This window comes from Atractosteus spatula, chromosome 3 (genome assembly GCF_055471065.1).
Source record: "Atractosteus spatula isolate fAtrSpa1 chromosome 3, fAtrSpa1.hap1, whole genome shotgun sequence".
NCBI classification, from domain to species: domain Eukaryota; kingdom Metazoa; phylum Chordata; class Actinopteri; order Semionotiformes; family Lepisosteidae; genus Atractosteus; species Atractosteus spatula.
The window spans coordinates 60,917,001-61,038,908 of NC_142708.1; the positions used below are offsets into that span (position 1 = coordinate 60,917,001).

General features: G+C 37.3%; 3 protein-coding genes across 3 annotated transcripts; 1 reads left to right on the forward strand and 2 right to left on the reverse strand.

Annotated features, from left to right (window-relative positions):
- The first annotated feature begins 3,323 nt into the window (after nucleotides 1–3,323).
- rxfp3 (relaxin family peptide receptor 3) lies at nucleotides 3,324–5,692 on the forward strand. The gene has a single exon (XM_088910663.1). It carries the CDS (start codon nucleotides 3,855–3,857, stop codon nucleotides 5,133–5,135), a length of 1,281 nt encoding a protein of 426 aa, XP_088766789.1. The 5' UTR covers nucleotides 3,324–3,854; the 3' UTR covers nucleotides 5,136–5,692.
- Nucleotides 5,693–10,524: 4,832 nt separating this feature from the next.
- On the reverse strand, nucleotides 10,525–39,520 carry slc45a2 (solute carrier family 45 member 2). Its single transcript, XM_088911942.1, has 7 exons — nucleotides 39,064–39,520; nucleotides 32,222–32,398; nucleotides 26,071–26,414; nucleotides 18,366–18,509; nucleotides 15,746–15,869; nucleotides 13,584–13,789; nucleotides 10,525–10,756 (listed from the first exon to the last, which is right to left on the reverse strand). Exons 1-7 carry the CDS (start codon nucleotides 39,518–39,520, stop codon nucleotides 10,529–10,531), a joined length of 1,680 nt encoding a protein of 559 aa, XP_088768068.1. The 3' UTR covers nucleotides 10,525–10,528.
- A 2,615-nt stretch (nucleotides 39,521–42,135) lies between these two features.
- On the reverse strand, nucleotides 42,136–67,401 carry amacr (alpha-methylacyl-CoA racemase). The gene is made up of 6 exons (XM_088912299.1): nucleotides 67,321–67,401; nucleotides 62,345–62,593; nucleotides 55,747–55,890; nucleotides 50,287–50,447; nucleotides 45,173–45,359; nucleotides 42,136–43,617 (listed from the first exon to the last, which is right to left on the reverse strand). Exons 2-6 carry the CDS (start codon nucleotides 62,589–62,591, stop codon nucleotides 43,211–43,213), a joined length of 1,146 nt encoding a protein of 381 aa, XP_088768425.1. The 5' UTR covers nucleotides 62,592–62,593; nucleotides 67,321–67,401; the 3' UTR covers nucleotides 42,136–43,210.
- Nucleotides 67,402–121,908: the final 54,507 nt, after the last annotated feature.

The following is a 121,908-nucleotide window of genomic DNA, read 5'->3' on the forward strand; positions in this document are numbered from 1 at the left end:
TTTTCTAAATTTAATACACAGCATGAAGTTCTTCTATTACATGGTTGATTACAAAAATCCAGAAGCTTCTAAATCCTAAAATGGCACACTAAAAACAAAGCAAAATACACTTGAGACTGGAAAGGAAAAGTAGGAGAATCACAGATGATAAGAAAATGTCCTTAGATGTGAATTTAAAAAGTAACCTCTTGCACATGTAACTTGTACCTGTAATAAATTACTTTTGAAAAGTGGCATGCCACTGCAGTGACACTCATTGATCCAGTGAATGTCCTCTGGGGAAAATTATTAACAGTTTAAAAAAGGAGTACTCCCTTAGCTCAGCTGGCAAGTTTCCTGTTGCATGATGCCGGAGACCTGGGTTCGCGCCCAGGCAGCGAGCGACGAACAGGCAGGGCAGGAGCGGCAAGGGCCGAAATGCTAGGAACCGCTACAATGGTGGCCCTTTAGTGAGAATGACAAATTAAGCAGGGGGAGAATGTAACGAATATACCCCTGCTTATAACAGGGATCTCAGCCACCCAGGCTGCAGGAATTCTCCATTAGCTCAGCTGGCAAGTTCCCTGTTACGTGACACCAGAGACCCAGGTTCGTGCCTAGGCAGTGAGGGAACTGGCAGAGCAGGATCGGCAAGGGCCGAAACTCCAAGAACCAAGAGCTGGGATCCAATTACTGTCTTTCAGGCATATTCCCAGCTCAGAGCACCTCATCCAAACAGTGGTAAATGTCCAACTTCCAGCTACAGTACATGACAATTAAATGTTATTGGGTGTTCTAGAAGTCTGGCATCCATATTGGGCTCACAAGTGAACCTGGATGCAAGAATCATTTTGAAATCTTTAACCCACAGTCAGGGATGGCAAGCAAAGAGCATGATGTGATGCTCAACTGTGTTGTCTTGGTAATTCACAGCCATGGAACCACCCTAACACATCTTAGTACAGTTGCCTACATTTTCTGCTGTGAGCCTTGATTCATGTGAGAACATTTCTCTTGGCCACTGATCAAAATCCATCTTTTATGTCTATACTACTACAACTGGGATTGCAGATACCAGGCTGTCCTGGGTGGCACTGATTATAGTCAGTGGGTGCCCAACTTTGCACTCTGTGGGTGACTTCTCATCGTTTCTGTTGAGATGTGGACCCCTGCATAGTACTGATCTGGGCTGCTCTTTCGGTGATGATGGTTTAAATTACTTATGAGAAAGGCAATTGTTTTCAATTTACTCATATCTTCTGTTATAAGAAAGGTCACACTTAGGGATTTTAGTTGCTTGCGTCTGCAACGTGAGGACATTTTAAAAAGGTGCCAATGCTTCAATACCATTGCACAACCACTTTGAGGTTTTGAAATTATATTTAATAACCCACATAGTTAAGTGTTTTAAAAACTACTTATTCTATTACCTGTAGTGAAAATCGGGTTCAGGTTAATCCAAATCACCCTTACAGTCTTTATATTGCTGGCTTTATACTAAAACCAATATTTTGTGTTTATTCTTCCATAAATAAGAACATGAGACATGAAAAGCTAAAGGAGGGTTGGGGAATCATGATGTTTGAGTGCACTGTAAGTGCTAATAGTGGCTCAGTCACTAGCTGAAAACTTGCTAAAGCTGAAAAAATTATTTAAGGCTGTATTAAATGTGTCGGTTTTACTATACTACTATTCACGTTTCACAACAGTTCTTCTCCATTCAGTTTTATTCCATTAAGCTTTCAGTTCTGATAATTTCCAAACGTCTTTGCAACACAAAATTCCCCTTTCTATAAACACGTGGCTGATGTTAATGAAATTTCACAAGCATTGCCTATACCGAGTGCCATTCTGAGACATTTTTACACGATTGCAGGCATTACACATATTTATAACTCAATAATACAATGTGTCATATACCAGACAATAACACCGGTACGTTACGAAATTATGAAAATGATGCAGTCATCCAAGAGCGTGAAGTAGAGCGCTCCGTTTTCCTTCATTGGAAAAGCATATGCTCCTCAGCTTTTATGAAAAGTACTTTTCTTCTCTTTTCAGCGTTACAGCAGCTTGACTAGATCCTCATCTCTACCGTCCCTCTCGTTATCGCGGACATACAAAAACTCATCTGGAGCAAAACTGTACCTTTAAACTCGAGGCAAAAATCCGATTATCAAATAACATTTTAAGTAAGTATTCATCTGTTCAAAGGAAGACCTTCAGAGGAATGAAACACTGAAGCGCTTTCGACCCAATCTCCCTCACGTAAATCTAGCCTGTGGGTATCGCTACCTGCCTACAATATCGACATAGTTGTCCAATCGAATAACCTAGTCTGAACTTCATCTTGCAAATAAGTAATATAAAATTCCATTAAACTCAAAAAAGAGGAGAAGGGAATCGAACAGGTGACTTCGGCAATGGACTTTGCATAATAACTAGTCCATTGCTTTGTTTACACTGCTACGCTTTCAACAGCTGTTTATGTGATTTAAAGCGCTGTTAAAAGAATGCCACGACTCCATTTTTATTTTTTAATGATCATACTCTGATTCGGTGGCTGTTAGAAAAGGAATCGATCTGAGGATAGTGTCAGATTTGACCAAAATCAATACTCTTGACCAAGAAGTGAATCTGAACGGCTAAAGAAAATTTCCACTTTATTACCAGGTTAATTTGTTTATTATTTTGCCGCCCATGTCCAACCTTTCGTTAGTTTTTGGGGCGATTTGTATAAAGATATTGAAAGAACACACAAATTCCCAGGAAAAAGCTTGCTTTATGAAGATGGGGTGGTGCTGGGAAAAACAAAAATTGTGAACACTATTAATGTTTAAAAAAACATCAAAACGTTTGATGTAACGCTATAACAACCATTGGTGAAAATAATTAACAGAAATGCGCACCTCGTTGCAAGGCTTTCACCACTTATGCTACTATTAATAACAATAATAATTTATGTGCAAAATGTAATACTGTTATAATACTTTATAAAGCCACACATTTGGTAAAGCTTCCTTATTATCTTCTATTAACGTCTTTTAACCAGTTTCAACACCCAGCATTTAATGAAAAGGTGAGAAACGTGATTTTATTTACATTGTCTGAACAATGCATATGACTGTTGAATTTCAAGACAACTCACCCTGCACCGGGAGCGCTTACCTGTGAGTTCGTGTTACAGGAAAGTGTCAACAAATCAAACTCTAGAAACCCACTTAATGCACTTCAGCACCACGGAGAGCTCACGGAAACTGGCATCCCACGCGTAATGGCACGCTTTGCCCAATCCCTGCATAGTAACTGACATAAAAGGCGTAGCGCTCAACACTTTCAAACAGATGATTTCACATGAACCCCTTACGGCCGACGTGTAGCTGAATGCGGAACTGCGCTAAACATCTTATAAAGAAACAAACTGTACAACTGAATCTCATTTCAATCAGCATCCTTTGCTAAGTGCAATGTAATGAATTGTTTCTTTTGAAAGAAGACGTCGATCAGCTAACAAAAAAAAAACAGCACTTCAAAACGAATGCTTTTTTACTCTTTTGCTTTACAAAGGTGACATACTGACGAGATGGATTTCTAATTGAGGAATTTTTCATTTAAAAAGGTGCGCACCAGTATAGAACGTAAAATTTACAGAATTGCATCTAAACTTTTCCAGTGCAGAACAGCTTCGCATGTTTTATACAACAACACTTTGAATTAATTTTGTTAACAATGGAACGATCTCTGACTGGACAGGAAGCGAGAATTGGACATAACAGTAGCAGGATCACAAGGCTATTGAAGGCTTGCAAAAACGTATGAAAGTAAAAACGATTCCTGCGTAACGGAACCCCAGGGAGACTCCACTGAAACATGGGATGGATGTCCTTTTTAACGACAGTGGTGCGGCTTTAGGATCAGACATGCAAGCGGCGCTTCAAGGAGAGATATTTGGAATGCTCCCGGTTGCTGTGTACAACACGAGTTTCATGTTTAACAGGACAAATCGATCTTGGGCGGATCTGTTTAATATCTTGGATCTGGATAAGGCTGACTTTGTGGGTGACGGATCCGCTGTTCTGAGAATCATTATTTCTATAGTTTACTCTGTCGTATGCGCCCTTGGACTCATTGGAAATATTCTGGTCTTGTACCTCATGAAATCTAAACAGGGATGGAAAAAATCCTCCATCAACCTGTTTGTGACCAGCCTGGCGGTGACAGACTTCCAGTTCGTTTTGACTTTACCGTTCTGGGCTGTGGAAAACGCTTTGGATTTCACCTGGCTGTTTGGTAAAGCCATGTGCAAGATTGTATCTTACGTGACTGCGATGAACATGTACGCCAGCGTTTTCTTTTTGACTGCTATGAGTGTAGCCAGGTACTGGTCCGTCGCCTCTGCTCTGAAAAGCAAAAGACGCCCCCCCTGCTGCTCCGCCAAGTGGATGAGTGTATTGATCTGGATCGCAGCCATCCTTGCCGGTTTGCCCCATGCGGTTTTTTCTACAACATCCACTGTGTCCAATGAAGAGCTGTGTTTGGTGAAGTTTCCGGACAAGAGGGGTGATGCTCAGTTTTGGTTAGGGCTTTATCACGCACAGAAAGTACTATTAGGCTTTGTGATCCCGTTGGCTATCATCACGGTCTGCTATTTGCTCCTGTTGCGCTTCATTACCAACAAGAACGTCAACACATCCAGCACCAAAAGACGGTCCAAAGTAACAAAGTCTGTAACTATCGTCGTCCTATCTTTTTTTCTTTGCTGGCTGCCAAACCAGGCATTAACGGCTTGGGGGATTCTAATAAAACTCAACGTAGTTCATTTCAGTTACGAGTACTACACAACTCAGGCTTACATCTTCCCGGTTTCGGTCTGCTTAGCTCACTCCAACAGCTGTCTGAATCCCATTCTGTATTGTTTAATGAGAAGAGAGTTTAGAAAAGCTTTAAAAAACCTGTTCTGGAAGATCACTTCTCCTTCAGTCACCAACATGCGACCATTCACGGCCACCACCAAACCCGAGCAGGACGAGCAGGGTAATGCTTTGGTTCCCCTAACCCCTGCGGAACCCGCACTGATATTTTATCCTCCCGGAGCTGTAATGTATAACGGAAGGTACGACCTCCTTCCTAATAACACCACGGAGCAGAGGTACTAGATCTCTGATTCGCCATGGAGCAGTGTATCTGAGATCAACATATCCTCGATCCCAGACTTTGTTGTTTGGTTACAATGGTTATTTTCTATTTCCTTTCCGAAATGTTAAATACTGTGCATATTTAAATAATGGTCTGGTTGCCCAGTTCATTTTTTTGTACTTTCTTTTACATAGTCAGACATGTGCAGATTAAACAAATATTCTTAAAGGAACGCCGGAAATATCCATGTAACGGATACTTTGTTTGGTCTTTGGCGGATTTTCTATTCAGATCTTAATTTCGCCACAAATCATATATATATAAGCTTTAATAAGTGTAGTATTGTAGCAATAATTTGTGCACTTCTGATTACAGCATTGCTTATACAGTATATGTAAGAAAGTTCTGTACCACTTCTGTGACGTTTACAGGAACAATCGTGTGCTTTTATTATTTAGTCGTATTTCAAGTACAGTATAACGTGCTGTAAGCATTTTGTGTAATTCCAGTTGTAAACAGTGCTACTGAAATTATTGTTTAAAACTATTGAAATAAAGCGCTCTATTGTATGGTTTCATTTTTGATGCCGATCAGTGGCTTATTTCTTCACATTCATTGCAATTACTTTTTAAAGATAACTTAACAGAAAAAAATATACATATCGAATTATAGATTCGTGACAGTAAGGTTCAATTTTCAAGCCAAGATTATGTATCACAGGAAAAAAAGTATTTAACTCTACTTACTGTTATGCCAAGAAAACTTTTTTGTAGTATATCATTTTCAAAATTAAGGAGTAAAACAGTTGTCAAAAAGCAAAAACTAAACATTTATCCAGAATTATCAAAATACAAAGAGAAGTAAGACAGTATCTTTGATTTCAGTTTTTGACTGAGTTCAAAAAAGTTTTGCGGACAGTTATGAACAGTGAGACTATCAACACGGAAAACGTAGAATTGATTAAATTCAGAAACGATCTGTTCGTTATTTGACATACGTAAAGGAGTTTCCTTTGCATCTTTGTTTTGCCCGTCAATCAATAAATCGTGTTATGAAATCGTATTAGGATTGGGGTAAATCTGATTAATATTACGTACTACGTGATTGTATACGCCCGATATATAAAAAGACAAGTAGAATGACAAGACACAAAGTCTAGAAATGTGTGCATAATCTACACGTTCTGAAGTTCTGAAGTTCAATGAACTGCATCGCAATTTTGTGTTAAAAAAACAAGAATTACACGCGAGGCTGGAGTGGACTGATAAATTTTGTTGCATAGTTTCCTTTCGTATTTATACTGTACATCTAACCTCACTTGTTTATATTGTAGGTAATATTCAAAGCAATTAAATTTTGCATTATTTAAGCATACTACGAATTTGCAAAACTCTAAAATTCTTTCTTGTCTCATATGTAAGTCTCAGAAATTGGCCTTATCAGTGCCCATTAAGAGAAACATTTTATACACTTCTGCCATACACTGCACTACAGCTGTGAAGTCGAATTCCGCTGTTGGTTTTACGCGCACATGCTGTATTGACAAAGACATAAAAAGATGCCCATTCCTTAATTTCCAGGAAAGAGATTGGCAGAGATGCTTACAAACCGTAGCCCCATTGCGCTCTGTGAAGCACTTAGTAACTGGATACACATGGCGGAGGTGACAGGCCCTGAATTCCCAGCAAAATGAGCTGGATTACTCTTGCATAAATTTCGTTCTCCTTGGACAGAACACCAATGAAACTGACGGAAGCAGGCAGAAGCAAAGATAGTTTTTCATACCTTGTTACCAATTCCTTTTCATACTATCCACCTGTTTTAATCACACCCCGAGCCACAGAGCAATAGGCAATGTTAATGTTAAGAGGCAATGCTAAGCATTTTAATTTTCCACTTTGAATTAATTTATTTTTAATTTACGTATTGTCTTACTTTCTTCGTCATGTCTAACGTTTACACGAAGCGCATAAAGGTGCAATTAATTTATTTAAAAACAACTTATCCGGTCCTGTAAAGAGCTGTTCAGTTACGTCAAAAGCAGATCATCAGTAAACTTTTTGACACAATGTCCACACCGGTAACAAAGCGAAATCCTCTTAAAATGTAAATAGTTATCCTTAACTGGAACACATAATTAGATTTACATTGAACTCTTTTGCCTACTACCGTACAGTACCTGCAACACTGTTAATAGGTATTATGGTTCAGAAAGATTATCTGCTTATTATTTTAACTTCACAAAAGGCAATTACCTTATTGATTAGAAAGCAAATTTAGTCTGTGGGATTACACAGGCCGTCCTTTGATCAGAATCTGAAGATGGAACACGGGGATCACTGTGATACGTTCACAATATACGGTATTAAAGCTTTCTCAGTGTTTCAGCACAAGATCTGGGAGCCAGGAAAATAACTAAAGTAAAATCCTTTTTCTGTGATCGCAGGACCGTGTGAACCTCTCCACAGTTCTCGACGTCTTATTACAGAACAGCCAGGAGAGAAACTAAACACAGCACGGAGGCTAGCGACATTAAAACGCTTGCGACTAACAGCGCGTGTAATACTGCTTGGCCACCAGAGGTCCTTTAATTTTAAAATAAACTGGAGGCATTTTACTAGTTTCTTAGCAAACCTCTTTACAGAGTTCGAGAATAATAGAAGTATTCATGGAGTCTCCATGTGTTTTAAACGTCAAGAGAGAACAGCTGTTATTTGCCACCACTGATGAAGACACCCATCGAGCATCTGCAGTTGTGTGCCAGAAAGAGAAAACACATTTTCATAGCAATTCTATGGCTCCATGATGTTGGCAGCCGTACAAACAGCACAAACAATGAAACCCAACACCACTCATTTGTGCTCTGATTATGCTGGTTTGTGCTGTTAAAAGTAGCATCTGAAATGCTGTTGTTCCAGGGATATACAGTATTGCATTCTTTTCTTGGGGTGTCACGTGACTCTTTTCACCTTTGTGAGGGGAGGCTGAGTGATGTCAAATCCTGGGTGAGACAATGCTGTTGTACACTTGAGCAAAGTACTCTATTCAGAATGCTCTATTAAAATTCCCAGCTCTATAAATGGGTACAAATATAAGTTGCTTCACATTAAAAGTATGACCCAAAAGATGAACCGTAATATGAACAAGAAACCATACTGCTTCTAAGATGAATTGTTCCGCACTCCTCTACAGAATGTGACAACCTCCCTGCTGCAATCCTTTTTAGGAACTTTGATCACGCTTGATACATTATTACAACTACCTTAATGACTGATACATTATTATTTACAAAACTGAGAATTATGCTACTAAGTAAACACTTAGCTAAAAACACCTGCTTCATGATATTATATGTGAAGGTGAATATCTGTATTACAAGATGTGTCACTCTCTACAAATGACACTAAGACGACATCCTGACTATAGCAAGTCAATCATTTTACTTGCTAACTCTGGTTCTTGTGCAGTATTATAAAAGGTGATGCGTGTGACAGATATTTTCACTATAGCTGTAGTTTAATGGAAATCATTGATATTAAGGGCTGAGCTGTTTTCCCCAAGGTCTTGCAGAGAAGGAGAAGCTTGCATTTAAAAAGCAACATAATCCGAGTCAAAGCAGAATCAATCTAACTTATACTGTATACTGTAGTTCATTATCTGTTCTAGTGGAAAATAAGGACAGCCCTGTACTTAAATGACTAGAAGACACACTAGGGAAGCTGAGATTCTGACCGTTCTCACTTCAGACGAGAGATCTCTATAACAAAAGGAGAGGAGGCTGTATGGAATATGGAGTATGCAGTTTAGCAGTGTGTTGTCTATTACTACCAGTGGAATCTGAGTTCCCGAGCTGATAATACAGGGTAAGCAGCAAAAGTTAAACCTTACCGTATGTAAAGCAAAGATATTCTCTAACATGGAGTTCGGGGAAGACATCTGCAATTTGTTCAACTTAAATTGGGGGGAAAAAAATCAATAGGATTATTTAAAATGTTGTGGGAAAAATGTATGAGATTTTAAAAAGAGATTAAAGCATGGTTTCTTAGTGGCTTCTCCTATGTGGATATTCTCTCTGAAGTGCAGAATCTTCTTCTTCTTCACATTTTCCCATTTATGTGGGGTCTGCTTGTTTGCACCGATTTTTCCACTTTGTACAGCCTGCGGCGTCTCGGCAGGTGACTTTTGCAAGGCGCATGTCGTCTTTCAGTCAATCCAGCCAGCTTTTCTCCTAGGTACTGTAGAAATGCTGCCTTTAGTGAGGTAAGTCCATGACATTCCCATTTGGGGTATAGAAGTGAGAAAAGAATTTGATTTAAAAATTTAAAAAGTCAAAATGCCTGAGTGAAGAGGTTGGATGTTTCCCAAGTGTCTCAGGCTTCTGCTCGGAATCCATTTTGACCTTAAAATGAACAGTTCACAAATTCAGATGAGATGTATGCTATTGAGACACCGTGTCCAAGCTTTCCCTAAGTAGAAAAGCACAATTGGCCACAAGCTGCTAATTTTGAGCTGGTTTGAAAATGGCCAAAGGTTTTTTTTACTTTAAGGACAACAAAGCCTTCATTAGCTCACCGTACTGTCACAAGCAGTTCTTTCCGGGCCCTATGCGGACGACACGATCCGGAATGTGAGGATACAGTTGGGAAAACAGTCATGCAGGAGAAGGGTCAGGAGACAGGGGGCATGTCCGAGGAGTGCAGGTGTCCGGGGGGAGTGAATCCAGGGCGAACAATCCAAGGGTAAAACCAGAGGGGGAATCCAAGACGGGAGGTTTAGTCCAAGACCAGGGGATCCATCCGAAGTTAAAACCAGAACCGGGTCGGGACCGGCGGGGCAGGGAATCAGGAACAGGAAACTAAAACCATAACGGAGCCAGACGCGGCAGGACCCCGGGCTCTCACGATGCGGAAATCAATGAGAAGCCTCGGGCAAACGCCTACGTCTGGCTTTAAAGGTGGAACTAAAGAGGGGCTGGAATAAGGAATAGGTGTGGGGAAATGGGACAGAACGAGGAAGGGCTGGAGCACCCTTAAGAGGAGGAGTAACGATCGTGACACATACAGTACACATCCAGAATGCACTACTGTTTCTGAGTAAAGTATAGTCTTTCTCAGTAATGCCTGAGCTCCGGTGTTGTGAGATAACACAATGAAAATAGATTCTTGTCTTTTCTTTTTGATATCCTTATTACTTTTCTATCCAAGAGAAACATGCCTACCAACGGGTGGGTGGATAATAAAAAACATGCCTGCATTACAATTTTATTCATCATCTATTTGATCTATTTTTGTTGTTTTCAAACTAATGACTGTAAAAATATACCAGACTCACAGTTCTTTGCACTCATAAATAAAAAAGCAATTGAGAAGGTGATTCCTAAAGACTAGCTTTTATTATTGATTTCTTTTAGTCACTATTCCACATATCTCACAAAGATAGCAACAAAGAAACAGCCAATTAGGGAAACAGCGGAGGCCGATAAAACAACAACGACAACACTGCCAGCTAGATTGACCAGAGCCCCCAGCCCAGCCCCCACGATGATCTGTGCCAGCTGGACCATGCACGTGAGTGCAGCACAGTCCACTCCTGTGCCCCGATCGCTGTCTGCCTCAGCAGCTCCGTCCGCTTTCCTCTGGACCTGAGGGCAGAGACACATGCAAATAGTCATGATCAGGTCACTGAGTCTTGCTTTCAGGAAGTGGATGGACACACCTTGGGAAAACAAAACTCCATTACACTCAACCCAAATGACTTCATTCCCTGGTAATGTAGTGTATATTCCAGCCTAAGTCAACTGTGGGGGTTGCGTTGTTACTGTGTGTGGGAAATGTAATGCTACACAAGGGGTTACATTAAAAACTCTACTGGTACTTTCTCCTGTTAAGTCATTAAGTCGTTTGGATAACAGGATTACAACAATGTTTTCTAGCTTTTCCCAACAGGCAACATCTCTGTGAATTTCCCTAATCAAGAGACAAGGGTTCAGAGCCTTTAAAAAAGAAATCTTTTTAGTCTAGTCTATGACTTTTCATTCAAAGGATCATTATATTGGTGTTGGAGTAACATTACAGTATCCAGATTTGCCTAGTAATCAATGGTGCCACATGGGAAAAAGATGCTTCTAACAGAAAGCAAGTTGTACACCAAAGTGAAGTCAAAACAATTGTTCCCAGCTAGCTGGAAAACAAAACAGAAGGCTCAAAGATAGTCAAACAAAAAATAACATTTATGTCAATATAATGTTTAATGAAACATCACCAGAAAATTCAGACCTCAGATTCCCAAGTGAACCTATAGCTCAGATTAACAGATTCATTTTAGGCCACAACCTTCAACAAAGACAACTAAATTTTAGCTATTTCTCTTCTTCCTTGCTATACTGTATATCTTCCATTTCCGTGACAGCAGAAAAAAGTTTCAGACTTTCAACACTTTCTGAATCAAATTGAAAAGCCTAAAAAATCACCCTAATAAAAGTTCAGATGTTTGTAAAGTACATTTGAAACAAATGGAGGCTAAAATATTGTTCAGAAACAACTATCATAGTTCACTCACCCAGAAAATTACATGTAAGCTTTTTTATCTGGATGGAAAATAGAACCCAGTATAGTTTAATTAAGCAAGGCTCAGCTTTAAGCACATAATGGGGAGAATGGAGAGTTCTCCACAATATTCCTGTGGGATGCCCTAAATTTAAGGATTAAAAAAGCTGAAGAACCAACAGCTGAGACACATGAAGATCTGGATCATCTAGAAACCCCATGGCCACATGGCACGGAGAGACCCAGAGCAGGGGAAAGAGCTTGTGAAACAAAAAACAAAGGAGATTCACTGCATGGCAGCCAGATCTTCTCCTTCTGCTTCTTCAATTTTTCTTGCTGTTTGAAATCTTGACAGAGTACAGTAGTAAGAGAGCTGAAAACTTTTCAGAACAGCCCTTTTTACTGTTGGCTGATTTTCTTTCTGTTGGCAGACTCTGTGGGGATGTGCACTCCTCCACTTCCCCCAGAGGTCTTGCGCAGTTAATGTTTCATAGATGCATGTCGACTAGAGTAGAACGTCACGCAATGTTCAATGTCTTAGGCTTTGGTTATCTTGTCAGAAAATTAAATTTAAGTCACTGAGATATTAGACAAAATGGCAAAACAGGGACACTGTGATCCTTGAAGACTGTGATTTGCTTCCAGCATTTTAGAAGACAACTATTAACCTCTAGACAAAGCAACTTGGCATTCTTTAATTCAGTTTGGACTTATTATGAGAACTAGCCAGTCTTTTAGTTTCAAACAATGTAGTCAATCCACTCCACTGATAATCCGATACAAATTACAAATGATTATTTCCAGTAAAGTCCAAGTAATAGCATTAATATTATCTTTAAGAAGTGAGCTTTTATATGTAAAATGAGATATATCTAGCTGCTCACACCACAGGCCTTTATAAAACATTAATAATTCTATCAGAATTAAGCCAGCATCAGGCTTTGAGAATTTCTGTCTTATCATATTTTAAAAAGGCATATGTGTGCAGTTAGGCAAACATTTAATTTTTTACACTACTACTTCACGGGTTTGATTCGCATGCAGGTCTGTCACTTGTAAAAATGAAAACAAATTCTAACTGCATTACAACAGGAGTCCTGCTATTTCTCCTGTTAATCCAAATGAGAAAATATTAACAGCATGGGCCATATATTTTGCTTATGGGATTAGATAAACTTTCATTTTCTCAGTGTTGTTTATGGATGCCAAAAAAAGAGCACAGAGCTCATCGGCAAAGTGCTTTTCTTTTTGACGTGTTTAAACTTCCTGCCCCGTGTGGTGAAACGTGAGACCTGCAGTGAGTGCACTCATTCAGGGTACCTACTCCCTGCTGCTAAGTGCAGGTAGACAGAGTAGGAGGAGGACACAGCAGAGAGAAATAGGCGCATTACACCTGCTGCTGGACTCATTTGTGCCTGAGGAGCCCCTGCACAATTCTATCACATTCGGCTCAGCAATTTTAGCTCTTAAAACTCCCTGGAGAGGCATTCAAAGCCAGTAAACATAAAGATTTAGGAAGAGAGGATGTTTTGTTAAGTGTATGAGAAGTGTATGAGAGTGGAATACCTTCTTTATAGCAGCAATGTTCTGAAATGGAATTTCATAATTGCCCAGAAAGTTAAAATTGGAGTTCATGGTAAGTAATGATTATGGACAGGACTAAACAAAGATTCATTATGGTACAATTCACTTGGAGACCCTTTAACCTTTAATTGGTATCTTAAACCTGCCAATTACCCATTAAGTAGGTAGGGAACTGGTTGTTGAATAAAATCACCAATGGACTGGATTGAAATGGCTGCAGTCCAAGTCTAAGACAGCTGTTAATGCAACTCTTTAGGTACTAACTGAACATTAGCCTGTGTAATGTAATCGCTAAGAGACTGCTTTTCAGTTATTCACAAATAAACCTTTTCCATTTACCTCTTCCTCCCGATGATATTTTGAAATAAGATTAAAGGGTATAGTGTAGAGTGTGCTGGACATCACCCCAAAGACTGAGCACAAGATGAGAGTGGACTGCACATTAGGGAACAGTCCAATCAAGCTGGTACCAAGCCCAAAGATGAAATATCCAGTAAAGTACAGTCCTTTCAGTCCTATGTAGGGCAAGAGGAACTGCTGAACATCTGAAAATATAAAAAACAAAACAAAACTGAAGAACTGAAATGTGGATATCAAGCAGCCGTTAAAGCTACCTGGTGGAACAGATTCCATGTCCACAGTGAACAGGAGCAATAGGTAAACCCCAGAGCCAGCTTGAGAGTCAAGGACACAGAGAAGAATGGAACTGCAAGCCGTCTTAACAGTTCAGTCTTGAGCAGGATCAGAATATGATCAAGGTCTGGTATAGGTGAGTCATTCGATTGCTGAGGAGTGGAAGTAGGAAAATGCAGAAGGGAACTGAAAGTCTCGCGGGAGAAGATGGGAGAGGAATAAGGGGAGACATAAGGCACTGAAGACAGACAGGAGTAAGGAGGTTGAGGCAACAGCATTTGAAACATGAATTTGAAAAGAGCAAACACTAATAAAACCTATTGCAACCTGTCGCTTAATTAGAGGCCTTGGAGGGCACACAAAACAATTTTAATTAAATTGCAAATTTATTACTAGTTTAGTTGAACAGGTGTCCCAATAAAGAGCATTTTAATACAGCTAAGACAATAAAAGTGATTAAAAAAACCCTGCTCTTCCACATACCACCTACAAAAGATCCTGCAGTGAGCAACATCACAAATGAGTCTGAAAACATAAGTAGATGTATTTCAAAGTACATTCTGTTATAGTTTTGCTCAGATATTGGAAAAAACATAACTACTGTACTGTATGCAAGCACATGCACACATAAAAAAGTGACCATCAATGCAGGTGTGCAATCGTACAATTGTGTATCTTTCCTCCCAGAGACTGGCCCTGATAACTGCATTAAAGTGAGGGTATTAGTTCAGCAGACATGCCCTGGTGCAGTGCACACTATTGGATCTCGCTGGGCAAGGACGAAGACGAGGTCAGCAGTGTTCAATTACACTCACGGGTACAGAGGGACGGAGCTGAGGAGAGCTGCTATATGGAAAATGAATGCTGTCGTATACTTTTTAGAATTAATTATTTTTGTTGTCAGTATAAAAAAACTCACAAAATTAAATATTTATTATTTTGGTCAACCAAATGATACAAAATTACTTTACATACAAGTTTCTTGTACAAAAACAAAGTCTTGTTATCTAATGGTAAAATATTTATTCTTGTCTGATCATCTTGCATTTATTTAAACATTTATGCTGAGTCTTTTAATTAACCATTAAAAGAAGTTAACTGCTAGAAGGATTCTTGATTGAAATAAAGTAGAAAAGCTTGTAGTTGCTCTAGATTTCCAATCCTGCATTAAGCAGTACTTGTTTTTACAAAGTTCCAGAACCGATTATATCGCTTGTCAATAACATTTGCTTTTAGGGGTAGTATGGCATGTATTACTTCAAACATTGTTCTTATATTAGACAAACAGTGGAGCATTGATGTGGCCTCTGTACAGCCTATAATGTAATAAGAACATAAGAACTTAAGAGAGGTTACCAACAAGAGAAAGCCATTTTGCCCATCTACTTGGTTGGCAGTACCTAATTCATCCAACTATCTCATCCAGCCCCTGATTGGAAGCAACATTCAAATTATTTTTCCTATATGCAGTACTGTGGATATACTGTATACTGTACTTATTTTGTTTACACGCTATGCTATTAAAGCTCACTTTGTTAAAGGGAGACTGATAAATACCACAAATGTTTTTACTATCAATATTCCCTGGCCAGGAATTTGACTCATGCTCAAACACATTTATCCTGTCCCTAAGAGAGTCTATTTATTTGACTGGAGCATTATTGAATGTACTGTACGTATACCAAAACAAAAACCTCACAAAACACTGATAGTACGGCAGCCATGAAAAAATAAAATGAACTCATGTCACTTCATTTATACTCACGAGCAAAACAAGCTAAGAATTATAAGTGACAAAAGAATAATAGAGATTACATTAAGCAGGAGACAGTAGCATACAGTGGCATTCAAATTCATTTTTCACTTACATGAAAACAAGGCAGAAGAGACGGCATTGATACATAGGCCCCAGCAACCGATCTCTACCCCTCTCTCGTAGGTCGCATAAGCTGTAGAGTTGTGCTCAGCATAGGGGTCCCCCTTGTACACGATCTACATTTGCAAGCCAAGGCAACAGAACAGACAACAGAGTGACTTGCAATATGTAGTGCAGGAAATACCTTGGAAACACTTGCAATGGTAAGTTATTATTTATTAAGTTACTGTACAATTATTACAGTAATAATTAGTTTTACCTAGAACTGACATAACAAACTGTAATATGCCACTGGTTTCTGTTTTTCTATTTGACCTTTTGTATTTTACAGCAATAGTGTAGCTAGTTAGTCAATAAGTGATGAAAACGTAACTAAATTGTAACTAAACACTACTCTTGTGTATGATCTGAGTGTATGTCTTTACATTATTTTGAAGATCCCTTGTATTACTTTGATGTAACATTATAATCTTAACAACACAAGTTAGACATTGATAAATTCATCATTTATAGGTACATGGGCACGGTCAGATATAAATTACAAACTACAGTAGAGTTTAGAATAATTGATGCACATTACAGAGAATGCTTTAAGAAAAACCTCAACATTTAATCACCAAAGCATGAAATTGCAAACTACAAGCCTGAACAGCAACATACAGCAGGAAACAGCTCAAACATTTGTCAGACCACTGAAGCAAAAGAAACAAGCTGCAGCACTGAAAAATATAAATAAAAAAAACTGTCCACATCCAACCTGTAAGATGGGATGACAGTGTTACAATTAAATAACAGTCAAGTATTACTTGTGTAACAGTGAATTGTGGTATAGAGGTTGCACAGCATACAGTATAACCAAATAAGCAAGCAAATACTGTAATAATAACTTTATAACAATTACCCTAAACCTGCCTACAGTATATACAATTTCAGATATGAGTGATCACATAAATAACAAACAAACAGGAAGCATAAAGGAAAATGATACCTGAATCAAAACTGCCCAAACACCTTCCCCTGCTTTATGTAAGCGAAGACAGCAATCCTATGCAATTACTGTATGTTCAAAGAGTTGGTTGAATTCAGGTACAGTAAGTGCTCAGCTTTCATTGTGCCTGCAGTCTATGTATGTTAACATCAAAGGTTCCTTCAGTCACATTATTACATTCCTTTAATCCCACATTGTTGCTGCACCATTTAATACTGTAAATACTTTACTAAGTACCAACACAACAGAAATAAAATCACGGCAATTCTCAAGGCCAAGCATCTCACCCCTTACATTTCCCCGGGTTAAATTGTTTTGGTTGTTTGTATCCATTTACACATAGAGTTAGAACCTTATTAGAGGTTCATCCTCCATTTGTCTTTTATTCCTCACTCCTGATCACATCCACTAGTATATGTTTTTCTAATACAAAATTGAAACTTTCCAGTCCCTATGCTGTTTCTCTCTTCAATGGATCCATCCCAGACGACGCTGTTATGTTTACCATTGGAGGCAAATGAAAAAGACACATTTAAATCCAGCCACAGACAGCTACAAGTATCTATTTGCAAACAGAAGAGTTATATTTAGGCAACTGCATCAGTCAAAAATAAGTAAAGTTTAAAATACATTCTGTGTGTGACAAATCCTGGTCTCACTGTCCCTGGCGGAATTCGATCTCGGTCACTTGCTCCCGCAGTTTTACACTGCCTAGATTTCAGACACTTCTTTAACTCGCTCAGAGCACTGTTACATGTATGTCATAAAGATAAAAGAAGGTACAGTATATTATGAGAACCCATCTTCCCTCCATATCAAACCAAGGTTTGGACAGGCATGTAAAACTTGGGGGTGGCATTACAAAATGGGTGGAAAGAAGAGGAACAGCTGTATGTCTTTCTTTCTGTGATCTTGAGAAAGAAATGGAAGGATCAAATAAGAGAAAGCATTAACATGCATGGTCATATGCCACACTGTCTGTATAAATGCATGAATTATACAAAGGACACCTGCCTGCACGTTTTAGTGCAGTGTTTTGTACATTCCTTGAAAAACCTTCCCACCAGGGTTTTGATGATAATACAATCTGACAAATTCTAATTTTGCCAGCAACACTGAAGCTGTACTTAGTTTGCATGGATTGTCCTGTCCTTAGGATGTGCCAATAAACTTTTTATTCCAGTTACTTTTTTTACATATGACCAGCTACTTTACATCTGTAAAAACTGCAGCTGTTAAGCTGTCTGCATTTCCTACTAAAATGCTAAGCATTAAAACTTTCTTTGTGAATTTTTTATTTTCTGTATGTGTCCAGAAGCTCTTCAGATTTTATGAGACAAACTTTAGATAATTTAATTTTTTAGAAACTCACTAGCAAGACTGGGATTGAATGATCTTCCTGTTAATCAAAGGGTTGTCATATCACTATAACAACCACCCCCCAACAACGAGACAAACATTTGTTCCAAGACCAAGGGACCCAGGATAAATCGAAAACTTTGTTTCTCATGACATATGTTCTTCTGTCAGCTTTAACGAGTAGTAGTTTTACTGAGCCCTCTTGGCAGTTCAGGCTTACAGCAAAATGAAACTGAACTGGTGGCACAACCCCTTCCTCTCTTACCTGCCCCATGAAGTCGGTGAAGAAGAGCATGTTGCACAGGAAGGCAGTCCAGCCGATGAGATGACTGATGCACAGGCAGCGGTAGTGATTAGGCATACTCATCATAGCCCTCACCAAAGACTTAAGAGTCATCCGCTTCTGAACCTGACAGGCAAAACAAGCAGGATACAAATGTCATTTCACTAGAACACTTACATCATAGGCAAATAAAGTGCTCCCTACACCTAGAGTATGTACTGCTGACAGTCTTAAAATTACCCAGTACATACATTATGGAACTCATAAAGTTATGTAATGTGCACATGGATTAAATATGAAATATTAACTTTTATGACTTTACTATCATACAGATGTTAAGCAAATAGTAGAACTACTTTATATACATTCAACATTATACAGGAACTTATAAAAATCATTGAGGAGTTTTATAAGCAAAGACCTGCTGCTCTAACTAATGCTTCATTGGCCTTCTCTCGTGATCAAGAATAATTGTCTTCTACAAACATGCTCTCTGGCAGGTTGATTAGGTGTTGTCTAGGAAGATATCTCTTTGTGTACTGAAGATTCTGGCCACGTATACAGTCCCATTATTCTGGCAATGTTTGAGTCTCAGAGTGCTGGGCCCCTCCCAGACATTCTTCTTCAATCTGGCTAGGTTAAAAACTACAGTCTCCTTAGAGTTGATATCGATATTTCTGTACTTAATGCTAGCTTTTACAACATTGGGAAATACACTTTCGAAATGCTTCAGTCATTCTCTACTATGATTTCCTTGGCCAAGATGGGAGAAGGGAGTCTCCATTAGACACCAAATGTCCGACATCAGGATGACATGATCAACCCAATGGAGCTGATGGAGGATCATCATATCAACCTTCTGTGAAAGGCAACTCACAGAGCATGGAGGTCAAAGCAATGTTAACTGGCCTTCACTCTAACCTAAGTGCAGATTAGGTTATAGTGAAGATTTTGGGAGAAGGGGGAGTGGCTGGCTGGACAAATCCATGCCCATGCATGATGCATGATGCCCTAGCGGCAGGGAATCAGGAGCAAGGGCCACACGGGGTGTCAGTCTAGATTTCTGTGGCCGGGTTCTTGGGGAAGAAAGAGACGCACAGGATGGCGGACAACCTGCTGAAGTTGCCTGGGATGCTGGCAGGAAGGCTGATGGTTTGGAATGCAGGAAGGGGAGCGCAGGGAAGGCTAGTGCAGGATGGAGAAGAGCCACCAAAGCCCAGAGCTGTGCTTTGTCCAGAAGGCATTCAAGGACAAAGGGATCTGACCTCCAAGGCCAGGCAGGAAACTCCAAATTGGGGCGGTTTGTACAGAGGGTCCCAAGAGTTGATTCAAAACTCATGCCCGCAGGTGGTCTTCTCCATAGCCCAGGCCAGGTATGTGCTGTCAGCATGGACTCCTGGAATGCAGTCCTCCAGGGAAGCATATGGAACCAAATTTCCAGGCACAATCTGGACCAGGCCGACAGAGACATCTGCAGAGGCTGGGTCCAAAGCAGAGACCCGTCCTCCGATCCCCTTTCAGCAACCGGAGTCCTCTGGACCTCATATCTGTGGGCAGAGCTCCCAGGCAGAGTCTGAGAGAACTGGATACCAGGAATAGCAAGGGCTGTGCTGTGAGAAGGCTCAGGAGTGCAATGTTGACAAGTCAATGCCGGATCGCCAAGAGTGGATTGAGTTGGGTTTAAATGCCCTCAGAGCATCTGCTGCTGAGAGAATACAGAGAGGTGCTGTGCATATCCTCTCTCCTTGGCGATCAGGGCAGAGTCGGGGTGTGGCCTACAGTCAGATTTCATCATTAATGTGTTCAAACCAGTTTAAAATCAATCAGTATAGCAGCTCCTAAGACAGTGGTAGTGCAATGTTTGAGAAAAAAGCGGTCATATATTGCTGTATTGCAATTGCATTGTCACTTGGGCCATCTTTCTCAAGACATTTTCTGGCCTCTTGTGGCATAAAAAAATGATCACAGCAACTTTTAAGTTGAAAATGTGAAAAGGTTGTGATTGTTGACATCTGTCTAGTTGCAATTCAATTAATGCACAAGAAAATGATTTTGAAAGAATTTTGACATACATGGGCCAGACCTCCAAATTGGCTGATGCAGAACCCCAATGTTTGCCACATATTTAATGGCTTATCTTTCCCACTACACCTGCCTAATACAAAGTTGTTCAGCTGCCTGGTCTTTGAGCATGAGAAGTTTCAAAAGCAGGAAGAAATAAAAATCCTTACAATCCTTGAGGCATCAGCTACTTGGGAGCCTGATACATAAACATTGCAATTCCAAAATATTAATACATTTGAAAACTAATTTAACATGCTTTTTATACATTTCTCTTAGAAGATGTTCACCAGCATGGAAATTGTTGTAATGGCACATTTTTCCCCACTCTTCAGCATGCACATAAGCAACATGTAAAGGCCAGCCTGAATAAGGAACTGAGCAATGTCTAAGAATATATATTCAATATACTGTAGCAACATGGACTGAAGTAAACGTAACAGTTATAGGTAATGGGGATTCTTTTAATATTCGGCTTTGAGTGTTTCAAACAACACTCATAAACACTTTGATGCTGTTTAAAACTGAGCACTAGGGAAAAGCAAAGTAAACATAGGCCCTTAATCCTATAAGGCTAAAAATAAGAGGAAGAAAAATCACCTTAAACATGTCTGTATATTGTAGTGTGAAAGAGCATCTCTCTCTCTTTCTTTAGGGATAAATTAGTGAAAATGAAGCCTTGAAGTAAACTGCTTAGTGCCTTTTTTTCTCCTATTATCCCCAGCACTAACCTCTGCATAATTTGGATTTAGACTTCAGAGGTTTGCTGCCTGTATGCTGTGCGTCAGCATGAGAGCCTGTAATACAGAGTTGACAAACCCTTGGGAGGAAAGCAGAGGAGATCCTGTTTAGTGTGGGGGAAGAGCCAAGGGGAAGGTGACCCAGTCCTTTACAATATTTCTGTCTTATTCTTACTGTACTGAGGCAAACCAGGCATTTAGACTATCATTACTAACAGTATTCTCCAAATATCCATAATGTCAATAAACTAGAAGCCTTCAGAAACCTTCAGAGGTTGATTATGCATCATTATTATTCATTACTTTAACACAAAGCAAGATGCTCTCAGTTATCTTCAGAAAGACCAGAGTTGTGATCAATCTGTTAACTCAAGATTACATGCTGCTGACCAGTCATTTACAGTGGTTTAACATTTGCATTGATTACCACTGAGAAGGTGAAAACTAAATAAGTTCAAACTTTTTAATTACATAACACTCATAACAAGAGAACATCTTTGTAAATATAATGCAATGAACAAATGTAGGCATTTTAGTTTACAGTCTGCAGTCTGTAGCCTGTGCAGTTTAATTACAATCGCTTACAAAAAGTATTTACAAAAAGGTTCAAAAGTACTGTATTTAAGATAAAGAAAAGTACAGTAACTCCACGAAGGTAAAAAAAAAAAATCCTTCAATGTGGGCTTGTTTTGAAAAATCACTTTATTCTAGAACCATATATAACACAGGCAAAATATGAACACTGTTAATGTACTACACCATATCCGTAGATACTGTACAGTGTACATACATGCAGCATAGAAACACACGAATGCAATCAGTAATCCTGAATGGTTTCATTACAACAACAAATCCTGTACAAAGCTGTCCTGGAAAATGATTATATTGTGTGTCTTTTCTATCTTCAGTAGCTCAGCAACATACTATCTTGGCTGCATTTATACAAAAATTATGAGCCTGTCTGCATGGGAGCCAACTGGCATATACTGTATGAGTAGAACCTTGGGCAGAAGTAATTGCTCCTTAACATATTGATATATTGATTGACTGTCTAGTAGCCCCTATGGATTCCACGCCAAATGCATTAAGGACAAAATAACTCTAAAACAGCCTAGCCTATCTCTAGAGCTGAACCCACTGGAACACATCTCCAACAATAATCGCCACCAATGAATAAAATACCTTAGTAAACTGCTGCCTATGACTGCCTCTTACAGTCTTCGTTAGGAACAGGCAGCATATTTGAACTGCAGATCTTGACAACGAAATGTGCCAGTAGGCTGCTGCCTTGCACAGGGGATCAACACATTTCTTGTGCATCCAGCGTTATCTTTAAGCGCTCTCTTTTAAGTCTCACTTGACTCTTGTACAAGTTTCCTTCATCTTTGGAAACCCTTCCTTAATCAGTAATTTAAAGTCAACCTTCCAGTCATTACCAAGCAAGAAGTGTCATTTCACTGATTATTTCCTCAATGTATTGCAGTTCAGAGCTGAACTAATGAGGAAGCACAAGACTAATTCCTTACACAAAGTTGGAAGTACTGTATACACTACCTACTTGTCAATGCTGACAACAAAAGAATTTGGGAAAAGTCTGTGGAAATCCCGTCAATACTGCTGGGATATAATTTTCAAATACATTAAAAAAAATTGTGAATGCATATTATATATTGGATACTTGCCAAGCATAGACATTTATTCTGATCCTCTCTAAACGCCTTTAAAGCTGTAATTAGCATGATCAAAATTGTTTTAATTAAACCATGGATGATAACAAATGAAGTTCAAATATTTTTCCAGCTACATATTAATTAAAGACGGCTAATTACTTTACCCACACCTTAAGGAGGATAGAGCAACCATACAATTATCATTTAAAAAATAAAGATATTTATTTGTATAAATATATAGATATATATAAATATATTAACTAGTAACAAACAACACAAATTCAGATATAACTAAGGAACAAATGTGAAGATGATTTTAAACAATAAAATGTGCTATTTTAATTGCATTCAGGGGACAAAGACAGAAGATTCTGCTATGTCAGACAGAGTGTCATTTATGTGAGAGCAAAAGGTATAAACAAGAAAGCAGATTTGAAGTCGGTATTTCTTGTTGATTAATTTACCAATACAAGAAGCTTTCAAAAGCAAGTACTGTAGCTTTTGTAGAAGCAAATGCTAAAATGCTGGAACCCCTGCATGCCAGTACATCTAAAAAATAATATATCGATTTGTTAAGCTTCTTATTTTTTCATGAATTGATTTTTGTTCATTTGTTCAAAGCTTTCACTTTGTTTTTTTTCCATTAAAAAATGCAGTTTTCTGGCTGGAAAAAAAACACCATTACATTTACAGTTACAACAGTCCGTTACACCACAATGGAAATATTAAGCTTTACGATTTCAGATTTTTGCAGAACACACTGGAGGAAAATGTTGGCAATCTTGTCCTCAGAAATTAATTTTGCTCTGCAGTTTTGGAATGTTGTATTGACTCTGATGTACAATCTACAGAAAATCAGAAAGTACAATCTACAGAAAATGCTGAAGCTCAAATCCATGCAATGAAGACCTCTTACAGGTCATCTTACCAGTAGTCTTCAGACCAAACTTTGGGAACAATGAGAGTGTTGTAGAACTGAACTGTCCTATAATAGCAATGCTCATTAAGCATAATATATCTATAACGTATGGTATACTGATGGACAATGAAAACACAGCTGTATACGTTTTACATCAGTAGTTCATTTGGCACATACTGTACATAATGTTTAGACTATCCAAATAGTGAACAGACAGGTTTGTTGATTCAGTTTTTCGCTAATCTGGAAATATTCCTGCATGTTGGTCAGGGAAGGGGCACACACTTCAGGTCTGTATTTCTTTCTTTTTAAATTGGACTGAGGTGTTTAATTTAGGCTCAAGGAAAAACATTTTTGTGCTGAGTTTCTGGAATTGCTTTGGGTTGAATAAAGATATCAGTGGAGCACAGCAGCTTGAGAACAAGTGATGTTTTCACAGCTGCCATAGATGTACCAAGAGAAAATAAATCACTCAGACCTAAAAATATCTGCCTTGGTCATTTTGCAAAGTATTGTAAAGATTCTGCTTCTACAGATTAAGATGAACTGGGCAATGGATTACTGTAGGATAACAGACATTAAAACATTTACAGAAAGTACAACACTATTATTGCTGTGATAAAAAAAACTATTAATATAATTTATAAAAGCCCCAATATATGACATTTTAGTCTAATCAGTCAAGAACAAATCCAGGTATTTCAAGCAGCCTCCTGTCTCTATGTGCTATATTTACATGCCTTGATGAATAGGTTAACCAATTCAATTTAAAAACTAAATTAAAAAATTTGATTTTGAATTTGTGTTAACAGGAACGTAAGATGTGTCTGAAAAAACAAAAAAGGAGTGAAGGCTATGGAGGGATGAAAAGTAGGTGATGTTTAATCTCTACAAACACTCAGCAGACACTCTATTCCTTCTACGAACAGGAATACTGTACAAAAATCAGGTGTTTTTTTAGAGGTTTCTAGAGGTTTGTCTTTATGTGGAGAGTACAGCTCAGGAGATCCCTGTGAGATCACTCATAGAATAATGAGGCTTTTTGAAAAATTTGAATATTCTGAATCTTTCTCAAAGGACATTGTTCAATAAACCCATTATTATGCTGAAATCTACCGCATTCTCATTATTTTAAGAGGTACCGTACCATGTGTAATTATCATCAAACAATGGGTTAAAAAATATAAAAATTCAAACCTAAATCAAGACTTCTAAGAGTTTTAGCATTATCAATATTGATATTTAATATGCTGTAAAACGGACCATGTGAGTTCTCTAGAAATTAATATTACCTTTGGATTTTTTAACATTTTGAAAGAGTAAAATATAATTCTGTGCAGAAAATAAACAGCTCTTGCTCCTGTCGATTGAAATCACATAGTCATTTTTAAATTCTGATTTTTATTCTGTCAGAAACAAAATACAGTAGGTTACAATGTTAGCACTTTCTCGAAAATAAATCCTGATGCCCTCGCACCACACTCAGGAGGCAATATCACCAGAGTAATTTAGTAAATTACATGGAAATGAGCTTGTTCATTGAAGTTTATCTTTCAATAAGATTATAAGAAACTGTTGAATTAATCGCATAAAAAAGGTTAAAAGGCTAATAATTAACATTTTTATTTAGCATTGTCAAACTGCTCATTTTGATTTATGAGTTTCAATAAAACAGTAACAATGATTCAAATCATTGACATGTTTGCACAATTAAAATAACTACAGTATTAAAACACTAAGGTGCAACTAAGGTTTCTGTTTAACTACTTTATTTAGTGAGAATGAATTCAAGACATCAGCAAGTTAATATTAAGAGACTGAAGGACTTCTAGTGAGGGACTTCAAAACAGAAAAAGGGGTGGCACAGTGGCACACTAATCAATCAGCATTGCTGCCTCGCAGCGCTGGGGCCCTGAGTTTTGATTTAGGACCCGGGGTGCTATCTGCATGGAGTTTGTACGTTCTCACCATGTTCATGTGGCTTCCCTCCCTGTGCTCCAGTTTCCTCCCTCAGTCCAAAACCATACTGGTAGGTATTAGGCTTCTGGGAAAATTCACCTTGGATCGAGTGTGTGTGTGTGTCTGTCTTTGTGTGCCTTGCTATGGACAGGTGTCCCATCCAGGATGTATCCCACTTTCAACCCGTTACTTGCTGAAATAGGCTCCGGCTTCCCCACAACCCTGAACTGGATGAAGCAGCTCGAAAATGGATGGATGGATGTACACTGTAGTTGACCACAAAGCCATAAATTTGAAGCTGGGAAGTGGGTAAGAAAGTGTGGGAAAAAACACGTTACCTCTTTGTTTGGCTGTTTTGCACTTGGCGTGACTGCATTAGCCTCTCCAAGGGCGGCAAAAGACGGGGCTCGGAGGCCGGGCTCGTGGTTGGCCTCTCTGACCACTGCCCCATAGCTGTTGCTGTGGTTGCTCAGAAGCCCCGTGGTGTCAGAGTCTGGGTTCAGGGGGCTGTCTTTCCCCAGAGGGATTTCAGGGATGCTGAAGAGGTGGATGATGAGGAATACCCACAGGATGATGGCAGAGAAAAAGTAGATGACCTGGTATTCGGATCCCAGGAGGACTCCAAGAGCAGAGTGTCCCCAGTCTATGGCACCAACAAAGTAGCCACAGGCACCACCTAAACCTGCATAAACATGCAGCCAAAGAGAGAACATACGAAAGATTACACATAAGCTGCCATTGGTCCAGCAACTTGTAAGTACCTATTTTATCTGAGGATCTCATCGAGACATAGGGTAGCTAGAAAGAAGCCTGGGTATTGGAATCAGCAACACATCTTGCTCCTGACTTTTAGATATTAATTAGGGAGAACAGTGGTCCGAATACAGAACACTGAGGTACGCCATTAATAAAACTTCAGTTTGAGGGAGAGAAGAAAGATTTATCAAATCTTTTTAAAAAAGGTTTTATAAATGTCAATACGTATACTTTGATTCCTTGTTAGCTTGCATAACCTATGTTTTTTTACTATTTTTTCCATTGATCTTGAAATCTGAATTTAATACTGAACATGAACTTATCTGCCTGGATAACTATACGCTGAGGAGGGTTAATTCTGGCATCACTGCAATGGAGCAAGAGATATCAGAACAAGAGCAGATCTTACAGTTTCAAAAACAGTACATGACTATATACTGAGTACAGAATCCCAGGCCTCCTGTGTGTCTCGACCAGTAAAGACACTTGTGCAGATGAAAACAGTACTGTAAATTTTCAAATAAAAAGAAAGAAAAATAATGGACCTTCACACTCAGAGTACATACAGTAATATTGTACTTGGCTTCTAGACTTGGAGTTGTAACAATGTTGAAAAACTCTTTCTTCAACATTGTACCTTGCATTGTTCTGTTTTTTGCTTAGGTGCCATAATGTAGCAAATATGTAGGCTATAATTTAGAGGTATTTTACTTTTGTGGATTTCTTTGGTTAGTGTCTCATGGCATACTATCTTAGCTGAATAACTTTTCCTTATACCACTCTATATTACATGCTTTGAACAATTCATATTTTAACGCATACGGCCTCCATTGCTTGTGAGAGCCGGCTTACCAGAGCGGTGACGTCACCACCCTTCCCTGTGGATAGCAGGGACCGCAGCCGCCGGGCTGAAGGGAGATTTCCCTTTGGCTCAAGAGGCTGGGTCCCTGTTGAATGATGCCGGAGACCTGGGTTTGAGTCCCCGACGGTGGGGGGCCGACCTGATGTGGTAGTGGCGAGGGTGCCCACGTGAACCCAGAAGCGTTACAATATTGTTATTTAGTTTTCAGGTGCCTTAAATAAATACATCAGTTAAATAGTTAAGAATTATAATTATATTCAGCTGAGAACACTACACTCTATCCTTGTTCATTTGGCATCTTTGCTGGTCTGTTTTTAGCTGCGTTCTTTCTTTGGCTCACGAAGAAAGACAATTTCCTTGTGGTAATGCATTAGCTGAGTTGTAAGACAGGACGTCCACAGTCAAAACTGCAACCTTCCCTCAGATTCCACCCCAGGTTTATTCTTCTATGTTCGTTTTCCTGGCTTCATTTTACTGAACAAGTCTAAAATAGTTTCCCATTATTTACTCTTTGACAAGTTTCCTAGCTAATCAAATTGGCTGTGGGCCTTGTTGTGTAAATAACTGCCTTCTAACAACACAAGTGCAGAGCATCAGTTAATTAGAAAAGCATTGCATTGGAAATTCAAAATGTTTTGCCGGATGTTATGGACAGGTTAATTAAATTTCACAATTAAATTTCACAATCCCGATGTCAGTTAGGAAACACTATGCAACAACTCTTTGGATCTACATCTTACATTCTTCAACTGCACTCACTCCACTCAACTGGAAGTCAGATACATACATATACATATACAGTATACAGTAAGTCTATTAAGTCAAATCTACATAACACGTGAGTGCATGACCCATTTTTACAGTGTTGCAAATGCAGGTTTTTGTATTTCACGTGAAATCCAAGCACAGCAATTGCTTAGTTCTAGTTGCATTCAAGAAGGCAGAAAAAGGAAGAAATGGTGGCACTAAGCCTTTCTGCTCATATTCTGTTAAGGTTTAGTGCAGCTATACTAAATGTTTAAACTGCCAATAATGCAAGGGGGGGCAGTGACAGTGTAGCACAGTGGGTAACTGTTGTATCTCAAATGTCCCCTATGTGTGTTCTTTGCAACAGACTGGCTTCCCATCCACGATGCATATTTTGTGCCCATTATTTGCTGAGTTAGGCTCTGGGTGACCGGTACTGTGGAAGTTCTGTAATTTTGTAAGTTTAATTTTTAATGGAGTTTTTAATGAAAGTTCGGGAGGAATGAAGGCAGCCGCGCTCATTCGACACAGCTGCTGCAATTCTCACTAATCCTGACGTAAGCAACCGGTCTCCATATATATCAAACATCACCCTCTCCTCTTCCTCGTTCTTTTTCTGCATCCCTCCTCCACCCCCTCTCCACCTTTGCAGCTACCCAATTGGTCGCATGGGGGTCCTATCCTCCCCGTCCAACGGCCGGGAGGTTGGCCCTCAGCCAAGCGGGTTACGCCAAATCTCCACATCCCAATAAACGATTCTAATTTCTCCCAAGCTTTCGGCTGCTGTCATTCCTCGTAAAATATAATTAAATGTGATTGACACATTTGTTCTTTTTTTTCTATGGATAGGAAACGTTTGCGTGGCTATTAGTATACTTTAATAAAAGGTCATCCTTGCACTTCCATACAGTATGCAACACTTCAAAAATTATAGTTTACATAGCATGTATATTGAAATAGTTCAGGTGGGTAGCTGCGTCAGCATGCGTAGGCTGCAAAGGAACAAGTAATAGGTTTATTCCATGCTGAAAAGTGAAGAAAGAAAACAATGTTTTGGCCGTGGAGCCTTCTTCAGGTGTGAGCAAGGTGTTTCTTTCTTCTCAGGTGTTTCTTTCTTCTCTTTTCAGCATGTATATTGAAATGTTTGGCATGTACTCTATATTGAAATCTTTAGCATCCTACTTCTGATGATCTCTATCTCTAACTCTTCACCTATTCTAGCCCACTTCCAAACTAAAAACACCTTCAAAAATATTACATATATTGTTATAATCATCCACACTAAACATGGATAGAGGGCTTAACGTGGTTGCTGCCTCACAGCACGGGGGACCTAGGTTCTATTCCTGGGATCCCCTCTGCTTGGAGTTTGTAAGTTCTCCTCATGTTCACATGGATTTATTCCAGGTGCTTCAGTTTCCTCCCACATGTCCAAAGTATGGTATTGTATTGTAGGAGGTGCTGTCCTTTGGGTGAGACATTACAATGATGGTCATTAAAGATCATATGACACTATCTGAAACAGCAGAGTTGTTAACCCCTGTAACCCCAGTGTGTTCTGGGTACATTCCACTATGAGTTTGCACAATTTGGCATACAGCAAAGATCTGCCTTCATTCAATTAAGCCTCGTGAATGTAAAGCTCTCTGAGGTTCTTTGGCATGAAAAGTGCTAATATAAATGCAAGGAATTATAATGAGAATTTTTGTTTCACAATTGACGTCTCTGGTCATTGCCAAGTGAAACCTTCTTCAGAAAAATAATATAACTGCTGTTATGGTCGGCAGAAAGAGTGGTTGTTGGTAGTTTAAAGAATGTTACAAGGGGCCAAGGTAATTTAAAACCCTGACATACAGTATAGAGTAGCTCTGATGTAGCCAATGCAAACCATCACTCACTTCATACTGTGGTAAGCAAATTAAGTGGGAAAAGAGAAGAGAGTATTTGTAAGAGTTTGAATACATACTATATTTACAATACCCAGATGTTCAAGGTACGAATTGAGAAAAAACAGTATTTGGCAATCTAGCTCACATCACCTCCTCAAACTACTATTCACTGTATTTATCCTAAGAAGCAAATCTGAATCTTCTTTACGGCTTAACAAAGAACATAGTAAACATGATTTTGACAGGATGTCTCACAATGTATTATATATTGTGTTTTATGAAGAGCGTACAGAAAAATACTTTAACAAGTTAAATGGCAGGATGGCCTTAATTTAAAAGGTATGTAATGAATGTGAAAAAAGAAAATGTTAATTTTTAATGTTTACTTCAGAATTTGAATCAACAGTCCCAAAGGTTATTGGCATTTAATGTTCAGTGAAGTTTCCTTCACAAAAATGTATTAAAGCAAAGTACTGAAAAGGAGAAATAATCTTCAATTTTGAGGCATCAACAGAAAAAAATGCTCCATTGTTCATGACTGTCTCCTGCCCTATACCAAGTAGCTAATCATGAGTTAAATCTCTTGCAAAGCAAATAACTCCTGACTTCAGCACATGACCAAATATCTGAAGTGGATTATCAGGCTCTTTGTATGTGCCTCCCCCACACTTTAAACTATTACATTTTCTGGAGTATGGGAAATCTCCAGCCCTTGGTTAGAGTAAGAGTTCAGTTAAGTAACAGAGCACAGCTGGAATGACAACTAGCATGTGGGAGGATCCTCAGGCAAGTACAGTAGCAAAACTGGGAATCCCCGTTCTAATGAATTAAACTATTAATTTAACTAAGAACCAAAATAAGCAAATAAGAGCCCACCTTAAATGAAAACTGATTAGAAGCTGTGCATTAAACATGTTTTCTGACTACTGTACAACTTAAAGTCAAATGTAAAGCTATGAAAATGTCAGTGTGGTTTAATCCACTTTATTATACTGCTTATTAATGATTTATTTAAATTATCTCTAGAAATGTGTAACCTTCCACTAATCAAAGCAACAATGATGTAAGACCGTTGGCCAGATGGCCATTGTAAATGAGAATTTGATCTCATCTAACATATCTGGTTGAATAAATGATTAACATGATAAAAAATAGTCTATCCTGATTGACTAGAAAATGTAAAGAATGTACATCTTTTATTTGCACATCAAAAATCAGTATTATAGCACTATGTTTTCAACTCTTGGCAAAATATGGCTTGCAATGTATTTCAAGATCATACGTGTACCATTTTAAGCATACAATATAAACAAAGTTTAAAGCATGAACTATAATACAGTTATACTGTATAAATTAAGCAATACTTATGGCCTGTGTGTTGCTGTAATGCAGTTTATTTTAAACCAACATAAAAAATCATTAATCTTATCATTATTAGAGCTATTACAGTCCAGAAAATTATCTACTGTCTTTATCGCTGATGCAGATGAGATTATAGGAAATTAGAGTTTTCAAAACTATTTTCAGTGCTGTGCAAAATAGAAAGACAGCAGTTGCTGATGCATTATACTCAGATGCATTAAGGAAGGCACAGAATTAAAATGCATTAAGTCTTCCTAACATTATTTTCCAAACAAATACATCATAATTGTATTGTAGAGATCCTGTTATTAGATATTGTGCTTCTGTATTTTGGGGCTGTGAATTAAACTGTGGTTACGTAATAAAATTTCCAAGGTTACAATACCTTCTGTTAACAATAACATTCACTATTATTGAATATTTGTGACACTCCAGGAAACAAGAGCACACTACTTAAAAAGTTAATAACTCACTTGCTGCTTTATCAAATATTGGCACCATAATAATACTTAAAAGGAGAATAGGCATTTATCTACTCTCTTTTAAACATATTTAAGGATCTTTGTGAACACCAAATTTGGACCTGCAAGTACGATTATTCAACTTTTCTGAACCACTCAAGTACGATTTAAGAAAGGACACTGGTCTAGACCAAATGTAAATATTGATCTCCCTGCCAAAGGCAAATTTCAGTCTCACTGCTTGATTATTGATTTCTTTTAAGTACAGGGAAAATGCCTCTTGCAGACAAAAAGCTGCAATCAGCAACTGGATATACAATTTTTAAGAGCAGGGGGATCAAAGGTGTGGTTTGGATCAGGCATTCATTTACAGGCAGATACACAACGAAGAGATACAAAGTCCGGTACCTACCTGTCAGAAGGGCGTGGTAATGGAGCCCTCTCTCTTTGTCCTGATGAGAGCAAACATCAAAGAGATACGCCTTGATGGGACCATCAATGAAATCTGCAGCAAAGTCGAACAGAACCACTCCAAACATCACCACCACTATAGCCCAGGTCCGTTTCAAACCATGATCTGTCACAATAGCTGGAACAAAACACCAAAGCATGAATAACAGATACTGCAACAGAAGTATGGCGCCAAGTGCAAAGATGCTAAAACAGGCTCATAAAATGTATGCTCATAAAAATTAGTGTTAGTTAAAATCACTGTGATAGTCTGGGAATTCTGCACAGATGTTCTAAATCTATAATAGTACTTCTGACAGCAGTATTAGTATTAGTGCTACTGTACCTCTCCCCATGCTGTGGTTTCTGCACTTTACATGTGTCTACTTGATACTAACATTTGGAATAGAAATTTCTTTTCTTGAAAGAGAAATTTGCTCATTGGCACCAAATGTCTGCTTTGCAAGAGATCCTGTTGGTGCTCAGATCAGTCCCTTGACAGCAGTTATAAACCTTGGCATCATCATTCCATTTGACCCAATGAAGCTATGGTTGGGAATCTCACAAAAATTTCTTTTCCCACCTACACAGCAATGCGCAGTTAAAGCTCCTGCTTTATCTGATGCTGAAATATTGACATATGCATTTATATAATCAAAATTGGATCATTGTAATACATGACCAACTGTTGTGTCTTCTAAGGATGCAAACATGCTTCTGTATGCCGAAAAGAGAAGAAAAGAAACAACATTTCGGCTGAAGAAGGCTCCACAGCTGAAACGTTTCTTTTGCTCTTTCTTTTGCTCTCTTTTCAGCATGGAATAAACCTTCACTGATTCCTCTGCAGCCTACACATGCTGACACAGCTACCTACTTACTTCAACTGCTTCTGTATGTTAGGGATTCTGTGCCATCCCATGTGCTGGATATAACTATTCCATATCAGTATACACAGTAAATTCTCTCCTATACAAAATGTTCTGGCTCTCTGTGAAATTTCGAGTGGACTGTAAGGTTATCATAAGGTTTTATGGCATGAGTATAATTCATCTCTTAATATGAGACCACCTGATTCAGGCCTTCTTGCACTACTGAAGACCAGGATCCACACAATGGGTGTCAACGACTCCACTTGTACAGCACCACATATGTGGTATCCATTCCTCAGATCCATTAGATATTGTATGGCTGCAGAATGTTTAAAGAAGTATGATTTAATGTATGCAGTTTTTATAATTGTATAATACAACTTTTAATGCACAATTTCTTTTTTCCCTTGTCGTTTTGGGTATGATTGATGTACTGTTTTCCTTTTTCTTTTTGCTGCTGTTATGTGCATTATGTATTCTCTACTGTACAGAGTTCTTTCAAAACCAAATCTAAATAAATTTTATTGTTATAATGTTGATTGTAATAGCATGCTTTACTGCTATGTCTTTCATGCCTTCTGAATGTCATTCAATTTGAGCTTTTAGATATGTAAACTAATCATTTCTTTAACTGAATTAATTTATCTTTTGCTAGATCAAAATTAATGATTTACCACAGTGGGGGATAGTAGCGCAGAGACTTAGGTATAGTACTTACCAACATTATAAGCTTGATAACCCAGGTGTAAAGGATAACAGCCTCTTACTAGGAGGTACTTGATTCAAGCCCTAGTTCTGCCACTCACTTAATGCCATCTTGAGCAAATTAGGCTTAACCTCCTTGTGTCCTGGATGAGACCATTTGGATGAGACCAAATAGCAAACTCTTGTTTTAAGGAGGTTCCTCAAATGTAGCAAAATGAGGCTTTAATAAATATGTCAATTAAAAGGCTCATTTATACCAATTTGTTTGTTTGCTTCTTTGTTTGTTTCCTTCACACAAAATTACTCTCTATACTTGGAAATAGGGTGCATTTGAGATTGTTTGACCATAATATGTCTTAAAACATAGGCACAATGCACACAGAAGAGGACACAGAAAACCTACTGATGGGAAAAACAGTGGATGGGTGACTCATTTTTTGTTTTTTGTAGAAACGTTGTACACCTTTGAAATGCCAATTTTTAGGTAGCAAAGGTGAATGAACATCCCTTTATATTGCTTAGTGGTCTGATAGGTACTGTACCGTATATCGTCCTGGCTCCTTTAAAATCCCAGTCTCAGATCCATTGGGAACATTTTATTCTGGAACCTAGGCAAGGTTGTGAAAGCTGTAGGAATCGTACTGTATGTAAATTTGGGTGTAATCAACCCAATGAAATGCAATCCAATTAAGTTTACTAGCATCTATAAGGAGTACGGAAGAGGGATTTATTTAAACAATATGTCTTCAAAGGGCTGCAGCACTCAGGAGACAATAAGGGACAGAACTAAAAAAAACATCAGATAACAGAAATGTGAAGAGCCTCAACAAATTGGTCAGTTCAGCCTCTTGTACATTAACATGTTAGAAACACAATAAAAAAGATAATTATTTCTTGTAAAAGATTTCTTCATTTATCAGGCATAATGTTGCAGTTTTAAGAGCCCTTGAAATCACTCAAACAACCAGTTCCTCATCCAGCATTGTTTGTTTGATGTTCTTGAGTGGAGAAGTGCTGCACTGTGGGTAGCCTTTGTACTACAGTGTAGTACCTATACAGTATATATAGGCTTCACTGTTATGAAAGCACAAAAAGAGCTGATCCGAAGCCCCAAAACAGCAAATATCTAATTTTTATCTGAAAAGGATGAATGTGTGTAATGTAAGGCAGTAAAGTTTTTTAAATGAAACTTTCAGTGATATGAATATGTACATAATTTGATTCCCATTTTCCACCTTTTTATGCAATATTTATGTTATATCTGTAGGGTGAAGCTAAAGTGAGGCAAAAGATGATTAGAAATAAACAAAAAAAAACAGATATATTTTAAAAAGCATGTGCAAAAGGTTGTGCCATTGTCTCATGTAGAGAAACACTTTTGAATTTCAGATTCAATTCATCTGTATGAAGAAGAAAGCAGTCTTAGACATCTGTGAACACCTTACTGGGATAATAAAATTCATCACAGTATCAATTAAACTATACCATACTCCAACCTGAGACAACCGTTGCACTCTGCAGTCACAGTAACAACGATTTTCTTTCTGCCTCAAAGTCCAATAGCAGAGCTAAAAGCAGTAGAGCTCCACAGTGCTCAGCAGTCATTTCCTAAAATCAAGTGAGTGGTGATCATGTGTTGGTCATGCACTTTTGAAGAAGTGTAATCACCACATCACAGTGACCGCTCTGATACAACACAATGGTCAGAACAGATGAAATGGCAACAGCTTCGGGCAAAACTCGGCACCCTGAACACGCAGCCATTGCACAGCATTCAGAAACACACAGGAATGCTAAGTGAACAACGTCAGTGCATGGGTTTTATAACACGGAAAAGAGAAAACAATTACAACCTTTCTACCTTGTGATCAATGTAGATCTTTTAGAAAATAAATCTATCTCTCTGGAACTTACAGTATCAGTGAAAAGGTAATGTATGCTTAAATATACGTGGATCATTACTGAATTCATGCCTTCAACAGAACCCTGATAACAGTTTAGAAATTATGATACTTGAAGTGATTAAACACCTCGCCAGTCTATCTATTTGTATTTTGTAATATGTGCTCTGTGGACCAATGAAACTTGCTATACATACAAATGAGACCATGTGGAACCTTTCTCCATGAAAAATGACAATACACAATGATTCATTTTCAATAGATCAGCGTCAGCTCCTTTTAAATGCTACGCATATAAATTAAGCTTAGATTAATCTTACAACGCAATCACAGTGACATCTTTTAAAACTTGACTACTGTTGATGTTCCCTGGAGGGGCTTTAAAAGCACCATGTGTGAAAGTTATAATCAGCACTTTAAATACAATAATTAAGGTAACAAATAGACACTTTCAACTGAAAATATGAAAATTAGAATTGTGCTTATGAACAACTGCATGAAACCTGATAAACACAGCTGGGATTATTTATTAATTTTGTCAACCTTTCTGATAGAAATTTGTTTTAGTGGAGAGGCTTGCTTTCATGAATAACCAGAGGGATGTTTATAATGATGAAATGGTAAAAAAAAAATCCTTCCATCTTCTAACTGCTTTATCCATAAATATTGGGGGAGACAGAGCCTATGATGACAAGCAATAGATGCAAGGCAGGATACGCCCTGGACGGGACGCCAGTCCACCACAGAGTATACACATGCACTCAGTAAAAGCAGGGCCAATTTTCCCAGAAGCCACTTAACCTACCAGTATATCTTTGGACGGTGGGAAGAAACAGGAACACCCAGAGGAAACTCACACAAACATGGGGAGAACATACAAACTCTAAGCATGAAGTAATGCATCCTGGGAACTGAACCCAGAACACCATAGCCCCAGTGTTGTAACAACAATGCTAACCTTTTCACCACTATGCCACACCCCAAAAAATTTCAAACAGAATTATTATAATACCGTATCTCATAAGGGAGTTCTTTGGGGCAGTTGGTATAGTTCTAAAACACACCTGAGCCTAACAGAATCAGACACAACGTACTGCATCAGCTCTAGATACATATTCCTAATGCATATAGATCACATTTATGAAACCTCTCAAGTACTGTAAAGCAATTTTGTACCTTACAATAAGTCAGGACAGGCATTATCATCAAACTGATTTTTTTTCAGACACCACTACAATACCTTATAATCGTTTACCGGTTTCAGGAAAAATGTACTATACTTATATTCATTATACATTCACTGAAATTGTGAAACATTGTGTAAATAGTTTTAATGTAAGTATGCTCTCTTCTTTTGAAGGTTTTGCAGCAATTTATGCTCATCTGTAATGCATTATTGCTGAATATTACAATCCATAAGCCTAACTACACATAATGTAATCAAATTTAAGAGTGATAATGAAGTTCAATGAACCAGGTAAAATCATATAATATATATATGTCTTCGGGAATGAGACAAGTATTACCCGCGAAGCTTGTCTAAAAGCAACCTTCTATATTAGAGCGAGACATTTATCTAGGATAGAAGTGAGAAGTTGATATTCCTAAGATGTTGCTTTCATGGACAAGCACTGATAAAGCTAAGAAAACACAGGCTTTCAAAGGTTTCTAAATACGGTTGTATTCCCACAGCATGAGCGCTTGTGGATACACAGTTGAACAATTTAACTTAATAAATCATAGAAAATTTCCTTTTCACTGTAAGCAGGCATTGCAATGACTCACTGGAAAGTATTTTAATCCTTTATATACCATATGTGGCTTTTACTCCTGCTCAACAGCATGAAATAGTCATCATTGAAAAACTCATACTTTTCAAATCAAAAGACCAAACTTTATGAAGCCAGTGAACATGTATTTAATCATGTTTATAACATTAAGCTGTTGTTATTATCATTTATTTACCCTCAGATTTATAATCTACCCCAAGGTTTGCACCATTTTTCCCTCAATCCCGACTAAGCTTGCCATTCAGGGCTGAGAAGTAGACCTGTAACATGATGCTGCCACCACCATGCTTGATAGTTGTGAAGGCACCTGTACTTACTGGATGATGTGTGTTGGGAGGCAGAAAAGTGTATTAATATTACTAGGCTATGTGGCTGACACTAAACATGAACTGGCATTCTGCTGCTTATCTTGTTTTGGTTTTGTTCTGATCTAGACAATGTGAGAAACCAACAAAAAGGCTTTTTATAATGAAACAGGAAAATCTCATTAAGAACACTACTCAGTTTTGTCAGTCACAAAACAAAAAAGCATGTTGCTGCCTTGGAAAGAGTTCGAAACAAGGACCCAGAATAATATTCTTTCTCTAAATTAATGTCCTACTTTAATAACCAGTTTAATAATGACAATACATTGCATTGATATGATGCATATCAGGAGTCCAGACTATTTTACTTATCAAGGAGGACACAGCAACTATTATGCCTCAGCAGCCCCCAAACCAGATCAACTGGATAGGAGAAGAACTGCTTCACTCGTGGAATTACTGTACAGGGTAATTTTAGGAAGGCCAGACACAGCAGTCCCCGAGTTGTGATTTATCTAGTCGATGGGTTACCATCCTTATTCTTTTTCTAACAGCGCTCATTAACAGAGGACAAAATCCGAACTAATACAGTACTCTGCTCTAACACGGGCAAAGTTTATTAACTAGGACATAACAGTTGTTAGTCTATGTTTCAGACGTGGTACCCTGTCCCATATCTGTGCACAATTGCGCTTTTGTATGAACTCCGTTAGAGGTAGACCCGTGTAGTGAGAAGCTGTCATTTGACGTACTGTAAATTCATAGACGGATTTATTCCTTTCGGCAAATTTCAGCACTGCGTTGCACACGTCCCAGCAAAATTTATTTTGTATCACCCTATAGACTTTATACGAAATAAAATGTCAAATACCTATTAAAAAGAAGCACAACTTTATGTACGTTTTACCAAATCTGCATATAACTCTTAACCACTTCCTGCGCACAACATTCTCATGATTCACATATCTAGAACCAACTTGTTTCTCGTTATTCACGGTTACCGCAATGTTGTGTTAGACTACTAAAAAAAAAAATTCCCAAATTTGCTGGATGTCTTATTGAGGACATCCAATTAGCAAAATAGTCCTTAACTCCACAGAGAAGAAGCTAAATTGGCTAAGAAAAAAGGGGGGAACATGTAGCTAAGTAATTCTCCAAGTAAACCAACGCACAATAAATGAAGTACAGAGCTTTGTTATAAAAAAAAACCAAAAACTGTGCAAAAGAAACCCACCTGAAATCACCGTGTCTCCATTGAGAAACATTGTGAGCCCAACCAGCATCATGATCCCAAGGATCAGAATATAGGGTCTTCTCCTGCCCCATCTCGACCTGCAGTGATCACTTGCGGATCCGATCACAGGCTGCAGGATAAACCCCAAAATTGGGCTGATGAGCCATACCAGACTGTACAGACTTCTTGGGAGTCCTACGCTGAGCAACACCGGCGTCACGAACGCGGCTTCCACCGCATAAGAAAATTCCCTTCCAAACATTACCATGCCATGCATCAGCAGTCTACCTTTAGATCTTTTGGGGGGCTGCACAACCCCTAAAAAGTCCGTGGGAGCTTCGATTAAGTTCGGGTCGTCTTTATTTCGGCTCTCCAGCTTTTGGTGCTCCATTGTCGTGACAGGAACGCTGGTTTGGGGTAGTTTTGCCAGTTGTTCTTCTGTTAATAGAGTCATCATGGACGGGATTGCTTTTGCAGACAGGCCTGTTGTTAATAGCCAATGTTGCCAATGTTGTCACAGCCACATCACCCTTGGAACTACTGTGCTCTGTTAGAAAGGGGGGTTAACTTCCATCCGAGCGCATAAACTTTTTTCCCCTCTCTCCTTACACCCTCCTTGAGCACCGGAATGTCACGAGTTATTTGAAGACTGAAAACACGTGATAGAGATTATCAAGCTTTTTTACGATGCCTGGACATAATGTAATGTGTCTTTTTTTTTTAAAAAAAATATTGTTTCCTACCCTTTTTGTTGTTTTGGTTGGGTGAATCACAAAAGTTATGAGTGAAATCTCAATGCATTGCTGAACGTATCCAGCATATACAGTAATTGATAAAACATAACAACAAATGTATATAAAATAAATACATATATTAATTTATTTGTTACGTACAGTATAACCGATCAATATCTTAGATTAATGTACAATTAAAGAGCGACCTTGTTGCATAAGACTTCACTGTGAACTTATTCACTGGTACTCATTATGTAGATCAAGTGATGTGACATGTGATGCCTCCTGCATCACTTTTAACTCCAGGGTGCTGCGCCACTGTGAATGCAAGAAATGGACCCCTGTAAGGCCAGTTTCTTGGTAAAGTTATGATCGGTTCCGTTTGGGTCTCGGCTCTTCTTCAGTAATAATTATATACCGACAATACTGGTATCATAAGGGACCACCACTATAGTTTTCCATTAAATTAATATATATATAATTTACGCCTTCGTCTTATGGGTATTTTTTAGTTATCCATATTATTCCCTCACTGTTTATCTTATATTTAATAATGTATTGATTCTCGTTTATCTACGGACCAGGTGTGAAACACTGGTCAACTGTTCACTATTCTAACACCAATTAAAGAGAGTTGACTGATATTATCACCAGTCTTATATAACTGGTCATACCAATATAATTTCTTTTTACGTGTTTATCGTTTCGTGTAACGCTGAATTTACACATTGCTCTTTGTTGTCAGATGCGGCCTCGGACATTTTAGGATTAGGGATATCACGTTAGGAAGGATGCATGGTAAGGATTGTGGTTTAATATGCTTTGTTTGCTTTTGTAACAGTTATCTCTGATGCCACTAATGTAGCTGATCCCGTACTGTATCTGGATTTGAATCCACATAGATTGATAAAAATATCTATTTGTACTGCTTGCACAATGGGTTTTTCAAACTGGGATGTCTTACTTTTCCTTCGAAACAATGTTTTGAGGTTCTTTATAAGGACGAACAGTGAGTTGTCACAGGAAAATCGCACGATGCAACGGGTTTTACACAAAACTAGTGTTCTCAACGGGCCCTGTAGTCCAAGAACACATTTGAAACACTACAGTTTTTTTTTCCCCCAAAATTGAAACACATTCATGTGTCCATGAATCACATTGTCGCTGGGTACAGTATGTATTCGATTTCGCAGTTTAGTGGTTGGATTCAAAACTTAATTGGCGCTGAACACATTTTGTGATTATTTCTGCTGCCCGTGTTTTTAATTGATGCATTCGTCTGTAAATTAGAAGTATGGTAATTTAATTTGAACAGATTAAAGTCAAATGACAATTCTCATTCTCCTACCGATCAGAAAAAGTAAACAGTTGGGGTAATTGAGGATTTCAGGTTGAGAGCGATTAAAAGGGAGGAATTACAAATGTAAACGTGTGTAAAGGGAATGAAAACTTCAATTGTTGAGTCTGCTAGTCTACTAGTCTGAAAAATGGTTTTCAGTTTTGTTTGTAATTTATTGTATTCAATTTGTTTTATTGTAATATGAATGTTGCTTACACAGTCATTGTATTGACTATATGCAACTACAGTATATTGTGTTACTTTAGGATGTCTGCTTAACGAAATAATATAAAAGCACTATCGGCTTACTAAAGATCCAAAACTAAATTTATGTACTGTATTTCCAATCATTTTCTAAAACTCCTATCCTAGAAGCAACGCATTTCTTTGGTTTGAAAAACCCATTTTAAAGCAGTGCAGCTCAAGTCATACGAGAGTTATAATCCTAGAGGCAATCATGTACAGTAAATTCCGGTTTATCACTGGGGTAAAATTGGTTTGATATTCGAGATTAATTCACAGTGGATTAGCATGAAGTCATGTTTTTATCGTGAGTCTCACCATAGTCATATCGGGGTAGTACAAAATATTCAAATATGAAGGATATTCAAAAGCTTTTTACAACTCAGTCTGGGTTTTGTAGGGTGCATATGTGTTATTAAAAACTGCATGTTAGCACCTGTTATGTTTTATGTATAAGTTCATCTTCTGTGTTTTAGAAAACTTATTTCCCCATAAAATACAATTTGCAGGTTATTAATTTAGCCACATATTAAATGTTTAAGGGGGTGATTTTTAATTCTGCAATTTCTTTGTGTATAGCACTTGTTTGAGAGAGAAAAACTTAAAAGCCTTACTTTTTGTCATTTTTAGATTAGGTCTGCCCCCATTGTGTCTTCACTCAGTCTGAAATGAAAGATTCTTTGGCCTAAGAAAGTCTCACTGATGAAGATAAAAATCTGATACAACCTACCTCCCAAGCAGACACAAATGATATGCCACGCATTTTCACATTTTACTCACACCACCCAACAATTAACACGTAATTGCATTTACAGTGCAAAATGTACACATTCCTCTGTGATCAGCTCTCCAATTCTTTTCATCTATGACCCTACAAGGTGATTTAGGTGCTTAATTTACTGCTCTGGGTGATAAATAATTCACCTCTGCAATGCTTAAAGATACTGTCGTGTATAATCCTTAACCTTTACAGAGATTAAGGAAAAACACAATTCTGCTTGAAGTTGGCAAATCACATTACCGAGGCACTCTCACCACCCTCATTGCAATTCTGAAAAAAAACTGTAAAAAAAAGATCAGTATTTTCAAATGTCTTCCAAACACATAAATGTCAGGGAAATAGGTAAAGATAGCCAGATAATCCAATCAGAACATTTGGGACCTTTTGAATCGAGTAGTGAAAATCAAAGGACTTTATATGTAACTTAACATTAATGTAGTGATAATGTACACCTGTGATCAAAAACATCTCTTTTGATTTTGTCACTTATAAATATAAAAAAACTAAGGTGTAGTTACCATCTGCTGGGTTGCTATTTTTATTTTGAGATTATATACTGTGTTCAAATTTTTATCATAAAAAGCATTCCCAGGAAAGGCATTGGGACCTGCTATGCTCCCATTTACTGAAGACAGCTTTCATGCTACATACTGTATTAAAAACACATAAGCAATTTCAAATAACTGTATTGATAAATTACAGGAAACAATCTAAAATTACATCTTACAAAGAATCACTGTAGTTTAATGGTTAAAAATTTAACTGAAAGAACAACCACAGGATTACACAGAAATGGTCAAAATTAATTCTGAAAGGTTTTTACAGAGTAAGGTACTAAGAGAAATTCTAGTTTAAGAATAAAGTAATGTTTGTTACAATTAATCAACATTTGAACAATATTTTTTTTCTATATCTTAATGTCTTAATATTTAGAACTATCCATTTCACCATTGATGTGTTTGTAAGGATGTTTTAATGAGTGACATTTGTTTTGCCTAGATCACAACAGACTGTTGGCTGGGCAATGTATCCCATCCATGTGAGAATGAGCTACAGGTGTGACTTTGACTTGCATTCTATCACTCCAGCAGACAGCAAGCTGTCGATTTGAGCGGTGCTGTAGCCATACTCGGCCAGGACAGTCCGCGTGTGTTCGCCTATGAAAGGGTCCCTGCTGGAGCTGGGGGAGGCTGGGGTGCGAGAGAGGAGGGGGGCTGGTCGGGGGCTGACCTCTCCGTGTGCATCTTTTATGAAAGAGCCCCGTTCCCTGTTGTGTGGGTGGGAGCTGACTTCTTCTAGGGACAGCACGGGTGTCACACAGGCATCCGTGCCATCAAAGATCTTGCACCACTCTGCCTGCGTCTTGCTGGCAAAGGTCTCTGTAAAAATCCTCTTCAGCTCTGGCCAGTCGGAGATGCTCATTTGCAGAGGTAATTCAGTTGGATCCAAGCCGAGACCTGGAAGGAAGACATTTGGAGGAGGAAAAGAAATAATTAGAGGAAGACATTTGCTGAAAGGTATTCAGATGTAAACAAATCCTTTTAAACTTATGCCCTACAAAATTCAGACTTGCAACTTCTTTGTTATAGCCAGGGCACATTTTGGAGTATTTTTAAGGACCTCTCCATACTAATTATTTTTGTAATATGGGAATCATTTGTACAGGACAGAAATTAGTTTCTGTGTGTATGATACCCAGGCAGTGTATATTTTTTGCCTCATTTGAATGGACAGCCTAATCACTGGATTTGTGGATCTTTTTGAGAAGAGCTTTACACCAACATATTTTGCAGAATTTCTCTGACTTGCAAATCAGGGTAAATCAGTTCAGTAGTTCAATATCTGCAATATAATGTCAATTTCATTTGGACTCGTAAAATTTATGAAAAATGGGAAATAGTGTGTGAAGCACAGGTGAGAAGAGAATAATAAAGGTGTGGGATGGTGGGACATAAGTGCAACAATTAGTCTTCTCTTTTAAGTGGTCTATACACTTTATTACTGTAAGTACAAATGGAAAAAGGAAGATGAACAAGTTGAATTCACAGTTTGGGGAATACAAAATCTACAATAAGACATCCTAAGCTTTGGGCCTTTTTTTTGGAGAACAGGTTAGATGAGTGTCTCAGAGGATAACAGTGCATCTTGTAATTGGTTCAGTGAAAAATACCTGTCAGAACTTCAAAGGCACCTTCTAAACTTCTGTCCCATGCTGTGAAGCAAATCTGACTGAAGTTACTTCCCAAAAATCGGAATTTAAAATGGACTTTGCTATAATAAATAAAAACACTGCAGTCCATGTAATGTTGCACAATATATATATATATTTACCTGTATAGTTGATACCTGGCTATGCAGTTAAACTGAGCCAAAAAGAGAGGCAAAACCATTTGACATTATTGTCATAGAAACATACAGTACATAGCTAAAAATATTTATTGGACAGTGTTCAAAACAACCTATTATTAAAAATGTTTATTTAAAATACAAGAGAGAAGTATTCAATTTGTCTAAAAAAAATCAAATGACCTCAAACATGCTACTCTTTTTTTCCTCAGGGAGTGTAAATGGACAAAGAAAGACATAAAAAACAGAGTGCTTGGAATTCCTACCCATGCCATGAACACTGTTCAAGACTGCAGGGTGTGAATCATGAATAGCATGGAATTTCATGAAAGATGTTGTCAAAACTGTACACCACAAAAGAGACCCATAAATCTTCCTGGAGTGCTGCAGTGCATGATTGCCTTCAATTTTTACTCATTTATATCCATTCATGTGTCCTTTCAACAGAGCCCGAATTCTACAGGACTACGTACTCATATTATGAATAAAGTAATAATTACAACAACGGGGAGGAAAACTTCAGGTACCTTTTATAGTGCATAAGATTTTAGTTCACTCACTTGTTCTTTATTTGTTCATCAAATGTTCATCATGACCAGCATTGTCACACTTCATCAGCAGCCAGCCAAAAGGAAAGAAGTGTAGAAGAGACAGAAAACAACACACCTTTGATGAGCTCATTGTAAAACTGAGGTTCAATAGCCCCAACAGCCATGTGCTTCCCATCTGCTGTCTTGTAGGTCTCATAAAATGGAGCCCCACTGTCCAGCAGGTTGTGGCCTCGGGGTCTGTTCCAAAGGCCCAGGTTTTGGGATTTCCAGATAAAAGATCCCACATAGGCAGCTCCTTCCACCTGCAGTGCAACAAGAGAATCAGAAACATGAAACGTAAAATCAGAGGAAAAAACTCACCAGGGAGTCAAATGTTTTGCAAAGTGTTTTTAATTCTTCATCTTTATTATAATTATCATCATTACCAATAACAATATTATCAACACTATAAGTTTAAATACTTAAAACAATATGCAAGGTAAATGCTTCATAATAAAAAGGTCAACAAAATAGGAATCTTAAATCATGTTCTGTAAAAAAAAGAACTGACCATCAGTGCTTGATCTTCAGTTTAATGTATTATATGTCCGCTTCTGATAATTGCACTATGCAATGAGATTTTGGTGCTGTAATTACACAGATCCCATTCAGGTGCTACTGACTGATATAGGACTTCTGCCTGAGAAAGCTTCTACAGCCATTACTTGATATTGCTCTGCAGAGGGAAAACCCACAATTGGTAATCTTGACTCAAGGCCCAGTGAACAAAATGGGTTTCAGTTTATGGCCAGAAGCATTCAGTCTTGTGTTTTATTGTGTTTCAAACTGTAGTGTGTTTCATTGAAAACCAATTCTCACAGCACGGAGTAAATCTGTAGAAACTGTAAAAATGACAGCATTTATCCAGAAATCACACATAGTTTTTCACATATTGGAAGCTTTATTGCAGGTAAGCAAGTGGTAAAGCTCAAGAATGAAAACACAACATTTTACAGTATATTTTTGTGTCAGCTTGTGTGTTTTCAATTAATCTGGATTCCTTTACTGAAACACCTACAGAACAGATGATAGACTACACCCTTATATTCAGCTGTTCATAGGCTTCTATTGATTTTCCTGTCAATTCCAGATAGAATAAAGATTATTTACATTTCCCTTATAAATGGTAACACTACAGTGGCCCATACATCCCAGTATGACAATCCCAAACCTCCTACCTCAACCGTCTTATTTATAATTTTGGACAAACTTCACAAAACAGCTTTCAGTGCCATCTAGCAGCCACTCTTGGAAGTGAATACAAAAATATTTTTTAATTTCAAAACTAGACGTTAAAGGTATAGTTTTGAAAGGGAAGTGCCAATGAAGGCTATTGACTTCTAACAAACAATCAGAGACACTGATAGCCCACAAAGAATGGTATACCGCAGAACAGCTTTCTTAGACTCACATGGTGGCTCTTTTTTAGATAGAGTCCTTGAGGGACACAATCCTGCATGCTTTAAATCAGTACCTGACTGAAACCTGGGAAAAGGTTAAACTGGTTCAGTTTTGTGAATAATTCTATACTAATTAAGAGGTCTGGTGGAATGGAAGAGAGAAAAAAAAGATTTAAGGGCCAGAAGTGTAGAACACTCCAATATGGATGTAATTGTGTGTAAATGATAAACACAAGAAAAGAGATCTCAAGGGTTTAACAAAATGCCAAATTGAGCAAGAGAGAAACTGTCTTATGTCGTTCTGCTCTGGCTATGAAATCAAACAGGCTTTGGAATGATAGTGCTAAACTGCATACAAACACACACCAACGCACCAGTCCTATGCACACATCATTAAACTCCCAGAAGATTTAATTTTTTAAGACGATTCTTCAAAGCATTGACATAGCACACTCAGGGTCAGACTCCTGTGTCTCTTGAAGTGTAAATGGACCCCTTCCTCAGAACAGACGTGATAGGACAGAAATTAATTTGTAGACATATTTCATCTTCATGTGACATCATGAACCACTATATATAATTCGTACCTAGAAGTATTAAAAATAGCCATTGAGTTTTGGAAATAATAGTATTTGTTACACTTTTAATGGATATCAGTATAATTTAGCACTGCTTTTATTATTAGTATGCCTATTGTATTGCATGTGAAATGCTCTAAAATGCTGTGCCACTGGCAGATGGTCAAGAAGAGAAAGCCTAAATCCTGTAAATCCTGTAAATGCCTGTAAAATCCATTCTGAGGGCTCGGACCTCTCTTACTGACTGTAGCATGGCCAAAGGTGAAAACAAATTTAGCACACTGAGTGAAACACTGAGAAAAATAAGTCACTAGCTATTCTTTGAGATCGCAAATGGCTTGTTCTAAAATTTTATCTCACATTAATTGAGGAGATGGTTTTCTGCTGTGTCATACCCCATTTGAACTAATGAGTACAAAGTCTTTTTTTCTGTGTCACAACCCTACTTTCCTACTTCATTGTAGTGGCCTGCAATTTGCTACCATGGCTAATATTTTATCATCATTTTACTGTCACAACTTTGTCTAAAGTTGGAACACATTCACTGCCATCCCTGTTTTGTCTCTTCAGGCGATTTTTTATTTTCTTCTGCTTGAATAAGATAATGATTTATTTTATCAAAACTACAATAGCGAACTCTATGACAATGTCAGGAGTGCAGTCGATGCTTCCAAGTAAAGTACAGTACCTATGTTACAACATGTGATGTCTGGACTTGAAAGACGGAAAAACGTACAACTATAAATCTGTAACATACACAGCACCTTCCATAGGTCGTAATGCCTTCAGATTAAAAATAATAATAACTACTTATTAAATAATAATAAATAATTTAATAATATATAAATAAATTAAATCGAATTATTGCAATGGTTTCAATGTATTATTGCTCTGCACTGAAGCCACTTTGTACTCCTTGTTCCCCAGGAACTTCTGGCTTAGACTGCAGTTTTAATGATTTCCAGAAACTACAGTATCAATGACTGATACAAAGTCCAAGCAGTACTGTTTATTTTTAATTAAAATGGCAAAATAATAAGCACCAGCACCTGATGTATCAACAAATTTCATACTCTGAGGCAAGAACCTGTATATTTCCAGCAAGAGCTGTACATTTTAAAAAGCCTCATTTTTTAAAATGTCAACATTAATATTATACATTTATAATTTGATATTGAGGTCATCTGCAAATTTCTGTAACTTCAAAAGTAGATCAACTTGGGGATCCCGAAACAATGTCTATATGTCACTCTGAGTAGGTATTACAATCTCTTCAGCCACATACACCAAAGCACTGACACTCCTGTGAGATGATTAAGACACAATGTTTACAATGTTTTCAAAGTCACAATGTGTTTTTTAAGGACAGGAAAATGTTCATAATGATCTGGAGAATTGAGATAATGCATTCAGCATGAACAAAAATAAATTCCCAAATACCACAGAGGCATTCATAAAACATTACAAAGCAACATTTAGTGAAAAACAATCATGCAAATTCCCTTACTTCCTGTAACACAATTGGTCAATGATGGTATTTTTAGTCAAAGCCAAAATTTGATCTTGTTTCAAATGAATTAAGTCTGTAAAATAAACACATTTAAGAAAATATGTTCTTTTCCATAATGAGTTAATACTATTTTAAAACAAAAGTAATTACTGTAGTTATTTCAACCAAGTAGTATGGAAATCAGTGCCTTGTATTAAGGCAAAAATATTACAATCAATTACAGGATCTTAATTGTATTACGAAAGTATGTGGTTTTGTGGGTAAATCTAAAAAAGTTTCTATATCTTTAAAATTAGGGCAAGCTGAACAATCTGTCAAAGCCTTTTTTTGTAAATCTTCAATAGTTAGAGAAGAATTCTGCTTAAAACAAATATCTACAGCCTTGCAAGCAGGAAAAGTATTTTTACAATGGCAGTAGTGTGTGTATAAAACTTTAAGAGAACCAGGCTGAGGTCCCACATAGGGCTTAGAACCACTTTGCAGCATTAGAACAGCTTTGCAACATTTAAATCCTGAAATGGATCTTATATCTCTCCTTCCACTTACTTTGAGACACAAACCTGATGCTGTACTGCAAAAAAAGCACTATAGAAGTGTTTCAATGCTCATTATAGGTCTTTAACTTGACAGACAGAAATAAACCGAGTGCTGCTTAAGACAAACTTACAGTCTTGTTCTTTGAGGTAGTGAGTGGGTTACAGAGTCACGTACTTCTTAGAGTTCAGACCAGCAATGTCTTTGAAATCTATCCAACAAGTAGCATAGTCTGATCACTCAAGTAGGCTAAATATGTACTTCTGATCTGTGCCTAAGGCCAGCTTTGGAAAGCAGCATGATAGCCCTGATACTATCACATAGCCTGACGTTATGCAGACTGAACAGGGAATGAGAATGTCAGGAAAGACAAGCTCAATCAGTGTGGATAGACTTTTAGCAGACATCAGCTTTAGCAACCAGGACTACACAGAGACAGAAAACTAAATCCACTGTATGTAGAGACTGCAGGCAGACAGAATGCCAGTTAAAATCTCTTAAAAAATGTACTACTATAATTTTCTTCTCCCATGCTAAGTCACTGAATTTGAATATTGAGGTATAGCGTGCCAACAAACAGATTTTTTGGTACCAAGACTGACAATTTGATTTAATTTCAGCATCATATTACCTCTAATAACTTCAGGGATTTAAACTGATGGTGGGATCTTTTTTACTGTACATAATTTTGGGGAATCTCTGAAAAACATAAACCCTGTGCTGCCAGGGGATACTCCACTCAACCCACAGTTTGGTCAATGCTACAACCCAGTGCAGTTCAAGTTGGTGTCGCGTCAAACCTTGCATAGCTTATTTTTTGTAACCTAACAGAAATACAGCACAATAAAAGAGCACAGACTCCTATAATCAGTGGCATTTTCTTCAACTGTGTGCTTAGATGAGTAATAGACAACTACTGCAGAAGTACTGTGTGTAAACAATTTGAGTGCTTCAGCTGCCACAGCCCAAGTCTCCTCATCCCATTCCTTGGTACCATGGATCCAGGCATTAGAGAGCTCTTCATAAACGACTGGCTAAGCTTATGAGAAGTGAGTGAATTGTCTGGCTGCTGCTTGTAATGGGGCATACACATGGTGCCAGTGTCCACAGGATTTTAAACACCAATTTGTTCTGTTTTCTGTGGAAGACAGCTCAAGAAGTCACTTACCATACTGGCATCAATCACCTGCCCCCTCCCGGATCGGGTCCTCTCGTACAGCGCCAGGACAATCCCCATTGCGCACAGCAGCCCTCCTCCTGCGAAGTCAGCCACCAGATTGAGGGGGGCATAGGGATTTTCCGAGCTCCTGCCCAGCTTCGACAGCAAACCTGAGTCAGAGTGAGAAAGGCAAATGACAAGGAGCACTAAACCTGCACATCAAGCGCTTCAAAGAGTCACACGAATCTAATTTAACCAGGATAAAAAAAGGCTCCGTTGTTGTGACTAAACATCAACATATTTACAAAGTGAGCCAAGGCTCTAGCATGCAGCAGAACCTGTAATTTAACATCAAAACCTGATAATCATAAAAAGAAAACCCTGCCAAGATTGTTTTAAGGCTCACTGATATTAGTAACTCAGCAAACATGACAAAAGGAGGCCATATATAGCAGAAGGGTTGACTGCTAGTTGTACAGTATCTAATTAACCCCAGAATTTCATCCATCTGTTTAAGGATTTCAGAGAATCAACGTCAAAAGCAGTTTATTCTATGCATCCATATTGCTGTACAAAAAGGGGCTTCGTAATTTTAGTATACCTGCTCTTATTTTCCAGATGTAACTTTGTGTTTTGTTATTTCACTGTGGAGCCTTAAAGTATTTCATCATCATTATTTTGAAAACTTGAATCTGATGAAGTGTAATGAGAGTAAATTGATAGTTCCTGCATTTGCAGAATCTGCTGAGTTAAGGAGAAAACAGAACTACTGGCAAGGCCCACCTTCAGTGACTGCTGGAAGGACAACCTGAACACATTTATAAGCACATAAGAAGAGTTACAAAGGAGAGGAGGCCATTCATTCCATCTAGTTTGTGTGGTGATTAGTAGCTAATTAATGTGTTGTTAACATGTAATCCACAATATTAGTTTGAATAGGATCTACAAATTATCTGTAATCCATCCTAACAGATACGAACCGCATTGATTGCTTAGATTACATTTTTGGATTTTATTTACATAGAACATAGGATCCTAGGAATGATTACAAACAAGAGGAGGCCATTTGGACCATCTAGTTTGTTTGGATCTCAGTAGTTAATTGAACCAATTAATTGATCTCATCCAGCCAATTCTTGAAATAAGACAGGGCACTGGTTTAAACAACATGGATGGATAGTTTGTTTCAGACTCCCACAACACTTCTCATCACTAATACTACAATGATTGTGGACTAAAAAACTTCAAAGGTGCTCTGCCCTATAGCAATATGTACTATCACATTTTTTAAAGGTTAAAAAAGCACAATAGGAGTGAGTCTATCTTACAATTGCTTTATGGTATAAGAGTTAAATATTTCTAATGCTACTGGTCAGGAGGGGATTATGAGAGCAAGTATGCTCCTTGACATTTTCTTTTAAGGATTGTGACAAATGTGACTTTAGTCCCCACAGAAGTTCTGGCATGACTAGCTTGCAAAGATGGACCAAGATTAAAGAAAATTGAAAACGAAAAGGAGCTTAGATTTGATTTCAGTCACTGCATTCTAGCTGTGACTTTTGCCATCAGTTACACTTGGATCACAATCAGATCATTTTAGCCTGTGATCATAGAAGAGTGGCCATTGCTACAGACTCATTACTATTTCCTCTGACTAAAAAATAAGCCCATTGTGGCTGTGTGGGTTTGTGGCAGAAATTCTTAAGAAAACAATACAGAGAAGAGTTGGTATCAGCAGAAGCAAAAATCAACTTAATACTTAGCAAAGCATAGCAACGTTTGATCAGAAGTACTGAGCTAGCAGCATTGCTTTCTTTAAACCTGTATTACAAGCTTCACCTAGAAATAGCAAACCTCTGCTACAGGGGAACAAAGCAGATTCAAAACTGAGGTTCTTTAAAATACAATAAAAGGTTTAAAATAATCTGGAAGCAGATGTCAACACCATAATGAAAATTATAAAATGACACATACAACATTTTAGTGCATTTTTTTCTTAAACAGTGTTGGCAGATTTGAAGATCCAAGATTCAGATAAGAGGAGTACATATAGTCCGCCAAATGCCTTACTAAACAGGAAAAAGTTTCTTTGTGACAGACTGGCAAAAATAGTTTTTGTAAATTGCAAAGGAAGAAGTATTTCAGAAATAAAAAAAAATCTATCATGTTACAGTAAAAATTCCCAGATACTGAACAAAGATCTGCCTTCAATCCTCGGCTGCTTTTGTTATCCTCAATAAACAGACAGGCCCACTGACATGGGCTGTTTTCAGCTCCCAGCAGAATCACTGCAAAAGGTTTTGTTTTTGTAGTACAGATATCTGAAAGGAGAAAGAAAAAAATCTCTAACCCAAGTTTATATCAATTGACATTTTTTACATGTTGCAAGAAAACATCCTGTAAAGCAGGATATGGCAAAGATCACCATTATGCTACTGTGAAGCATCTCAGGGACAGTAAGAGCAGTCTGCTGACTTCTGAGTGCTGCAGGCTTGGAGTCATGAGACCTCATAAAAAAAAGCTGTAGATTGTGGTCAAATGAATTCTCTGTATACAGGGGTAGTCTGTACCCTTGTGTGCTGCATGTCTTAAATAACAACACATAAAACGAAAATCTTAGATCCAAATCTAGAATTGAAATCTAAAGATAAAAAGTATTTCACAGCACTAACAGGTTCCTTTCAATAAGACAACTGTCTCCAATTAAAAATGAGTGAGAGTGATCGAAAATGGTCAATGGTAGTCATTAAAATATTACAAAAAACAACCCAAAAAATAAAACCTTGAAAAAATAAAGCATCTTAACAAGCTGAATAATCTCCCCTTCATTCTAAGTAAATGTATATTTTGCATTTTTCTTTTAAAGTGAAGAATAACATGCTCCAGGCCATGCATTTAAGCTGAAATATCTGGCCTTCACAGATGGTTGAAAGCACTTGACTTCTTGTGCCTCGATGCACCCGAGGCATCTGCATATTACTTGTAGAGTTCACAGTCTTATTGCTTTCTTGATGCAGAGAGAAATACAACTGAAGAATTCTGCTCTGTTTTTTTATGAATAAAAACAGAAATGTCAGCTTTGGTCTTTAAAATTCTTCCACAAAAAAGTGAAAACCTTGTAAAGGAGATCTGAATCATTCCCCCAAGATAAGTAATTTATGACATTAGCATAAAGTGAAAAACTGCAGAGATGTGACCATTAACTAATCATATTAACTAAGTAATGGAGAATCATCTTGTTTAACCCGTGTTTTGAAAAGCACAGAGAAGGAATGTCCAAGTCAGATCCTATGAGCCATAGTAAAGCAGGTTTTATAGGCAGCCTCAAAAGGCTAATGAGAAGAGATATGAAATGCACAGTTAATGTCTTCCAGTTATGCAAATGATTAAACCAACATGGACTGACACCTCTGTCTACATTCCCAGACAGACTGTTTGAATTTGGTCCAGGGCTACAAGTTATCAATCTAACTTGACTTTCAGTTGCTTAAATGAACCCCTAACTACACTAATAATCCACCTGGACATTTAAATTGTAATAACCATAAGTTTATATTCACAAAGGTAAGTGCTCATAATGTGAACTCTTGCAATGGAAATCATTAGCTACGTGTGAAGGTGAAGATATCTTGAATGGGTGTCTAAGAGTAATGGCGCCGTACACAGTCAACACAGATTATTTTAGAGAACCGAGCAGAAAATGATAAAGATAGCAAGTGTTTCTAGGAGAATATGAAACAGTTTAAATCGTTTATCTGAAATTTAATATTTTGGGTATAGCTGCTTTATGTGTTCCAGACATTTCTGTGCCTCTCTCTAGAGACCTGCTTTCTTTCGTGAAAGCAAGTCAGGCACTTTATAGTTTGAAAAGAGGGTGCATATCATTACCCTTAATATTTCCACCTTATTTATGTTAGCATTAAGAATATTCAATACACATATGCACATGTGAGGCACCGAGATGCTCCTGTTTGTTGTTTGCTCATATGGCGATTAGTTATATAACTCTACTCTTTGGATTACACATCTCTAATCATGTCAGAACCTTTGAATGAGGTTAGAAAAAGAGAGGCCCTCTGGCTGATATTGAAACAAAACTCAAGGGACACCCTCACATTGGTGTTAACTCGAGAGCTCAAGAAAAGACAAAGCCAGCTCCATTTTCATTATTCTGAGTAACACAAACTGTTCCGACTGCAATGACTGCAGTGTTATTTTACACACACTACATACTATGCTGCGGAAAAGTACAGAATTGTAATCTTCAAAAACAAAAGGAAAGCACAAAGCTCAAAGGAATAGTACAACAATTTGAAAATGTATTAACCTTTTCAAAATGGTAAAGGCAAATGGGGTCAAATCTGTCAAGATGTTTTTTTATCCAGAAAAAAAAACAACTCAAGCTGTAAATGCATGAGAGAAGCAAATATTTGTGAATTTCTTAATTAACCAGTGCAGTACCATATCAGTTATTAGTTAAATATTAAATAACATTAAAATAATATTTTCCTAAGGAACTTTTAAATAGATTAAGATAAATTAAGTAACGCTCCATCTATGTATCGCCATAGTAGCTGGATCTGCTTATTTCTAGTATGGTTAAACTATTCCTTAATTATCTGTTATTGATTCTGTTAATTTCTTCATTCAATAATTAATACCATAATCATGTTCATTGAGCACATTCCATTTTGACAGGATTAGCCATCACTCCAACCCTGTTAACAACTTCATTACTTTTTCCAGATAATTCACTATACATGCTGTTTTGGATAGCTGTAAAACATGCAGCATTTGCATATGATGTGCATTTATTTAAGTGATAGGCTCTTACAGTCTTTCAGGAGGTTATCTTCTTGCTTGTTAAAGTATATAAATATATGTATATAATGTATATGCAGGTCCATGTAAAGCAATTTCTAATGTAATGTATAAAATTCTGTGAAAAAAGTCCCGTCTTTCAGTCTTTCTGTATTTGTATAATACTTGCAGACAGCGTCCATCTGAATACTAAAAAAGGTATTTTCAACATGTGTGTGGTGCACAACAGAAGCTGAACTAGTCTGAACTCTTTTGGTGCTAGATATGGTGGCACAGTGGTTAGGGTTCACTTCCTGGGGTTCTAACTGTGTGGACTTTGTATGTTCTCCCCATGTGGGTTTCCTCCAGGTGCTCCACTCTTCTCTCACAGTCCAAAGACATAATGATACACTAACTGGCTTCTGGAAAATGTGGCCCTGTCAGTGTGTGTGTTTGTGCCTCTGTGTGCCCTGCAATGAACTAGCATATCATTCAGAGTGTATTTTGCCCTGAGCCCCTTGCTTGTCTAGATAGATTCCAGCTCCCCCATGAGTATGAGTATTAAATAAAGCAGTTAGGTGCCTGTGGTGCAAATAGCTTGGATATAACTTTTTTGTGCATTTTCCTGTGTCTGAGAGATTACCTCTACTGTCGATGAACCTGTTTTACCTGACATTGCAAGGTAGTTGATGTCATGGCCAGCTGCTGTAGCGAAGGATCCGCTTTGTCCAAATCCTGTCAGTCTGGCATAGATCAGCCTCGGGTTTTCTTTAAGCAGTTTCTCTGGACCAAGTCCCAGCTTCTCCATAACTCCTTCAAGACAATAAAAGACCAGCCCAGTTTTTAACTGCACATCTGTGTTACTCTGCCTCAGATAAAAAGATCATTTTCATTCATTGAAATATTCCCAACAGGTGAAAAAATAAAAACACTCTTAAAACCTCCATACTTGCTCATTTTGACCTTATCTAGCATTATAAATTTCAGCATTTCATTATAGATTTCAGAAATTTTCTGAAATCACTTACATTTTTCTTGGTGCTGGCACTATTTAACATTATTGATATGTAAATATCATCTTCACTGCAATTGTAAGGGCGCCATTTTTAAGTGCTATAGATCAAAAAAGAAATGTCTATATTTCAATATTTTCTTCAACATTCATACATAAAATGATGTATTTGATTTGAAAACATATTACAGTTGGACACCAGGCATCAAGAATCTGACATCAAATAGACTTGTTCTGCTCAAGGAAAAGAAACAGATTTAGAAACGCAGAAAGAAAAGGAAACATTTATAAGCAAAATACAGCAAGAGCTATAACTTATTAATTGAGTTCATAAACATCCACTCACTGCAATTTTAATTAGACCAGTTCACATGTGCGCTCCATCAAAATGAAGGGGGAAACAAACTTTCAAACATCAAGACTTATTATGTTCCATAGTTTTATTTACTACTCCCGGTCATCCACATAAACATTCACAAATAGGGCACATTAGAACAATCAAAAGTTACACACATCACTAATTTGTTCTGAACTCAGGATAAAAAGAAGATTGCAGGAGCCTGATTTCATTTTACCTCACGTAATTAAGAGAACAAACAAATTAGTGCCATGATCAAAATTTTACAGACGCCAGTCCCATTTATGCAAAGGTACACAAATAACTCACCCCTGGGGATGGCTTGTTAAAAGTAAGGCACTGCTTCCCCCTTTCATGCTCTTAATTGCTTATTACTGGGTTCAGAAGTCCCGCCTTCGACTTTCTCAGAGATGTACGATACATTTGCTTGCACATTTTCAAAAGTGCACTCGGTAAGCCTTTAAGTCTGTCTTGGAATTTTCACAGGCAATGCATGTTACAGATAGATTGGAAACCAAGAGATCCTAGATGCTGCCTAGGTGATTAATTCCCTGACAGCCTCTGAGAAGGGCCTAATGCATTTTAGTTTCTGCACAAAGACTGCTGAACAGAGAGTAATGCAATTTAAAGCCCTACATCTACCCAGATGCAGAGCAGCCTGATCAAGTCACAGATAAATACACTGTGAATTTCCCTTTCCTGCACTCCATAACAATTTATCCCACTCTCATCTCGGAACTCCCTTCATGGGTGTCAGCCTAGACCAAACTGTAGGGGCTGATTGGGATTTACAGTTGATCACCTGAGGCTATATGTTGAACATCTTTCAGTATTTTGTATTTGCATTACTTTAGAAATCAATTTAAATTTAAACTGTATTTATTATACCTAATTCAAATTGGGACAGCGTACTATGAAATACACTGCCCTAATTGTAAAAAACTGAAAAACTAGGCAGTCGTACCTTCAGAATCATTTGAGAAGACCCACATACAACAGGAAGAACTCATTCTTCTTGAGCTTTCATGTTTCTGGATCTTAGCCCAAATAGGATGCAAAAATATGAACATCTCTGACAGATACGCAAATACTAGGCTTGTGCTCAATCTCAAAAAACTATATGTGGTTAAAATGATATGTCCATATGTATAAGACGCTTCTTGTGTTAGGGAAAAAATAAGGGGACAGAGGTGATAAATTCTGTTCTAGGCGATAACATTTCTGTATGACACGTTGTGAGTGGGTGCTCCTTTTGTGTGAATATCAAACTGCCTATTTTGCTTTTGGTTTGTATTTGATCCACCAGAAAGAAGTGGAGTGGCAAGGTCTGCTGTTGGAGACTTATTTACGGTAAAAGAAGAGGACACAATAGAACTCAGGTGCTGATGTGTGTGTGGAAGGGGGTGGGACAGGAGGGCTAAAATAGACCAGAGTCTCTCCACGTCTCAAAAGTAAAGCATAATAAAATATTTGACACAAAATGCCAACATCTAGATTGCTATTTGAATGCTTTTTAAGGGCTATTTAAAGTGACTATCTAAGTGACTATTTCGGCTCAGACTGAATAAATGTTAAAAAAGAGGGAAAAGAGCATCTTATGGTGTCTGCAAGATAACGTGTGGAAACAACCTCTAAAAAACAAAGATGGCCATCCAGATGTCTTCTTTCCTTGCATTCCATAGAGACTGTGTGGATTCCATGTTTGATCTTAAGTTGTTTTAATCAACAAAGGATAGACAGAGCTATTACAGAGAACATCTGTACCACAAGGAAAGCATTTTCTGATCAATAGATACATCTGTACACCTGCAACAGCAGTAGCAAGACCAGAGATAGGTTTTTGATTTAACAGAATTACTGATGATGTCTTCAGGCAAAGAAGTAGTGTAATTAAAACAGATTGAAAAGGTCCTGTTTTCAGGCAATCAACTTCACATGTGCCCTTTCACAGGGCTTCTCATGTAGCCTCTCACAAAAGACAACAACTGATTACACAAAATAAAACACAAATATAAAGTTCTCATACATTATTATAATTCAGCAGTCCTCCATTGCTGATGACAATGCAATGTAATGTAATAAAGAATTATCCATGTCAAAATAATCATTCTTTTTTTAATTATAGCATTTCAAAACTGTGGAACTATAGCATAACAAATATTTCTGCCTACTGAAAGTATCTGAGGCTGACTCTGGAAATTATGAGATAACCAAGACACTGTGAAGTTGTTGTGCACAAATGTGCTTATGAATTTCCACAAATACAAGAAAAACATTTTTTGCATATACCGTATACTGTCTTCTATGTTTTGAAAATATTACATAAGAAACAAACAATACAAAGGAGAAAAATGTATAAAGTTAAATACTCAGAAACCAAAGCCTCTGCATATTATGTGAAATTGTTTACATAACACATTTATTGTCTATTTTTGAACAACTCATAAGAACTCAATCAGAGGCTAATATTAAAAAAATTGACAATTCTGCTGTGTGAATTGAAATGACCTTCTGCAATAACACGGATTCAAAGGTATAAAATATGTATAAAACTTGCTTTAACCTATACGTTTTTTTATTTGCTTTTTATTTCATATTGGGTTCTCTCAACTTACTGAAACTCAAAACAAGCAAGAGAGGAAAATTTAACCCATACAGTATTATCTTCTGAGCAGTGCACTGAACTGGATCCTAACCAACTAAACTCTGCAAGGATGAGCTTCAATACAATCATCTGCTGGTGATCGGCCAAAAACACCCCACAGGTTTTTCTCAGCCAGCGGAAAGTAAGGTACAAATTCTAAAAATAGCTGTCAGCTAGGAAAGATCATAACCACACCACAGATTGTGTTGGTGGTGACATGACTCACTTCATCACTTCAAAATGAATATGTCTAACATGTAAAACTTTATGATATACCATAAAAGGTGCTATATACAATAAAAGTTCTTCTTAGTACTACTTAATAATAGTTATAGTAATTAGTAATAATATTTAATTCCATTTAATGCCTATTTCTGAGACATGGGCAACACTTGAACTATTAACCACTAAGAAATCATTTAAGGTAATACTCAAGATATTTTCTATACTTATAATTTTGACACATGCAAATTTGTAATTTGCAGATTTCATCATCAGGATGAGATAAGGTGTCATCAATCACATGCTACATTCCAGCACAACCCTGAATGCCCCTTTTTGAAATGAATCTACACATATATGTAGTAAAAATTTGCATATGTTTAATAACGATTAATGCACTTCTTAAACTCCTTCTCATCTACACAGTTGCAGATGAGAAGTCAATCTTGAATGTGACCTATAAAAAGCACCCTGCAATAAACATGCAATGGCATTATCAACGATCAAGTGAACTTGTGACCTTTTCTCCAAGGAAATTAAGTGGAAGACCTTCAAAACATCCTTCGAAGCTAGATCCCTCCTGTCCTCTTGTTAAGGACATTCTCATTCGAGTAATATTAAAACTTAATTGGCATAATAAAGTGATATCATCACTGCGCTCCTGAACAATCTGCTGCTGAAACCTATTAGCTTAACTCAAAATCCAGCCGTTTATACCAGATAAATTAGCATTTGCATAAATTTCCATACTGCAGGTATGAACTGATGTCTTAACTGCTCTCTTCTGTAATGGCATGAAAATTCCCCAAGAAATATCTTGTGTAAAGAATGAGAAAAGGATTATAAGATCAGATGTAACTAACACCACCAACCAGCAGCAACTTAAATCATTACACCACTCAACAAAGTACAAAGTCAACCAACCAAACCACAAGTTGTACCTCATTATATTGGGTCACGACCTGGCTTTGGCCTGCATGTCTCAGATCAATAGTCCCTGCATTACAGAGCTAATGCACTTAGCTGCCATCAAATCTGCAAAAAGGAGCTTGAGGAGAAACTTGCTGTATGTTACATATTACGCAGTACAGCATAAATGTCCAAAATAAGATGTGCCTGTAAATGAGAAAGCTACTGAGAGAGTGGCAGAGCTAAACAAGAGGACACGGCTCAGGATTTTAAAATGGAAAAACAAACTGCAAGTGGCTGGATAAATGATGAAGAGCAAGTCTGAACATTCAATCATTCCTTCCGCAAAAGCACTTGTCTCCATTAGATTGAAATAAATACCGCACTACAAATGTTTCATCCAACTAATTCGTGGGTGTTTTGGTCTTCAAATAATTTGCCCTTAGATATTTACCCGATTTCACAATTCTGTGAAACCTTATCAAGGAAACAAACAAATATAAGAGTGATGATATATCAACATGTATTTTCGGAAAAATTAATGTAATATGCAATTTTACAATGTAGTGCTTTTATCATTATTTTAAATTGGACTCACAGTGAACCCTGTTGCCAAGGATAAAACAAGTAGGTGGAGCTGATTTCTGTGGCTGTACTGTGTAAGAATTCACATACTGTACTTCAGTTACCACTCTTGACCATGAACATGCTGAACCTGAAGAACATGCTGACTTTAACTGTGAGAGAAAGTAACCAGTCCTGTGGCAGAATTCGCAACTCCTCACCACTTCTGAGGTTTGAAATTAATCACAAGACTCCTGTGTTACTGTTTTTCTCTTTGTTCATGGTTTTTCCAGTGATTTTCTGTTTTGTTCCCCTTTCAAAGTAGAGTTAAAAAAATATAAAAATCTGAATTATATATAGCATAAATCATTAATCTTTTTCAAATGCAAAATACAGTAATAATAATGTAATCTTAGTCTTCTTCTTCATCCTAGTGTTAATCCCGCATCAGCAGGGTCCGCTTGTCGGCATGCCCGTCTCCATTTGGTGGTTTGAACCAAATCTTTGAGCTGACGTTGCCATTAAATGCGACCGAGAATACTCCAACCGGTGCGTCGCTCCGCCTGCCGTCGGAGTGGGGGAGGAGAACAAAGTAATGTAGCCAATTCATAGAGGGGGATTATTAGGAGGCATGGGAAATACTCTTTTCAAGAAACACCCTGGGATTTTTAATGACCACAGAGAGTCAGGACCTCGGTTTTACATCTCATCCGAAAGACGGCGCTTGTTTACAGTATAGTGTCCCCATCACCATACTGGGACATTAGGACCCACATGGACCGCAGGGTGAGCACCACCTGCTGGCCTCACTAACACCTCTTCCAGCAGCAACCTTAGTTTTTCCCAGGAGATCTCCCATCCAGGTACTGACCAGGCTCACACCTGCTTAGCTTCAGTGGGTTGCCAGTTGTAAGTTGCAGGGTGACATGGCTGCTGGCACTAATAATAATGTAATCTGAGTAAATAATATTAATATCAATAGTAATATTAACAAATAATAAAAATGAAGGTAATTTTGTCTTATGCCTTGAATGCATCAAACTGACAGAACATTTCTTGAAAATATTTACAGGGCTTTCATCTTTGTCCCCATGAGTAAAACCTTGCAAACCAAATTCAACTGCCTATCTAATCTTAAATGAAAATCTATCACAGAATGAATAATTTAAATTTTTACCATGTCCTAATCTCTGTTGCTACAGTATATGAACATGATTTCAATACAGTTCTTTCCTGTGTATTTAATGTTTACTACTGATTTACCAAAGGCATGATACCTGAAATGCTAAATGTAGTTACATAACATATAGCTCTTCTAATCCACTTTGTTGGGTACTTTCTAACATCTCAATTTAGCACTTTGAACTTGGGTTTGTTTGAATGTGCAGTGAGCCAGAGTTACACAACTCTGGATCAAACAACAACTAGGACTCTTGTTGAATTAACATAATGGAGTACTGGGGTGGAATGTGTGATAATATTGCAGATTTGTCAGCCTACTGTAGCTCTTGCTTTGGATTTTAAAAAAAGCTGGACAACCAGACAAGGACAGTAGTACCTTTGCGGAAAGGCTCAAGAACGACATCTGACTGGAGGCAGAGCTTCCTCAACACAGCCGCACCTTCAGGCTTCTTCAAATTCAAGGCCACCGACAGTTTGCCACGGGCCTGGACGTCCATTGCCATGGTGGTCCGGGTCCTGTCCACACGGATCACTCTGGCACCAAAGTCAGCCAGCACCATGCCACAGAACGGAGCTGGAGCCAGGCCAGCCAGCTCGATCACACGCACCCCTGCCAACGCCATGCCTAGCAAGCAGAAGACAACAAGTGCTTTTAAATCCTTCAGCGCGCCGGGCAAAATGTTTATGTTCAATTGGTTTTATTGGTTTTTCAGAAAGAACAAAAAATATTACACGGCACTGTACGTGTATACAATAATAAACAAATGTGCTCAATTATCATGACATGACAGACTTAGTACCTAAACAAACTGTTTAAATCCAACAATAATATAAAAACAGGAAGAACGGACAAGAAAGAAAAAAGGCAACCAGAGATGTGAAAGAGATAACCAAAGGAAAAAGAGAAGAAATAAAGAAAAAAATAGCAAAAGGACAGAAGAGGGAAGCCACAGTTTTCAAGGTCTTTCATATGTCTGGGTCGATCTGTAAGCTCTTAAAAAAGTTTAAAAAGAGCTGCTAGGCAGAATAAATCTTTGCAGTAGACCAAAGGGAAAACCTAATTTTTTCAAGGTGGAGAAAGCACATCACATCTCTTACCCAGTGAGTGAAGGTGGGTACAACAGGTTGTTTCCAGCGGAGCAAAATCAAACGCCTCACTCCAGACAACAATACTGACAAAGCCACAACTTTTATCTGCGGGCCTATCACACAGCCAATGACAACCAAGGAGTGCAAACAACAACAAAGTGATTAAAATGCAGTGAAGAACAATCAGGTCACTCCTGAATTTCATATTCTAGGAAATTGTCTTGAAAAGAAACTAGCCTAATTTGAAAACAAAGCAAAACCATCCTTGCTGATCGGCATTACCAAAAGAAAACCATTTCTTCTAACACTGTAGTTCTCAATGGTAAACAGTGTATGGGCACATATTCAAACATGAATAAATAATAAAAAAAACATTCTATTTCAATTTTCATAGCACAAATTCAATTTTTTTCATTTAAATTTTAATTTAAAATGTCTAGAAGGAGCTTTAATTTCCATTACTTAGAAATGGATATTTTTCCAGCCTGACTAGGTCTAACCTAGTTGACTCTTAGGTCATCCTTGTTGAAAGTTAACTGCTTGTTGTACTTTACACACAAAGCAATCAATAAACTTACAGTCATTCAATTAAACTATAAAATGCCTCTAAAAAGACAAATGCTTTGGAAATAGAAATTCTTCCTCAAAGAAGAGTGGGATAAAATTGCAAAATCCAGGTGTGCTAAATTAATAGAGATCTATCCAAACAGACTTACTGCTGTAATCAAAGCAAAAGGTTCTTCCACAGAGTATTAAAGAGTGGTCACACTTATGCAACCAAGACACTGAAAGTTTTTTCACTTTTAATTATTTTTAAAATTGATCAATTTGTTTTTCACTTAAATATTGTTGGTTACAAGATCTTATTAAAGGCGAAAAAAGGCCTGACATGATTTGTCTTGAATTCAGCCTTTACATCAACAAAAGCTGAAATTTCAATAAGGGTGAGTAGACTTTTGATATCCACTGTATATATAAAATAACCTGTTAGTACATTAGTATCATGAGTGTTACTGCAAGCCTCGGCAGTATTAAAAGTACCTATCTGGATTATTGCACAGAGTCCTGAGTATTCTGATCACCACTCAGTTCAACACAGACAAAGGAGTCCTGTGAAATGGTGAAAAGTCAACTACTTGAACTGAACCAAAATGCTTCTTTGAGTGGGAAATAGGTGGAGACTTGCGTAAAAGATGCCTTAATATAGTATTGAAGCGAAGAGGTGAGTGGTTGGCGTAGTGGTTGGTGTCTAATTTTCCACCATCTCTAAACTCTGTTGCTTCCTTCAGTGATAAAAGCATCATCTGTGCAAGTGTGCATTATCTTTTATGGGCCAGACTTCTATGACTTCAAGCCTACTCCATGAAAGACATACAGTAAACCTGACCCAGTAACAGAGATCATAAGGGACTAACTATTTATTGCAATTGGCATCTGAATTAGACTATTCCCACACACACATCTCTACATTTGTAACAATACCAAATTGCAATCTCCAGAAAAGTCATTATACAGGCTGGACTACATTGAAATATTTCAATTTTCAAAAAACAAGATAAAATCTTTTGAATATTCACTAAGTACAAAAACAAACATCCTCAAAACCTCAGCATCACATAATTAAAACAACATACTAAAATGTTTCAAATTATCATACATCAGCCGGGTCATTAATTTGGTAAGTGACCCAGTTTTCTTTTGCTTTAAGATAATTAATGCCACAGGGAGAATGATTGAAGTTCGCAAGAAGTTAACTGGTTCAGCAAAAATGTATACATTAAGCCACCATGTACTTGAGAGTGGCTCTGAACCTTTTCTGGAGCAGAAGAAGAGGGGTTTGTCAGGTGGCTATCTTTCGCATGCTGGTTGGGTGAGGGATATGAAGAATTAGCACAGCTAAAACTCACCAAAGGATAACAGGTCACTGTATTGCATGCACTCAGAATCTTGGAGAAATGGCCGTTTAGGCATTAACCAGGCAAGGCATGAATTAGTAAGCATGAAATTGAATGCTTGTTACAGTCTGAACTTCAAAGCTTTTTTTGTGCACAACTCATTTAGTGAAGAACATATTATAACCTACGTAAATGATGACTATACCTCAAAAGTTCCCTTTAGAGTGTGCTGTATTTACCTGGACCCTGACCTGAATGCTGTGTTCACCACCTCTGCCATTCTTACATTCAGTACCAGCTGCCATTAGACCAAAACCAGAGTTTTCCTTGCAAAGTGTGTTCACTTCAGTTGGCAGAATGTATTTGTACTTTTTTGAAATTTCATGAAGATATATTCTGTTCAGTGCACACTGTACCAAATGAGATTGCCAATCAGCATTCCCATCTAGAACACCGTGCTTTACTATTAGATGTTGCTTGCAGAGAAAAGACAGTATGTGCAATAAAGTTGTAAAAACAGGGTGACAGGTTTACAATAGCCCTGGGATTTTTTTTAAGATGACTATTTTCCCATATACAATTTTCTCCATTAGGAATTTGTCTTTTCGCATACCCAAACTTGCTCTCCAAGACACACAGACAGGGAGAGGAGCTTGGGGTCAGAGCGCAGGGTCACCCATTTATACGGCACCCCTGGAGCAGTTGGGGTTAAGGGCCTTGCTCAGGGGCCCAACGGAGTAGGATTCCTCTGCCTGCCACGGGATACAAACCGGCAACCTTCCAGCCACAGGCGCAGATCCTTAGTCACAAAGCCACCGCACCACCCTTTGTTATTGATTCGTTGTTATTGCAGGAGGCAATGAAATCAGTAGCACTGTGTTATGTTTAGTATGTTAAGATTTTATTTGTCTTTAATCGAAAGTGGTTTACAATTACTCAGCTGGGCATTTTAGTGGAACAATTTGAATGAAGGTAAATGTCACTGTTGCACATATTAACTGTATTAAATATTAAACATACTGAAATGTTAATTTTGTTGTTGTTGCTTTTCTCTGTTGTGGAGAATAGGTGATATACTGTATGCTCACACATTTTTGTTTTAGCCAAGATCCAAGCAGATGAATCATGAATAAGATGAAATTTGCTAAGATATTGACTTGAAATTTGACTTTCTGAATGTCTTTGAGGATTGAGAATGTTTGGAAACACCAGCAAGAACTGCATTAAAATAACCAAGCTTACAAATGACAAAAGGAAGTATCAGCTTTTCTGCAGATGTGAAGATATACAAGCGATGTCAAAAACAATGATAAACAGATAGAAGTCGAAAATAAGCCTCAAACGAAAAAGGTCACATAAAAGATGGCACCAAGGTGTCTGTCCTGAGTAGTTGGATTCACAATGTACAATCGAACTCCAGGTGTTTTCAATTTTAGATTAATATGACCATAGATACTTCTAGAGCCCCTTTTAACTGGATTTAAGGGTTCACGGGTGAAGAATGGCTTAAAGGATTACCCTTCCCTTTTTCAGTTAGTTTCAGGAAAAAATACCTATTTTGTCGTTCCAAAATTGACCCTGGAATTTAGAGGAAAGTGCAGGGATTTCGAAACTGAAACCCCGTCGTTACACAATGAGATTTTGGAGCTCTTCCACTTGAAAGTACTTCTCAAAACACGTTGTATTTTGGAACTAGAACTTTAAGTAGAAGCGCTATAACCGAACTTTTCACTGAATTAATTTTCTATAAAGGAGAATACCCAGCGTTAAGTACGAGGAGACAACTGTTAACAGTGGTTTTAATGCTGGGAGTGAAGTCTCGTCTGCAAGATGATGGCAACGGAGAATTAATGTTCTTTATGGCATCGCTATTTGAGGGCTTATTTAATATGTTGTGTTTAGGGCTGTCTTTATTTTAAAATTAGTATCCAAGACCATGGAATACACCACAATGACGTTTACTGCTGTGTGAATACCTGAATTATATGTCGCTTTAGATAAGCGGTGCGTCTTCTAAGCAAATAGAAAAATACAGGAGTAAAGGGAAATAAAATGTCGTACCCGATTATTGTATTTTCTCCAGTTAACTTTTCAGTTAAGATGTCATTTTTAACATGAATGCCTGAAGTCATTTAATTTGAAATGTTTGACAAATATAGTATCAAGGAAGGTTAAAACGCCCAAACGTAAACTCACAGATAACACCGTTCAGCAATAGTTCAAAGTACAAAGCGTTAGTAAGAGACTATGATTATTTTTTAGCATAATCATCTCACTCCTCTTATTATAGCAATTCTCTCCAGAGTACAATAATAACCACCATCTCTCCTGGAAAAAGAACAAGTGCAACTGAACTTTATTGACTTACCTATTTTGAAACTATTGCAAATGTAATGCCACACATGTTTCGTGGCGCTTTCTCATGACGTCATGAGTTGTTGCGTAAAGCAGTGCTGTATGGGACATGTAGTCAATATAGGATGCGTTACAGCTTCAATTTAGCACAGCCCCAGATTCGAAGTCTTTTTCAAGTTAAAATTAAAAACTGCGCAAAATAGGCCACAATTTAAGGCACTGACCTTTATTAGCCAATTAGGATATTTATTTTTATGTAGTAAACTTATCCTGACGATTTTGTTACTACAAATAACAAAGGCTTACAGTACAGTGCATTGAGAAAAGTGGATAATTAAAGATGAGGAAAGTTACTTGAAGATCTCAAATAGAGATTTCTCAACGGACTGTAAGATCTCATAACAGTCTGGAAACGTTGAGTTCTGCATTACAAAAAGGACACTGCTGCTTTGGAATGAACTCAAAGGATGACAACAATTCTGGAATTCTGGCCTTCAGATAATGTTCTAGATTTAACAAAAATTATAAAACGGATAGTTCTGTTCCTGAAAGCTGATTGGAACATGAAGCCGTGCTATAATCTCTGATATAGGCACACCCTGGAAGCAATTTTGACTTTTTACTGTGTGATAAAGAAATATCAATGCGCTGCCCGTTAAATAAGGGTCGATCAAATCAATATCATATGCTTTTAAAGACTTCTTGGGGTGGATACATAGGCTACAAAGGTACACGAAGGAACCAATGAGCATCAATTGTCTTGCAACAATGTTGCCAAGAATAAGTAGAGCAGCTGGAACAAACATTTACACCAACCACTGCCTTCGTAGCACAATGGTGAAGAAATGATCAAACCCTCGGTTAGAAGCAAGGGAGATTATGTCTGTTAGTGGGTATAAAAACGAGAGTTCACTAAGGAGTTATAGGAAATCCAATTTTAATGACAGAAAGCGCTGGAGTGATATCTTGACTGAGACCAGCAGCAGTGGGAGCGCTCCCCCAGCGAAAAAGAAAATGCCTGACAAATTAGAGATTGGACAGTTTTTCAATGCTTGTACGATCAATGGAAATGTTCAAATAAATGTGCACAATAAATAAAAAAACAAGTCATGTATTCCCTTATCATACTGGCTAGCTTTTGCTAGTTAATGTTATTTATGGCTGTGTTTCTGCGTTGCATAGCAGTGAGGGACTATACTCTCTGGCAGAGGAACATAAACATAAGCTTAATTTTTGTGTTAAATCAAATTTTAAATTAAAATTCATTCTATACAGCAATCGTATATATGGCAACCGTTTTATAAAAGCAATAAGGCACTCGGGGCCTGTGCTATATCGTGAATATAGTTACAGTTAAAAGGGTTGCCAGTGCTCCGCTTCACGTCAAGCCTAACAACGCCTTTTAACTGTGACTACAGTATATTGACGATATAGCACAGTCTCTTGTGCCTTATTGCTTAAGTATCTCTCTACTCTTGGAAAGCCAATCCAGAGAATGGCATGCGAACCATTATTGAAGACACTTTCCTGAGGACTCAGGTGTACACTAAGGGACATTTAGGAATGAAAAGCAAGAATAATTTCTTTACACAAAAGGTACCAATTTGATCAGCCATGATCAAATTGGTACCTTCCTTGCCTTTATCTGATACGATTATGAGGGCAAAGCCCACATAATATCCTGCAAAGAGCCACTGTCAGCTGATTGCCAGGAAGTCTAAACATTACAATACAATGGCAGCAAAGTTCCCAGAGTTCAGCCAAACTCCAGAATTTGTAAGCAAGGCATTTCAATGTTTTGTTCAATGTGTTTTTTGTTCTCATAGATCATTTTTATTCATTTCCTGCTCTCAGAACTGGTCTTGCCTGTCTGTATGGCTAAAGCCATTTCAATCCCAATGGTGTTAGATAAAGTGAAATGAAACTGAAGCAACACAGTAATCTTTCTGATCAAAAATAAACTGCAGTCTTACCAGTTCCTTTAAACTGGTTTGAGAAATAACGTCTCTGTCACAGATACAGTACCTCTGTAAATCTCAAGGCTTATACTAACACATAAATACAGGATATGTACTGTATACGTGTGTCCCTGTTCATGCCATGTCTGACAATCGCAGTTATCTGAGATTTGAAAAATATTTTTTTAATTGTGTAAAACATCAGGGTTGTTTTTAAAAAACATGTTTTTTATCTCACTAGACAATAGTCTAATACTATCATGATAAGCAATTGCAACATTTTCTCTTATTCTGTTGCTTTCTCTGTTGCTTGTTCTCAGCTGTTTCAATAAGGAAGGTGCAACTGGTAATAGTAATAATAAAAAAAAATGGGAAAGAAGGGCTATTTTAGGCCATGAAATGATCTTAAAATACATAGCAGGGCAGATTTGTAGCACAAACATCCTTATGTTAGTCATAGTTTTCACCTTAGTTGTCTCATGTTTGTCAGTGGAAGGCTCAGTACTTTCTTCTGAGGACACCAAGTTACTTCTAATATGACGTAAAAACACACATAAATTGATAGATCAGGTTGGAGAACATTTGACAAATTTTTTCCACTTCAGTTCTGTGTGCTGTTTATAGTCATTACAATCCAGTAGTGCTAAGAAATAAGCTGACATGCAGTAGGTTTAAAAAAACAATAACTGAGCCCTGTAAAGAAAAACAAAAAAATAGCTCCTCAACAACAGCAGCTGCTATAAAATCAAACATTTATTTCTGAGCAAGTCCCCCCAGTAGTTTTTTTTAAAGTTTCTTTGTCATTTGGTGCTTTTTTATGTCTTATCTGATGTGACATACTGTATGAGTAGCAAAAATGTTGATCTGTATGTAAAATATCGGCAAACACATTGCAGAAGCAGTGACATTACGGATTTACTTTGCCTTTACCCCGATATGTAAAATGATTGCTGAACTCATTATCCGCCACACACCAGCTGGAACAGTCCAGTACCGAACGGCTCTAGGGACCTCTAGGGCTGTTTTATACAGGTTCTTATCCTTTAAGCCTGGACAGGACACCAGTCTATTTTACAAAATAAGTACATACCGTACATTTACAATGGAATTGCAGTTTGTTTTGTCTTTTAATTTATTTTATATGATTCATTTTGTAGTTGATCCTGTTCCAATTAATTCCAATCATTCAAATTATGATTTACTTCTCTGCTGGAACAAGACAGGAGCAGGTAAGGCAGGACCATGGACATGACACCAGTCCACCGCAGGACGCAAGGCAGGACCGCACCCTGGACACACACATATTGTACATACAGTAAACTGAGAAGCCCCATGCAAACACGAAGAGAACATTCATACTCTACTTGGAGTTTCCTCTTGAAGCCAGTAACAAATTAAACATATTTTAAGCCTGTGTGCTGAACAGTCAAACACTGACAGTTTCTTTATAATTTAAAAAACAATGAATTATACAAAAGTTATCTTTCAAACATTATTTTTTAATTTAAAAATGGACATTAAAGCTTTAAAAACAGAATTATTGCTTTTGTATTGAGCCTTTGAAATATGAGAATAGTTTTTTTAATCTGTAAAAGCCAAATGTTCCAGTTAAATTTGATTCTGTATGGTCATATTACTGAAATTCCTGTAAGGTTCTCGTTGTTTATTGTGTTAGTTTCTATGCTTCATTCCAGATTAAATAATGCATATTATTCACCTGTCATTTTTTGTTTCTGTCTACATAAACAGGAAACACCAATGTAAAACACTTAAAATAATACATTTTACAAAAAAAAACAAAAGCATTCACCATCAATACAATGTCAATACAATGAAAAATGTATAATATGCATTGTGTTAAATATCAAAAGGGCATTTTTACAGGAAATTAAAAAAATATATATTATGGGACACTCATTTTTCCTGAGTGCTTTCTTCACTGATGGTGTGCCAGTCATCTTCTTTATCATAAATTGATTACCTGATGGTAATACTGCACTTCTATATCAGATCTCTATTTTTGCAGTGTCCTCTGTTTTAGACTAATGTCTTCCCCCTTTTTTGTGATGAACAAAATGGAAAGCATGCCAATACATGCAACATTTCTTTAGAGAGCACAAAGTCCATTATTGTCCCATTACTCTGACAAAACCAGTTTATTGACGCCTATTTTATATCCAGATGACAAAGTTTTGTTTTGCAGTTGAGCAACCAAGAAAATGATATATTGAGCCACAGAAGCATGATGATGATGTAGCACTTTGGAAGAATATTAATAACAACAAGCTCTATACCCAGCTGTTTAAGGTTCCCCAGAAAAAGTCTGTTTTGGCAACACACAAAGCAATGATAACTGTGATCTTACAGTTGTCATTAAATAAACTGCCAAAGCTAAACAAAGATTATTAGGCATGCTTTATGATATTCTCTCTCATTATGGATTAACCACTGTATTCAAATGTTTTTTATCAATAACTTTATTTTTCTGCTTGAATAAGAATAATATAATCAATAATTTACCTGAATTACATATGAGTGCTGGTGTTTGTCTGAAAATGGACAACCAGGACATCTGGGCATATAGATGCTAATCTTCTGAAAAAAACTATCACCGCCAAAATAACATTCTATTAAAATTCACGAATACTGAAAGGCTGCTTACTGCAAATTGCAGAACAGATTCTTAATACAAATCACCATGCTGCAGGTTTAGAACTTGCAGAGGAGGTAGGTACTGTATTTGTCTAGAAAATGGGCAACCAACAAACATCTGGATAAATGGCTGCTAATCTGCAGAAAATACAGTGCTTTCAACGCCAAGGCTACATTCTGTTCGGACTCATGAACACTGAAAGGCTTCTTGCTGCAAATCGCAGAGCAGAATTGTAACATAACAGCTAAAAAGTTTAAAGTTTTATTTCTTTTAAAGAGTCAGTCTTTAAAAGTGTTAGACCTTTGTAGGGGGCTCATTTGTGTTTGTACAATGTTATTTCACACATTGGATTGGAGAAATGCCCTCTGGTGCCCATCTTTCTGAATTTGTAGTTTTGTGGATTTCTTGTGGAGACCCTTGATGTTGCTAAAGTGCTGGGCAAGTACAGAGCCTTGAGTTTTTATTGGCTCTTTATTGTTAAAATATGAAACAGTAATAGATGTGAAGGTTGGGATGACATGGTGTAATTTATTATTGAGAGGAGCCTTAAAGAGACCTTAGGGCTGAGAGCTAGAGTGCAGCAAATAAAGCATCATTTAGAATGCTTTTATTTAGAATTATTTAAAACTCTAGGCTTGATGTTTTGAAATCTTAGATCTACTTTTTCAATTTATTTAAAAATGTTTAAATGATTAATGGAAAGGAAGAAAATAAACTTTGTAGGAACATTAATTAGAAAATCCATAACTTTCCTAATGGATACAGATAAATGTTTTTGGAACTCCACAGAAGAAAAGAATTAAATTAATCAGAATAGGACCGAGTCACAGCTGGGTCTATACACACTTTAGCTGTTGCGTGTGAGTCAGGGTGACTGTTGGGCATGATAGATGACCGAGAAACACAAGAAATAAGTTAAAATTCAAATTCAATAAATAACGGACCAATAACGATATTATAGTTACAAATAAACATGATGCAGCTTTATATCAGATGTTACTGCTGTACACTGGAAAACATACTGTATTTTAACATGTTTGGTTATTGCTGTTGTAAATGCTCCTATAAACGCTATATTTAAAATGTCCTTTTGGGATTTGCTTCTTTATATCTCTCCTTCACGCGAGATGCACTTACAAGCTCTATCTTATACAACTGGTATCTAGCTACTTTCATCCTGATAAACTTGAGATGAAACAGTTTTGTTTTTATTGTTATCACTGATGCATCTGTATCCCTTGGTGTTTGTTGGAATTTATCAATGAAACCTACAAGCTACATGCTGTCTGGCAGCAGGAAATTAAGATTTCACAGTTTAAATGTAGCTTTAGCTTGTGTGTGCTGTTCTTACAAAGACTTTCCCTGGCAGATCAGAAGGTATCTAAATGATATGTGAGTTCCAGTTCAACAGATAAGTGTTACGACGCAGCCATGTCTTGTGTGGTGATCAGGTCGGAATCCAAGTGCTAGGGATCAGAGAGTGATCGAAAAACGACAGACAGAGAGGCGACCTGACCACATCCTTCAGCCACAGGACAACCGTGATTCCTCGAGGGAATGCTCTAGGTATCCTGTGGCCAACATGGGCTGCGAGTCACTGCTGACCTGCAGTGTAAGAGTAAGGAATTCAAAAACAGGTGTCAAAAAACGACAGTAAATAAACTACCTTTTCAGGTGCTCCTTACTGTAATCTTTTATTTTTTTGGTACTTCTCTGCCTCGGTGTTATGTTTGAAGATTTCCTGAAAAAAAGGAACACCCTCTTTTCTAAGGTGAAAGCAATGTCCTTAAGAGACATACAGGTATTTAGTCTTTTGAATCTTTCTCCTCACATCTCTCTAGAGGAGAAAACAGCAGAATTAAAACTAAATGGACAAGTCATATACAGTCTGTAACCATCATACATTACAAGAGATCACTTTGAGGCTTGTGACCTTAAGAGGAGCTTTATTACTGCAGCAGCTGGTGTCCAAGGTGAATGTTAGTTATTTTCTCTGGTCTATTTGCTGAAATAATGGAGTGTATATTCAAAGAATTCTTATTTTTGATTACCAGCTCTCAATATAGCCCTCTTACAGAAAACAGCCATTTCTGTAAGCACAGCTGACCCTTGATACCAAGCAATTCTTCCTGTCATTGACATATTTCAATCTCATAGTCAGCAGATATACCTACTATATAAATCAAAGAAGCTGAAGTACAACACAAGCATCTGAACACACTCATTCATTCATTACATTTTGGACAGCTTAATCCCTTACGATAGTGTTTATATATACTGGTAAGTTTTTTTTGAAAAAAAAAAGTTTTTTTCTCTACATCCTATCCTTTCACTATATTTAATGCAAACAGCATATCGTCTGTTATTTCTTCGTTCCTACACTAAATGCACCTGAGTCACTTTTCAATAAAAATAAGACAAAACTCATTCAGCATCTTTCTTAGTCATCTGATTCACCATCATTCAGAAACTTCCACAGTCACACTGGATTATTTTAAAATCAGGAACAACATGATTTCCTATTTAAACATCTTGGTGGTTGTTTTACTTTTGTAGTCCATCACATTCTTACCAAACACTTAATCTCCGTGGCAGAGATGCAAATAGATTTTTTTTCAGCAGGATGTCTTTCATAAGAAGTACAAAAAATGAAACGGTTCTGAGAAAACGGTTTTCATGTGAAAAGCTAAGAAAGTTCTAACATAAGTGGGTGGTAGATTTTTTTTTCTGTCAGCTGCTCTATCCCAGAAAATTAAACAAGAAAATATAATAACAGAATTAGATAATAACTGAGAATCAATTTTAGCCTTGAGACATTTGTTTATTTTGCTACAAGCTGGGAGTTCAAGAGCATTGCATTATACCTATTAATTAAGAATATAAGAACACTTACTAACAAAGAGGAAACCATTCTGCCCACCTACTCCATTTGGTAATTAATCCAAAGATCTAATGTAGCTGTTTTTTGAAAGATGTCAGGCTATTGGCTTCATCAAAATGACTGGGTAACTTGTTCCATAGTAATTGTTGCTACCTCATTGTACTGTGCACACATTGAACCAAAAAGCAGAAGTGTATTTATTCCTTTAGGGTAAAGTCTGGACATTTTAGTAAGGTCACGCACTAGTTTTGAAGGTTTTTCACTTTATTTTGCAATAATAGGCAGTAATCATTAGATAATACCTTAAACCCACACCACCTTGGTGTAGCTGGGCAAATATACCAGACACTTGGTTTAAGCATTTCGCCTCAGGCTGAGGATCCATCAGTGCGAAATTACCATCTGTGGGATTATGACTGAATAAATCTTATAAGCCTGTGAAGAGCCTGGTCAGACATTATTCATCTTTTCCGTGGTGGAAAAAGTGGATAAAGATACTGCAACAAGGCTAAACAATAGCTATGCAGTGATACTGTATGTTAGATATACAGTACAGTACTATATGTCACCATTTGCACACATTCCTACTGTATCTCCTTCAGTCCTTATTTGGGAAACAATATTCTTGTACACAGCACAAAGTCTAGTTTGATAGGTTGACTATGTTAGCCCAACACATTGTAAGGGTCATCTTTGCTTCTGTTTGAACAGTGGCATGGTAGGTTCTCTCATCCCAGACAACAGTGAAAATAAATTGTACATGCAAGAGAAGGCAATAGTAGCCGTGTTTCTGCAAACCCTCATTTAAACATAAAGGCTATATTTATTCAACAGTATGAGTGGAATTTGACAGCAAAGATGCACTAACATTATCACCATGTCTGGTGGAAGACATATAAATTACTTAAAGACAGATATATCTCAGTTACTCCCATTATGTAAAGCATATCCCATTTTGAAACCTAAGTAAATTTGACAGAACATTACTCTCTGCTAATCTTGTAACACTTTTCCTCAAAATTAAAACTGTAAATGTATTTTTTCCCATCTTTCTTACCACTGCCACTTGGGGCATCCCAGTCCTGAGTGACAAACAGCACATCCCAGACGCTTACTGGCCATATCTAATAAATAAAGATTCATTGTGCTCTCAGATCAAATACTATTGCTGTTTAAACTGCTCAGGAGAGAGAAATGTTTGAGTCTGCTAACAAAGGTTACTTAATGTAGAACATCAAATAAAATCATCTGTAATGCATTATCATCAAGGATTAAAGCACATTGTTTGATAAAGTGCATTACACAAAGTAGAACTGGCTGTGTTAGAACTGACATCTGCATTCAAAATGAAATTCAGCTGCAGTTCACTTGAAGCCTTAGCATTTATTTTCAGTTGGAAATCCATTTCTCCTCAAATGGAATAATACTTTGTTAACTGAACTGTAATTATATTGGATATGCTAGGTGCTCACATTTGACAGCTTTTAATTAGTTAGCACAGGCAATGAAAACACGTTCAAAGTTTTAATAGGTGATGTTCCTTTGGGGAGGCTGGGAGTTAGGGATAGACACTCACATAGCACTGTATTATTAATTCATGCATAAACCAGGTCAATACTTTCTTTATAATGTCTATTAATCAATCTTTTCATTTCATTTTTTTCCCTTAACACAGTTCTCCTCTGCATATTTGCCATTAACCCTGCAGTACTTTATTTCTAGGAAAAACAAATTCCAGGGAAAATGTATTGAAATGACAGCGGCTGACTAACAAAAAGTTTATATTAGTTTAGGAAAATTGCTAGCTACAGTGATACCGGGAATAGGACACTGGAGAGCTATATAATTATATTTCCCTGAAATTGCCCCTCTTTATCACCTCATCTCCCTATTGTTATTTTCATAAATGGCATTCTTAATAACAGTTTGCTAAATGCCGCAAAAGCCACTCTTCAGAAGTAATCTATATGCTGAATTTGAAGTTAAGATGCCCTTAAAGCAAAGATTATAGCTGCCCTACTTTCCAAGACTTGTAACTCAGATTTCTGAGGCATAGCAAAAAGGGATATATTTATGGCCATTTAAGATTATATGGAAAGGTTTTCTGTTGTAAGAGACTGCTGGAATCAGGTTCCTTAGCTTTTTAAATTTGTAATCGAAATGAGATGTAGTAGCCCCAAGTCAGATACTCAAATTTCCATTAAACCAAAAAGACCACTAGCCACATTGCAGTGTACAGTATATCTTAGAACAAATACCCTTGCAACACAGGGTGGAAAGGTGCACACATGCATACAGTATACAGTGTAGATGCAAATGTGTGTATGTGTGCTAGTGTTCAGGCATTTCAATGCAGTGTTCAGGCATTTCAATACTTTACTCAGAAACCTTGTTCAAATCCACCTGAGATCTTATTAAGTAGTTCCATGAGAATTTCAACCATTACCTACTTATAATTCAGCATCCTAAGGTGTCTTGCAAGTCAGGAGGAGGTTTCACAGCCTGGAACCCAGTGTAGACATTGCTGTTTGTGGCCATGGCCATGTGATTACTGGAATGTGACTGAGATTCATTGACCATTGGTGAATGATTGGCTGACACCCACCAGCTATGGATGACCTTATGTTGGATAAGATATCCTTTTGACGTTTAAAACGCTGTGCATTTCTTCGGGCACCAATGCGATTGTGGAGCTCATGGTGATAACGCTGAGAGCCACATCGCTCCTGTAGCTGCAAATGATAGAGGGAATATTGGTGGGTTTTCAGGGAATACTGTATGTGCACAGCTTTTAGTCTCCCCATGCAGATGCAATATTAATAATTGGAATGTTTTGAATTATTTGTTATGTTTCGTCTTATGTTATCTTTTTTCTGCTCCAAGAAAAACGAAAAATAATTGTAAAGCTTAGCAAATCAGCAACCAAGGCTTCTATTTTGTGGAGATAGAGGGGAAATAACAGTAATATAAATTGTGACTACACTTTTAAAAAGCACATATTCTGCGGAAGAGTGTTTTAATGTAAAATATTTTTCTTATTACCTAAACAAGAGGCATACTTCATCCATAGACCAGTGAACAGATCCATTGGACTGGTTGCAGAGTTCATAGTTATATTAAACTCACAGTGGAACAAAGACCATAAGAATGCAACACAAAAAGGGGCTGGAGGAGTGAGGAACAGGCAACCCAGCTGTGTAGTCAAAGTTGATTCAAGAAACAGCTGGAAGAAATCCTCAGCTGAACTGTCTGTTCGTACCAAATGAGCTAGATGGGCTGAATAGATTCCTTTCATTTCTAACCTTTCTTATGTTCTAAACTCTCTAGGACCAGATCGTAGATAATCTTGGTTTATAGGAGTACATATTATTTCTTCTGTCCTATAATGGTGGGATAGAAATTACACAATACTTCTGGTTTTATATGGTGTAAATCTAAATTATTAAGTAGTTGTCTTCTACTGATGAAGGCATAAGAGTCACTGTTCAGTCACAGCTGCTTCCTGGTAAAAAATTTAAAAAAAAACATCAACCTCTTAATTTAAAAATACACCTTGAATTACTAGGAAGAAGCCATATCTGAGGTGCAGGAGGGAAAATAAAAGTTTGTATTTCAAATAGCATTGCTAACTGCTACAGGTACCAGGCGAGATTAGTTTCAGGACAATTAGTTGGAATGCTTTTGGTAGAAAAATCAACTCCTTGTCTGCCTGCAAGTGAAGATATATGTAAATGCATAATGAATCTCTGGTGCATTTACAGTACAACCTGTATTAACACTTGAGGGGCATTTTAAGACGGTGGAATTATTTTACTCTCCTTCAGCCCACACGTAGATATCCATGATGAATGTCAACAAAAAAATTAAAGTGAGCATTTTGCTAAATGTATTTAACATATTATTTTGCCCAGAGCATTAAAACAGTGGATTGTTTTTCTTCTTACCCCACACTTGCTTTTTTCAGTTCATTAAACCTGCTAACGAACTCTCAGCAAACCATTTCCTTTTTTGTAGAGTCAGTGCTATTATCTTTAGAAAGGAAGAAATAATCAGCAACAAAATATTTAGAAAAAAAGAATTACGTCTTAATGCTGTCATATGTAATCCTACACTCTCACACCTTATGATAAAAACAAGGATAGAACCAAAATACCCAAAATATAAACGTGTAAGAAGTGTTTGTCTTCTACCATATTCGCAGGTTGTAAATTCACCAGAGACTTGGAAAAACAGGAAATTTCTTATATTGATTGTAAAGACAAATTAACCAATATATTGACTAATATAAAACAATGCCATACAGAGTATAGTAAACATTTAGGGGCACTGTACTGGAAAAATGATGCAATTAAAGGACTATGTTGCTGAAGATTGCCTGGATTACATTTATAAATATTGATTACTGTATGTAATGGTAACAGACACCAGACTCTGAATCCATCATATTCATACACACCTGTACATGTGCATGTGCATTTGTTTGTCCTTAAAAAGGTGTGCATCCAAGGATAGACTTCTGATAGGCCTCACATAGAGTGTAACCATTTCTATTCTCTGACAAACAATGAAAATGTTCAACTGCAGTGGAAGTACTATAGCTGTCAAGGGTTGCCGCAGGGCAGCTGGTTTGGACCCTATGCGAGGCTGTAGTAGAGTAATCCCGGAAAAGGTTCCGGAAAGTTCCAAATAGGTTACCAAATCCCAAAAATGTAAAGCGATGCTGTAGTCCACGGATTGAGCTAGGATTACAAGAGCCAAGAAAGACCATAAGGTTTAGAGTATTAATCCAAAGGGAAAAGCTAGGAAAGAGTTTGGAAGAGGGTACCTCAATAGTGAGCGGACACTGAGTGGAGAGAGAGGGTATAAATAGGGAAGAGTGTGTGGAATGAAAATCGATTAATTAGTGCGTGGACATTTACAGTGAGAAGTGCTCGTGAGTATGCTGTGACGTTTAAGTGCTATGGTGCGGTTAATGACAGTAGCACTAGACATTCTAGGAGGAAATTCCTGAGTATCAGCAGAGTGACTTGTGACCAATCTCTGCATGACAGAAGCTGTCGAGAGGCAACATTCACAGCTGAGGGACCAAATCACCATCTTCATTTTACAACATGACACATCTTGTTTCATTTCAGTTCTGGATGTTTTCCATTAGTATCTACTTGATTGACATTCTGGTTGTTTATGAAAAACCATTTTTATGCAACAGTGTTAAATAATATATTATATGGCTGTTTGCAAAAGATAATGAAAGATAAGTACATTTCATCCCACGATAGACTGTCAGCATCCAGGACTGTGGGCAGAAGTAATTTGAATGAAAAAAAAACAGAGATGAACTTATAAGTCGTAAAACTGTCACTTCACATTTAATTCAAATGTGTCCTATGTGTTAAATGAAGTTATTCACCAAGAACAGGTACTTTCTCTAATTGATATGTTTCTTGAACAGAAATATACATCAATGAGGAGTGTGACACTGAAAAGAATTATAATATAAAACTAAAAGTTATTGCCTGTTTTTAATTTGGAAGAACCTGCCTTTTAAACAAGGTTTTAAAACCTAATTACTGAGGCTTAGGGTGTATTTACTCATAACAACCATTAAAGATGTCAGGAATAAATATTTTTCTTCACATTCTATATTAAATTGTAATCCTAAACTAATTCTCACATAATTGTGTCGTAATCACTGCCATTCATTTCTTAATGCTATCATCAGTGATCTAGGTAACCTGACATGCCTATTATTTGTTCTTATTGTACCCTGGCTTATTAAGGGACTCACTCATACTTGAACACTCTAATATCAACCACAGTGAATTTTGCTCTATACCACATTCCACAAGACCAACTGTAGGCCATCCTCTTCGGTTTCTACCTTGGCTCCAAGAGATAGAGTTCGAGTATAAAGACAAACTGGAGAACAGGCATAGTTAGTCATGCAGTATAACTGCTGGGAAAGTGATTGGGACTAAATCGATCTGGAATGTGTTACAACCAGTCCTAAATAATCAATCCAATAGGGGACAATATTGACACAACGCAACCACTTCCTTTGGGACAAAATGGAAAAACAGCTGATAGTCAAACTCATATTGATGATTTTTGATATAGGTTGGATCTAAGCTGTTCTGTTGTACACAGTGCAGGGCTACTAAAGCTTTTAATCAGAAGACAAATTTTCCCTACATATTCCTATGATGCTTGATGAATCTCACATTAATTTCAACTTTTTCTTAGTGAGTTCAAATTGCAAAATATGAGTAACTCCAGCCTATGGCCATATATAGTTTTGGACTGCAAAGTGATCTAAAGTAAATGCAGACTTCATTATAGAACAGAACATTACAGACAGAATAATATCATTATTAAAACGAATGTGAGAGATGCAAAAACATATTTCAATTTAAAGAATTGCACTAAGCTTAATTTAGCATGCACTGTCATGCTGGCCTAGAAAAATAGCTCTTTTATGTCTGACTAATTCTTACCCTACCATAAAAATCACTCTGTCAACTGTACAACACTGTATTGCCTGTTCAATCCAGGATTCAGACCCAGGAGAATGTCTTTAGTGGTTGAGCCACTGAAGAGCCCTGTCTTTTGTGAGTATCATTACTGGTTGAGCCACTTTATAGCCCAGTCTTGTGTACATTTTCAATTTGTGCAGATTCCACTCCTTTAATTTTCTCTCTGCTTCCAGGATGGTAGCCCACTGAGATGCCCTCTGTCCAGCCTCCTTCTGTAATATTTCTGCTATTGATTCAATTGTCAATTGTGAGGACGCATGTGGTCCAGAAAAGCTACCCAATTCCACATGATTCACAAATAAAATGAGGATCTTCACATTCAGTCTTGAGAATAGTTTTGAGTATAACATTTTTCCAGTCTCTTGCACCTGTTCCTGTATTTGGAAAAATAACAGAGTCACACCCCCTCTGTCTTAATTAAGTTTTAGTATTTTTGAACATACATGAGTAGGACAATTAAGCCAAAACTACTCATCTTCCTATGAGCTTATCATAGAAAGACACCTGCTTCAAAAAATGTCTTAATCAATCCTCGTAAGTGGTTAGTACTCAGCTTAGATAAGACCCTTATTCATAAACATTCTGGAACCATGCCAAAACCAAATGACTGTGTCATTTTGAGACATACTTTAATGTACGGTGATGTACTGAAGTTACTGTATACATATTTGACAATATTTTACTTGAATTATTTTATTGAATATTTTATATCTCAGGGGCATTTAAATATGTGCAGGCTTTGCATTACGATATGGTAATTTAGTCTTCTTATTGCATTATACTTGTAACTCTCAGTGTTACGAAAGTATGCCTCAGAAAATTTGTTTCCCCTCACATTTTATGTAATCCTGATAAACTTTCAGCTCCTAAACTAGGGAATGTACTGCAATGTCTTAAACAGGGAGACTGAAAAAGATTAGTGAATGAGTATGTGTTTTTTGTGAGAAACTTGGTCCAGTGCTGTTTTAGACCAGCACTGCATATAAAATTACCCCATAAATGTTTCAAATTTATGTGTTCATAAAGCTTAAGACATTCCAATGAAATAAAACATAAATATGCACAGCCTTTGTGTTTTAACAATACTTTAGACCTATAAATGTGTATAAATATCAACATGAGATCTGGGTTTGAAGCCAGATTTCTTTTTTATATATCTTTAGCTAATAACAGTAATTCTAATTTCCATTTATTAGCCCCCTGAGACCTGTAAAACTGCATATAACGTATTGTGATATTAAAAAAAACACCTGCTTTATTTCAATAATTGTGCAGGCTGACATTTAATACTCATTGAAATATAGAAATGTAATATGTTGGATCAATAATGAAAAAAAATCTGCAAGATGTTTTGAAAGAACAGACTGTTAACAAAGTGTAAATTCTTCTTTGCAATGAAGCCTGACGAGATTTTTTAACCTATTTTCGTCCACTAATCTTAAGACAGTAACAGAGAAGAAGGAGAGAACAGCCAGAACACAAAATTATTCATTATTATTATTATTCCCTGGCTCTTGCCAAAACCATATTATAGAGAAACCTAACTAAATTAATGGACAAGAATAATAATACTGAGCTTCAGAGCTTATGAAACATAATATAATATTTCTGTGTGTATACTGTATGGATTTGCATGAGAACATTACAATGTTGTACAATTTCTGTAATGTGCATGATATGGTTTATTTTTACAATTTCAGCTTGAGGAACAAGATGAAGAAAAATAAGTGCAAAATGACTTGAGCAGTGATATCCTGGCACAACACATTCCCTTGGAACCAGGATATCATGTTCACAAGGACACCTTGAGATCAGATGTTTTAAGACCATCCATCAGTTCATTTTCTAACTGCTTTATCCAGGGGAGCTGGAGTATAACAATGGGTGCAAGGCAGGACAGGACACCAGCCCATTGCGAGGCAGACACGCAGACACAGATACTCCCAAATTCACACCAGGTCCAATTTTCCCAGAAGCCAATTAACCTGACATCATCTCCTTGGATGATGATCTCCTTGCATGTTGTGCACTGGGAGTTATTTTTTATTTGTCCGTCCAGAGGACTACTCCGCATCCTCAGCCAGACTCGGTCGTTCTTCTCCAGTTTCAGGACTTCGCTGTTTCCTGCAGTGTTGTGCTGACCTTTTTACGCTAGAACTGCATGGAAAAAAATTAATCAATCAATTAATTTATTAACTAATTGAGTCCAAAGTCCTCACATGTTGTGCATTGGGTGGTCTTTTTTTGTCAGTACCCCTCTTCTGCCCTACCCATTTTAATGGAGTTTTTAATGAAAGTTTGGGAGGAATGAAGGCAGTCGCGTCCATTCGACACAGCTGCTGCAATTCTCACTAATCCTGACGTAAGCAACCGGTCTCCATAATTATCAAACGTCACCCTCTCCTCTTCCTCGTTCGTTTTCTGCATCCCACCTCCACCCCCTCTCCACCTTTGCAGCTGCCCAATTGGTCGCATGGGGGTCCTATCCTCCCCGTCCAACGGCCGGGAAGTTGGCCCTCAGCCAAGCGGGTTACGCCAGATCTCCACATCCCAATAAACGATTCTAATTTCTCCCAAGCTTTCGGCTGCTGTCATTCCTCGTAAACCTTTTTTTGTACTGTTGTTTTTCAATCAGACATAATGCCTATGAAAGATAATGTTTTCGCTGTCCATTGTTCTTGTTTATTAGCCACATAAATCTTGTTACATTTTCTGCCAACACCCTGAAGGACCGAAAGGGAAAACCTGTAAGGTCAAAGACAAAAAATGAAATATCAAACTATCAGACTGATGCTTATGAGAAGGGCAGAAGACGGCCTTCAGAGGAATTTCGCACGCAGTCTGACCTGTACATGGTGATGACAGTATTTCCATTGTGCATTAAATAAACATACACATTCTCCAACTTCACATGTTTCATCATACTTAAGGTAAAGAAATACACCTTTATGAATCAAAAGATAAAAGGTTGTAAAAGCCACACAATCCATTTCAGTGTGAAAGCTGTTGTGGTGTGCCTGATGTCTTAAATGTTTGATTTGAGTTACTACAGTATTGTCTCTTTATTTGGCTGTCATTTATATTATAAACTAGAGTAGTATATGGAGCAGTATGATCCTATTTGTCCCATGTTGCTGTTATACCATCCTTTCTATACTCAGTTTCCAGACTTGTGTGACCACAGCAAGGCAGGAGTTTGTACTAAAAATCAGCAGTACTATAAGCAGTAACTGTTTAATTTGCTTAAAACAGACTACAATTTATTGTAGGTAGTAGATCAACATTGAACTGTGTTTCTCAGTAAAGCTGACAAAATGTCTTAGACATTTGCACAGCAGTGTATAGTATTGCAATGTTTTTGCAATGTATTTGCTACCAATAAAAATAAACAAAAATAAAAAAAAAACCTTCAGGAACCAGTTGTTCTGAAAACCCAAGTATAAGTAAATTAAATATTAGATACTGCCAACAAGTGTGAGAGAAAACAGCAGTCTCCCATATATAATTAATTTTACATCTATCCATCCTTTTTCTAACTGCTTTATCCAATACAGGGTTTCAGGGGAGCCAGAGCTTAGCACAGCAACCAACTAGCGCAAGGCAGGATACGTCCTGGAGGGGATGCCAGTCTATCTCAGGATACACACAGAGACACACATGCACACTCATACCAGGACCAAAGGCCAGTTAGCCTACCAGTATGTTTTTGGACAGTGGGAGGAAACCGGATTACCAGGTTGAAAACCAAAGTTAACAAGGGGAGAACATACAAACACCACACAGATAGCAGCTTGGAAACTGAACCCAGGACCCCAGCATTGGAAGGCAGCAATAACTGACCAATGAGCCACGGGGTCACCCTTCATTTTAGATTTCCAGGGCATTTAAAAATAAAGTCCCACCTGCATGAGCTCATACAATTTGCCTGAAACATTTGCACAGCAGTGCTGTGTTCCTAAACTGCTGTGAAATTATTTTTATTCGGTTTCTGTGCCATTTGCCTTAGCCTCAGGACTACTTCTTGGAATGCTCCCACTACTGTCATTTGTCTTTCCCATTAAAGCCCCAGTAAGAACACTATGTGTGTTGTGTTTGTGTTCTTGCAAGGAAAACAACAAGCATTCATTTTCATAACAGCTGTGATAATTTACCTAAATGACAAAAGTACTTACAAAGCTCCAAAGCTCCAAAGCCATCTCTCTAACTTAAAAGCTTAATTAGGGTATTTCAAATTAACATTAAGATACAGTAAAAGTCATTTATACTGTAGGTAACTGGTGGGTTTATAAATTCAAGGTAACATAATAATTATAGTCATAACAGATAAAATGTTTATTGAATGTTATTTAACATGTTTTATGTTCATAATATGTAATGACAAAGTCTTTTTTAATTCAAATCAAGGTACAGTACATGTAGCAATTCAGCTTCTTTTCTAATGTCAGGCTGATTTTTTTAAATACCTCAGAAATATGAACACTTTACCATTGTTAGAAGTGCTTCTGCCACATACAGGAGCATTGCCTGTACCTTTGACTGTCAGCTGTTACTAGAAAAGAATTCCTGACTAATCATGACCTTAGTTGTAGTCAGGTGGGGACAAAATTAAGGTAATTAGAATTAAGAAACTCCATTGTTAAATAAAATGAAGATTTTGTTTTGCATAACCTATTCTTTTAATAAATGTGTGCGAAAACATCTCTCTGTGGGATACAGACCATTACCCATGTATTTTTTCCATTATTATTATAAAATGAGCTTTTTTCACTCTGTTAAGCTTATCTTTGTTTTGAATAAGAAAATAATACACTGTTAAGAATTTATCATCAGACTGAAAAACTCTCAGGGTTGTGCTCCATGCCTTTAAATGTATTTTGAATGTTTTTAAAGAATACTTAAGGTTTAAATTAAGTAAAAATATCAGCTTACAAAATAAACCGGTCAGTTTGCCCACGCAGAAAGTCTTGCACACTGGCTACCTTTCCTTTTTCAAGGTTTTATCAACTTCAGTCTCTCTTCATGTCATTTGTTCCCCTTTGCTGTACAGTAAATTTAAAGTAATTAGAAAATGAGGCGCATAAAATTATCCTTTCCAAATACCATACTTTTGATATATACTGTAAGCAGACATGCACAATTTTGCAATATATATTTCAATACTTTGGTTGGTTGCTAATGAATGTGAAAGCAATGAAGGAAAGCAGTTCTTGTGATTTGTAGGGCATTTTTAGTTTTAAAGGCAATAGAATGTTAAGATCTATTCTTAAGATTTCAGGGAACATTTGTTTAGGTGGTAGATGTAATCAATGCGATTTTGACGCTTAGCCTTGGTGATATATAGCCCTTTTTGGTTGCTTTTATATCATTAGCATTATAATTTTCTTTTTTCTGCAGAGTGGAAAATAATGGCAGAAAATAACAGTTTAACTAATAGTAGTGCAAATGGGACTTAGTCATCCTTTATAGGTTAGTCCCTTACAATACACAGGAGGAAGCCTGCCTGTTGCTGGTCATTACTACAGTAGCTCAAGCTGTTTGTTGCCCTTCTCCACTTTCCCGGAACTGTTACAATAACAGCACATTGGCTCGCTCACAGCAATCACTGTCCAGCCAGGGTCAATCAGCTTCTAATTAAGTATGAGGATCACATTTTAAGATGGGATGTTGCCACTAGATTAGCTGCAGAATGTTACATTGTAATGTTCCTGGCCAACATGTAGTATTCTAAATACAAGGGGGTTCAGATTTTTCAACTGCTAATAGCATTCATTCCAAGCTCAAGCTGAGCTACAGTATATGGAGGTCACAAGCTCTGTCCTGGGTATGCCAGGAGATGGATGTTCTGGGAGAGACCTCATGAGTACCAACATTGCAGGCTTGCAGTGATGTCAGAGTGATTGATGTGCCTCTCCTCCAATCAGTGCTGTATCCTGTAGGTTCCGGCAGAATTCATAGCTTGTTAAAAGATAAATAGACCAATGAGATGATGGGTAAGATGAAGCTCTCTGCATTTCCTCAACCTTCCCTTTCTCATACAGAGATTGTTGACACAATCAGCAAATCAGGGTGGAGAACTGCTGAATCTAAATTTATAAAAAAACAACTTGATATTTTAAACATCACTGTGTATTTTATGGTAAATGGCACTTTTAGTGTAAAATTGAGAATAGTTTCATAGTAATGGTCTCCATTGCTTTTTGCTTGGGAACTTTTCTGCTTCCTTATAAAGCTAAGGCAGGAATTTCCTTCACTTTTTTTATATTCTTCAGATTCTGGCTGTCATGTTCACTCCTCCTCCTCTTAAGGGCGCTCAAGCTCTTCCTCGTTTGCCTTATTCCCCACACCTGTCCCTTGGTCCAGCCTCCTTCCTGTCCCCCTTTAAAAGCCAGACGCAGTCGCCAATCGAGGCTCTGCATCTGATTTCCACATCGTGCGAGCCCGGGACCTGGATTCGTCTGGCTCCATTATGCTTTTAACTCCCTGCTCCTGCTCCTGCTCCTGCTCCTGCTCCTGCTCCTGCTCCTGCTCCTGCTCCCCCCACCGGTTCCGACCCGGCACCTGTTTTTAATCTCTTGCTTTGGATGGATCACCCAGCCATGGACTTTTGCTTTCGTTTGGATTCTCCTTTGGACTTTTTCTTGGATTGTTTGCCTCGGCCACACCTCCCCGGATCACCAGCACTGCATGGACACGCCCCCCTGTTTTCATCCCCGTATTCCTGCATGACTTTTTCCCCAGTGTTTCCTCACTTCTTCGGATTGTGTCATCCGGATAGGGTCCGGAAAGAACTGTTCATTACACTGGCATTCTTTAAAACAGCAATAGCAATGAACATGTAGTATTCTACTGAGCCAAAATGAAACAGTGGGGCTTTCACATCTATTTTCTTTGCTCTCCATGAAGATCAAGATGTCACTGTTAATTTTTTAAAAGTAGTGAGGGAAGAATTGTAGACAATCAGCAATATATGGAAGTATAGGGCATGCTGGATAAAACATCATGCTCATTGATTTTAGGTCAGAACTGCAGGTTCTTCTAGCTTGAGGTATTGGTTAATTCATGGGTCTACTGTAGTTTCTGCCCTTATCAATATCACACCCTGCAGAGGAAGTAAGAACACCGCTGTCTCAGTATCACTGCTCCAACATGCAGCAACATTTTTGCCTTATGTACTGTACTACTGTAATAAAAAATTACACACATGTATTTGAATACAAGGAATATCATTATCCAATTGGATACATAACTAACCACCTCTGGCAAACACTCCATGGTGAAAAATGAGGACTGTTTTGGTGTTGTGTGCTGTAAGCACACAGGACAAGCACCACAGCCTTAATTCACCCTATTTCAGAAAATGCTCACTGAAGAAGACCAAGAATCCTCTTGTTATCTTTAAAAAGTAAGGCCCACAAAAGACTGTTGACAGATGTCAAAGAGTGATTTTTTCTTCTATTTTAAGTCCATCACTAAACAGGGTTTGTGGCTAAGATGGATTTGAGTTCTTGAAAGATACAATGTCCAGGCAGAGTCAAAACTACAGTAAAACATCTCATTTGTGCTCACCGTGACTGTCAAAACAGAGCTAACCCAGAGCTAATAATTGTGTCCACATTTTCATGGTGCTGATAGCCCATTTAGCAGTTCTCACTGAGCTGAGACCTGACATACTGTATACCACATTGTACATAAGTACCCACACTAGTTATATATTTAATTAAATAGCCTTCCCTCGAATATGTTTTAATTATCTGTACATGGATGTACAGTATGTTATAACATTATCTTTTTGTGATATAAGAATGTGTTAAGTTATGTTACTCTGATGTATGTTACAAGTTTTTAAAAATCTATTTTAAACATTTAGAGACTGTTTAGAAACACTGATTAACCTGTTTATTTTTGGAAGCTAGAGCACTTGGCTACCAGGACTCCTGGACAAACTCTTGGAAGCTTTTTTATATTTGTAAGAGTTTTGAGTTGATACACCAGGCTGTATTTAAACCTTTGTTAAAAGTTAATACACATTTTTAAAATTATTTTTTCTCCATGTGTTCTTTTCTGTCATTTCCTCATTCCATTCCTGGTTGAGCCTGGACAGACTAAGGGAACTTCTTCTTAGCCTGGAACTGAGGATATTTCATTTGCACTTGATTCAAGCATTCAAGATCACGAAAGATACTGACCAAGCCAACTCAATGGACTTCTTCGAGATTAGTGCCTATAAAAGAACCGGGGGAAAAAATTACCCTGGGGTTCACCTAAAGCACCCCAAAATAGCAAAGCAGTAGATTTCATTCTTTCCATAGAGTATTGCAGGAGCCTTGAACCTATAACCTGTAAAATGTCTGAGGGAATTAAGAATGTAGGCAATTTTTGTTATCTACTGCCTAGAGTCCTTCAGCAGGAAAATGACTACTTTACAACCCATAATGAAGCTTCGCTTTGCTCTTTGGAAGACATGAGATCATTCTGGATGAAAAGCTTCTTGTAAATACAGGGTATTACAATCATGCCCACCACTTGGATTCCTATTAAATTTCCACCCTGCCAGAGTCTTACTACAGCAGCAGCTGGATGAGCAGCATGTGCCTGATTGTTTTTAAATGATGTACTGCCGCTTTTATGTGGCACACATAGCGGTTAATTTCACTCTGGAAAGTAAAAAGAATGAGACCAAGGGTCCAACCGAATTTATATGTTTTCTCTCCTTTCTCATTACATTTCAGTGTGGAATTAACCTCTGCTTGCACCTTTGCAACTTGCTCCACTCTAAAGTATTTTACCATAAAGGTTACAAATAGTAATTCATACCATATTATTGGTTTCAGTTTACTCAGATTTGTATTGATTTTTATCATTATTGCTGCTATTCCCTTTCCCCTACCTACGTACTTGTTATGTATCAGAGAATAGATCTGTATAAGACCTATTTCACCACTCTAAAAGTTCCCCTAGGTTTTCAGTTCAAATACATTTGCTGAACACATTAACCATTCTCCGGACCTGACAGCGAAGCCTTAGCTATGAAAACTGAAAAACCTAGGTCACACAGATTATGCATGATGTGACACTGGAGGTTATCGTTTCATTGGCATCATACTGCATCAATCATAGATTGAGTTAGCAACAGAAAAATAATAGTATTGACTAATGATACTCACTCAAAATGGCATTAAGGGGAAATACTAACACATTAAGAAGAAAATGTGCAATGTAATTTACATTTGATAGCAAAGGTCTGGTTTCTACTGAAACCTTTTGAGAGCTGTAAAACTATAATTCTGTCCCTGGGATATATAAGATAAAGATATAAGATATAAAACAAGCATCAAAACTTCACTTAAAATGCCTGTTGTCTATTCCCCTGTTCACTCAGTTCCTGCTCTTTTTCTTATTACAAGTCAGCAAATTGATATTTAATGTCAGTTAAAAGGGAGAGGTCTAAGGTTAGTTCAGTTAGTCCCTATTATTGTGTCTCAAAAAAGATAATTTCCTGATAATTTACAGTTTTAGGTGTTATATATCCCAGCATAATTTTACTTTAGGATCATTTTGAAACCTGAAGCAAAACTACATTTCTCCTGTGATGTACTCATCTAAATACTGTAAGATCTAAAACAGATCTCATCTAATGTGAGAACCAACCTTTTAAATAATTTACTTCACTTATAGACAATATATTAAACATCTCTTATTCCACATTTCACACTACACTTTTATAAAATCTCATTTGCTGCTACATATTTTACAACTTATGGAGAAAGATGCAAATATATGCCATAGCACAGTGAGAGAAAAGTTGTTAAGGGTAGGTACATTCCTGGTAGAAGAAAAATGGAGATTAGAGCATTCTGGATCTACAAGGTCCACAATTCTTAGCTGCCAGAATAGGAAATGAATCCCAGCAGATCCCATTTACCTGTGCTGCAACAATTAGCACAGCTATAAAAGATTATTTGTACAGTAAGAGTATTTAGGGTTGCAAAAACTGATGAGAGGCTTTGAGAATGACGTTATTAGACATCTGTGACTATAACAAATATCAGTTCAGAGCAAAGGTATAGGTTAATAAGCTTGGATTTGAAAATGACTTACTACATGGGACATTATGTTCTAACAATGTATTATATTTTTTAATAATGCTGGCCAGCAAAACAAAAAAAAAACAAATACATAAATAAAAGTTACATTTGTGGCCCCACTGCATTTCTGAAGAATAATACTCAGCAAAACAGACAATCTAATGTAAATAGCATTATATATAGTAGTTCCTTCCAGCAAATCTAGATTTAATGTTTAAGTCTGTTTTTCTGCCAATGCTAGTCAGAAGCCTCTGATACTGTATAATAGAGAGATGAGGGATTGTTTTTCATTATTGTTTCATTTTCCTGCTCGTAATGCAGTGAAAAAACGAATTCTGATAGTGTTTGAAGAAGGTAGCAGGATACCAAAGTTCCCTTCGTTTTTGAAAAATAAGAGGAAAAACTCTCACTTTAAATATTACAGCACTGAAACCTAATTAGATTAAGATAAGCTTGTTTGCCACACAAGCACAAAATAAACATCAAGACAAGCAATTATTGCTTGGATCGGGTTAGAAGAGCCTAGAAAAGAAAGTGAGAGTCTGGGATATGAGACAGGTCACAGAGTCAAACACTTGATTCTGAAAAATGGAATACATAGAAACTGGTGAATCTACAGCATTCAGACACATTGCATTTATGTGCATGTTCAAAGGGGGTAAAATGGCCTTGTCTAGGGATGGAAGATAAAATGCGGAGGTTGTTGGAGGAGACAAGCTTCCTAAAGGAACTGTTGGAAGTGCTGTCAGGATTCCACGAAGTGCAAGATGGAGTACTGGAATAGAAAGCAGTGAGGACATTGAAAAGACTGAAGCCTGAGGTGGAACTGAATCCGAAACCTAGAGGTAAGATCTTGTAGGGTAACGGAAAAAAAGAGTGAGAATAGCAAGGTTAAAATGGAGATGAAGGCGGCTGGTGGAATGCGCGGAAGGTAGTGCATGCAGTCCAGGCAGAAGAGTACTGTAGATCACATGGGTAGATAGAGCTAAATCATGTAGTAATGTGGCAGTTGAAGCTGGGTGGAGATTTGATTCTAGATGAAAGAAGATTGTGGATCTCCGGAACTCAGAGAGGAAAAGAGTGTGATGGGCAACAGGATGCGGAATTTTAGTAACTGCGAATGGGAAAGAGCACTGGCTGCAGTATTAGAAAGGCCAGGAAGGTGTTCCTCGCCAGAGTCAAAGTAAGGGTAACGGAAATCTGGGCGAGACGGTAAAAGAGGCTTGACAGCAAATAGCGTCACAATTGATCCAGGTGACATTTCCAAAATAATCTGTCTGGTTCTAAACACTCCCCTGTTGCATCAGATCAGACTTTAAAAGAAAGAGTGTATCTCTACTCTGACACAATATGCATGGCTGTCAAAGGTGATCATAATCTGTTTCATAAACCTGGAATATTACATATTATTTCCAACAAGTCAAGCAATGTAGCGGCAGCCCCTGTAAGTATTTGCTTTGAAACAAAGCAAGAACTTTCAGATAACTAATGGAATCTTGCTTTCACTTACCTTTTCATTGGTACTGTATGAATCTGGTAGAATATGATTCACAGATTCAGAAATGCTGAGATTTAACCTCAAGCATACTAGAAAAATAAAAAAAAAACATGTTTTGTCCTATATGGGTTTTTTGTGCACTTAGAAAGATGTTGTACTTTATGTAAAATCTCAACTCTGCATTGGAGTCAACTAATGAGACATGCTTCTTTCAAAACTTCAATTTTGCTTCTTAACAACAAATCATTGATCAAAGGTGGATGTCTGAATAATATACCAACTATGATCCCAATCAAGTGATTTCATACTAAAATCTGGCACAACCTCCTGTTTTTCTTGTGTAAATTCTAGTATTTTTGTTTTATCTTTGCTTTAAGTCAGCCCATTCAGGAATAGTAATACATTAGAAACACATAATGCAGTAGAGTTTTGTTTGAACTGTTGTACTAATCTGTAACAGGAGCATAAAATCTCCGGGTCTTAGTAACCAGAAAGCTTCCGATGTTGATTTCCACACCGCTAAAAATGATCCTGCTGTTGTCACTTGTAAATTGGGTGGCCATGGATCAATTGATTGCATCCTAAAGGGGAAAATCATCTTAGGAAGAGTGTTGCAGGGATTGCCTGTTTCTTCTTAACATTTAATTTAACTCTCAGGGTACTTGCTGGATATTACTGTACCTTATATATTTTGTTCAGTTCTACATGTGTCAGGGATCAATTTTCTTTGCCTGGGCAGTCTCCACATTTGTGCTACCTTCATTTTTGCCCCAAATAAGCAGAAAATATAATAGTTCTACAGTGCTCTTCAAAAGCTAAAAGCTCATTTTCCTTCTGCCAGCTCTTCATCTGCTGCTGCAGTTCACAAACCTGCAGACACATCGGTGGCACATCCAGGACAAACAGTAGACTCCACTCATGTAAAACTTGTAAGAAATGTCATGAAGCATACAGTATCTCCGTCAGCCTTCTTGTTTCTTAAGGGAAATGAAATGTCACACATCTTACATGGTGTTTTTAAAGAAAGTTTGGGATGGATGTCATCTGCTCTCAGAATTCTCCATGACATCACATCCTTAAATGCCATATTTGAGCCTCTCTTGCTTGGCTTTGTCTTCCTGCATCCCTTCTCTTCCTTTCCATTTCCACCTTTGCGGCTCCCTCTTGGTTCAGTTCTCCCTCTTTATGTGAGTCCTAACTTCTTTGTCCTATGGCCAGGCAGTCGGACCTCAGCCAAATCGGTTAAGCAAACTTTTTTTTTTATGCCAGACTTTTCAGAAAACACTCCTAAGCGGCGATGTCATTTCTCGAGATCAAGGGAAGTTATTGCTTTGTGGCAGAAAAAATAGAACACGAAGCATTCTTGAGGTCGGCTTTAATTGTAAATGTAATAAGAAACTTGAGTTCTCCCTAACAAGCTATTTTGGTGAAGTGGAAAAGATCAAATGGAGTAAAAAGTATATAAAGATCAAAACTGCAAATATAAAATCCCATGAAAATAATTAAAACTAGCAATGTGAATGATGCCATAATTTCCTTCATCTGAGACTAATATTTGAACATGTAATTGACTTCACTTTGCCCTGTCTGCATTTCCTTGTTTAACTGAAGATCATGATTCTGCTTAACCTACAATATTTTCAACTTTGATTTTCTTTGGACTGGCACCTTGTGTTTTTCCAAGTTTCCTTCTGCTACTTTATAAGGTACAATTTTTGTAAGGTAGTGCAGCAGGTACTGTACTACTTGTTGATTCTGTGCTCAGTTTTGCAATACATGTTCAAAATGAATACAGAAAGCCTACAAGCTACATTGGTAGATTCTCGCTTGCTGTTCATTGGTGAAAATGAATGTGTTTTATTTATCTTACATACATAACAATATAATTAAATGTAAGATTATAAATTGAAGAACATTAATGGAGTTCATGACAAACGTTTGGGAAGGATGACAACAGCCATGTTTAATCAGCTGTCAGTAATTTGCAATCATTCCTGATATCATTAAGTGGGTTACGACAAATTATTACTAAAACACTCGTACCCACAATTGTGGGTGTTTCTATTCCTAGTGAGTAAATAAAGCAAAATCTCAAAATGATAAAACCTTAGAACCATCTGAAGACAATTCTGTTGGCCTGAAAGGTAGTTTTGCACTAGTTTGCAATTTATTACAGCATTTACAAAAAAAAACATTGCCTTTAATAGTCTAAAGATTCAATGAATAAACAAACAGGATCAGTTTAGGCAGGTGATATATTCAGTTTCGATGTACAGTAATTATCTACAAGTACAATTTGAAACCCTTGTCTATTTTACTGCAAAAGCGGTGAGCTGAGTAGATCCTAATTTCAAATGCTAATAATGAACCCGTGTCAATTGTTTCTGTATTAGGAATACTTCATATACATGTTTAACAAATGAGACTTTCAATCAGCTTGCATGTCTCACTCCAGGGTGTTGCCATTCTGCACACAGCATGAACTTCTTAGAGTGATAATAAATGCCTGTTTTATACACATGAATTGTTCTAATGAATTGTCAGCTCCAACTAAATTCAGATCATCCTTTGTGGAATTTTAAATGACTGCCTTTTCTTTGTGTAGTTTCATTGTTATGGGACTCTCTTTTCCCCAGGTGGTATTAATTTTGTGTCTCTCTTTCCAGTAAATTTGATTACCAAAGTAGGAGAGATTAATCTTTGAAAAACAGCCCAGTACCTGAACATATCTATCGTGTATAAAACACAGAATAGAAAAAAGAAATGTACATATGTCACTGAAATTCAATATCCATTTTATTATGGTGTGTACATTTTATTGGCTTGTTTCCCAAGATTCAGATATTACAGACTTACTGATACATGTCAATCTCAAACAGAAAGGTATAGAAAATCTTTTAGGAGCCAAACAATGGGACAAGCAAAGTTCCCAATTTCATGGAAAATTCTGCACATTTGTGTAAAATAAAAGATAACTTCTTTCAAACATCCATGTTATTTAGGAAGAAATAGGTTGTCATGTTTTTGGAAGAAAATGATTATATGTATATATATATATTTATCACCATGACAGATTTATAGCCAAGCTTTCTTATATACAAGTTTTCAAAGATGTAATCTGGAAAGTACAAACATACGGAAAAATGTGCCCAAAGTGTTTCTGATTCATATCTGCCTTGTTTCCGTTTCAGTGCATTCAGATATTGCTCTACTTAGGACAGTAATAGAATGAGGTATAATGTGTCATGAAGAAAGTTTTAAAGCTTGCTGCTATATTTTAAGTAATACTCTTAAGGGGAATGAAACGTTTTGGAAAGATTCATCCATTTTTTAACCACGTCTTCCAATTTAGGGTTGTGGGGGAGCCGGAGGCTGGAGGCAACAGGTGCAGGGCGGGTACACCCTGGATGGGACAGGAGTCCATTGCAGGCACACACACACACTCACACTTAGGGCACATTTTCCTAGAAACCACTTAACCTACAGTACCAGGTCTTTGGACTGTGGGACGAAATAGGACCAACCACAGGTAAGCCCACAAGACTACAAACTCCACTCAGATTGCACCCCAAAATAAAATGAATTTATTCGTTTTGTTTTTATTTAGCCATGTAACAATCTATGGACTGTTTACATGTGTGTCCTGAAATATTAGGAAGATAAGCCCATTTCTATCTGTCCCCACTGAGGTTTCATAACAGAGAAGATTTACATTAAGTTCATGTTTGTCAGGAGACCTAATGACTAATGAGTTCTACTACAATTATCCATGATAATTATCAATAATAATAACAATAACTGCTTCCACTTACAGTATATACAGTAGAGCTTTTCTGGACACTCCACTCAAAGCACTTTACAGGTAATGGGGACTCCCCTCCAACATCACCAGTGTGTAGCCCCACCTGGATGATGCGATGGCAGCCATAGTGCGCCAGAACGCTCACCACACATCAGCTATTAGTGAGAAGGAGAACAGAGTAATGAAGCCAATTCATAAATGGGGATTATTAAGGAGGCCATGATTGTTAAGGGCTAATGGGAAATCTGGCCAGGATGCCGGGGTTACACCCCTACTCTTTTCGAGAAACGCCGTGGGATTTTTAATGACCACAGAGTCAGGACCTCGGTTTTACGTCTCATCCGGAGGACGGCGCCTTTTTACAGTATAGTGTCCCCCTCACTATACTGGGGCATTAGGACCAATATGGACCGCAGGGTGAGTGCCCCCTGCTGGCCCCACTAACACCTCTTCTTTGGACTGTGGGACGAAATAGGAGCAACCACAGGAAACCCACAAGACTACAAATTCTACTCAGATTGCACCCCAAATAAAATTATAATTATACTTAACATGTACAAGAGATAACTTTGTAAAACTAACAAGATGTTGGGGGTGGCAAAGACTTTTGACAAAGTAATCAGTTACAGTGATGAACTGTATAGTTACTATGTAAAGTGATAGTCCTTTTTAGAAGCATTTTTCTCCAACTTCTTATTGATTAAAAAAGCAAAGCATTATGTAATGGATTACTCTGTAAAACTAACAGCACTTTACACAAAGAAACTGCCCAGGCCAGGCACTGCAGATCATTACAGCTGAAAGCAAGGATACGTGTAAGATTTTAAAGATCTGAGCATTTCATATGCTTATTTTAATATCACCAGGAATCAGATTCATACTTTTGCTTTTCATCTGTTCAGTAATTGGCTGGCCTGCACTTACAGTGCACATTGCATAATAAAACAGGAAAAGCTATTGAAGTCTAGCTGTGAAACCTTGTCTTATGTGAGTCTAAGTAAACGTGAACAAAAATAAATCACTGTGACATTTTTGCACAGATTTATGAATTCATGGCTCTGCACACAACTTCATTATACTCATGTAATTCTAGGACAAACATTAGTCAATGGTTCTGTCCGTGGTACTGAAATGTCAGTGCTGCAGCTTTGGCCTTTTGGCTTATTAAACTTTTCCAAAGGATTTATATTAATCTTTAAATGCTGCCAAATATACTTACAGATACTGACAGGTATAGTAATGAAGGTCAATTGGTAGAAAATGTGTTGGCATTAGAGTAATAAAAAGAGAAGGTTATACTATGGTTTATTATCCTAATAGTTATGAGGCACTATCAGGTAATCAGGTGCCCTCCCCAGAGAAACCAAAAACTGTTTTTTAGTAATTGAATGAAGAATGTTGTTTGAAGATATGATTTAATGAAGCATAATTTCTCATCCTTGATGGCAATGTAGAATACCACATATTCTCCAAATTCTAGTTACTGTATGTGTTGCACAAAAGCTGAGTGTAGAGTTTGTAAACCAAATAATAATCTTATTATAACAACCATAACACTGTCAAAGCTCCTCACAATCAATGCAGTGGTTGCACAAAAGTGTTTAAAAAATAAAACAAATGTTTAATGTCATGCATATTGATATTAACATGAGTTCCCAATAAAATCATCAAGAAATTATTAAAACCCTATAACACACGAGTATGTCGTTGCAGTACATAAAGTACAATATTAACATTTATATACAACATTATATACTTTGCCTGTAAATGTTCCACTGCATCTTGTTAGACTTGGTCTTGAAAACTAATGTAAAATGCAGATTTTTTAATAATTACTGATCATCATTGTTTAATATAGTTACAGTATATAAACCATTCAGAATGATAAAAGCCATATTCAACAGCTATACCTGGCAACTGCATTTTTGTTAATGTCTGGCACAACAGCTGCAGTAATGCATCACTATCACATTTTACTTCTAGTAATATTTCTGTTAGTATTGCAGTTGCACTGTAGCTACAACCCATGCCCTTCTCTCACTGGCCTCCTGCCCTGTGCTATACTGTATGAATTGGAAAATTAAATGTTTCTTTGGGGTGCATGCCATAGACCTTATACACTGCAATTGATTCTGAACTCTCAAAGTGCCACTTTCATTTGGAAATTGCATGCAAATTCATCACAGAAAATAAAGAAACTGAAAAATAAATGAACTCACATTACCTTTTGTAGGTCCCAGTTCTTGATGGCAGGTAGGTGGTACTGTAGGTCTTTTTAAGTCTGCTGCAGCTTCAGACTTGTTCAGTAGAGTTAGATTGGCCCTAAAATCTTACCTGAGCTACTTTAACCCTCTTCCTGAGTGCTTGCATTGTCAAAGATGTAAGGAGATCTCCTGGACTATTGATATCAGAATTTAGTGCTGGTAAAGTGTCAGTTGCACGGACAGTATCTGTAGCTCAGGTAGAATTTCTTGGAAACCTTTAAGTGCCTTGCAGTTCACAATCACCACAAGGCCCCAGGTCTCCCCTGTCCCTCTTTTCAGCTTTAATTCCATCACAGCCGGGTGCCCCATTGTAGCCATTGATTTCAGGTACTCCAAAAACCACCAGAAAACAAAGGCAAATAAAAATGTAAAAGAGCACAAGGTCATTAGATAGGGAGAACAAGGGTGTTAGACTGGGGCCACAAGCTGCAAGCTTCTTAACTCAATTAGATATAAAGTAATAAACGTTGGTTAAGAGTTGTATAAAGCTGATCTTTTATAAGAGACACTGGATTTTAGGTAATGCATCAGTAAGATGTTTTTTCCAGTAAGGTTAAGTGTTAATTATTTCTCAGCAATCAAACAATTAGATGCACTAACTTAGAAGACTTGGAAGGACAGACAAAAGCACCAGTAGGCCTCCAAGAATGAACGTTGTCAGCACTGGGAACTGGGAACTAATGCAGTTTGAGATCCAGTTCGTTTTTTTTTTTTCAAACTTCTGGGCAAACATATGCACAAAAGCAGACATTCCCACTGACAAAATGCATATGCTTGCATATTCTGTCACCATGTGTACTGATTAGCATGATGGAGGAAGGTTAATTATTGGCTGTGATTACAGAGTCTGTACCAGCATAACCATACTCAGGCAGTTGCTTCTCTACCTGCATTTCAAAGAGTCTCTAACTGCTGCAGTGCCATGAATCTTCAGAAATCACATACATACTCTCGCTAATCTTCACATCTGTTTAGAGGTAACACAGACTACCACACATTCACTGAGAAAGATGGATGCAAAAGATGGATATACATTGCACAGTATGTACAGTGCATGGTCTTGCAGTCAAACACTTCAAACAGCAAGGCCTTTTTAAATATAGCCAGTAAAGACAGTGTATTTGAAGTTTAATATCATGCCAATTTATCATCTTCTCAATTAGAAGCAAAGTCTGCCTTTACAATTATAATGCACCCCTATCTTTTTTGCAAAATAATGAAATTGGAAAGAGTTCTGATTTCCCCAGGCATTGCTTTGGAGAATTTATTTGAAAATTAAGCTTTCCCAGCTTATGCTTTTCACACAAATAGACTTGTGACCTCAGAGAGCTAAATTAAATAATGTTTGAAAACTATTTACAATTAGAGACAAAATTAAAATCTACTACAGAGTTTAACTTGAATGTCCTAGCTAAATTAGACATTGGGCTTGTCTACCTAAAGGTCTACCTAAAGATCCCCCTTTATTGAAACCAGCAAAACCAATTTCTTTAATGGTCAGATCTTACAGTTGTTCCAAAATGTATCCAATTCCTGAACTTTGATTAGTTTATTTTTAACAGTTCATTTTCATTGTCTACTCTTACATTGTGATTTTGACCCTCATTAAATTCTGCCAAATTGGGCCACTCATCCCAATGACCTCTATAAGGTGAGATACAGTACTTCAAAGCGTGCAGTAAGGTCCACACTAATAAAACCCTTTGACTTGTATTTACTGGCAAAATGGCCTAAAATCTATATGAATTGAGCCTTCACATTAACAATGACTATCCTTTCAAACAATATCATACCATGTTCTCAAACATCAGCTCCTGTGCAATCAGCAGTATCTGGCAAAATTTCGTAGTGCTGCTTATTGTTAAATATAGAACTGGAATGTAAGGAGCTGAATGAGCATGAGTCAAGTGACATATCAAATTCCAGGACGGAGAAGCGACTCTAATGAGTATTGAAGCTTAATTCCACAGGAGTTTTTTTCTTTAATCTGTTAAGTCGGCGGAAGTGTAATTATTTTGCTGTTCCCTTTGATGTCTGGTTTGCATGCTCCACATACATCTCAAATCAAGGTGCTAATTAAACTTCAGGCAGGGCTCAATAATCTCATGGAAAAAAAAAACTTAGAAGACGTGCCGATGCTCCAAGAAAGGAAAATAAATGATTAAAAATGAATTTTGCCTTAATTGATTTCAGTGAGCCTTTATTTCTAGCCTGACCTGTAATATATGTCTTATTTTTTGGTTGCTCTTCTTCTTTCAAGATCAGCACATGTTATTTCAAACTAGGCTGCTCTTTTCTGGAAAAGTCTGCATGAGGCAGGTACAGTAGTTTTCTTTTAGATTGAGATGTTTTTTTCCTATGATGATTCACAGATTCCAACTTTATTAAGATTCAGAGATTTGCTTTTCAGTTCACCTTCAAAACTTTTCTTCATATAGGATTTAAGAATTTAAAATATACTTCTTGTGTCTGGGCATCTTGATCTGGAGTCTGTAGCTACAGGAGTGGAACAGCAGAATTTAATTTAGGAACGTAGGAGAGTAGGAAAACCGTGAGACAGGAATAGGTGAGGGTTTACATTTTTCATGAGAATATTAGATAAATAAATTTCAGCTGTCAGCATGCTGATTTAACACTGTAAAAGAGACCAGCGCAGGGAGAAGGGTAACTAATCTGACAGTGACACATTGTATTTACCAAATAATATACTGGGAAGTTTGGTTGCAAAGTTACGATAAACCCATGTTAAACATAGGAAGCACTCCAGGGACATCACAGATAGATTGGGGAGTTGCTGAATGGAGCTGGATGAGTTCTAGCCCTGAGCATTAGGTTAATATGGTCCTCAAAATTGTTTGTATTAACCTAGGACAGTGGTTCTCAAACTTTTTGGACAAGTACCACCCCTAATCCAACCAAAGCATCCAAGTACCACCTACAAGTCATCATCTCATAGGAACCCCAGAAATTCTCAATGACCAACATGAGCGCGCATACATATAATAAATATTATAATAATAAACTTTATTTGATATATCGCCTTTAAAGGTGGCTTCTCAAAGTGTTTTACAGAAAAAACAGTAACAACAACAAATAAAAATAAAAAAGCACCATTTCAGTGAGAGGGGTGAGCCTGTTTAGTCGAGCAAAGCAGATGTGAATTAATTTTTCGAGCCTTGATACAATTCACAACAGAGTCTAACAGATTTTAAATCGTCAGGCATTTTCTTGACTGCAAAAGTCTCGCGGTGGATGTTGCAATGCGTCCATTCATTTCTGCAGCAACCTCTCTATATCGTGCAACTACACCGCTGTGTCGGCTTGTCATCGCTCTAGCACCGTCTGTACAAACTCCGACACATTTTATCCAGTCGATGCCATTCTCTTCGATAAATTCATTCAGAAGCTGAAATATGTGCTTTCCTGTAGTTCCTGTTGGTAGCGGCTTACAGAACAGAAAGTCCTCATGGGACATGCCCTCAAACTCGTATCTAAAGTAAAACGAGCAAATTGGCCAAATCGACTACAGACTCATCTAATTGCAGTGAAAAACATCTGCTCATCTTAACGCACTCTATCAGCGTACTTTTGATATAATCCTTCATTTCAATAATTCTATGAGTGACTGTGTCTTTCGGGGGGGCAGCAGGTCGAGCTGTTTAGCAGCTTTTTCTCCACACATAATACGTGTCAGCTCTTTTGCCAACGGTAAATAAGGGTCTTCAAAAATAGTGTGGCTTACTTGCTTTAGCAATCCGCAAGCTTGCATTTTTCCGCGTTTCCGTTTTTATTTCCGTATTTATTTTAAGTTTTTATTTCATGCGCATGGGAGCGAAACACAGAGACGCTCGGTGTATTTTTCTCAAATAAACTTAGAACAGTTCTTACAGTAAATATTTTTCTGTTATCTATCACGCTTTCCTGTGCTCACAAGATTACCAGCATTCATAGCACGTATTTCTATGCATTCCTGTGCTTAACAACATTGGCATTGTTCCAAAATCACGCACATTCTCCTACCTCCCTATTTGCTGGAGATACAGTAGGTTTTTTTTAAATACAATTGGCCACTTGCGTCCGTAGCACGCATTCCTATAGAGTGGTATAGAATTACAGAGTATCTCTTGTGTCCACTGAAGTATTAGCGCGCACTGTATCGTAGTACGTAGGCTGCGTATTCGACACGTATTAAAATACAAAATATGAAAACCCGTCCCGATTTTTCAGCGCACACAACACAGTTCCAGGGTCATTTGGCGTACCACTGCAGGTACGCGTACCACAGTTTGAGAACCACTGACCTAGGACGTGTGTGAGTCCTGCAATGGACTGGTGTCCAGTACAGGGTGTACCCTCCCTTATGTCTCTTGTCTCTCTGGTTAAGCTCCGACTCACTGTGAATTTGTACTGGACCTGTATATCTGGTTGTTGGAAATGGATGGATGTAGAGTATAATAAGCCGGAACAGGAGCCTGAATCAGTTGGATTACTGTTATATGCATCATAACTGCCAGGGATGGGCTGACTAAGAGCCATAAATATACTAGGAACACAGTCATTTGCTCAGCAACGACAATTCAACAATGAAAACAGGATCATCTTAGGAGTTCAAATACAAGGACCCTTGAAGTTTTAGTAGCTACAGTTCTGCTTAAAATGTTAGTATTTCATCCAACAAGCTTTGTTTGTTCTGGTGGTTTTCTTGAAATTAAAATTTGACCCGCTTTCCTAAGATGTCCCCATGTAAAACCATGTAACAATATTCACAGTAGATCTATTTTTCAGTCCATTATCTATTATTATCATCATTGTCATCTAAGTGTAGTTATATTTATTTCAATTGCTTGTTTCATTTTGAAAGTCTGTTTAGGACTCTGCCAGAGCCCTTTGAGTATAATGGAGTCCTTTGAACACACATTAAGTGCCAATCTCCTTAGCAATCACTTACCTGATGAGCGAGGAGAGACAGTTATTCTCGGAGGTCCCTGATACACTTTAAATTCCCAACGGCAACACTGACTGCAGGCTGGAAGATGCAGGCTTTCATATTGTCCTTTTGAATAAAGAAAAACATGGCAATGAGATGTTTGCTGTTTACTTTTGTTACAGAAAAGTGTTTTCTAAGTGAATTCACAGGCATTTCCTTCGACTGTAATTATTTTGATTATATAGAGTACATGCTGTGTATAAAGACCTCTAGAAATTTAAAAAAATGTAGACATCCTAATAATTACTATTAGACTTTTCATATTACATTATATTAAAAGTTAGTTATTGAAAGCTGGTCTTTGTCTTGTTCTATTTCCACCTACTGAACACACAGGGAAAACTATTCTACAGTGTATTACTGTTTTCTACAAAAAATTGAATTTTAAAATTTGTCAGCATGAGTACATGAGACAACTGAGAGTAAGTTTGATTTCCAGGGAACATTTGATCTTCAAGATGAAACAATCATTTACAATTAATTAACCTCCTGTAGTTTAGTGGGACCACGTGAAAGATGTTCACCTCTCATTTTCTTATAGTTTAGATAATATGTATGACGGAATTGAATGGATGTGCTGACATCTTTCTGTAGTTCCTGGGCATTTCAGAACATGTTCAGAACTGCTGAACATTAACTCCCTTTTGAAATGGAAGTCAGGGCATCAATGAGCAAAATGGATACAACATTTGCAATTGCCCAGTCACTGAATACACTGAGTATAATTTCTGTTTTTAGCAACACCAGATCCTACTGTAGCTTATGGTTTATTAATAACATATCTCAGTACTTTTAGAATAATTAGGCATCTTCTGCCTGGTCTTAAAGTACCCTTAATACTGTACCTAAACCACTTGAGCCTTTTGGCTAGTGGCTTCTAGTTTTCAGATTTTGTCTACAATGCATAAAAGGACTAAAAGGTTTCTATTAAACTGTTGTTTCTTGTTTGATTTTTTTATCTTCTTTCTGTTCCTTTTGCATCCCTTTCTCACTCTTCAATATTAATGCTTCTGAATCTTTTCATTTAAATTTATTTTCTGTTCTTTACCATGGAATGTGTTACAGTGCACAAAGCAAATGAACCTGTTTTGGACACACCATGTCCCCAGCCATACACTGGGTCCTGGATTACTGTAGATTGTGTTAATTTGAACCTTTATAATCTTCAATTGAAATTGGTGTTCAAAGGTGGTAGACTTTGTTTCCCAGTAACCACACAAAATAACCCATGATGGTCAACTGCAGAGTTTGTCAGGTTTGAGAATGATGTCTCCTGGAAGATTTGGGGACTCTTTCTCAATGTACATCTTTTTTTGTCTAAGGAAACAGTGTCCAGTGACCTTTGCCTGGTTATTTAAAATAATGCAACTGGAGAGAATCAAGTAATCCAACTAATGCATTAAGAATAGCATTTTGAATTAATATGTTCACATTTCTTCCCTATTGTTGGGAATATACTAATATAAAATTGTGAAATAGTGCAGGGAATACTGTAAATTTCACCTTTTTTAAAAAAAAGAATGTTTATTTATAAAATAATAAAGGTACTGTATGTGGTTGCTTTGTTACGAAAATGCACCAAGGCAATTTAATGTTTATGCAAAATTACAAAATTGCAAAAAAATATAGAACAGAAACACCTCTTTGAATTAAATGGATCATTCTCCTCTGATCAAGAAGGGTACAGCATCAGACTAGGTCCTTTAACCATATACTATAAAGTAAGTCTTGCCCTGTAGTGGCAGTGCTGTAAGCATGTGTGTAGAGTCCAATACAATCATGTGGAGGGTGTTAGTAAAATTTCCAGCTGGAACTGCGTCAGTGAAGATATTGCATATAGAAGACAGAATTTTAAATTATACATAACTAAAAGAGAAAAATGTCAATTTGATTAAAGCAATTGTTTTTCTTAAAACTTTAAAAGTTTTAGCTACAAAATGTACTGTAGCTAATTTCCTATGCCTTTTGCTTCTGCTCTGCCCCAGTTATCTGTGATGTACAAGACAATAATGAGCCTAACCTTCCCTTTGCTGCACTCAGTGACTAAATTAAGAGACATTAAATGAGTTTTGATTAGTAAAATAAAAAGAACCATGTAGTTATCAAGTACAAGGAGTGGAAGATCGCTGTCTTGATCTTAATGAAGATTTATGTTAATTGTTTAGCTACATTTCACAGACTTCACTCATACACTTTGCCACATGGAACCTTTAAGAATTGCAGTCCGAAAAAAATATGGTTTGAATGTTCAGTTTTGAGGCATAATGTACATTGGGAATCTTCGTAGGCTTACCTGTAAACATTGAATGTTTTCAGTAATTGAAGCACTGGTATATTAATTCTTCCCAGATTAAGTTGTGTGGTAATGTCATTTTCACACACACTGCTTAGTTCATTGTAATATTTTAAAACTAACAACCTCTGTGGATAATCTACAGACATTTACATGTACAATCAATGTATAATATGCTTTCATTATCCACATAATGTGTGAACAGTCTGAAATATATGCAAATCCCTGTCATCAGTGTGAGAAACAAATAATAACTTGATGAATTATTGCATGCGCTATTCTCATTCCAATAATCTACTGCAAGAAGCAATGAAATATGTTTCAGTTACAGCTTAATACAGTCTGCATGATTAGTTCATTTGTTCAGACAATGTTTTTTAATATTTGTTTCCCTTACTCAGTTCAGCATTTAATTTTTCAAAACATTTTCTTTATAGCAGTTTTGCAGTTAAAATTAAAGCAATCAGCATTTATCAGATGCCCAGACGTCCAGTTTATTGATGGCACCATCTATAAAACTTTGGAATTCTACTGCTCATTTACTGCACCTGTCTACCTTGTCTTAGAGCACTGATGCGCTTTTCTCCTTGGAAAGGTAGTGTAGAAATAAAGACAGAGTTGTTTACAAATCTTTGTGCTTTTAATATCTGCTTTAACCATGTGATAAAAGAATGGGAAAACGGCTTCATCAAGGAAGGTTCATATAACTGTGGAAGCAGGAAATCTGAAGTCATTCATATCATTCATAATTCCCATACAGTATATTGTATGCTTTGTTCCTCACATGCAGTACAATTTCCCTTGGTGACAATTTACCATCATTAGTTAGAAAACCTACATTAGTCTATGCTTGACAAATAAGCTTATACTTCAATTCGTTTTTAAATAGGGAATCTACAGGACTGAAAACATTAACAGCATTATCAGTTGTCTTTATCAACAGAGACTAATTAAAGTTCCAATCATTCTAAGCAGCTTAGAGGTTAGATCTCAAACAGCCTATTAAAATTAAATAATCATTAGAGACAGAAAGATAAAATACACTATTCATATTATTTACCATAGGTTTTCATGCTGATTCAGTAATCTGTTAAAATTAGTTCAGCTATTTTATATTGTGGTTGGTTATTTCCTCTTTAATATCCTCCCGTATAAATAGTATAAATGTGTTTATGTATCAATTTTGAATGTTCTATATATATATATTAGAGATTATTTTAAATCATGGTGTGGTCACTTTTTAGAGTGAATGTTAATCTTGAACATTTGTCATGTCATTTTTTTTATTGAAAAAGAAACAAAACTGTAAGGAAGTGGCTAATTCCCATTGTAAAATGTTTAGAAAATATCCTAAACCTTCAAATTCAGCTATAAGGAGCAAAACTTGATAGGTTTGTTAACACACAGTGTAGCACATAAGAATCTTAAGAGGCCAGATAATGTTGATCATATCCAATGTTATTTCAAAATCACATGCTTTGATCAGTAAAGCTGAACTTTGTGTGAACTGGTAGAGGCAAGCAAACAAGTCAAACCTGTGACAGCCTTTCCCTCAGTTTTATACTTGCTATATACTTGCTATTTTTATGAAATATACAAAATATTTTTTTAATTACTAGCTGTAGTGATTCTAGTTTTGTTGGGTAAGTCCATCAAGCAAAAGTGTCAGAATATTTCAAAACTGGGAAAAAATGTACATGAAGACAGACACTCCAGCTGTACTTCTGTCAATCAAAGCCAAAGGTCTGAGAGTACTGTGCCTGTTCACGGTTATAGTAATATTCATTCCTCCAGCCTGAGCCCTACCCGATGACTCGCCATCAGACCTGTTTGAAAGAGACCCAGCGACCCCTCCTTTGGTTACCCTCCTGGGACTGTCCCCCCACGAGCTGAGTTCCCAGGGGCTTGGGTCAAGGGTGCTTGCTGCTCGCCTCTGCAGATTCTTTCCGGTTCATTCATTCGGAGGACAGCGCAATGAAAAGGAATGGCCACCAGGTGGCGATAAATGTTAGCACCATGCTGTCCTGGGTCAGAGGCAGATTTCTTTTACAGACACCCAGAACTTTGCCTGCCTGACAACTGTGTGTGAAGAGTGAAGTCTGTGCCACCTTCCAGGTACTGTATTTATGCCATTTTCTTTGGTGATTTCAGCACCTTTCGTAATATCCTGTTGATGGAAATCGTAATCCTGCAGGAGTTAGAGGAGGCTAAGATTTTAGTCCGATGACAGTGAAATTGATATTTTGGCATAAAATATGTCCATAATCTCTATTCTCTACAGGGATTTTTTCTTCTTTTTTTCTGTTGAGAGTTAAATGAATGATGTATCTGTGGAGCTGTGACTAACATGTAATTTGGCAATGTTCATGTGGTGACTGAGATGTGCATCATTATTAGCTGGGCTTTTTAAGGCTGTTAGCGTGAGAGAAAGAATTGTCTGTTCAGCGTGGAAGATGGCCAAGTGCAGAGCCTCATGAATGCATGAAAAATGTGCACCTGATTAAGAAGAAAAAATATTCTTTTATATTTAGGAAAAAAATATTGGTTCTCAGATAATCAAATTTTTAGATTTTAGGTTCCCTCCCTAATATTTCAAACATATGTAGTCAGAGCAGGATTTTCTAATGAGCTTTTCCTTAGGGAGTGTACTATAGTATGAATAATCTAAAACAGATGTGGGCTAAAGAAATAAATTGACAGCCCATTGTACAAAGGCCGGTTGAAAACTCTTTTGCATTTCTTTTCAATGCTAATTGAGAAGAATGGATGGAAGTGACTATAATGTGTGCATGCAACAGTTTAAAGAATCAAAAATATAAACAGCTTTATTATATTTTAGAAATCCCTAAAAAAAAGTTATTCTCTGGAAGTTCATTGCCTTCTGCAATTAGGATGTTTGTATATGATATCCTAGGGAGTATGAAATAAATGCCTCTAGAAAAAAGATACAGTAAATCTTTATTTGCACTGACATTTTGGAATTCCATGATTCCAAAGACTATGACAGTGCAAGGATATGTGTTTGCACTTACTAAACAAGAGACCATGAAGCACAGACCTGGTCAGCCTCTGGATTGATTGTTGTGAGATATTTGGCAACTCTACTTTCAGGAGCAAGTAAAGGTTTATTCCTTGCTGAAAAGAGAAGAAAAACACAATGTTTCAGCTGTGGAGACTTCTCCAGGTGTGAAAAAGGCTCCACAGCCAAAATGTTCTTTTTCAGCCTACGCATAGCCGACGCAGCTACTTACTTGAAAGTCTACTTTCAGTCAGCTGAAGGTACTTGAGCTGGTGATTAGCCAGATCGCAATACTATACATCTTAGTTGACTCACCAATGCAACTATCATTATTTTGCATTAATAAAGTACTGCACTTATCCACACTGAAATATGAAACTTGAACACACATGCTTTCAGGATCACATGCTCTAAGGAAGTAACCTTTTTGCTCCTCATAAATCGCGATTTGGAAACAGAAAGACATAAGTACCCGCTGACCCTGCCAAGTCCTTCGTGAAGTCCAGGAACAGAGCTTGCCAGTCTGAAGCAAATGCAGCAATTTCACTTATTTTTAGCTTTTGCCAGAAATTCCCAGTCAAAAGAGGTTCACAGCTCTGGCACAAATCTGCAATCTTTAGGCCTGTACAGTTCATCCTGAAAATATTACTTGGCCAGCTATTTGGGACCCACTACATAAAATAGAAATGCCAACACTAATTTGTTCACCTCAAAGCCTTATCCATAACCTAAGAAAATGCAGAAATGAAAAGAAAACCAGTTTTGTCCTCCCACAAAATATGTACCTAGTCCTGGAGAGTAATGTGATTACCAGTTCATTCATCCATACATTTTCCTACTGATTTATCCAAAACAGGGTCACAGGGGAACCAGAGTCTATCCCGGGATGCAACAGGGACAAGGCTGGATTCACCCTGAACGGGATGCCTGTCCATCTCAGGGCCATCCCACAGACACATACATACTCACTCCAGGCCAATTTTTCCAGAAGCTAATTAACCTACCAGTACGTCTTTGGACTGTGGGAGAAAAGCAGAAGTCCTGGAGGAAACCCATGTGTACTGCATGGGGAGAACATGCAGTACAAACTCCTCACAGATAGCACCAAGTATGGAACTGAACCTACTGTAGGTCCCCAGCGCTGCAAGGCAGCGATGCTGTTATTTTCTTAATTGGATCAGGTAAGCTGCTTCTCCCAAATGCTCAGGTGCTGGTGCTTTAAAACCCTCAGGAGCAGGACTGAGCATCCTGCTACAGACACAGAAAAGGCTGAAAGGGAGATGAAATTAGCAGGTGGGTTAATTATCTACAGAAGAGACACTCCTGGGGAGTGAGGCAAATGAAGTAAGACCAAGAACTAAAAACTGCTGGGCCCTTTCCTTTTTTGCTCCTCCGTTTTTCCATGAGTGTGTTTAGATGCAGGTGGCTGTTAGCAATGGGAATAGCAGGGCCCCTGGGTTGACAGGCTAGTATTTATGTGTTGTTGGTTTATAAGCAACTCGCTAATGATATTGTCACTAGATATGACGGCAGCAGGTTAACACAGCTGGATCACTGTCGCTGAGATATCACTGTTTCTATTTCCACCAAACTTGCATAAACAGAAGACAGACAAGATCCGGGTGAAGAAATATGGATCTGTTCAAGAAATATAAAGTTTTTTTTCAAGAAAGTACAATGAATACCTTTGAAATGCTGCCTAAACCCGAGTCCTTTTAGTGCTTTATGCAAGAATAAGAATTTTGTATGCACAGCTGTTTATGACATTGGAAGCATAGAAAAGTCTCCCAGATAAGGTTTTAAAAAAGTCAACAGTGGGAGAACATGATGTGGACAGAACTTTGTATTGACACTTACTTCTGAAATGAAATATGAAGCAAACTGTACTGTTTTTTTTGCAGCAGTTGCTGATAGGTAAGGAGCAGGTATCACACCTGAAGAAGGCTCCACAGCCAGTGTTCTTTCTTTACTTTATCTTTCAGCATGGAATGTACCTCTATCTGTTCCTTTGCAGTGTATGCATGCTAAAGGATACTGTACCTAAAAGAACAATTCCTGAAATTGAGTACATACTCACTCCAGTAGTTCCTGTAGGCTTAAATGTAGGCTTAAAATGGGCACCAGGATGGGACCCAGCTATGCCAATATTTTTGTCAGCTGGGTAGAAGAATGCTTCTTTGCTTCCTACACTGGCTTTGTCTCTGACCTCTACAGGCAATACAATACATTGATGACTGCTTCAGTCCCGCCACACGCTCTAATGACCAGCTAAAGCACTTCCTGCATCACTGCACCAACTTTCACCCATCCCTCAAATACTGTATACAGTTAACATATCTTCCACTATTCTTACTACTCCTACAGATTCACACAGCTATCTCCTATACAGCTAATTTCACCCCAAACATACTAAAAACTCTCTCCCTTGTTCACAGTTCCTCAGGCTACGACGACTTTTCAGTGACAACATGGATTTCCAGAACTAAGCACTCAAAATGCACTCTTTTTTCATCAACAGAGGATATCCCGCCCATGTTATCGACAGGACCCTCACCCAAGCCAAAAACAGCCCTTGGATCATCAACTCGATCAGGAACTCCGAGCCTCACAACTGCATTCCTTTGGTGCTTGCCTACCACCCTAACACACTTTCTATCCCCAGGAACGACAATTTTTCCATCTTACAGGATGATCCCTCCATCAGTACCCTCTTTTCTGACTGCCGCATCATCTCATATTGCCAACTACCTAATCCGCATAACCTTCTTTTTCACAGCTCCCTTGACTGCCCTCAGCAATCATCTACACCAGGCACTTCTCCCTGCAACAGAACTGGCTGCATCACCTGCAAATACATATCTAACACAATGCTCATTCAATGCCCTTCAGGACAATTCCAGATCACTCAGATGACATCTTCTACTTCCAGCAACCTTATTTACTGCATCTCTTGTAGAAAATGCCCAGCTGTGTACATTGAGGAAACAGGAAGGAGACTCGGAGACCGTTTCAGAGAACATCTTAGGGCTGTTAGGATAAAAGATTTCTGCAAGCCCATAGTTTCTCATTTCACCTCTAACAGCAATGATCACGATGATCTTTCCATCTGCATTCTCAAAGAAACTAGGTTCATACTGTACCTTCTCCCTTCTCTCAACAACAGACTCGTTTCCTTCTAATCCTCTCTATTCATTTGCAGGTTTCGACTTCACACCTTTCTTCACCTCTCTCGAATTCGCACCACCTCAGTGCCCACTCTGCCTCCCCCCTGCTCCCGGCTCCTCTACACTACTGGCTTTTGTTCTCCTATGCTATATTATCTCTGCTGACTCCCCTGTCTTTCTCACACTTGGAAGAAGGCTCCACAGCCAAAACATTGTGTTTCCTTTCTTCTTTTTTCAGCATGGAATAAACCTTTACTTGTTCCTTAGTAAAACTTTAGTTGCACTCCAGTGAATTATAAGATTTTCTAGCAAAATGTTGTGCTAATTAATGTCTTATGATTTTTTGGGTATAGCGCAATTTGTACAGTTGCAGTGCTGTTTGTAATCCAATTTACTTTAGAAAAGCGAAGAGGCCAGTTTTGGTAAACATACTGATAAATGTACAATTGTTCATACTCTTTATCTTATTATGTATTGTGTTTTACCAATGATTATTTAAGTTAAGTGGAGTTCACAGCTTCACCTTGGGAGGCTTCAATTGTCTTATTCACATGCATTTAAGGTAAAATCAGGTAATAATGACAAAACACACTGAAATCTCATGTGCTAACTACAGTATATACAGTATGCCCACTATAGAAGTAGCACTATACACTGGATTTTTAAAGTATAATCCTAGTCACATGCAATCCTTAAATGTTTTTCCAAAGTACAGTATATTCTCCCATTCTGTCCTAGCAAATTCCTTTTCTCCTTTGTCTCCCACTGAATTCTTCTATTGTTTTCTGTCTCCATCCCAGTGGTTACCAGATCCTGTCACAAGGCTTGTACGAGTATCATTGTCAGGTGTTAAGAAAAATATATGAAAAGCATGTAGCTTTTAGTAGAAGTGGTACTAAATATACATTGAAGTCCAGAAGCAAAAGGTTTTCTTGTCAACAAGCTATATATTTGGATAAAAACCTAGAAACATTGAACATAACTAAAAGAATGGCATCTCAACCATTAAAATTTTTTAAACTCAAACTTTCTATTTTACCTATGTGCAAAAGGAGAAGTCCAGAGTGCTCTGGTTTCCTGTCTGCAGTATCCTGTGTAGTTTAATTGGCATTTCTAAAATGGCCTTGTGTGTGTCCTTTGTTGGACTCATGTCCTGGCCAAGATGTTTCCTGCTCTGTGCCCATTTACTGCCCTGTTATGCTCCAGCTCATTGCAACCCTGTAAATTGACTTAACAGTTCATGAAAATAGATGAATGGTCAGTGCTATTTAACAGACAAGGAGCTATGGAGAGAGGGTGTTCACTAGCTGTACTCACTAGCTCAGTATGTCAAGGACTGCTGTAGAGTATATGAATGGAAAAATGCAAATATGTAATTATTTTTTGTCCAAATGCTGTTGACCATGTTTAGTTTCTTTAAGATAACAGTTTTTTCAAATAAGAACATATAAATGAAAGGTTATCAATAAAGAACAGGTAATTGGGACCATCTAGCTTATCTGGCAACATCATAATGATCTAAGAAATTCATGAAGCTGTTTGTTAAAGGATCCCACAGAGTTCCAAACTCCTCAGTGTACAGAGCTGTATATTTTTATGGAAACATATTCCTAAGAGTATTTTCCATTCATGCCCCTAGATCCTTGTATTGCCTCTGTTCTTGAAAAAAGTCCCATGGAAATCTAGAGAATTTACAGTCTACAGTTATGTCGTATCTGTTTCATACTGTACTTACTTACTACAGAAGATCTGTCTGGGCAAGCAAAGCAATCAATATTTCTGCTGCTGCAGCTGTCAATCAATCTATTACCACAACAATGTGAAATAGCAGGAAATCAGTCCTTCCTGTCCACTATTAAATCAGTACTTACAGTACCTTATGTTTCATGGGATACGCAAGATCTGATTTCCCAGTCATCTCTGCTTAGAAGGTCTTTATTCTAGTCTTGGTTTTCCTGGTATCTCTTTTGCTGTTTTTGTTGTTTTCTGACCTCCACTTGGATTCCACTTGGTACGGACATCTGACTGCCTGACTGCCTGCCTGCTTGCTCTGCCCTGCACCAGGGTTTACCTCACCATCTTAGGACATCTCCTTTTTAAGGTACCATAAAGAATAATATTAATGTTCTTCATGTCATTATTTTAAATTAATGAACACACTTTATACTGGTCTCAGATAATATGTAATTGTGGATATCTTTTAGTAGATTTCTTTTGTAGCTTCTGCATTTTGACCTTTGCTCCTTTCCTCTCTTTGTGTAAAAAACAGTAATCTTAAAAAGCTACCAACTCAGTTTATTTGCTACCAAAAATTTATAATCTATCACTTTTGATAAGGTCCTAAATGAAGTCATTTGTAAGATTGTATATTAGAAATGTAACCGACAGTACTGAAGATTCCAGTTTTCAGACAGTCATTTTATTTAATGTCATAATAAAAAAGGTCAAAATTTCACAATTCTGTGTTTTCAGACACGGCTTCTTAAACTGTGTGAAATGAAATTTACATGCTCCTGTTACACCAAACCAACAAGGGGGAAATGAAACCTTAGTTGCTTAAAAAATAAAGTTTTGAAAGATTTTCCCTTCCCTTCCCAGTCTTCAATGTTATTAGACTGAACTGAATATTCATCATACAAATCTTTACAGTGTGCAGTGATAGGAAATTGGCTTTTCAACAGAAAAGCCAGTTGCTACGTTCCTTCAAGAATGAGATTTAATTGCTTCACCTCATTTCAAGTTTCAGCTCTTTACCAGTGAGCTCATGGTGTGGAATGAAATAAAACAGCCCCCCTCCTACATCCAAGATCCACTCAATAGGGCTAGACACAAAATAAATTCCTGTAACTTGTATCCTGACAGCTCTCTATATTATCTGCTTTAAGAAAATGACATGAGTGTTTGGTATGGCATTTGTGATACTCACAAAACATTATTAATACAGCAAACTAAAAAAAGAAAAACACTATGTTCGATTGTCAGTAATGTAACAGTGTTTACAGAGATAGCAATTTATGTGCACAGTGGTTTATAACTTCATCTTTAAAGTTTATTAGCTATGAACTGCTTAAATCGCTTAGTTGTTATTATATATTATTATATTAGTTACATATTAGCTTTTTGGAAACAATAGTGTGAGTGTGCTATGGACAGCTATTATTAGCATATAGCATATACAATAAAGAGAAAAAGGTCATGAAGAACTGATTAGAAAATGGGACAAAGCTATTGCATATGGTTCTGCATTCAACACATATTGTAAGAGATTAACCTCTTGAGCTTCCCAAGAAGACACATGTTGAAGAAAACAGAAAAGTAAATATGGTCATACATGTGACAGTAACAAACAACATACAGTACATACAGTCTCAGTCCAGCTGAGAACTACTGATGCACCATTTAGTCAAAAGGGGATTTTTAATTTCTTAAAAATAAAAAAAAGTTCTAAGGAGGTATCAGCATACTTTTAGTTCTAAGGAGTGTCTACGTTTCTTCAGTTTATGTGTGTCCTAAATCCCCTGTTGAAGGACAGACCGAATGTCATCTGTTGTTCCATAAATACAGAAAAAAGATCACTTGGTAACTAATACTTCAGTAACTTTCAAGATTTCAGTTCAATTAATCATTGTAGTGACTCTAAAAGTACTCTTGTCCTCAACTGCAGGCAAAGCACATAAACTTAAATACCTTGAAGCAGTGAAATCCCTGTTTCAGGGAATAAATCCCAGGCTCAAATTCAAGATGCAGAGATTTGGAAGTAAATTGTTGTTGTGATAGCCATTCAAAACATGGTGCACATGATTACAACTGCTTTAAGTCAAACTGTAACAAAAGTGAAGGTAGAGGATATTTTAATTCCCAATTAAGCTGAAGTTAAAGCTGAAACCTGAGGTCTCCTGCTTCCCTTCTGGCTGTTTTTTTTTTTGGGTTAGGCCATGTAGGCAGTTTTTACTATTCAAAAGGGAACTTCATTGACTGTTAGAAAGCGTCTTTTAATAAATTACATCAGAGTTTTATCAAATCTAGGTCATCTCAAGTTCAGACTATGAACAGAGTGAACTTTTTTACATACAGAATTGATAATAATAAAAGTAATAATATAGCTACTATTTAAAGCACACAATCAAAAAAGGGAGATAAGTATTAGTAAGCAGTTTGAGTTGGTTTGACAATTTACTGACTCGTGTATATAACCAGGTGCTTTATATCTCATATTTATTATCTTCCTATGTTCCTAGAGCCAACTGTCAAGACATATGGCATCTAATAATATTTTCATCTTATAATGAACATCAGTAACATTTATTCAAGAGCCTGAAATTCAAAAGCCTGAAATGGGCAGCTTAGTTCCATCATTTTTAAGAAGTATTGTATGTACATACTGTATACAGTATAACTTCCTTATTTTCTCAGTCTCTGAGTGGTGTTGTATGAGCTCAGGGAGTCATTTTGTCTTTGTAAATAAGTGACAGTTAAAGGGATATGATTCCATTTAATTTAGACATTTAGATGTTCACAAAAAGATACACTATTTTGACTGGGATTGCTCCCTGTAACTTCTGTTTACATTTCTCAGATAATGCAATGCATTATCATGAAATGGTAACTTAGATGTGAACACAGCATGTAGCCTCCTCATTAAGGAATTAAAAAATGAAAACTGTGTTAGATCTATATTTTTTCCTGAGGTAAGCAATACTAACATGATGTTCACAAGAGCTTCAACATTTTAATAGCTTGGTAGCAGCAGGAGTTAAACAGAAACCATTCTCTATGCATCATGAAGGAATAGATTAGTCAGGCAGGGACCAGTAAGGAGAAAGAGTAACAGGAAAACTGTTAAAAAGGGCAGAAAACATAGGCCATATATTCTTGGTAAAAAATGGCTGATAAGCATGACAGGTAAAATATTGACGTAAAGAAATAGGGCCTAATGAAGGCTCAGGAAGCGACTATCTGTTTAAAGCAGTCAACCTTTCACATCAATCTCATTTACCTACCTGTCTGCAATGCATCACTTTCAAATATTGTTTACTGGATATGCAAATGCAAGGAAAGCAAGCAAAATTAAACCTAGATGATTAAAAGCCTTAAAACATGATTAAAACCCCAGGTTAAAAATGTTTATTTCATTGCACCAAATGAAGGGACTCCCTTTTACCTCTAAATTGCTCTGAGATTAAATAATGCAAAGTCTTGTTATCAGATGCCTAAGGAGCTTGAAAGCAATAAGTGCTAATAAGCTATTTCCTGGCAGCAGAGCCAAGGAAGCACTTCTGAGCCTGGGTACCCATTTGGCCCTGTAACCTTCAATATTAGAAACCTGTTCAATTTTCCTCCCCATGGTGTCCAGTCAGTGTGAATGTTCCAAGAGGCTCCTACACATACACAATGTTTAATTCTCTGTTATGACCTTGCATTTTTTTTCACAAGCCATGCAATAAAATTCTTTAAATTAATGGCCTGTGTATACCATATGTGTGCAACATTTTGGCAGAAATTAAAAGCACAAGCTCATTTCACTTTTACTGTCAACTCTCTAAGAATTAGTAATTAATACCAAACTGGTAGGCCACACCTGCCTCAAGTCCCAGAGGTACCATGCAACTGACACCTTATTAAGACCTTAAAGAAACTCAGAAAGAATAAGAAAGAATGAACAAATGCAGCACTTGAGGACTGGAGCACCACAGAGAATATTTAGAGCTCTGGTTCTGTGATGTTGGGACACTGATGTGTTGCTCTGTTGCTTGCCGACACCCGAGTGAACAGCTGAACTGGATGGATAGTCTATCACTACCCTGAGTTGAGTCATTCCAGGGGCTCAAAAGCGATAGGTAGAAAAAAACTGCCACTAGCTTCATATGCAGTATATACAGTATAAGCTATCAATGGGAAAACCCCTTGGAAGAATAGAAGGACTCGCTCACTCCAGTGTATGTCCCTTCCAAGAGGACAACTTAACCACATTCCCTTCATCGGATGCTAAAGTGCCATGTAGGATTTTCTTTGCTTTATTACTGTATATCTTTGTGTGTGTTTTCTTAATCAGAATCCTTCAAAATGCTGGGACTGAACTGCATGTGAGACACAAAAGAGGGAGCTCTCTGACCAAGGAAATGGCTACAGGTGACTGGAGTTTCTTACACGATATTCTGCACCTAGTTTTCCCATCAAGGGTATAAAGTTGATTCACCTCTCAGTGTCACTCCAGAGCTCCATGTACCAGTAAACCTATTAATTTCTACTGTGTTCAATACCCTGGTAGGATAGACTGACAGTCTGTAGTCCTCATAATATTGCTCACTGGTCCCTGGGTAATGAAGAATTTTCCTGCTGACACTGACTGCTAGATTGGCCCCTTGTCCTGTTCCCCATCTAAACTTTTAGAAATCCATTATTCAGCACTTCTGAAACATTTATTTTTTGCTGTCTGTTGCAGATAGGTTGATCTTTTCACTAAATATTATTTGAAATGAGAATAAAAGAAAAATGGAACACAGCAAAAAAGAAGGCAACAAGCTTAAACAAGTTCTTGTGTTGCATTACTTTTAGTATTTTTAATGCAATGCATAGAAATACAGTAACAATGTATAGTTACAATGCAAACTAATTTGGACAGGAAAACACTTAAGAAAAACACAATAACAATTGTGATACATGCTGTGTTCACTGATTTATTAATAACATCCTTTATCCTGAATGTTATAACAAATGCATTTCTACATCAATGATTACTGTACCATTATTTCATTGACTACTTTCAAACACAGAGAAAAGAGTTTAGTGAATGCGTCACTTTTTAAGTTTAGATTTTACAGCAGATTTCTAGTATTTAGCTGTGAGAATAAAACATGCCAATAGGATATACTGTACAGTATGTGTCATAATATATTTTCCGTTATTTTCAGACCTATATGAATTACTGTATTTCTGCTACCTTGTGAGCAGTCAAAATGTATTTCTTGAAAACTAGTACTTTTCAGCAAATCTAATTTAATATTGGTATAATAAAAATAATATAGATATTGGTAATTTTTAAGTGGAGTCTAACACTTTTGCGCTTTTATAATGAAACCTAAGACCAGTCTTGGAAGGGAACTTTCACAGCACCAAACACAAAACAAATTAGAAGGCTTTAGCAGAGAGAATAAGTATTTAAAGCTTGCCCATGAAACTAGAAACACTCAAGTATGTAAAACGAAAGTGCCTTGTTCCAAACAGAACTGAGAAGATGTGTATGGAGTGTGAACAACAGAATACAAATTTCTCATGACATTCTTTCAATACTAACAGGCCACAAAGAATAAATGGACACAGATGTTCCAGATGTTCTGTATCTGAAAGAATGTGTACAGAAATGTATACTGGGCATGAAAAGAAATATCTCTCATAACTGCAACAAAATAGCAAAAAAGTCATCAGGAAAATTTCAATTTTTTGAAATAGGTACAGTATACTGCCATTTCATTGAACATGGATTAGGGTACATTTTATACTGATTAATGTTTGTCCTTCAATCAACATCTACTGTCAAAGTCACAGACTAATAGCATGTATGGGCATTGTTGAAGGCAATACAAGCTGTACAGCTGTGAAATAAGCTTTGCAATAGGTTGCAGATACCCTCTTATGGGATTAAATCTGAATCCTCTCCCAGTGACTGGACAAGTACAGTAAGTACAGTACATGATTAGCAGTCTAGAAGTCCTAGAAGCCACAGTTATTAACAAGTGTGTTACAAATCCACCTTTTAGAAGGGATTCTGACTTAAAGATGTTCAGTCATAATCCCACAGGTGGTAGATTCTACCATTGGCTCCTTAGCCCAGAACAGACACCAAATGTCTTGGAAACTTACAAATAATATTCAATGGGACACAAATCATAATCAGGGCTATCAAGTTCACATCTCGCAAGACAGCCTCTGTTAAATGAGCAGTCTGAACAATCTTGTCCTGCTGGAATACTGTCACATCAGAATGATCCCAGTGGAAGGGCAGCAGGTGAAGTCTTTGATCAATGTGCAACAGCGCCATGCAGTAAGGTTGCTATCTGTTATCAGTTGCTATTAGCTATCAAAGATCTCAATGGACTCTGGTGTTGTATCAGTCTTGAGGTTGGGGTTCGTGGTTTCCCAAATTGTTGTTGATCATTGACATCCTGGGTTGAAAACCAAGTTTTATATGATTTTATTTTTCTAAAAACAAATAGATGTTTTTGATGCTTCAGTAATTTGGACAGTTATCTTTTTTTTTTAGAAATATAAGAAAACCAGAAACTGAAAACATTTTATAAAAGTAGTCAGCATATAAAATCATTTTATTTACTTTAAATGTAAGTTATAAAAATGTATTTGCTAGTTTAACATTTTCTTAAAATATATATTATATAAAAATTACTGTTCTTCTTCCAATCCACTCTAAAAGATATGTTTTAAAAGGATGGTTGTCAAGTTGCTCTGAAAATAATTAGCCTTTTGATGCAAAGCAAAGAATCAAAAGAACTTACTACAAAAAAAATCTTAGTAACAGCTTTTCTTACCTTCCGCCTTCGTCTCTGTAGAATAAAACACAAAAGAAATAAAAAGATTTACAGTCTATGATCATTCACATGAGAGAGACACACACTCTAACAGATTAGCATCAACAGACAAGTATACAGTTAAAAGCTTGGTTAGATTGTATCAGAACCAATATTCACAGCCACCATCATTGTTGTATTTACAATTGCATAAATTGTAATCATAAATCAAATTTGTGCATATATAAATTAATTTGAATGTTAAAAGATGAACTTCTGAAAACAGAAGATTTTTATCTCACCCTAATGAATGTTCACTATTATGTAAGTGAAAAGTATAAATAAGTAAAACATGGTGAAATCATGGTAAAATGGGCATGTTTCAGAATTTTTCCTTCATATACAGTACATCAGATACCATATGTAAATGTATGTTTTTGAATTATGTCATTATTGTGTGGTAGATAGTTCTGATACATTAAAAGGTAAAGATAATTGTTATTAAAAATATTTATTAAAAGCTGTATAGTTTGTTAAAAAAAAGCACAAAATAAGAAGAATTCTAGGAGAAGCACACAAACACTTAATGACAGTTACTGTAAATTAAAACTTCAATCCACCCAAACAGTACAAAATCAGTATTTGTACTGTACCATCCTGTGTCATTTTTTCCAAAGGTGCATTGCTTTTTATTTGATCAAGGAATATCAATGTGTTGTTTCTTTTAAAATTTTTATAAAAGCTGACAATATTTGTGGAATTTTTTTACAATTGAGGATTTTGCACAAGACATTGCTGACTTCTTTAAAATAAATGAAAAGGCACTTTTGATTTCTGATGCTATATGAAGCAGTGAGGGACCACTGAAATCTGCTTTTAGGCTAAATCTAAATTTGCATCAGAAATAATTAAATAAAGAAATTGGTATCAAAGTCATCGTCT

What these genes read in the sequence shown, in the direction of transcription:
- amacr (XM_088912299.1), bottom strand. Translation starts at nt 62,591, where the DNA reads ATGGCGTTGGCAGGGGTGCGTGTGATCGAGCTGGCTGGCCTGGCTCCA. An exon ending in TCTTGAGCCTTTCCGCAAAG is followed by an intron (nt 55,891 to 62,344) that starts GTACTACTGTCC and finishes ATTGTCTTGAAG; the next exon opens with GAGTTATGGAGAAGCTGGGA. An exon ending in AGGTGATTGATGCCAGTATG is followed by an intron (nt 45,360 to 50,286) that starts GTAAGTGACTTC and finishes GTTGCACTGCAG; the next exon opens with GTGGAAGGAGCTGCCTATGT.
- rxfp3 (XM_088910663.1), top strand. Translation starts at nt 3,855, where the DNA reads ATGGATGTCCTTTTTAACGACAGTGGTGCGGCTTTAGGATCAGACATG.
- slc45a2 (XM_088911942.1), bottom strand. Translation starts at nt 39,520, where the DNA reads ATGATGACTCTATTAACAGAAGAACAACTGGCAAAACTACCCCAAACC. An exon ending in CAAAACAGCCAAACAAAGAG is followed by an intron (nt 18,510 to 26,070) that starts GTAACGTGTTTT and finishes TTTGCCTGTCAG; the next exon opens with GTTCAGAAGCGGATGACTCT. An exon ending in CTCTTCTGCCTTGTTTTCAT is followed by an intron (nt 13,790 to 15,745) that starts GTAAGTGAAAAA and finishes TTATATTTTCAG; the next exon opens with ATGTTCAGCAGTTCCTCTTG.